Source organism: Mustela erminea, chromosome 7 (assembly GCF_009829155.1).
Source record: "Mustela erminea isolate mMusErm1 chromosome 7, mMusErm1.Pri, whole genome shotgun sequence".
NCBI lineage: Eukaryota > Metazoa > Chordata > Mammalia > Carnivora > Mustelidae > Mustela > Mustela erminea.
The window spans coordinates 9331706-9475884 of NC_045620.1; the positions used below are offsets into that span (position 1 = coordinate 9331706).

The 144179-nt window shown below is 45.7% G+C and overlaps 1 protein-coding gene across 4 annotated transcripts; it reads left to right on the forward strand.

The window, feature by feature from the left end:
* The first annotated feature begins 14340 nt into the window (after positions 1-14340).
* ZFP64 (ZFP64 zinc finger protein) lies at positions 14341-101926 on the forward strand. 4 transcript variants are annotated; one of them, XM_032350322.1, is made up of 9 exons: positions 14341-15005; positions 18597-18836; positions 31161-31322; positions 33008-33070; positions 36524-36775; positions 87918-88067; positions 88281-88343; positions 97642-97893; positions 100648-101926. In XM_032350322.1, the coding sequence occupies exons 1-9, from the start codon at positions 14960-14962 to the stop codon at positions 101355-101357; spliced, it is 1938 nt and encodes a 645-aa protein (XP_032206213.1). In that variant the 5' UTR covers positions 14341-14959; the 3' UTR covers positions 101358-101926. The 4 variants fall into 4 exon arrangements, with proteins under 4 accessions (XP_032206213.1, XP_032206211.1, XP_032206212.1 ...); XM_032350320.1 differs by lacking the exons at positions 87918-88067; positions 88281-88343; positions 97642-97893; positions 100648-101926 and adding an exon at positions 42499-43924 and having other exon boundaries at positions 14344-15005; XM_032350321.1 differs by lacking the exons at positions 87918-88067; positions 88281-88343; positions 97642-97893; positions 100648-101926 and adding an exon at positions 42499-43924 and having other exon boundaries at positions 14344-15005; positions 18603-18836.
* Positions 101927-144179: the final 42253 nt, after the last annotated feature.

Sequence of the window (144179 nt, forward strand, 5' to 3'; positions counted from 1 at the left end):
AAACGTTGGTGTGTTAGATCAGGTTTGTTCGGGCATAAGTAAACAGCGCTGTTGGCAGAGTTCAGTCCTAGTGAATCAACAATATATATTAAATTAAGTGTCTTTAAACAGAGACGTGCATAAAGCTATGGACTGACGGACTGATGGACTGATGAAAATGTAGTGATCAGAGGCTCAAAGGGACCCACGTCTATTTCGCCTAGCAACACTATTCCCTAATTCAGCATCATGGTACCTGTAGAATACAATGGTAGCCAATAATAAGAAACAACTATAATTTTTTTTTAATTTTTTATTTTTTATAAACATATATTTTTATCCCCAGGGGTACAGGTCTGTGTATCGCCAGGTTTACACACTTCACAGCACTCACCAAAGCACATACCCTCCCCAGTGTCCATAACCCCACCCCCCCTCCCAACCCCCCTCCCCCCAGCAACCCTCAGTTTGTTTTGTGCGATTAAGAGGAAAAAAAAAAAAAGAAACTACTATAATTTTAACATAGAATGGGGTTTTTTAAGATTTATTTATTTATTTTGAGAGAGAGAGAGCAGGAGGAGAGGAAGACAAGCAGAGCTTGAGAAGCTTGACAAGCTGAGCGGGGAGTCCCACTTGGGGCTCAGTCCCAGGACCCCAAGATCATGACCTGAGCCAAAACCCAGAGTTGGATGCTTAACTGTCAGAGCTGCCCAGGCACCCTAGAATGGGTTTTTTATAGTCCAATATAATGAGATTTTTTTTCTTGCAGTGGATAGTTCTATGAATTGTAACACATGTATAGATTTGGGTGACCATGGGTACAATCAGGACACAGAACATTTCCAGCACCCGAAAATATCCCCTCCTGTTGCCCCCATGTCGTCAAACCCTCCCCTCTCCTTTTAAGCCCTGGTAAGCACTGATCTATTCTCCATCACTATCATTTTATCTTTTAGAGAATGTCACATAAATGGGATCACAGTACGTAACATTTTGACAGTAACTTCTCTCACTCAACACAATGCCTTTGGGATTCATCTAAGTTTTTACGTCTGTCAGTAGTTTATTTCTTTTGACTGTTGAGTACTATTCTACCTAGCCTAGAATTTTCAAAGCAAATCATCAATAAAGGAGGATATACAGGTTAATTCTTAAAATGTACCTCCTTTGTACTTCGCCACAGGAATCTAGCACACCGAAAAAGGGGAAACACCAAGAAGGAAGAGAGGTAGAAGGACAAGACGGTCTGCCATGAGGACGAAGCGTAAGAAATCCTGGGGGAGGAGGAAGACACCATCTCAAGACCATCAGTGCCCAGTGGCTCTTCTCCACATTGAAGAATCCTCTTCAAAAGATGAAATCACATCCGAGAAACTGGTGTGTGTTTGAATACCTTGAGAAGAGATTCACCCAATGGGTAGGAACTAATTCAGATGAGTTAATACACCGAAGAGTAAGCAGACGAACAGAAAGGGACATTTTTTTTTTTAACTCAAATGAAAACAGAAAGTTGTGCAGAACAGAGCATAATCAGAATATACTATGGTTCGGCTGCAAACTAGTATTTACACAATGTAAACATGGAATATTTGTCTAAACATAATTACACTGTAATTCCTCTGGGGCCCAGGAAATAGTGGCAGGGAGATCACTCTTCTCTATAACGAGCCTTGGAGAGTAATTTAACTCTTTAAACTGCATGCCTGTATCACACAGATAAAAATTAAAACTAAATTTTAAAACCTCACATGAAGAAATCTATTTTTTTTTCCCTAAATCCAGGCCAAGAGAAAGACAGCCATTTCTGATATCAGCCTTGAAGCTAGAGTCATAAATTCTCTCCTTTGTTTAAAGCCAATTCAAACTTGGATCTCTGTCATTGCAACTAACAGAGAACTGACAACTACTAAAATAATAGATTGGTGCTTGACTTGCTGAAGGTGGCCCAGGAGCCACCTTCATGTCAGGAGCTGGACATGCCCTCCAACCACCAGCCAAGGTGCCATGCAGCTCCTGGAGGAGCTGGTGTTCCAGACGCCCAAGGAACATGTTAGCCAAGCCAACCAGCGTGGAGTTGGTTGGTGGGATGGGGGATGGTCTGGCCAGAACAACACTTGATCCATTTCCAGGAAAGTGGTCCGATCTCTGTCTTTTTAAAACATGGTTACTGCTCTGCTTTCCCAGCTGTTCCCTTCTGGTGAATTTCGGTGAGCCATGGGCGGTTGCTCAAACCATGCCCATGAGGTCTGCTTGTGGAAGCTACTGTTGAAAAACGGTATTTCATCTACGTGTCTGGTTGGACTGGAAGGCCACAAGCAATGCCAACATTCATCAAGGACAGGAAAGAAGATATTTGCCATTAGAGCCTTAAAAATATACATTAGTATTAGAAATTTCTGAAAGGTTATTTTAAAAAACAGTTTTATATTTTTATTTAACCTTGTGCTAACAACATTTTCATTGACAGTACCTATCAAATATGTGATAAGATCATGATTAAAAATATTTAAGCAGATGGGTGCCTGGGTGGCTCAGTGGGTTAGGCCTCTGCCTTTGGCATGGGTCATGATCTCAGGGTCCTGGGATCGAGCTGGATCCTCGGCAGGGAGCTTGCTTCCCCCTCTCTCTCTGCCTGCCTCTCTGCCTACTTGTGATCTCTCTCTGTCAAATAAGTAAATAAAAATCTTTTAAAATAAATAAATAAATAAAATATTTGAGCAGGAATTGCATATACCCACTTGAATCATAAAGTCTGACACACAAAAATTGTGTCTGTGGAACAAACTCAAGTCTCTTGTATAAAAATCAGACACTTGGGGTGCCTGGGTGGCTCAGTCAAGTAAACATCTGTCTTCGGCTCAGGTCATGATCTTTAGGTCCCGGGATCAAGCTCCTGCCGCAGGTCCCTGTTCAGCAGGGAGTCTGCTTCTCCCTCTGTCTCTGCCTCTCCCCTGCTCAGGCTCTCTCTTTAACTCAAATAAGTAAATAAAATCTTTAAAGAAATAAAAAGAATAAAAATAAAAATCTGACATTTTACAAGAACTTTTGGAAAATTATAATACTTAATTATTTCTGAAAACTTCCTGTCTTATTTTTTTCATTTTTAAGGAACTAACATAAAGAAATATAATTCATTTTCAGGGGTGCCTGGGTGACTCAGTCAGTTAAGCATCTGCCTTCAGCCCGGGTTATGATCCCAGGGTCCTGGGATGGAGCCCCGAGTCAGGTTTCCTGTCCAGCAGGGAACCCGCTTCTCCTTCTCCCTCTACCCTTCCCGCCACTTGTGTGCTCACTCTCTCTCTCTCTATCTCAAATAAAAAAATAAAATCTTAAATAAAAAAAAAAGAAATATGATTCATTTTCTCCTAGCTTCCATACCAATAGCTTTTCAGTCATGTACTCTGACGCGAAAAAAGTTGGGAAGAACTGGCTGAAATCAGAAGGACATTTATTATTATATTAATGGAAAGTGAGAAGGGAGGCAGTGTCAAAGCCATGTCAATGGCTCAGTAATCTCAGCAGGAGCCAGGTTCCTTCTAACTTTGCTCTCAGCACCCCGACTTCCACACCCAAGCTCACCAGCTGAGGTCCACAAGATGGCTCCCGGAGCTCCAGAAAGCACGTCCACTGCTGAACATATGGTGGGAAACAGAATTTCCAATGGGAAATAGAACAGAGTGGACCTCGTACAGAAGCTTGGAGGGGCTCCAGATAAGTCAGCCCCGTGGAAGGTATTGGCTGTGTCTAGGTTCCAGGACACCTTTGTGACTCCTGGGACCAGAGAATGTGACTAACTCAATGTGGAGCCCGGGGAACCTTTGCCAAAAGGAAAACATGGAAGGAGGTCATCCCATTATCAGAAGATACCAGGCAGACTCCAAAACAAAACCACCAAAATCCATCAGAATTAGCTAAATAATAATAAGCTGAAGTAAAACCTGGGTTCATAGATCTCCTTGGTGTTGTATCATCTGAGCCAAAGTATAGAACTTTCTGTGGAAAACAGCTGTCTCTCCATCAAAATTTGCCCCACCTGCAGCCTAGAGTTGTAGTTTACGAAGGACTGCCCATCCGGGGATGACGCTTTCCAGGCTGGCCCCCTTGCAGTCACTCAAGGCTGTGTGACTAGGCTCTACCAATGGCACATTAGCCAGAAGTAGGTGTGTGTCTTTTAGAGCAAAGGATTCTAGGACATGAGTGCACTTTCTTCAGGTGCAGCTGTGGGGGATGAGAGAGCCACAGGATGGAGGGGGTCCAGGACCTTGAAGGAGACCTTCCATCTCAGACTTGAGAATAAGCAGTCAGTTTCTGTGACTTCAAAGCTTTGTATTTATATGGGGGGGGGGGGTATTGATTTCAGGAGCAAATGTGGCCCTAACTAAAATACTTTCCAGGACATTATAATGAAATCTGGACTATCAGTACAATTGTGATAAGACTCCCTTTAGAATTGGCCGTGAATGAGGATGGGTTAAAGAGCATTTAAAAGTAATCCACATTTCAAGATTTTTTTGCTGCTCAGAAAGAGTATGATGTTATCGTTGGCGGGATCTGGGTGAAGGGTACATGAGAACTCCCTGTACTATTTTTGCAACTTCTTGTGGGTCAAACTATCTCAAAATAAAAGGGTATAAAAAGATATCCAAAAAAGGCTTAATATTTTTTTCAAACTTCTGCCAACAGCTCTGGATTCCCACAAGAAAGGAAGGGTCTCAGTTTCCCCTTCTGTCAAATGAGAACTAGATCAGTGCTGTTCCAAGCACAGGGCTCCTAAGGGTGTTCCCTTAGGAACACTCAGCAAATATCTGATTTGAATTTCACCTTTAACATATGATTAACACAACTTGATAATACACACCCAAAACTTGTTACATGCTACCTTTTCACACACTGAGGACCCCAAGAGGTTCACTTTCAGATTCCCTCTTTGACGTTCAAACTTTGGAACAGTGTGTCTCCTTTACCATCTATGCATTATATTTGAACCTCCTCCGAGTCAATAATTACCTAGATTGTAACTATATTGCTTTGGTTTCTTAGAGATGGGCATTAAAAATTTGCTTTAGTTTGCTCAAATTTAGGCCTGTATTCTAATTAGAGAAATGCAAATTAAGTCTACAACTGAGCATGTTTTTACCCATCAGATTGACAAAGATCAGAAACGTGAGAACACCTTGGGAGTGAGTGTGACACCGGGGCTCTAACAAGTTACTGACGGGAGCTCCGAGTGGCACAACCCGGTTGGAATGCATCAAAACTTTAAATGCCCTTTGACCTAGCAATTCTATGTTTGGAAATCATTCTACAGATACTCTCTCTCCCATACAGATAAAAAGACAGACATAGATATTTGTTGCAGCTTTGTAGTAAAAAAAAAAAAACTGGAAACAAACTTAATGTCCATTAACGGGAATTGTGTCAGTACATTTTAGTGTATGTGTGTGCACACTGGAAAACTGAACACTTCCTGATGCAAGGAAGGTTAGACCACCTCTAACCAATATTTTCCAAGATACATTGTTAGGCGAAAAATTGGGATGTAGAAGGTTGTTTTGCTTTATGGTGTACTTTGGACAAAAGAAACGGATGGGTAAACACATCCTTTCCTGTACAGATGTAGGGAACATCTGAAAGACACACAAGAAACTGGTAATAGCAGTTGCTTCCTAAAAAGGAAATTTGGGGGGGAGCTCAGGGGAAGTTGAAGGGCACCCTCTTTTCTCTGTATACTCTTTTATACTGTTGGAAGTATTTCCATGCTCTTGCATTAACTATGTAAAAGAGTGAAAAAAGCAAGACCTGTGTCTGCTTGTTCCCATGAAATTTTCTAAATCAATGTAACTATTAAAACACAGGTGTGCCACCCTGGGTTTGGTGCCAGGCAAGACCCAACGCCAACTCCCATCAGAATAATTGGTTGAGTAATCAGGACTCAACGCACAACGGGTTGAGTCTTGATGATGCCCTATTACCGAGGGGTTTTGCGCCTCTTTGAGCTTTCAAGTTTTTCTTTGTTGACTTCTATGTTTATACAGGGATCGCAGGGAGTTGCTGAATATTGTTAATGAATCAGTTTTGGAGTAAGTTTTTCCCCGGTCCCCTTCAAAGACTCTGGATCAGCTTTCACGGACGAAGTCAGGAAGTGGGCGCTGGAGTCACCCAAGGTGTGTCTCCATGCTGCGTGCTGAGACCACATGCCCGGAGAGTCTGTTCCAGGGCGTCTGGGTGGGGCCCGAGCGTGTGGGTTCCCAGCAGGTGCCCGTGGAGAGTCCGAGGTGCTCCCCAGTTATGATTCACCTGCTGTGTCCAGAAAAGCGAGAATAAAACCGTAAGCCCTATAAACGTTATGGCCATCATGTCAATCAGGGCTCAACCAGAAAAAGGGAAGCAACACTGAGAATTTAAGTGTAAATTTAATGCAGGGAATTTGATACACACAGCATAAGGAGGGTGAAAAGTCAAATGGGCGTGGTCAGGAAACTGAGAGATTCGTAACAGCGGGAAGGCCCTACCCACCCCCATCCCCACCCCCGCTCCCCAGGGATGCAGCTGGGAACAAAGGGAGAAGGGGCGTTTTCAGAGACAAGGGACTGGTATCACGTGGCTGAGATGAGGCCACAGTGGTCCAGCTGGGATCTGGGGCCATAGAGCAGACACAGCCACAGCCACCAAGGTCAAGAAGGAAGGGAAGAAATGTTCTGGCTTTTCCCTTCCATGTGGCTTTTCCTTAACCAAACCTGGCAGGAAGCCAAAAGCCCCCCCAAAGCCTGGAAATCACAGATGCGGGTCAGCTGCCCTGACAGGTGAGCTGAGCTCACTCCGGGCATGCCCCCCTCCCCGGCCCTTTGGTTAAATATATGGTGGAAAGCTTGCACCACAATTTTCTGTGTAATTTTGACGAACTTTGAGTGGAGAGGTGGTGGATACAAATGCCTTTGAAAGTGCAAAGCTCTGGGTTCGCCGTTCTTTCTAGCCTTTGTCTCGAAAAATAAGAGAGGTTTAGAAGTGTTTGCACACCAGCTACCATACAATTTCAATGGAAGGTATCATTTTTCTGGATTCTGTCATCGTATCACACTTATGTCTGTATGTTTAACTAAAATGGGGGGAAAATGCTTTCTTGAAATAGCCAAAGGTTTGCTGTAACAGTGATCTTCCAAAGGAACTTTGATACCATCTCTTCATCCATCACTTTTCATACGCCAGGCCTCATTATAGACGCTGGTGTACAACAAGGAAGAAGATAAACAAACGTTCCTGCCCTGAGACCTTACTTTTTAGTGCACTGTGCATGACTGCTATCGGAAGCTACATTTGTTAAAATGTTTAATATGGAAGGGGTGTCTGGGTGGTTCAGTTGGTTAAGCATCTGACATTTGGTTTTGACTCAGGCCTTGAACTCAGGGTCGTGAGTTCGAGCCCCTCACTGGGCTCTACCCGGGGCATGGAGCTTACTCAAGAAAAAAAAAAAATGTTTACTATGGAAAAAAACTGGTTACTTGAAATTATGAACTATCTTGTTAAGAGAAGAGAAGGGGATCTTTCCTCCCAAAACTTAAGACAATGAACCCAGTGATTATGATCTTGTGATTCTTGTTATGATTAATATTACCAGAATTTAAAAATGTGTGTTCTAGGGGCACCTGAGTGGCTCAGTGGGTTAAGCCTCTGCCTTCGGCTCAGGTCATGATCTCTGGGTCCTGGGATCAAGCCCCGCATAGGGCTCTCTGCTCGGCCAGGAGCTTGCTTCTCCCTCTCTCTGCCTACTTCTGATCTTTCTCTTTCTGTCAAATAAATAAAATCTTTAAAAAAAAAAATGTGTATTCTGGGGACGCCTGGGTGGCTCAGTTGGCTAAGCAGCTGCCTGCAGCCTGGGTCACTATCCCAGGGTTCGGGATCGAGTCCCACGTCGGGCTCCCTGCTCAGCGGGGAACCTGCTTCCCTCCCTCTGCTGCTCCCCCTGCTTGTGCCCTCTCTCTCTGGCAAATGAATATGTAAAATCTTTACAAATAAATTAATGAATTAAATAATATTTTAAAAATAAGTAAAAAAAATAAAAATGTGTATTCTTTTAATAATTTAAGAAACTGTCTGAAAATCTCCTTCCAGAAATCATTTAAGTAAGAAAATAATTCTGATAGGTTGATTTAGGCAAATCTCTGTCCTTCTACAGTCTGTGCGACCTGTCCTTAAAGACTCTTACCTGAGTTCATCCTTCATTGGCCTTCTGACCAGAGGAAATCCATTTAACCTTTATGAGACTCCGTTTCTACATCTGTAAAATAGTGATAATCGTGCCTACCCTTCTGGAGATTGAATGGCAAAATACAGGTAAGGCAGGTAATTCCTCGGCAGAGATTTTTAGTCAAAAGAAAAGGTTGGGAGGGACGGGGTGGCTGGGTAATGGACACTGGGGAGGGTATGTGCCTCGGTGAGTGCTGTGAATTGTATAAGACTGATGAATCTCAGACCTGTACCCCTGTACATTGTGTGTTAATAAAAACAAATAAATAAATAAAAATATTTAAACCATAGGGAGGGACAAATCCTTTTTCTATCAGAAACATGGTAGAAATTTTGAATAAATTCAAATGGGCAATGATCTAGGGAAGTGACTCAATCTTTTTTTTTTCCTTAATATTTTATTTCTTTATTTGCAAGAGAGAGAGAGAGAGAGAGAACGAGCGGGGGGGGGGGGGGAGATGGAGAAGGAGAAGCAGACTCCCCGCTGAGCAGGGAGCCCAACATGAGGCTCCATCCCAGGACCCCAGGATCAGAACCTGAGCTAAAGACAGAGGCTTAACCAACTGAGCCACCCAGGTGCCCCAAAACTCAATCTTGATACCAAGAAGCAACAGGGAGGAATGGGGACTGGGGTAAATTATAGAGGCTAAGAGCAGTTCATTAGATCTGAAGAAATTTCTCAGATCCAGGCAAATGCTACCACACACATATGATAATGCAGTCCTGGATTTCCAGATCTTTCCATTGAAAAAAAAAAACCCACAAAAAACTTTAAATCCAAATTTATCAAATATAGAGATGCAGACGTGAGCTACTCACTAAAATGGAGCTTTTTTTGGAATAATGTCCCAAGGCATAAAACTGTGCTACCCAAGACAGTAGCCAACTGACACGTAGCTCCTGAGCTCCTGAAATGGGCCTGGTCTCGGGGAAGATGTCTTGTGTCAGCTACACACCAGATCAGGAGACTTAGTTTTGGATTGTAAACTGTTAATAATAATACTAAAATATGATAATGTTTTAGGGGTGCCTGGGTGGCTCAGTCAGATAAGTGTCTGTCTTCAGCTCAGGTCATGATCCCAGGGTCCTGGGATCAAGTCCTGCATTGGTCTCCCTGCTCAGCAGAGAGTTTGCTTCTCCCTCTCCCTCTGCCACTCCCCCCTGCTCATGCGCTCTCTCCCTCTCTCTCTCTCCCTCTCTCTCTTGCTCTCTCTCCCTCAAATAAATAAATAAAATCTTTAAAAAATAAATTAAACAAAATATACACAATGTTTTAATATTGATTGCATGTTGAAATGTTAATAATTTGGATATATTGGGATAGTTAAAAGGTATTAAAGCTTTTAAATCCCCATTTTTATGAGAAATGTACCGTCTTTTAAGCATTGGCAACAGATCTGAATTTATTCTACAGTCTAGATTTCCAACAGGTAGTAGGATTATATTTGTAACTTACAGGAAGTTGGCCTTTGCTAAATTGTGTTCTTTCTATTAACTGAGAAGTAGTCAAAATCTTAAGAACAAAAGGAACCATAAACATTCTAGTGTTTATGGCAAAGCCTTCTTAAGAAATGTAATTTTTGGGGCACCTGGGTGGCTCAGTGGGTTAAGCATCTGCCTTTGGCTCAGGTCATGATCTCAGGGTCCTGGGATCGAGCCCCACATCGGGCTCTTTGCTCAGCAGGGAGCCTGCTTCTCCCTCTGCCTCTACCCCTGCCTGCCGCTCTGTCTACTTGTGCTCTCTATCTCTCTGTCAAATAAATAAATAAATAATATAAATAATAAAATATAAATATATAAATATATTAAATATATATAATTTATATATAATATATAAAAATATATTTTATATATATAAATAAAAATAAAATATTAAATATTAAAAATAAAATCTTAAAAAAAAAGAAAAAGAAGAAATGTAATTCTTACTGAGAAGTTCATCTGGAAGGAACCCATATTGAGAAAATGATCTGAAAAGAAAAGGAGAGGAAAAGCCCTTCCAAATGGTGTTGAAACAGGTTCTCCAGCAGCTCTCTTCAGGATGGCTGGCATAGAGAGATAATGGGTTCACAGGGGCTAATAAAAAAAGCCACTGAGTATATTACTTAGGATATCTATAAAAAAAATTAACAACATTCAATGGCATATCAAATAAATTATGATGCAGTCTTATAATAAAATATTATGTAACCATTAAAATTCACACTGAGGAGCAGAAGCTTGCAAACACCAAATGCATCACAATCACCCAGGGCTCTTGTCTAATGTACAGATCCCTAGGCTTCATACCAGTGTATAAGAAGCAGAGTGTCCACCCATGGAGCTGGGACAACATCCCAGGTGATTCAAATGCACCAGCCTAACTGGGAAAACTCTTCAAAATCAAAGCCAATTATGAAGCAGTATATATAGTATTGTGTTTAATGGGGATCTGATTCACTGCATGAAAGAATGCATACACACACACACACACACACACACACACACAAGTAACAGTAGCTGAAACAAAATAAAAGGCATTTCTCATGTAAATAAAGCCCAGGAGTAGGCAGTCCAATTGACAGGTCCGCAAAGAAGTTAGGGACTTGGGCTACTTCCAGCTCACCACCTGACCATACCCAGAGTATAACTTCACTCTCATAGTCCAAAATGGCAGCTAGGGCTCCACCCATCACATCTTCTTTCCAAGCAAGGAAAGGAGGGAGTGGAAAAGAAGCAGCAAATGGCTATGTCAACTCATAAGTTTAGGAGACTTTCCGGAAGTTACCTCACAACATTTCATTTACATCGCAAGAATGTAGTCATATAACCATGTCCAGCAACAAAGGAGGCTGGAAAAAGCCTTCTTCTTGGAGGCCATACACTCAGCTGCAAATCAGAAACTCTGCCACTAAGAGAATTTGAGATAACCAATATTAGGTACACAAACAGAAATGTTCTGTGTGGAAATGTTCTGTGTCTTGGAGTATAATATTAATATGGTGGGTCATGTTGATTTGAACCGTATGAAATTAACATTTTTACGTTAAAATAGACAAATATCAGCAATTTATTTGTTCTATTATATTTCTATGGAAAAATCTAAAAAGATATGTAGCACATTTGTGAATATTGGTTGTCTCTGGATGGTGGGATCTCAGGTGGCCATGTATCATTTGTATAATCTTTAAAAATAATGATCATAATATATACCCAAAAAGGGAGATTAAAAACAGCATGTAAATTAAAATCATATTTTTAATAAGATATATGAAAACAACTTGTACATTTATCTATGCATATATATACACACAGACACAAAGAAAAAAAAGATTTTCAGTATATATGTCAATCAAAATATTATTTCTGGGGCTATGTGGCTGGCTCAGTCACTAGAACACGCAATTCTTGATCTTGGAGTTGTAAATTCAAGCCGCACATTGCGGGTAGAGCTCACTTTTTAAAAAAATGTTATTTCTGGGTAGGGGATTATAAATGGCTCTTATTTTCTTTATATTTTTCTGTATTTCTTCCCAAATTTCTAACAGTGAACTTGTAATACTTACACAATAAGAAAAACAAATATAGGAAGATTAAAAAAAAGAAAAGAAAAGAAATTTTAAGACCAAAAAAAAAAAAAAAAAAAAAAACCCATTGCAGTAATCTACACATACCAGAGAAAGTATGGCTGTGCATAGTAGCAAATGTTTAAAATGGAGTCGATGGAAACATATAAATTCATTCAACATCAAAAACTGTATTGAAGCCTCTGTGTACCAGACCCTATCCTAGTCTCTGGGGATACAGGGTTAATAAAGCAAGCCAGATACCCTCTCCTGGAGCTCACAGTCTGGGAAAATAGATAATGGCCTCGTGTAAATAAAAAATAAGAATAACAGGGATTTCTTGCCCAGTTATATGAGCTAGGCACTACTGTAAGCACATTATACATAATGACTGACTTCCTCTGGGGGGAAAAAAAAATGTAATGAAGTAGCTACTACCATTATCTCAACTTACAGAAAATTGAGACATAGAGCAGCTGCCCAAGGTCGCCCAAGTAACTCAAGGATTTATATGGTGGTGAGAACCTACAGACCTAACCACCCATTGGTAAGGTCCAGGCTCATAGCTCACTAAGAATTACCCGAGGCACTTGGGAAATATATGCAAATTACCAGGTCTTGGCCTAGGAAATTCTGCAGTAGGTCTCGGTTAGGACTTGAGAATTTGGTTTTTCCCAAGCCCTCTAGATGTTTCTTCTCTTCAAGCTAATACGAAGAATTCTGCGCTCAGCACAAGGAAGTCAGAGTGGGGCTTACCTCTCCGGGCTTGGGAGCTGCAGTAGCACTGGCCGGGAAGGGTCAGAAGGCTGGAAATGTTCTGTGTCTTGATCCAGGTGGGGCCTGCCCAGGTGTGCACATCCGTGAACATGGACCAAGCATTCAAGAACAAGCATGACCCTAAGCTGCAGGACCTGTGTGGGTCACGTTCGCTAGGGACAGGTATAATGAAGGTGGTGTGGCAGAGTGCCAAGAGGAGCAGGTGCTATAGATGTGGGACAGGAAAAATTGCCCTGGGAAAGGGACATTCCATTTGGTGACAGAAAGAAGCCAGGCCTGCAGAAGACCAGGGAAAAGCCATCCAGGCAGAGGGAGGAGCGAATGCACAGCTCCTGGGGCAGGGGCAAGAAGGCATGTGAAGCTGGCCTGGGTACAAAGCAAGAGGAGAGCAAAGATATGGCATAGGACCAGTGGGGAACAGCCAGCTCAGATCTAGCTCATTCCTGCCTCATGGCCCCAAGTCCTGCCCATCCCACAGGTTGGACTCCGCCCCCCCCACCCCCACCTGCAAATAGTGCCTGCTCTCTCATTACTACCTACTCAAATGAGCCTTCCTTGATCATTCCAGCAGTCATGATTGCAACCTTGTTTTCTGTCTTCCAAGGCCTTATCACTATTAAGCAATCACACTGTGGGGCACCTGGGTGGCTCAGTCCGTTAAGCATCTGACTTCGCTCAGGTTAAGATCTCAGGGTCCTAGGATGGAGCCCCACTTCGGGTTCCCAGTTCAGAGGGGAACTCTCTCTCTCTCCCTCTGCCCCTCCCCCTGCTAGTGTGCTCTCTCTCTCTCTCAATAAATAAATAAATAAAATCTTTTTAAAAAGAGAGAGAAAGAAAGAAAGAAATCACACGGCTGATTTCACTATTCAGCATTGACCGCATCACTAGCCGCTAGCCGAGTTCTCTTAGAGCAGGTACCCAATCATTTGGATCACCCTTGGACCTCCAGGGCCTAGCACAGTGTCTGGCACATGGCAGCACTTACCTATAAGTAACTGGTGGAGGCATGAACAATCCCTTAAAGGAAGCAGCAGGGAAAATTCCATAAGTTCTACAGTCCTATTCAGGGAGCGCCTACTACGTTCCTGGCACTAGGCCAAGTGGCTGGGGATAGATAGATCAGTGAAGCAAAGAGATTTTTTTTTTTTTTTTAATCCCACTTTCTCGGGAACTTTTGAATGTGTGGGGGGCGGGGCGGGCGGACAGGTAATACACAAGTAAATTATCTATCACTAGATAGATATATTCCAGGTACATAATGTTAAATGTAATAGGTTCTAAGAAGAAAGAAAAGGCAGACCAGAGAGAGACAGGGAGCTGCTGGGTGGGGGAGGAGGGAGCGTCCATATTAGAATGGACAAGCCAGCACTGGCCTCGCAGTGTGACTGTGAGTGTGACTCTCCCGAAGACAGCAGAGAGGCGGGCAGGTGAATAGAGGGAGCATAGCGCGGCGACTTGAGGCTGGAGAGGGCTTGGTGCTGAAGCCGAAGTAAAGGAGAGAGCTGTAGGAGATGAGGTCGGCCAAGGGGACACAGATCAGAGAGGACAGTATGGACCAACAGCTGGGACTCCAACAGCTGGAAACTTGGAAATGCTCGTTCTTGGGCCTCGCCCCAGCATTACTGAGTCCGAAACTCTGGGGCGGGCAGGCCGTCTGTGTTCTAGCGAGCCCTCCAGGTGACAGTGCCCGATAAAGGGGGCAGAACCCTGGCGCAGGGGGCCTCAGGCTCTTGATCCTAGTTGTTGCTCTTAGGATCCACGTGATCACTGTCCCCTTTATTTCACTAGCCGGGCAGGGGACCCGCCCAGCGCTCTGCCGATCTGCCCGCCGCTGATGCTCAGCTGGGGTTTCTCCCCAAGCCCGCCGCGCCCGGCGCACCCAACCCCCAACCGCAGCTCGACGCGGTCCCCTCTGCTCGAGCATCCCGGCGACCCGGGAGCGACGCCTTGGGGACCAGACGCCCAGGGCGGCAGGTGCAAAGGCGCCCGAGCCGGGGAGGCCAAACGCGTCCGCCACAACCGCAGGGGTGCGGGCCCGGCGCCGGCGGCCGCAGCTGGGGGTGGGGGCGCATCCCGAGCCGCCCGCGGCTGCCCAACCCACAGGGACGTTTGCGCGCGGTCCAGATCCCGGGGGATTCCGCGGTCCCGGCCCGGGGGGCCCGGGCATCGGGATTGGCCCGCAGCTTCCCCGGGGAGCCGCGGAGGCAAAGCCAGGCTGGGGCGGCCGGGCCCGGCCAGCGCCCTCTAGGCAGCGGAAGTGGAGCTTGCTTTACATCCGTCCTCCCCGCCTGGCGGAGTTGGGAGAAGGAAGGCTGGGGGGTGTGGAAAAATAAAAGGAAAAGTCCCTGCACCATGTAGATCAGCGCCCCCCACCCTGGCACCCCGGCCGGCCGGGGACCTCCCAGTCTGTGGCCATGAACGCGAGCAGCGAGGGCGAGAGCTTCCCGGGCTCGGTGCAAAGTAAGTGCTTTTCCGGACGCAGTGCGCGCTCCGGGGCCCAGTGCGCGCTCCGGGGCCCGGGCCCAAGCACGTCTGCGACGCAGCGAGCAGGCCCGGGGCCCCGAAATCGGGGTGACGGCCCCGAGCCGGCGTCTCGGGCACCGCGGCGGGCGCGCTGTGCAGGGGGCGCCGGAGTGGGCTTGGGATGGGGGCACCCAACCCAGTGCAAGGCGGGGGGCGCTCTCCAGCCTCGCAAGACCCCTTGTAAGGGAACGGTGGGGGAGGGCATGCCGTTCAGACAATCGCCACCCCCTCGGGGCATTCCCCGCCCCCTCCCCGGCGGAGTTTGGGAGGATTTGGGGGTAACTGCCATTACGCTGATGGGAAAACTTCTGCCTCGGTGGCTCCAAATCCTTGAAGTCTGGGGATCCGAGGGTTTCGTGAGGTCTGGCGGGCTGGGCTTGCCGGCACACTGGGAATCCTTTTACATATTAAAGGTGAAGGTCTGAATGGGGAATGGGGCGGTGGTCGCTTTGAGTTTGGGATTCATTTTAATTTTCCTGATGGGGTCAGCAGTCTTATTCAAGTACCTGATTTCGCCCGCGGCATTGTTTTCCAAAGTGTGGTCCAGAGACCGAGCGCAAACCAGGCACCTGAGAGCGGGAGCGCTTCTTTAAAAAAAAGAAAAAAGCTCCCTGGGCCCCACCCATTAGATGGGGTCGTGGGGGAGGGAATCTGTGGCCGAGTGGTTCGGTTGCAGAGTTTGAGAACGACCCCCTACCCTGGCACAGGGTTTTGCAGACACCTAGCACATAGGAAGCGCTTAGCTTGTTAGCTGTTGTGCAGACACTGCCTCCCAAACTTGGCTGGGTATTCCTTGCGTAACTTGTGAGAAGCACAGATTTCTCTGAACACCAGCCCCTCCTGCACCCTACCTCCGTTAGGACTCAGTATCTCCCAAGTGGAGCACAGATAAGTCCATGTTTAACACACAGACACACACACACACACACACAAACCCATTTGTTGTGATGCCATTACAAGTTTGGAGAACGTAGTCAAGATAAAGGAATTCTTGTTGCTGTTGAGCACCTACCTGTACCCAGTGTTTTCTGTTTGGTCTGTTAATTCTCACTGCAAATGCAGGAGGTTAGGTATATTTTATCATTCCAAATGTTCAGAGAGGGATACTGTCACTTCTAACAGGGTATCTCAGGAATAACCCCACCAGGTATCATACACGGGCATGGGGATCCCTGGCCTGGCCCTTTACAAGCACCACCTTATTTAATCCTCTTACCTATCCTATAGAACAGAAACTTTTACCCATCTTACAGATGAGAGAGACCAAGCCCAAGTCACTGTTTGTAAATTGTAATGTCAAGATTGTAAGGAAAGTCTAGGTCATTGTTTATGTGCTTGCCACACACTGGAGACATTGTCATTAAAACCCTTTCATACTAGGCATCAATCTTGTTGGATCATTAAGGAATCCTCATCAATGCCAGTGTTCGTTTTTCTTTTAGTCTCATGGGCATCTTAGCTGCCGGGAGGAGGTTGTGTTCCAGAGGAATAGAAAAGGCTTCATTCCTTTCACCCATTGATTGGATGTATTTAAGTGCACAAGCGCTCTGCAGAACGGTTTAGAAAATACTATGACACAGGGCGCCTGGGTGGCTCAGTGGGTTAAGCCTCTGCCTTCGGCTCGGGTCATGATCTCAGGGTCCTGGGATTGAGTCCTGCATCTGGCTCTCTTGCTCAGCGGGGAGCCTGCTTCCCCCCTCCCTCTCTCTGCCTGCCTCTCTGCCTACTTGAGATCTCTGTCTGTCAAATAAATAAATAAATAATATTAAAAGGAAAAAAAAGAAAATATTATGACACAGCCCAGACCAGCTCTCCTTAGCAAGTCAACCAAATTGTATTTCCACACAGAGATTTTTTTTGTCAGCTCGACTTGAGAAAGTTGAACATAATATAAATATTTATAAATTTTCAGAAAGTTATGATTCATATATACCAACTGTATATACACAAAGGTAGTTCTCATGTGATTTAGATTTCAGGAAATTTAGAAATAATAAAGACCGTATAAGTACTAAGATTATGATGCAGAGATAACATGAAATAGTGTGTTATTAGATGATTATATATATTTTTAAAGATTTATTTATTTGAGAGAGGGAGAGAGAAAAGAAAGAGAGAGTGGGGAGGGGGCAGAGGGAGAGAATCTCAGGCAGGCTCCCCACTGAGCACAGAGCCCACGGCAAGGCTCCATCCTACCATCCATGACATGACCTGAGCCGAAACCAAGAGTTGGGCGCTTAATCTACTGAGCCACCCAGGCACCTTTTAAATAATTATACTTATAAAAATTTTAGTGATCTAGCCACAGTGCTTATGTGATATTATGTGGGGAGAAGACTAATTTTATAGTACATTATGATCTTAATTTTTAAGCATAAAGAAAATAAATGGAACAAAATAATTTGTAATGTTCATGGTACACATAGGTGGAAAGATTGTGACTGATTTTCCCCCTGCTTCTTCTGTTCCATATTTTCTGTTACAAACATGAGTTTCCTTATAATGAAGCAGGAAAATTTTTAAAAATAAAAATGAAGGTTGTCATATTAGAGACTTATTAATTGGTTGTATTTCTTCATTTAACCAACCTTTCCATCACACTTTCTAATATAGTAACACAGGTATTAACTCTTGGCATCATTACTATTGAGAAACAATGTCCCTATCAGTTAGGAATGAATTTTGGCTACAAGTAACCAACTGAACTCTACCAGCCTAATGAGAAGTCTGAAATTAGTTGATGCAGGGGATCAAGGGGTCAGCACTGTAGCGATCTGAGCATTTTCCTCATAGTGAAAATAGGGTTGCAGAAGCTCCTGGCATCACATCTGCACTTAAGACCAAAAGAAGAGGGAACCAGTGCCATTCATGTCTGACCCCTTTTTATCATGAAAGGCCAAACTTCCCAGAAGTTCCCAAGCATGTGAGGGACCAAGATCATTTAGTAGTTCTCTTGGCAGGGTCCGGGGCAGGAAGCAGGTAAAAGCAGAGGGATTGATTTTCATAACGAATGGGGAATAAAACTACCTTTCATTGGGATGGGACATGGCTACTGCTCCTTCAAAGTACAGCAGTCCTGCACATCAAAGAACTAACTTTTTTTTTTTTTTTAAGATTTTATTTATTTATTTGTCAGAGAAAGAGAGCGTAAGCAGGGGGAGCAGCAGACAAGGGAAAAGCAGGCTCCCTGCTGAGCAAGGAGCCCGATGTGGGACTCGATCCCAGGACCCTGGGATCATGACCTGAGCCGAAGGTAGATGCTTAACTGACTGGGCCACCCAGGCATCCCTCAGAGAACTTTCTTGCGTAAAATACCACTAGTGCCCCTGCGGGCAGCAGTCACTTGGGTCTGGGAACATGGCTACTAAGGGAGAAGACGGAAGTAGAAGGGACATCAGGCCAGCCACTAGCCATCTCTGCCACAGTGCCCTTTTTTCTACCATGAATCTGGTTAGTGTTATAATCTCAGGCTGTTTGAAATTCGTTAATTAATTAATTAACCTGTGGCTTTCCCTTTGTCCCATGGAGTCCCAGGTGGCACCACAGTGCTGGTTGAGCTCACTCCGGACATCCACATCTGCGGTATTTGCAAGCAGCAGTTTAACAACCTGGATGCCTTTGTAGCTCACAAGCAGAGCGGCTGCCAACTGACCGGCACGTCCGGGGCAGCCCCCAGCGCAGTCCAGTTTGTATCCGAAGAAACGGTGCCTGCCGCCCAGACTCAGACCACCACCAGAACCATCACCTCCGAGACACAGACGATCACAGGTACGGTCGCGACAGTGGGAGAGACTGTTAGAGTTGGCCCTGTTATGTCCCAAACACCTCCGTGGAACTTATTAAAAATATAGATTCCCAGGGTCCACCCTGTAGGCAGGCTGATTCATTATTTTTAACAAGCTCCACTGGGAAGCCAGCTGCCCAGCCAGGTTTGGGAACTGCTGGGTGGCAACATTAACTGTTAGCAGTTATAGATGTTGTCATGTGTTAAAACAGACAAAAAACAGATTTCTAAAACAAAAACCTGTATACACCAAGAAAAAAAAAATACTTACAGGAAATGCATGAAAAAAAAGGTAGTTATTTTGGGTGGTGGTAGTGTGGGTTTGATCTTAAAATTTGCATTATTTTTATAAAGGGACAAAAAACATGTTTTGTTTGTTCTGTTGTGTGCTTTAATTTACCAGTAGGTTTTGATGCCTCCCCTCTCCCCCCTCCCTTGCTGCCAGCTAGGAAAATAGAAAAGTTCATCCTAGTTCTTAGTTGTGTTCATTTACTCCACCAAAAATAAATTACAGATGGATCTAAAATTTAAATGTGCACAGTGAAACCATAAAATTGTAGAGTAAATACACACACACACACAGACACACAGTCGCACTAACATTACTTGTACTTACACCTCTAGGATCTGTCTCAAGGGACTAGACGGACAAGTTTAAAAATGTGAAGTCACCCATTTATGAAATAGATAGCGGAGATGCTGTCAGATCCTGCGGGGTAACAGAGAATGTATTCTGTAGCTAAAGGCATTCAGATTTTTAAATGAAAGTATATGGGACTTCTGGCTGACTCAGTTGGTGGAACATGTCACTCTTGATCTCAGGGTTGTGAGTTTGAGCCCCACGTTGGATGTAGAGACTTAAAAATAAAGTCTTTAAAAAATAATCATATATATATAGATATATATATGGTATATATATCAGTACTCTGCCTACCAAAAGACAAGCTGGAGTCCTCTGGCAAAAGAAAATGCATCAGGAATGTGGCTACAAATAAAGTTAAAATTTTCCCAAAGTAAAAACAATGTATAAAACTAAAGACCAACAACTGGGGGAACAAACTGCAGCACAGATGACTAAGGCTTAATGTCCTTCATATATAAAGAACTCCTAAAATCAATAAGAGTAGAGAAAAAGAAGCAAATGAAAATGTCAGCAAAGGGCAGCAGATAATATACAAGAGACCACTGAACATAGAAGGATGCTCTGTCACCTTAGTAATTAAATTAATGTGAGTCAAAAGAAGGGCTGGGACAGATACTGCTTTCAGTGTAAATTCATATAACTTGGACAATTTTGTGATGTCTTTTAAATTTAACATCTTAAATTTAAAATGTTCCAAATTTTAAAATGTACATAAACACATTTACCTAGTAAGTCCACTTATCCCCTAAAATTTCATAAACAGATGTATAAGGGTGTTCATTTACTATATAGGCTATAAAGAAAGTGGTGCCTTTGTATGTATACATCAAGAGAAAATCAGATAAATAAACATCAGAGATTCGGACAGTGAAATATGACTTAACTGAAAAGGGGAGCTAGAGCTTTGTAGAGACACAAAGATTCTTGGGGGGGGAGTGTAAAAACACACATATGGATGCATACCTAGTATTATATTCGAGGCAAGCTTCTAGAACAGGAATGAGGCCGGTAATGTTAAGGAAAGAAGCAAACTGTGCGAAAGGGAATGGGGACTGGTGGGAACTGTGGTTTAAGTAGAATGAATACATATGACTCATCCGAAGGGACAGCTGCCCTTTGGATCCGGTCAGTTAGATATTTGGGTTTTTCAGAGAAGCTGAAAAATGTAAAATTTCTGAAATTTTAAAACTGTGTTGGCCAAACGAAATATATCCATCAGCCTGACTGAGCCCACAGGCTTTTTCTGGACTCTTCTCCGACAGTGTTTAGCAGATAGTTAATCTGGATCTGGGGGGGTGAAAGAACATGGCGGGGGGGCACCAACTTTCACCACCTTGGTATTGGTGTGGTGGTTGGATTTTTTTGCCAATAAGCAAAGTTTTGGGGTTGTCTACCGAGTCTTTAAAACACTGAACTATAATTACCTGATCACCTCACAAGCCTTAAGAAAAGCACCTTGAGGTTGTCCCACTTTCTCCCAAGTTTATCTTAATTATCATCCCAGAGGAAGTCACTAAGAAAGTGTTAAAGCTAAAAACCACCTTAGCAGTGGGTTTTCTTATTTTATGGCTGGACATAAAGCTACAGGTGGGAGAGGACCACCAGTTCAAGACAGTCCCAGGACTTAGGCATTTTGGCTTTTACCCTTGTGGTCTTCTCCCTGTTCGCCGTCCTCAGAATCAAACTCCCAATAACCCTGCACATGGGGTGTGAAACCCATAAAACGTCAGGAGGCGTCAAGGCCCACACTTTATTTTTGGCCACTGCACCTTTCCAGGTTCTGAGGCTTCGCTTATGCTGTTCCCTCTGCCCAAAATACTTTTCCCGACGGCGGATCTTGTTTCATCTTAGGACACTCCCCTTCACTCTGTACGGCAGCAGCCAAGATGAAGTCCTCTCTTTTCCAACTGAGCCATGTTTCTTTGCCTCAGAGCCTGAGTATGTGTTGTACCCCCTGCCTAAAACTGACTCTTGGGCATACGTCCAAGCTGAGCTTAAAGGCATCTCGTCAGAGACCCCTCCTCTGTTTCCCCGGACCAAATTAGGTCCCTGTCATTAAACCATCCCTGAGCCGTAAGTGCCATGAGGTCAGGGGCTGCACCCCTCCTGCCCACCGCTGGATCTCCGGCACCGGTCCTTGCTGGGAGAATGAGCGGCTGCCCCAGTCTCCCATCCATCAGTAACGCTGACCCCACACCCACGTACTGGCTCCTCCTTCTGTCCTAGGTCTTTGCTCAAAGACTCTCACCCTCCCCTTGGCATTTCCACTGCCCTGTGCCCACTCACGGGGGGCATGCCTGCGCTTCACTGGCCACCCTGTATGCTCAGGCCGGGCCTGGAGACGTCGGTGCACCTACCTCACGGTGGCACCCCTGGAACGGAGGTGCGGGGAGCTGCACGGTCCAGAGACTGGCTCCTGGGCTTGCATTCCTGCCTGCCACCCTCCACCCCACACTGTGGGCAAGTTGCCCTCTGCTCTCTTCTTAATAGTTCTCATCTGTAGAAAGGGGTTCGAGTGGCACCTAATACTATTAGGTAATAGAATTAGGTGCCTATTACCTAATCGTCATTGTGTTATTGGAGTACTCTGTAATAATCCACATAAACGGTCTGGGATGGAATAATTGGGCTCAGTAAACAACCGCGTTTATTAACGTCGAGATTAATGAGCAGGCGGCGAGATTCGCAGGCTGTCCCGCCTCCGGCTGACTCCGCGGCTCCGCCTCCTCCTTCCGGCACCTCTCCCTCAAAACAAGCAGCAGCCTGCTGTTCCCCCCTTTCACACTGTTTTCATTTGGTTTTCTGGGCCCAACTCCCCACCTGCACGGGCTTCAGTGCTCCCTACAGGGGCTGTTCCCCGCCCGCCTGTGGACCCAGGTCCCCTGAGAGCTTGTTATAGATGCTGGGGCCCAGGCTCAGCTTCGTCGAAGCTCTGGAGCTGAGGTTCAGGCATCTGTTGTTGGTGGTTTTTTTAAAGATTTTATTTATTTGACAGAGAAACTCAGCAAAAGGGGGAACACAGGTAGGGGGAGCGGGAGAGGGAGAAGCAGGCTCCCCGCCGAGCAGGGAGCCCGATGCGGGGCTCGATCTCAGCACCCTGGGATCATGACCCAAGCCAGAGGCAGACACTTAATGAGGGAGCCACCCAGGCATCTGTGCTTCTAACAAGCTCCTCAGGGAATCCAAGTCCCAGCCAGCGTGGAAATCTCTCACTGCCCAAGGCCAGAGTGGGACCCCCGACACTAGCAGATTTCTCCAGATACTCTCACCCAGACATTGCCCAAACTTGTCTGTGCCTCTCGGGCTGTGTGGTGAAAGCCAAACCCTTCCTCACTCGGCTCATCTCTGTCCCCCATCACTGTCTGGTCAAAGTAAGTAATTAAATTACTTTAATTTACATTTAAGTAAAATGTCTTCGCTGCTTGTTAACCTTGAAAGCCGCCTTGTGTTTGGCACTTGGTTTAAGAACTTTCCTACAGGTGCGGTAACCTTGGATATTGATGCCGGTGGAAACAATTAGCCTCCCACTTGTGTTTTCTAAGTTCTGCAAACCTTGGGGCATAGGAGTGAGGCCCCCGAGTTGGCATCTTGGCCACATAGGGACTTAGGAGCCTCATGACTGTGGCCAATTTTAAGACCTCCTGGTGTCTCATCTTTCAAGAGGGGACAAGAATAAATAGGAAGACCACAGGGCTTGGTAGTTAAAGGGTCTCGGCCCAGTTACCTGAGCTGAGTTCCCAGTGGCAGCATTTGCTGACGAGGTGGCTAACCTTGGGCACGTAACAGGATCTCTGTCTGCTGCCCCAAATGGAACATGACAGTAATCCCCTCAATGCGAGACACATAGAGCTGTCAGGGTTAGCTCTCCTGACTTACCAAATCAGGGGGCTCTGAAAACGAAATGAAACAGCACAGGAAAAATGTGACTGCAGAACCTCGCTCGCGACCAACCCCCAGCCAGTAGTACTCGAATTGATCTCTTGACCCAGAAGGGTCTTTCTCTTCCTTCTGGTTAATTCCTACTCGTTTGGTCCTGAACTAAAAGTCACCTCCACCTAGAAGCTAGCCATGATTTCTCCTCTCCCTCCCTCCCACTGAGGTTAGGTGTTTCACCACTCCCCCGACCACCCCGCCCCAGCATTTATTTATCTCACTTGTTATTAACCAGTAATTTGGTGACACAATCTTTAGTTGACTAGAGATGTGGATTCAGATGCTGTCAGAAGCCAGGCAGCAGCAGTAACTGCGGCAACATATACGCCGCCATGGGGAGTGGGAGGGCCTGTGGACACCCAGCTGGGAAAGGAAAGCAGCCCGACAGCCAGGAACCATCAGGGGCTGGGCTGGCTCTCACAGGCGGGCCGTGCTGTTCTCCTGGTGAACAAACAGTTCACAGAACATCAGCATGAGCAGGGAACCGTGGTGGAACAAGGCGCCTCCTCCTGTCTGAGCCACAAGATACCAAACATCCCCTCCCCCGCTGATCGGAGTGTCGGTTGCGTCTCTCCCTATGCCAGATGCGCCTTCTCTGCTATTAAGATACCAAACCCTAGGGTCTTCCCTACTTCCTGACAGCTCCCAGGCAGGCCTCCACCCTCCCTGCACCTCCCGAACATGAATCCCCAACCAGGAGTGAGTCCTTCGTAGCAGCCCTGTCTCGGAGATACTGTGTGACATAGTCTGAGGTTTCCCTTGTGCCACTGAGCCACAGACTTCAACCACAGCCATGTCCCTGGTGGTCTCTGGCCAGAGGACGTTGACCTGGGAAGACCCAGCCGCCTCACTGATCTTGAAAACCTTGAAAGAGAATCTGAAGGCTCAGTTTGGCCTGTGGGCCCCTGATGAATGGTTTAATTTCTAATTTACTGGATTGTAAACCTTCCCGCCAGCAGGGACCTAATCCATCTTGTTTTCCTGCCCTCCCCCACCATCAGCCCCAGCACTGGGCCTGGGACACCATAGACACTCAATAAACCTGTTAATGCAATGAGCTAAGGAAAGGGCAGCTGGGAGCGTTAAATTAAATGAGTGTGCATGTGGCCTGTGGCGTGGGGTGGGCCCCATTGGGAGGGTCCAGCAAGGGCAGCGTTGGGACTGTTGTATGCCAGATGCTGGAACCAAGGCAGCGGGGATGCTCACCCTTGGAGAATTCCAAGCCCGTCCGGGAGGAGAATTTGGTGGTAAGACCCCCAAGCCCGGCCATCTGTGATAAGCATAGCCTTGTGCAGAGGGTTAATGGAGTAGATTGGTCCCCGTGGGGAAAGCCAGAGGGAAGATTGTGAGATCAAAGGTATACTTGGCCTTGAAAGACTCCCTGGCCTTTGGGGGGAAGATGGTGGGAAGGGGGCATTTCCTGATGGTGGCTGAGAAGTGGGAAAGCTCAGGGTAAGATGTGGTAACGGTGACTAGAGATGACAGAGTATGTGTGGTACGAGCCATGCTTCAGCTCTGGCCTTCATTCCAAAGGAGCTGGGGAGCCCCCGAAGGTTGTTGAGCAGGTGAGCAATTGAGTAAGTCAGACTGATGATTGGCTTGGAGGATTTGACCGTAGGAGGAACAGCTGACTCTGATGTAGTGCTTATTGGCCATCTCTTTCCTCAGCACTCTGTATGAACCACAAGTCAGGTATTAAGACTTATGATCCCCATTTTACCAATAACCGACTCAGGCACAAAAGGGTGAAAAGCTTGTCCAAGATGCCAAAGGCAGAAAGTGGCAAATCTGAACTTCCTGGGGGGCAGAATCTTTGCTCTTGACCACCCCTCAGAAGAGTCTTCATGACTGTTTCTCACACTTGTTCATGCCTCAGAACCGCCCCCAACCCAAAGCTCTGGTGAACCACGCAGATACCCAGAACCCTCTCCCCTTGGGGTAACATCTCCGTCGCTCTGAGCAGGGTCGGGAATTTAAGCCAGCCAATGAGGGCTTGGTTTGAAGTACTGAATCGAGTCTGCGTTATAAAGAGATCCCCAGGGGCGCCAGGGTGGCTCAGTGGGTTAAAGGCTCTGCCTTTGGCTCAGGTCATGATCCCAGGGTCCTGGGATCGAGCCCTGCATTGGGTTCTCCGCTTGGCAGGGAGCCTGCTTTCTCCTCACTCTCTGCCTGCCTCTCTGTCTACTTGTGACCTCTGTCTGTCAAATAAATAAATAAATAAATAGATCCCCAGATGGATCTCAAGATCCTAAGAAGTTTGTCTGCCTGACTGCCCCCAAGCTTAATGCCCCCCGCACCCCTCACCCAAGGAAAGTTCACACCAAAGCACAGTTTCTTAGTCCCAGTTCCTACCTTCAGGGCAAGCAGTTCCGATTGGCTAGGCTCCTGTCAGGTATCTGCTGCTGGACCAATCAGCTATGGCAGAGAGAGGGCGCGAAGTCGGGGATGGGAGCCTGGAGGAGGGTGCACAGGGCAGGGCGGGGTGTGGGGGGGTGCCTCTTGGCAGGTGGGGTCCCTGTGCACCACGTGTGTGAAAACCCTTTTCTCTCAGGAGATGAATTCTGAGTTTGCAGTTGGATCCAGAACCCTAAATGTGAATCCTAAGCCCAGTCAACGTAGGAAGAAAAGAGCCATAGATTTGAATATATGACAGAGTAGTAATACCCTTGATCTGTAAAGCTCATGTACAAGTCAATGAGAAAGAAAGTGAAATTCAATAGGAAAGAAAAAAAAAGGAGCTCATAGCATCAACAGGGAATTCAGTGTAGAAGGAATGGGGCTGGATAAAAAATGTTGAAAGGGATTCATCCTCACCAGTTATAAAGGAAATGCCCATGAAACTAACCTGATCTCATTTTGTCCTATCACGTAGCTGGGAAGAGCTAGTGAAAGTAAAGGGAAAAATGTAAACTGATACAGATTTTTGGGAAAGATCTTGTAATTATTTATCAGCAAGCAATTAAATGACCATACCATTCCGACCAATCCTTCAACATTTAGAAGAACGTATCCAAAGAATCTAGAGGTCCGTTAAAAAATTGGGTTAGGTGTTATTTATAAAAGTAGTACTTAGAAACCAGCTCAGTGTCAAAGACGGGGGACTAGATCATTTAACCATGCCACAACCAAAATGAAGGAAGAGTATGTAGCCATTTGAAACTGTGTTTTGGATCAATGATAGGGTGGCAAATGGCTTCAAATGGTGAAATTTTTTAACAAAAAAGAGTATAAATAATTTAAGCCACAATGCCAGTTTTATGCTTGTAAAAATCTCCATACAAAGAAATGTTTTCTTCGCCATTAGGTTGATCATTAATTCACAAAGTTCCTCTAAGCCCCTGTCCTTTGTCAAGTTCTGCGTTAGGTGCTGGGAGACAGTGATGGAAAGGACAGGCGTGTCCTCAGGTGGTTCGTCCAGCCAAAGGGAGGAGGATGGCCATTAAGTAATTTCCCAAGTCATTATTTGATCACAGTAGAGATAAGTGCTTTAGAGAAAACGTACAGTGTATAATGAGCGTATAATGAAGGGGTGTGTATCGTCACGCGATATATTGCCTTGGTCGCTTTGGGCAGCTTTTCTTTTCTTCTCTACACTTACTCTATACTCCCTAGATTTTCTACAGTTACTGTTTCCTTTTATTTAAAAAAATATATAGATAGATAGATAGATAGATATGTTTATATATATATAAATATTTGGCACCTATGGCTCAATCTGAAGAACATGTGACTCTTGATCTCTTGATCTCAGGGTTGTGAGTTCGAGCCCCACTTTGGTTGTAGAGGTGACTTAAAAATAAAATCTTAAATATATATATATACACACACAGATATATATGCATATATATATATATATATTTTTTAAATTTAAAAAGAAAGGGAAACAAAGTGGAGTTTTTCAACGGAAGAAGAGAAGCAAACTGGGCTGGGAGGTGTGATGACTGCCTTCAGCTATCCGAAGGACAGCTTTGGGGAAAGGAGCTATACTGCCGGTCCACGTGACCCCGGCGGGTTCAGACACTGATGCGTACAACCTCAGAGAGAAAAATTTTGGTTCTCTGAGACATTCATACAACAGTCTTACATCTTAAGCAGCATCATAACCGTGTCGCTAGACCCCTGAGGGGCTCCTGCTCCAGACCAGGACTCACTTCGACACCGGGACATGCGACGCAGCAAGGGAAATCCCCGGGGAGGCAAAGAAACGGAGCGAAAGCCCACAGCAGGTGTGGGAGGCCGTGAGCTCCTGGAGGGCAAAGGGGGCTGATCTCACTAGACGTGGGACCTGATTTTCGTAGCCACACCGGAGGAGGTGCGCTCTGAGCTCTTGCAAAGAGTTGCCCTCAGGTCAGTGCGACTGCGACACCCGATCCCACCCAAACCCTAAAGGGCCTGAGGCAGCCAGCCCCCTGGTGACCAAGGCCACTTGAAGCCTTTCCCTGGGGTATCTGTAGGCCCTGCTGTTCCCAGGGCATCCTGGAACGAGGCCAGGTGTGGGGGACCGATGGGCCCGCTGTAAAGCCAGCCAAGAGGCTCCAGCAAGACCTGGTGACCAGCTGCCCCAAGGTCCCCTTGTTGGCTGTTGAATTCTAGCCGCCTGCCACAGAAACCATTAATAATTACGTGCTTCCACATCCCGAAATGTCACCTTCTCCCTGTGGCCTTCGTGCCTCACCCTACTTAATACCGCCTCCAGCACTCCCTGTGTCCCTTCTCGGCAATATTTCTCTCCATAGCCATTAGCTCTGTATCTATAGTAGCTGTATAGTGTGTGTTTAAATCGTTTATTGCCTGTACCACGCCCCACTAGTGTCAGCTCCACGAAAAGAGGGATCGTTGTCCCTTTGGCTCACTGGTGTGTTTCCAGTGCTTAGAACAGTGCCTGGCACACAGTAGGTACCTCGGCAGTACTTGCTGGATAAGTCCGTGAATAATGACAACAGCACCAACAGTGTTACGTGCCTAATTTTTTCATCTGTACGAAAGCCCTAAGAGAGAGGGATAAAAATTGTCCTCCATCCCCCGGGTGAAGAAAGTGCGGCACAAAGAGGTTACGTAGGGACGCCTGAGTGGCTCAGTCGGTTTGGCATCTGACTCTTGGTTTTGCCTCAGGACACGGTCTCAGAGTTGTGAGATCAAGCCCTGAGTTGGGCTCTGTGCACGCTCCAGAGTCTGCTTGAAATTCTCTCTTTCTCTCTCTCTCAAATAAATAACTCTCTTAAAAAGAGAGAGGTTAGGTACCTGGCCTACACCTGGCCTGGTCACACACCCAGTAAGTGGCCAGACCCAGACTCATACTGGTTAGAAGATGGATTTTAACACATCTGACACGGAGCTGTGCGCCAGAGTCCGTGAGATTCCTGTCAACCAAAAGGCAGTCACCAGAAGAAAAAAAAAAAAAAGAAAGAAAAAAGAAACATGTTTTTGGGAGCCCGTGAACAAACCTGAACCCTGTTGAACACATTCTGTCTGTTTGGCAGAGCAGGGTGCCTTTTTTGGAACTCCGTGTATAGAGCTCCATCGATAAAACACCTTCCAAGACTTTGGGCGATGATTCTGGTTACAGATGAGCAGTGACCGTGTTCCTAGAAACGCTGCAGATGGTAGCAGGGGTCCACAGTGGTGGTTGGAGGAACAGCTGCAGTTCTTGAAAAGCAACAACTGGAAAGAGGGCTTCCCTCCACTAGACAGAGTTGGGTTACGTGTCACGGCGAGGTACATGGAAGAGAACGCGTACGCCGGTGGTTCTCAAACTTGACCACGTACCGGAAGAACAGCCTGGGTGGCGTGTGAGAACACAGGTTGCTGGGCTGGGTCCACCCCAGAGGTTCCCATTCAGTGTGCTGGGGAGGGGCCTGAGGATCTGTCTTTGTAGCCGGTTCCTCCGTAGGTCCCGTGATGCTGGCTGGGAACCCCACTTTGAGAACAGAGCAGAGCAATGGAAGCCAGAGCAAAAGCCAAACCCCGCAGCCCCGATGAAACATTTCAGCAAGAAGCAGGTGTGGTTGATCCAGGCATCCAGGGGACTTGGCGTGAAGACAGAACATCCATTTGTCAGAATCTTCCAGCCAACTTTAAGCAAAAGCCACTTAACTTCCCCGTGCACGTTGCAACTGAAACCCTGAAACCATTTACCCGAATAGCAAATGCTAGTGGACCAGGTGCTCTTGGACTGACATCAGTGGTGCTGTCATTGCCTGAGGCACTTGAGAGGGGGAGATAAGGAAACAGAGTTTCCTGGCAGATGCCCAGAGAAAATGAACATAGTTCATTCCATAAATACACACTTTCTAAGGAATTTCATTAAATAAAAAATAAGGAATATAAAAGCATTGCTTCGTAATAATCAGCAGCTTTTAAATGTATTGTACTTCAAATAATAACACATCTGACAGTCTGTAAGATCTAATATTCGAAGAAAGATGGTGTTTGTTTTAAGAGAAAATAAAACTAGCACCACCGGCCTGTTACATGGATATTACTGCTGGAGGCAAAGCCAAAGTAGGTCATGATGTTAGGCCTGCGCCAATTTCAGTCAGGATATTCTGTAAATGCAGTGGCAGAAATGCCGAAAGTGGTGCCTCAGGGACTGAAGTTTGGGAAACCGAGTATCCAGTGACTTTCAAAGTCATCGTTAGGGCCTCTCAGCCTGACAGACTCACCCAACGAACAGAACCCCGCTAGTCAGATTGACTCCCCCTGTGAAACCAGATCTGCATGGGACAAATCATGTGGACAGAACTATTTCTAAACCCAAAACCATAAATTGAGTTAACAAAGTCGTCACAAAAATTTTATAAGCAGAAAAAGAAGTTTGAGACTGCCTATTTTATCTTTTATAATGATAAATGTAAAGATAAAGATGGTAAAGATGTTTGGCCTTTCTTTTTGTCCCCCTGAAAATTTTAGTAAGAATATACCTGGGACACCTGGGTGGCTCAGGTGGTTGTGCATCTGCCTGTGGCTCAGGTCGTGATCTCCAAGTCCTGGAATCAAGCTCCACATCGGGTTCCTGGTTCAGCCAGGAGTCGGCTTCCCCTGTGCCTCTCCCCCCGGTTCATGCTCTTTCTCTCTCTCTTTCTCCCTCTGTCTCTTTCCCTAATGAAGAAATAAAACATTTAAAAGAAAAAATCTGCAAAAGCAAGGATTTCTTTTAGTAATATTTGTGTTTTTAGAGATTACTTGTAGTTTGGGCCACAATTCCTTTCATCAGTTTCTTTCCCCCTGTTTGTTAGGCTATTTTGATAAAGCTTATGAATACCAAATGCATTTGGCTGGAGCTAGTAGACAGCTTGCCTGGTGTAGATGACAGGGACATTTCTTGTTTATTTACTAAGTCTAGATTTAATAAGTCTGGATAGTTTCAGAGCTCTGGCTCAACATCAGATTTCCTTTTTTCCCTTATCGTTACAGAATAGCTGCCACAGATCCAGGCATCACATCCTCATTCCAGGAAAGACAGGAAATGGGCAACCAGGACAGCAAGAATGAGTTTTTCCTCAACTGCCTCCCTTTCTTTTTTTTTAATTAGAGAGAGAATCTTTTCCAGAAGCCCCCAACAGATGTTCTCTAGTGTCTCACTGACTAAAACAGGGTTACAGGATTACCCTGAAGCAGCAAAGGAGACTGGGGAAGTAATTTAGCCTGTTTGTTCTCTAGAAAGGAAGATAGGCAAAGGGAATAGCTGTTGGGTGTTCATCTTATGAAAACTAATCATCATCTCATCTTTTAGTTTCAGCTCCAGAATTCGTTTTCGAACATGGCTATCAAACTTATCTGCCCACGGAAAGCAATGAAAACCAGACAGCCACTGTCATCTCTCTCCCTGCCAAGTCCCGTGCCAAAAAGCCCACAGCACCACCTGCTCAGAAAAGGCTTAACTGTTGCTATCCAGGTAAAAGTGGCATTGGGACTTGCTTGTCTAGAGGATGTGACACGTAACAAATCTCGGGACTCTAACTTGTGAATTCCCGACAACTGGATATAGACATGCTCTAAACTGCTTGGCTTAAAACTCAGAGCACCCCCTCCCCCCGCATTTCCATCATCACATATGACCTATCTCGCTGTCTCTGGTCACCGTGCACTTGGACTCTAAGATTTTTTATAGGAGCGCCCGGGTGACTCGGTTGGTTAAGCATTGGCCTCGGGTCATGATCCCGGGGTCCTGGGATCGAGCCCCTCACCGGGCTCCCTGCTCAGTGGGGAGCCTGCTTCTCCCTCTCCCTCTGCCTGCCCCTCCCCCTGCTTGTGCTCTTCCTCTCTCTCTCTGTCAAATAAATAAATAAAATCTTGAAGAAAAAAAAAAAAGACTTTTTACAAACATGGGACTCATGAGGATCCAAGTTACTGTGAATTTTTCTTTCTGTGCTATGGCTTAGGAAGATACCCAGAAAGATTGCTGTTTCCTTTAAAAAAAAAAAAAGAAAGAAAGAAAGAAAAAGAAAAAAAAACTTTATTTGGAAATAATTTCAGACTCACAGAAAAGCTGCAAAAATAGCACAGAAATTTATGGATGCCCTTCATCTGGATTTCCTAAATGTTAACATAGCACAGAAATTTATGGATGCCCTTCATCTGGATTTCCTAAATGTTAACATACTGTATTTGCTTTATCATTCTTTCTGTATATATATACTTTTCCCCAAAAGCCATTTTATTTATTTATTTATTTATTTTTATAAACATATAATGTATTATTGACCCCAGGGGTACAGGTCTGTGAATCGCCAGGTTTACACACTTCACAGCACTCACCATAGCACATACCCTCCCCAGTGTCCATAACCCCACCACCCTCTCCCTACCCCCCCTACCCCCGGTCACCCTCAGTTTGTTTTGTGAGATTAAGAGTCTCTTATGGTCCCCAAAGCCATTTTAGCGTAAGTTGCAGACATGATGTCCCTGTATCCCTAAATACCTCAATGTATATTTCCTAGAATCAAAGAAGTTCTTTTATAACCCACAACACAATCCTCAAAAATCAGGAAATTAACATTTAGGAACACGTGGCTGACTCAGAGGGAGGAGCATGCGTCTCAGTCTTGGGGTCGTGAGTTCAAGCCCCAACATTGGGCAGAGAGTTTACTTAAAAAAAAAGGAAATTAACATTTACACACACTTTATCAAACCACTGGCCTTATTCAGATTTTATTAGCTTCTCACTCTTGTTCTCTGTAGCAAAACAATAGCACTTTCCCCTGATTTGGGATCCAGTTCATGACTGCACGTTTCTTTGAATTTTCCCGTCTCTTCGGTGTCCTTGAATCCTAAGCTTTTGTCTTTCACGACCTAGACCTTTTTGCAAAGTACAGGCCAGTTATTTTGTAAAGTGTTGCTCAGTTTGGGTTTGTCTGTTATTTCCTCACAATGAGATTTAGGCTCTGCAGTGTGGGCAGGAAGCACAGATGTGATGTCTGTCCTTCTGAGGGCCTCGTATCAGTAGGCACGTGATACCCCTTTGTCCCGCTCACCATGGGGTTTACTCTTGTCACTTGGTTAAGGACGTTTCTTCCAGGTTTCTCCATCCTTAGGTTATGATGGTTCCCTCTGTAATTAATCTTTTCTTGCCTTTTTAAGGTTGCCAGTTCAAGACTGCCTATGGTATGAAGGACATGGAGCGTCATTTAAAAATTCACACTGGTAAGTGGCATTTCTGTGGCACGTGTGCCCAGAGCTTCTACTCTGTGCTAGGAGCTGGGGATCCGGACAAGTCAGACATGTGATAGGCCATGGAACCTCGCAGGTTGTCACAGGACCACACACACAAATTCAATAAAAATAAGATACTATTTCCATACATGATGTTGGCAGAAAATATATAAAACAATAAAATCCAGTGCTGGGACAGATAGGAGCAAACTTAGCTAGTAGAAGTGTAAACAGCTCCAACCAGTTTGACAATTAATCTGCCAGAATTAATTAAAATTTAAAGGTACGTATTCTTATTTTGAGGCGATGGTGATGGTCTTGTGAATGTGTGTGTGTAACAATTGATAAAGGAAGAAAGAAGGGGAAGAAGACTCCATTTTTTTTTTAAAGTATCTTTACTGTATCACTGCATACAGAGTGTGTGTGTGTATGTTATTTTTGCCATTTTGAAAGTAAAATTTAATAAATTAAATTAAATTAAATTAAATAAATATTTTTTGTAAAAGGTGAAGAAAATGGGTGCCTGGGAGGTTCTGGGCGTCTGCCTGGGAGGTTCTGGGCGTCTGCCTTCAGCTCAGGTCATGATCCCAAGGTCCTGGGATTGAATCCCATGTCGAGGTCAAGTTCCCTGCTCAGCAGGGAGTCTGCTACCCTCTCTCCCCTCTCTTTCCCCACCTGCTCCTGTGTTCTCTCTAATAAATAAATAAAATCTTTTAAAAAATAATAAATAATAAAAGGAAAGTGAAAGATTGATGGTATGCCTGAATGGCTCAGTTGGTGGAACATGTGACTCTTGATCTTGGGGTCATGGGTTCAAGCCCTATGTGGGGTGTAGAGATTACTAAGAAAGAAAGACAAAGAAAGAAAGAGAAAGAAAGAAAGAAAGAAAGAAAGAAAGAATTAAAGAAAACAGTAGAAGGAGAGGAAAAGATTGGTCCATGGGGAAGAAAAATGTACTTATTTCTGGTGACTTTAATTTTCTTTAATATACTATGGTTATGTCTCTCGGATTTTCTGAATGGAGAAGGAGCTGCATTTAGACTATTTTTAACAAAGCATTAGATACTCATAATTCAAATGAGAGAGTGTGAATGTAGAGAGCATAGAAGTGTATAAGGCAGGCGTCCTCTGACATGTGGCTGAGATGTCAGTAATTGCCCAACGTCGGCCTCACCTTTGGAAGATGAAATCTCCAGCTGTGATTTCTGAAATTTCTTGGCCATGGCTAGTGATGGCCTGGCCACGCTGGGGTCCCCATCCCCTTCTAACCAACCTCACAGTGTCACGTCCTTTGGACTTACTCTGATTATTAGAATATTAAGTTTCAAGTGTTGGTAAGCATTCTCGAGGTCACAAAGAAAGAATCTCTCCACGCGGCTTGGACGTGGATCCCATCAGTCGAGTGAAGCGTAGCCCATGTATCCTTGCCAGAGTAGAGTGTGGTCATTGTTCACGAGGACCCAGGGAACACTCGAGATGCATAAGTGAAGCAGTGACCTTGAGTCCGTTTCTGCACTTCAGGAAGCACCTTATACGTGCCAGTAGCCCAGCTTAGGCCCTGGGATGGTTTCTGCATGACAGCAGCAACTCCAATAACGTCTTCCAGCTAGAGAGTTGACGAAGTGTCCTTACCTTTGTTACTTTCCAAGAGGAGGGTGTGGCCAGGAGCAGCCCTAGCGGGCTGGCCCAAAATCATCCTTCTGCTCCCACATCCGGCGGCCGCCCATGGTGACACATACACAGCCTGGCGACCGCAGGAGCTAATCAGCTGCTGACCATCACGGAGAAATTCTTGTTCATGGATTTTTAAATTTGACTACTAACATTTTTTATTAATAAAATTAGAATCTTTCATACACTTTGAGGTATATTCTTAAATCCCAGACGTTTGCTCTCTGATGGTAGTGATCAGCTTTGGCTGACCATTCATTTTAGCACTTGGCATTTAGGATTTAGCCAAAAGACCTATTTAATATGTTAAGTAAAAAGGGAAAATCCTGACTCAGAGCCCACCTCCTTATGCGGTATAAGCCCAAAGTCACCAGTCTTAGTCGACTACTGTGTCTCATTCTAGAAGACCAATCTTCACCCTAAAAATACACAGAATCTACTTTTTCCATCTCTTATGAAGTTAATATTATATATACCATCCCTGCAAATTGCTGTCACTATTGGTCATCTTTCCACATCAGTAGTACATGTCGGCTTCGTTCTTTTCGGTGGCCAGGTAGGACACTGGTTCAGTAATCGGTGGTACCGCCGTCCAGTGAAATCCTTCCACTTTACAAATCATGTTGCAGAGATGGAATGATGTGACAAGGCAATCGGGATGATTTAATGTGCAAGGGAGTAGGCAGTGGGGAGGCCTTGTTGCATTTGGACTCAGAAAGCAAGACCATCGTGGGTTCTAGTCCCAGTGGTTAGGAGGGTTGAGGAGAGTCACACACAAATAATTAGAGAGATGCCCGTAAAACCATCAGCAGTCATTCATGGGTAGTAGGTATGTTAGTGGGTATAGATGAAGCTGCCGTGACAGAGAGAGCCCCACCCCAGCTCCCACGCCGTAGGGCTTTATGCCTCTCTCACGTAACTGTCCAGAGCTAGGCACGAGGTCTAGAGCAGGTAGGTGGCTCTGTCCTACGAGATCAGCCAGGGACTTAAGTTGCTTCTGCGTCATTAAAGCACATCACGTCACAGGATCAGCCGTCTGCAGGCAGGGTGCCCTCACCTGCGCGTTCACCCCATGTCTCGGAAACGGCAGGGAAGGGCAGAAAGTGGAAAGTGAAAGGCAAGCAGTGTCCCTTCGCAGAAGGGACGCATTGACCCTCTCTGCCATTTCATTGGCGAGGACCGCGCTGCAGAATGATTCGTGGCTGCGGGCCGGGCTGGGGAAGGGAGCCAGGAGCTGCTCAGCCCCGAGCTCTCTGAAAACTTAGAGTGTCTGCACTTTAGAGTGTATCTGTGGAAAAAAAGGAAAAGGAGAGAACGGAAGGAGACAATGAACAGTTCCTTATTCTCCTTAGTTCTACTTCAGACATGTGAGTCCCCTATTTTTAATGGATAAGGAATTCATATTTGATGCAGGAAAAACCAAGAAATGGCAAGAGACAAAATAGAAGAACACCCGCCCCCCCACAAAGATGTTAGCTCTTGGCAAATTTTTCTATCTAGCTTTTGAAGTGACCTGAATATCCTTCAGTGACCGCGTACTCTTCTCACCATAAAGCTCAGTCACAGGTGGGGTGAAAGGCTGGGTGTCCACTGACCTTGGCTGGGGATCGGCTGCCTGTGGGTTAGCTGTCTACCCACTTGCCGTAGCTGGGGTGGTCCGGCTCTGCTCCACTTGCCTCTCATTGTCCTTTTGGACCAGTGGGCCGGAGGGGGGAATCAGCCTTTTTCTTCTTCAGTGTTGTTTTCTGATACCTTCTGTGTGTGTGTTTGAAGGAGACAAGCCCCACAAGTGTGAGGTCTGTGGCAAGTGCTTCAGCCGGAAAGACAAGCTGAAGACCCACATGCGGTGTCACACGGGCGTGAAGCCCTACAAGTGTAAGACGTGTGACTACGCCGCGGCCGACAGCAGCAGCCTCAACAAACACCTGCGGATCCACTCGGACGAGCGGCCCTTCAAGTGCCAGATCTGCCCCTACGCCAGCCGCAACTCCAGCCAGCTCACCGTCCACCTGCGGTCCCACACAGGTAGGTCCCTCCTGCTGCTCGCACGCTGGGCTCCTCACCGCCAGCTGCTGAAAAGCACCTTAAAGCACTGAGGCACCATCTCAGTACACACACGGGGGACGTCTGCTCATTGCACGGTTCGCGGGTTCGCTTTGCGTCCACCTGGAAGAGCCTTTCTCGATGAGGGGGAAAAAAATCATTGAGCTTATAACCTCATCGCTATCTTTATGCCACTCTATAACTTATTCACTAGTAAAGTATTCGATGAGAAGGTGAGCTCCATGAAATCATGAGAGAAATGTCAACAACACATTTTTTAATAAATTTCTGCATAGTGTCTGCATTCCGGTCATTTTTGAAGTATACTCAGATGAGTTCAGCCTGGGACAGCTTCGTGGGAAAACGCAACAGGGGAGGTCACTTAACGAGTCATTGACATTTCCTTTGGGCAAGTGTATCAGTTAGCTCTGGATACGGTGATGCTGTGTAACAATCACTACAAAACCTCAATGGCAGATTGTAATCGAGTATCGCTCACATACTTCAGGTCTAGTCAGTTGGCCAGACACTCTGTTGGTCTTGACTGGGCTCAGTCACATGTGGGGCAAAAGGCTGGGTGTCCACTGACCTTGGCTGGGGATCGGCTGCCTGTGGGTTAGCTGTCTGTCCACTTGCCGTAGCTGGGGTGGTCTGGCTCTGCTCCACTTGCCTCTCACTGTCCTTTTGGACCAGTGGGCTACCCGAGGCTTGTCCTTCTCGTGACAGTGGCAAGCACATCTGGTGGGTAGGCCCATTTCCAGGTTCTGGTTGCATCCCATTGGCTGAAGCAGGCTATGTGGTGGGGCCAGATATCAGGGATGGGGCCGGGCTCACCTACGTGGGAGGTCACCACGCGGTTACAGGGCAAAAGCCAGAGATAGGAGGGAGGGTAAAGAATTGCGACCATTTTTGCAAACCACCACAGTCCACCATGCTGTCACACACAACTCGGACAGGTGGATACAATCACACCTTCCTAAGACCCACATAAGTCACACCTCATCACGGGGTCAGGCTCAAACCCCAGGATCCCTTGATCTCCACCAGTTCTGGGTATGGCTTCTCTTGACCTAGAGTTCCTTTGAAGTAAAAAGAGAAGTCTGCTCCTCCATTCCTGATGTCCAGTGGTGACACGGAGCCAGGGTAAGTCCAGTAACCCTGCTGTCCCAGCTCCATGGATTTCCAAAATCCCTCTGGGCGCATGTCCCCTGGTTCCTGACTCTGCCCGTCGAAGCATCTTCCCATCAGCCGCCTGAGCCACTTCCAGAAAGTTGTGGAAGAAGTACCTTTGCGAAACATTCTCAGCCTGCTTCCTGCCTACCAAAAGTAGGGCTCTTTTTAGTCAACGGGAATGACAGGTTTGCTGGTAGAGACACGTGCAAAATTTTGTGAGTTTCCTGTGTGTCCGTGTGCCAAAAGCCACGCCCATGATTCTCTCAGAAACTCTTCTTCCTTGTGAACCCCACTGCGGGCACTTTAGCAGATAACCTTCTGTGGCTGAATCCCTTGATGTTCCTAGGAATCCTTGTCCAGCTGGAGAACCTACCTGGCGCCAACTTAATTCTTTTGGAGACATTCATGAAGAACTTTGACATTCACATCTCTCATTTCTCGTTGGTCTTACCCCTGAGATCACATCCCTGGATATGACCTTTGTCCCCGGCTTCTGTCTTACTGTGAATACCCTTTGCTAGTTGGAGATGGGAAATCACGTCTGTGGTTTGCTCTATTCTCTCTAAATTCCATTTAGAGAAATGGCCAGTTCTTGTATGAGTTTGTCTCTTCCTTATACGACCTTATACGACCTCATCAGGCTCTTTCACTGTTTGCCCAGAATTAATCTCTTTGCTCAAGTCCCAGATTCAACAGGTGTGTTACAATCTTTATCTTCTAACTTAACGGCACACGACGGTTGGACCAAATGTTTGCCATTAAATAGTGCACCCTGCCACTTCTTTGGTCTTTTCTTGCCACCCGGTGCCAAAGCCAATGCCGCATATTTTAATTTTCTGTTATGGCAGCACTCTTGTTTCTAGATACCAGTCTCTGTATTAGCTCTCTGTTGGCATGCTAGTGCAGCGTAACAAATTCTCCCACAAAACCTCAGTGGACCTAATGACATGTCTTTCCTGTTGGCGTTCGGGGGATCTGCTGGGGGTCACCTCGGCGGTTCTGATCTTGGCTGGACTCACACATCTGGGAATCTGCTGGCTCTGAGCCGTCTATCCACTGGTCTCGGCTGCAGGAATCCAGTGCTGCTCCACATTTCTGTCACCCTCCTCCTGGGACCAGCACGCTAAGCCAGCCTCGATCATCTCATGGCAACGGCTGACAGAGGAGCAAGCGAGCAAAACCCAGTGCTCAAGCCATTACTTGGATCAAGTCTACTGAATTACCATCAGCCAGATCCAGTCACGTGATTGTCAAGGCTCATAGCAGGGCATCCCGCCCCTGTCTGGAGACCATGCAGAATTGCACACGGGGCAGAGGCCATGGCTACAGGGAGGGAGGAGAGATGGTGAGATTTGAGAATATCTTTGTAATCTGCAAAAGCAAGTTAAGACATAGGCATCATCGATGGCCAACTGATTTTCTCCAGAAATCTCCCCCGCCTGTGTTAGAGGGGCTGAAGCACTCATTTATCCAAGTGGTTCTGATTCATTTTGACTTTTATGAGGATAGACTTACCATTGATAGTAGCATCGTCAAGTTGATCTAGAAAAGGTGAATTTTCAAAAATTTAAACGTGTGCTTATGCAGTGTCTCCGTAGACTGTTCATTTCCCTTTTAGGAATCCATGGCACTTAGAAAATTTTACAAATCGTAAAATTAATAGGATTTTGCTTTGATTTTTTCATTGCTTAGATTTTCATCACCAGTGGTTTTCATAGCAAGCTAAACTCAAGAAAGATCTGTCAGCTTACATATATCAATTGCTTATTCATTCAACAACATTCATTAAGTCCCCACACGGTACTGGACACTGTAAGGACCACGTGGAGGGCAGGAACAGACGTAGTCATTAGCTTTGGAGAGCTCATGGTCCCAGGGAACTATTATTGACCGGTATGCCTCAGTTAAGAAATCTGTGATTTGAAAAAAAAAAAAAAAGAAAAAAAAAAAAGATGACAAAGGGATTTGAAACCTTTGCTTTCATATCAAAAGTGTTAACTCTGCAGCTCAGCTGTGAGATTTGATTATCTGGTATTTCTGGGTTCCACCTCTACTATGGCTTAAAAGAAAAAAAAGGTAAAAAGACTGTCACTTATTTGGGCAGGGATGTAATGGGTAAACCTAGTAGGACATCCTAGAGCAGGGATTCCTCCTTCCACAGACTCCTCCACGCAGGGATCCATGAATAGACTTTAGATGGTCCATGAACTTGGATGGGAAAAAAAATTACATCTTCATTTTCACTAGCCTGTATTTAAATTGGGCGTGTCCTTCTATTACGAAAATTGGCAGCTGATCTATGAGTAGGGCATATGAACTTGCTGCCAGCAGAAATCACAGATCTTTTCGTAACAGTTGTTAGAGATCGATCAATATATCATTTAGGCTCTTTTCTAGTTAGAAATCATTATAGTTACAGATCCTCCACTAGATCTTATTTAATGCATTCATAAAGCACACCGAGGGACACGGGGCTGCCTCAGTTACTGGGTGGAGCATCCAACTCTTGATCTTATGATCATAAGTTCGAGCCCCATGTTGGGTGTAGAGATTACTTTAAAAAAAAAAAAAGACTTTAGTAAAACAAACACATTGTTATATTGTGAATTTTTTCCTTTAATTTTCTATATAATTCTTTCATTAGGCTTGGTTTCTTTTGCATTCATATTGATTTTTATTTAGTTTGCTTTTTGTATTTAAACATTATTCTAAGAAAGGGTCCATGGGCTTCTCTAAACGCCAAAAAGGAATTGCTGGAGTCAAAGAGGTTAAGAAAAAGATTCCAAGGCCAAAAGTCAGCGAACTTTCTGTAAAAGGCCAAATAGCAAAGGGTTTGGCCTTTACAAGCAATACAGTCTCTGTCACAATTGCTCACCTCCACCTTTGTAGCACAAAACAACCATAAGCAACATGTGAACATGTTGGTGTGGGGCTAGATTCCAATAAAACTTTATTTATAAAACATCAGGCAGTGGACCACATCTGGCCCACAGGCTATAGCTTACCATTCCTTGTTCTAGAACTTCCTATGCATGATCTTGGTGGTCTTTAGTCATACAAAGCATGGTTTAGGTTTGAGCTTCTCAGTCTTCTAGAAGTTTGTCAAATTTGCTCCCTGCCATCTTTACTTACTTGCATTTATTAAGCAGCTTATGATGATGTTTTAGACCTTATGCCAAAAAGGCCAGAACACGAGCCCATCTTTGAGCTTATGGCCTAAGAAAGCGAGCATCAGTCACATGCACAGATAATTACCCAGCATCTAGGAATACCAGCTTTGGAGCCAGCCTGGGTTGGAAGGAATCCAAGCCCTGCTACGCACTACTGGGTGACCATGAACAAGCTGATGTAGTCTCTCTAGGCCTCATTTGTGCAGTAGTGCTAAGAATAATACCCATAATAGGGGCGTCTGAGTGGCTCAGTGGGTTAAAGCCTCTGCCTTCGGCTCAGGTCATGATCTCAGGGTCCTGGGATCGAGCCCCACATCGGGCTCTCTGCTTGGCAGGGAGCCTGCTTCCCCCTTTCTCTGTCTGCCTCTCTGCCTACTTGTGATCTCTGTCTGTCAAACAAATAAATAAAATCTTAAAAAAAAAAAAAAGAAGAAGAAGAATACCGATAATAGTACCCATCTCATGGGAATGTTGGGATCATCAAATGAGACCACTCTTGTGACCTTGTAACGTGCTCAGCAGAGCACCTACCATCTTGGAAACAACGGAAGAATGTTAGCTGCTACTTTGTTTGCTTCAGCAATACTGGAATGGGCAGGGTCACCAATTTGCTTGAACTCTCAGTGCCGTAGGTGATTCGGATTTGCCATTCATTGAGGAAACAAATTTGGAGTGTCGTGTGCATTCAGATGTTTGCAATTTCACTTTCTCTGCTCATCTTTCAGCGACCATGAATTAAAAAAAAAAAAAAATCAAGCAGCTGGATTTCGTAACTTCACAAGAACGCAGCTGGCAATGTGGGATAAATAAATTTTGCGCAATAAACACGTCTTTATTAATAAAACTCTGCATGAAGCATAAGCTGGGCGTTTCAATCGCTTTATAAAAGACTGTTCTGATGAGGGAGCATGGAGCGGACGGTTTCCAAAATGTGTCCTCGAGTCTGTTACAACATGTAACTCAATCAGAATCAACGGATTATGCAAAATTTACACAACTGGGAACCATTAACTAGCAGAGCAGGCACAGTAGCAAAATTGAACCATAGCTTGGTCGTTTTAAAGAACATAAGTGTGTTCACAAACACTATTTTATTTGGGACCATTAAATAGCTCTTTTCAATCTCCTCTTTTTCTTGTGGGTTTTTATAAGGGTGCTGGTGGTTTAGGTTTGGGGAAAGAAAAGAAGCCCCGCCCCCCACACACCCCCCCCTTTTTTTTCTCCCAGGGGCTGCTAGCAGCTGCGGTGGGAAAGGCTCCACTCGCCTGCCTTGGTATAAGCGATTGTCTGGTGTGTGCTTCGGGGGGATCCGCTGTGGTTGTTGCCTGCCTGTTCTTATCGAAACTCACCTTGTGTTGACAGGGGACGCCCCCTTCCAGTGCTGGCTCTGTAGCGCCAAGTTCAAAATCAGCTCGGACTTGAAAAGGCACATGCGCGTGCACTCGGGGGAGAAGCCTTTCAAGTGCGAGTTCTGCAATGTCCGCTGCACCATGAAGGGCAACCTCAAGTCGCACATCCGCATCAAGCACAGCGGGAATAACTTCAAGTGTCCGCACTGCGACTTCCTGGGTGACAGCAAAGCCACCCTCCGGAAGCACAGCCGGGCGCACCAGTCGGAGCATCCCGAGAAGTGCTCCGAGTGCAGCTACTCGTGCTCCAGCAAGGCCGCGCTGCGCGTGCACGAGCGCATCCACTGCACCGACCGCCCCTTCAAGTGTCACTACTGCAGCTTCGACACCAAGCAGCCCAGCAACCTCAGCAAGCACATGAAGAAGTTCCACGGGGACATGGTGAAGAGCGAGGCCGCGGAGAGGAAAGACGTGGGCCGACAGAGTGGCCGGCAGGTGGCCAAGCTGGACGCCAAGAAGACTTTCCACTGTGACATATGCGACGCCTCGTTCATGCGCGAGGACTCGCTCCGCAGCCACAAGAGGCAGCACAGTGAGTACAATGAGAATAAGAACTCGGACGTGACGGTCCTGCAGTTCCAGATAGATCCCAGCAAGCAGCCGGCCGCGCCCCTCACCGTGGGCCACCTGCAGGTGCCCCTCCAGCCCAGCCAAGTGCCCCCGTTCAGCGAGGGGCGAGTCAAAATCATCGTGGGGCACCAAGTGCCACAGGCCAACACCATCATCCAGGCGGCGGCCACCGCGGTGAACATCGTACCCCCCGCCTTGGTGGCGCAGAACGCCGAGGAGCTCCCCGGGAACAGCCGGCTGCAGATCCTGCGCCAGGTCAATCTGATCGCCCCTCCTCAGCCCTCGGGGTGTCCCAGCGAGGCGGGCGCGATGAGCCAGCCCGCGGTCCTGCTGACCACTCACGACCAGGCCGACGGCGCCACTCTGCACCAGACTCTCATCCCCACCACCCCCGGCAGCCCCCAGGAAGGCTCCGGCAACCAGACTTTCATCACCAGTTCGGGAATCACGTGCACGGACTTTGAAGGCCTTAATGCCTTGATTCAGGAGGGGACGGCTGAAGTGACCGTGGTGAGTGACGGAGGGCAGAACATCGCGGTGGCCACCACGGCGCCGCCTATCTTCTCCTCCTCCTCCCAACAAGAACTGCCCAAGCAGACTTACTCCATCATTCAAGGGGGAGCCCACCCGGCCTTGCTCTGTCCGGCGGATTCCATACCAGATTAGTACCTAAAAACCAAAAGAAAGGGGGAAATGGAGTGACAAAAACACGAAGTCCTAAATAGAGTTCTGTGAGAGGTTTGCTCTTAATGTTTTTAAGGGTTGTTGTGAAACCCCTCCCCTCGTAATAAATTGTAATTTTATACTGCTTACTATAATTTTTTAAATGCTTGTGATCATGTTGAGACCACCTCTGAGTCGCCGTGTTCGGAGTGTTCTGACCGTTGGCTGTTGCCAAGATGATTCCAGTCAGGGGTTGGAATTCAAGGCCGTCAGTAGTGAATACGTTTTTTTGTCCGGCTTGATTTCCCAGTTCTGAGAAGGGTTTTTTCCAATCTCATTAAAGTTGTGTGGGGGATGGGAGACTTCGCAGCCTCTCTGAAGTCATCGCTCTGAAACATCCTCCCTCCGAGTCTGGGCTGTTACTGTTGTAGTACATGGATACAAATCGATCGGCATGAGGACCATTTTCTACATAATGTTACATGGATACTTGACCCCCACCCCCCCAAAAAATGTCTAGTGCTAATGAGAAAAAAAGGAATGGTTTCCTAATAAACTGATATGTGAGTAAAATATACAGCATGTTAATGATTTTTTTAGAGTCACAGTATGCCTGGAGCATAGCAGGGTGTGAATTATCCTATAACTAAAGGGAATTTGAAGAAGCAAAGGCTTTTAGTCCTCTGAGCGATAGGATGCAAATGTCTTACCACCTTCACACTCGACTTAAGTATGCCTCGTGCTAAAGTGACCCAGTGATACCATTTCCATTTTGAAACTTGAGATTTCTGTTTAGATGCAAATATGATGTGAGTTCCTATTAACATTTAGGATGGCTTTCTAGGATACTGTTGTTTTAAGTATCAGTATGTGTGCCATCCCAGGGACAAGACGAACGGGACTGGAAAAGCACCTGCGTTTTTCAGAAGCCTAGGCTCTATTGAGGAAAGGGGAATTCAAATATTACTGTTTTAGAATTAAAATGCTGTTTGATCAGTAGGTGGCGCCAGAGAGCAAGCTAGAATTACCCAGGCTTGTGAATTGCCCGAAGCCCTGAACCAGTTATCTCTGATTTCCAGCCTCTACCAGGATCTTCAACTCACCGTGGGCTCTTAATACATATTGAATGACTGAAACATGCTCTCACAGAGTGTCAGCAAGGATAGGTGAGGAAAGCGCATTTAAATGTTACAAGAAACCTTGCATTATTTTTTAAAGATTTTATTTATTTATTTGACACCGGAGGAGAGAGCACAAGCAGAGGGAGCAGTAGGCAGAGGGAGAGAGAGAAGCAGGCGTCCCACTGAGCAAGGAGCCCCAGGGGGTGCTTAGTGCCAGGACCCTAGGATCATGACCTGAGCCCAAGGCAGTCACTTAACTAAATGAGCCACCCAGGTACCCAGAAAACCCTTACATTTTTACCAGAGCCCTCATCACTTTGACTTTCCTAGCACACAAACATTAAAATTCTCATGCAGATTAGCTCACTTTTACATAAAGATATTACCCATCCTCTCTCCCCTTTTCTTTGGTAATAACAAACTAAGGAAATACACAAAAGGCTATGATGCAGAAACCTTCAGGGTTTGCCTGTTGGAATAGGAAAATCAGCTTCCCTTAGGAAATAGCTGTAAAGTTAGAGTTGTCTCCTTTCTTTGATCCTCAGTATTTGAACACGGGGCGGGGGGATTGCCACAATTTATTTTCATATTAGCGATGGTAATAATGAGTCATTAACTGGTTTGGCAAGAAAATGAAAAAGCTTGCAGCTTGCTGGTTAATATTTTAATAATTTCACTGCTTTAGAATTATTGCTACAGCTCTTTTTTTTTTTTTTTAACTGAGAAGGAGAGCACTAACTGGGGGTGTGTGGAGGGGCAGAAGGTAAGGGAGAGAGAAACTTAAGCAGGCTCCAACACCAGCGCAGAGCCTGACACGAGGCTCTATCTCAGGACCCTGAGATCATGACCTGAGCCAAAACCAAGAGTCAGATGCTTAACTGACTGCACCACCCAGGTGTCCTGCCTACAGCCCCCTTTTTTTTTTTTAAGATTTTATTTATTTATCTGACAGACAGAGATCACAAGTAGGCAGAGAGAGAGGAGGAAGCAGGCTCCCCGCCGAGCAGAGAGCCTGATGTGGGGCTCCATCCCAGAACTCTGGGATCATGACCTGAGCCAAAAGCAGAGGCTTTAACCCACTGAACCACCCACGCGCCCCCTGCCTACAGCTCTTAAAGAAACTATTTAGCTGTTCAGTTTTAGCCAGGAAATTTCTATTGTCGTGAACCTACTTTCTAGATCTTTCTTTCCAGAATGCCCCTTTCTTCAAATTTTAAAGGACTTTTTCCTCCTGATTAGAAATGTAATGTGCATTTCAAGATGAAAAACACATTATATTATTTTAAAAAATTAAAGTTGGGGCACTTGGGTGGCTTAGTTGGTTAAGCATCTGACTCTTGGTTTCTGCTCAGGTCACGATCTTGGGGTCAAGGGGCCAAGCCCCACCTCGGGCTCTGCACTCATTGTCAAGTCCACTTGAAATTCTCTCTCCCCCTTTCCCTTCCCCCCACCCCGTGCACACCCTCTCTCTATAAATAAATAAAATCTTTCTTTCAAAAAGTAAAAACTTAAAAATTTTGAAATTAAAGTTACTAGTAATCTTACTATCCAGACATAAAAACTGTGACCATGTTGATGGATTTCCTTTTTTAATGGACTTCCTTTGTTTCTATGTTATGTACGTATGTTTTCTACTCCAGTTACAGAATTGGGTTTGAATCAAGCATACTATTCTGTTTATATATTTCCTTTTGTATATTTATATCCCCAGCTAGCTGCTTCCCTCCATACACACCTATACATGCTTCCACATACACACACCCACAGAGTTGGATATTTTTTAACAAACCACAATGGCAAAATTTGTTCCTTATAATAAACTCTATGCAGAATTGTACAAAAACCAAGCCAGTCATCTCCAGTGCCATTCCTATTATCCTTCTACCCAAGGTTCGTAATGTTAAGTTTTCTCCGTGTACCTACTGACTTACACAGACTCAAAACAATCATGTAGAAAAGGTTTTTCCCTATTTTTCTAGTATTGTACCATACTGTTTCTGCTTTTACTATCCATGTATGCACACGACTGTGGGTGAATACATCTGTCTCTAATGTTTTTCTAGGCAAAAGGTAGTAGTGGAGACATACCGTGCATTATTCAACTCCCTGCTCGTGGATACTCAGGTTGTTTTGTTTTCATTTCACATTAAAAACAGTAGCAATCACTCTCCTGCACAATTGCCCACATTCAGTTGTGCTTTTGGAGTTACAGTGAGTGTCTGTAGTTTGTACTTGCGTATGGATTCAGATTGCTTTTTTCGAAATGTTGCCTCCTCTGTGGTGCGGGCCCCAGCTCTCACCAGTCCTGGCCGTTAGCAGTCTTTCCAAGTTTTGTCAGTCAGTCTGACGAATAAAATACGCCATCTGGGCTCTGTCCATTTCCCCAGCTGGCGTTTGGATCTGCATTTCTGTGACATCTCTATGTAGACTTGTTGATCATTGGCATTTTTCTTGTGTGTGAACCTAAAATGCATTCTCCGTCGTGTTTCTCCTTGGGTGGTTGTACACTGGGAACACAAACCCCATGTCTGTCACAATTTCTTCCCTCCTGTCCTTTGTCTTCTGACTGTTCCTGTGGTGCTGTCACCTCACAGAAAGAACTGTCTTTTCCTATAGTCAGCCTTCGGGTGCATCACTTAGGGCTCTTGTTTTTTTTCTAGGACGGTTACCTCTTCCCCTGAGATGAAAAAAAGGGTTTGTTTGTTTTTTCTTTAATATATGTGTTGTTTGTTTTTAGTTAGCAACTTACTGCAGCAAAAATTCCATGCCCATATGACATGGGAATTTGGGAGCCCACCTATGCCAGGACCATTTTTTAAATAAAATATTATTTTCCTTTCCATGGAAATCCTAATTTCACCTATAAATGGAAGTTCTCGAATATACTTAGTTCTGTTTCTGGAAGCTCTGCTGTGTCTCATTGATCTATATCTTCTCTGGTTTGCCAGCAGCACACTTTTTATTATAATAGCATTAAGACGAGCCTGACTGTCTTTTAGGATCACAAAGCCTCCCTCTAGCTATTCTTTTCCAGAATTTTCATAGCAATTCCTAGATATTCATTTTCAAATGAGCTATCATTTTATCCAGTAGTTCTCAAGGGCCCCCCCCAAAAAAACCTTTTGAGAATTTTTATTAGAAATGGATCCATGTGATGTTGAACTTATACAAAGAATGACTTTTTAAAATATGTTAAATCTTATGCCCAAAAACCATTATTCATATAGTTTTCTTCATATACAATCTTTCTTACAATATGAGTCCTATATTTCCTTATTATTCTATCATTTTATTATAATTATAAATGGGATTTTTCCATGTTAAAATAGTTGCAAACATATAATGAAAAGCTGTATTTGGTGTATTTGTCTATATTGAGCTCCCTTAGCAAACATTCTTATTAATTGGGGCACCTGGCTGGCTCAATTGGTAGAGTGTGAGACTCTTGATCTTGGGGTTGTAAGTTCAAGTCCCATATTGGATGTAGCAATTACTTAAAAACAAAATCTTTAAAAAATTTTTCTTATTAATTAACAATACTTATTTATTAGAAACTCCTGGTCTCTGACAAATATAACTTATAATGGTTATGATACAGTCATCTCATTTCCAAGTTGTTTTTTCTTGTAATATTTATACTATTTCAATTGTTTCCTTGTCCCATTGTAATTAGCCTCAGCCTTCAAACAAAGCTGATACAGCTGACGTCCTTTTGTGTCTCAGTTTTAGTATGAACAGCTTCAGAATTTCCTGGGTTAATATAATATGCACTGGCCCTTTGAGTGGTGGTTTTTCTAGGACCTGGGTCATTTTCTTCTACGGCCGTTTTCACTTAGAGTTTGTATCAGGGTAAGTTGCTGAATTGTATCAAATACCTTTTCAGTATCTTTTGACAAGTCCTTGGGTTTGGGACTGAAGTCTGTGGATGTAGTGAATTTGTATAGCTGGTACGAATCACCTTGCATTCCTGAACAAGCCGTGGGTCGTGTTGGCTTATTCTTCGAACAAACACACTGCTCGGTTTGCAATTACAGTATTTCGCTTGAAAGTTGTACGACTCTATCCATAAGTGCAGTTGATCTCTGGGATTCTTTTTCAGGCTCTGATTTTTGCTTGTTTGTTGTAGGTGATGCTACTCTGAAAATAAATTGGGGCTCTTCCCTTCTTTTTCAGCCATTTAGCAATAGCTTCGCTGTGTCGGGAATGATCCGTTTATGATGTAGTGTTCGTCCCTCTCTTGTGGCCCATGCTTAAAAAAAAAAAACTTTCCTACTTTTTCCACAACGACCAGTCTGCGTTTTACAGCCCGTGTGGCTCAATATTGGTCATTTTTATTTTGCAAAATGAAAAATTACTCACTTTGCTCTGAATTTCACATTCCGTTTAATATCCTCTTAAAGTGAGTTTTAAATCTTTGGCATTTTGAGGTGTCTGTCGGCTTTCTTATGGCTGTTGGTTTCGGACGGTAGTGGTCTCAGACCCGGGCAGGGTTTCTGTTTTTGTTTTCTTGTATTGTCAGTCTTCTCCTTAGTTTGTCAAAGGGTTTGTCTATTTTTCATTGTATTAGGTAAAAGCAAAACTATTCATGTGGAAGCTTTTGCTGTTAGTTACTCAGTTTTCCCTCCTCCATTTTATTCATTTCGGCTTTTCTCTTTTTAATTAATCTTCTTCCTGCTTTTCTTTCTGTTTATTTTGTTATTCTAAGTTCCTCTAAGTTCGATGATTTTGAGGCTTTCATGATGAAAGCGTTTAAAGCTACGTATTTTCCACGGTGACTTAACCCAATGTTAGAAATCATTTTTTTAAAGTTCCAATCATGAGTGTCCTACAAATGTAAAATGATAATGGGTGAACTGTCATGAAGATATTAATGAGGGCATTGGTTTCAGCAGGCTCCAACAGGCTCACAGGAGAATTCAGTGCATGTTCAGTTACATAGGCAGCCAGAAATTCACACGCATACAGAGCGGCTCAGTGTCTCCATGGCAACCTCAGGACTTTCCGTCGGGACAAAGTGCATTCACGTTTCTGTGGATGAGTTGTTTGCCTTATTATATGTTTCTGTGCCTCAGAAGGTTGTAAACTATCTCAAAAACAATGAAAGGCACGAATGTCCAAAGAATTAGATAGCCCAGAGCAGGGAAGACATAGGACACCCCATCTTTCTTTTTTGCCTATTTTGGGGTCTTTCAAAAATGCTCACAATAGGGACTCCTGGGTGGCTTAGTGGGTTAAGCCTCTGCCTTCAGCTCAGGTCATGATCTCAGGGTCGTGGGATCGAGCCCTGCATCGGGCTGTCAAATAAATAAAATCTAAAAAATTTTTTTTTAATTTTTAAAAAGTTCACAAAATCCATATTCCTATAGATTTATATATGAAGTATTCTTCTTTTGTAAGTTCTAGATGCTTTGCTATTTCGTTTCAGAGTGGGTTGCTTGGTTTGGTGGGTTATAGAAAAGGACGTTTCTTATTTTTCAAATAGTTACGATGTGGAAAACTGTATTTGGAATTGAAGTTTCTGATACTCATAGGCCTGAGGATGTGATCTATGAAAATACATACACTTTGTTATTTATTAGTTTATTTTTTAGTAAGATTTTATTTATTTATTCGAGAGAGAGAGAGAGAGAACCCTTGGTGGGGAGGGGCAGAAGGAGAAGGAGAAGCAGTCTCTCTGCTGAGCAGGGAGCCTGGGTGCCCCTGTAATTTATTAGTTCTTTCAATGACAGTGCATGTGACCAGTTTTTGCTATGATTGACAGGTATCTATGAAATAAGCATGTTAAGGAAAAAAATTAACATTCTAAATAAAATCTTTAAGGGCACCTGTGTGGCTTAGTCGGTTAAGCATCTGCCTTTGGCTCGGGTCGTGATCCCTGGGTCCTGGGATGGAGCCCCACATGGGACTTCCCTGCTTAGTGGGAGTCTGATTCTCCCTCTGTCTCTGCCCCTCCTCTACTCATTCACTCTCTCTCGCTCTCAAATAAATAAGTAAAATATTTAATAAATAAATAAAATCTTTTTTAAAGAGGCAGTGGGGCGGGGCGCCTGGGTGGCTCAGTCCATTAAGGGCCTGCCTTCGGCTTAGGTCATGGTCTCCGTCAGCGTCCGGGAACTGAGCCCAGCATCATACTGTCCATCATCCATCCAGGTTCCTGCTCAGCGGGGAGTCTGCTTCTCTTTCTCCCTCTGCTCTCCGCCCCCCCGCCCCCATATCTCATGCGCACTCTGTCTCTCAAATAAATAAAATCTTTTTTAAGAAAAAGAAGAAGCACATTGACTTAATTATTCAGTTCTCATCTTTTCTGTCTGATAAAGTTTGAAAGAAGTATTTGTAAACCTCTCAGCATGGTTATCTTTCTTTTAAACCAAGCTTTTCTTATATCTACTAGGGTGTTTTGTTTTATTATACCTTGCCCCATGTTGTTTGAGGTGTATGAGTTCGTGGTTATTATATATTCTTTGTCGATTTTACCTTTTTTTCCTTTTTTCTATACCTGTTCTTTCCATTCAGTAGCTTTTGACCTTACATTATACTTTATCTCTTGATAACATTCTAAGCCCTGCTTTATATTTATTTACATTTATTTTTATACATTTTATACATTATTTTTATACATTTATACATTTATATTTATTACATTTATTTATTTACTCTTGCCTACTCTGTTATTTAAGATATTTCTTTTATCAGCTTCCCTTTGTCTTGGGTAGGAGAAGTCACACTGTTTGCTTTTATCATAGTCACGTAGACTTCGTACATTCACTTCTGTCTTACCGAATATTTACTGTTTATTAAACTTCATGATTTTTTCTCCCTTTTTCTTTCTAGCCATTTCCTCTTCTCTTGAAAGTTCCTGCCTGTGTCTCCATTCTGCTAACAGTTGCGTTCCAAACTTTACCAATTATTTGTAAGTTCACTTTTCTCTAGTGCCGTCTCAAATATAAATAGTGACCATGCCCCCACCTCCCACTGAAAAGTCTCGTTCCCCCATGACAGGAGGCCTTTGAACCTCATCTCTTGCTGCAACCCCCTTCTCCCCAAATCCCAAATTTTGCTAAGACAGTTCATGGGCTTCTTTCCAAGCTTCCACTAAGTTTTGTCCTGTGGTTTGTCTCATAATTCCTGTGTTACCTTCACCCACTTAGATCTGGCCAAAGATGACAACGGTCATTGTCTGCCATCGTTTCTTACATATTCTTCCTCTTCCCTGTTTCGTGTCTTTACTCTGATCTTACCGTCATTCTGTGAGAGTGAGTTCTTGAGTATACCGCTTAGAACGGGCACCTCGGTTGGCGTTTCTTTCATCCGGCAGATGAATGATACCTTTGGGCGTAGGATTCGGTAATCTTCAAATTCTGTTCTAGCGGAGATGGAAGGTGTAATACCCATCTCATCCAGTTCTGAGGTGCCTTAGATCTGGTGACCCGCCATGTTGAGACAAACTGTCAGTGTTGCTAGAAAAACAAGTGGGGACTCACCTCACTCACCTCAGCCAGGCAGAATGAGAGAACCAGATTCTGAAGCTTCCAGAATAGGGAGAGGGTCTTGAACACGGGGCTTGAATGTTAGAATGTAGAAAATTATTTTGTTGCTCATCTCCTCCTACTTCTCAGCAAAAAAATTATGGTTCTGTCATTTGAAGTTTACATTTTTTATTCCTTATGACCATACAGCACCAACCTTTTTTATTTTTTTCTAATTGAAGTGTAATTGACATAGAATATTATGTTAGTTTCAGGTGTACAGCATAGTGATTTGTTACATATATATATTACAAAATGATCACCACCGTAAGTTTAGTTACTGTCAGTCACTATATAATATTCTCTGTGCCGCACAGTAGATCCCCATGTCTTATTTATTTTATAACGGGGAGGGGGTATCTCTGAATACCCTCCACCTAGTTCATCCAGTCCCCCACCCCGCTCCCATCTGGCAACCATCAGTTTGTTCTCTGTATTTGTGAGTCTATTTTGTTTGTTCATTTGTTTTGCTTTTTCGGTTTAACATGTGAGATCATATGATATTTGTCTTTCCCTTCCTAACTCATTTCATTCAACATAATTCCCTCTAGGTCCATCCACGTGGTCACAAAAAGCAAGATTTCATTTTTTGTGGCTGAGTAATGCATACACATCACCTATATATTGTACCAAATCTTTATCCGTTCATCTGTTGATGGACACTGAGGTTCCGTCCGTATCTTGGCTGTTGTAAATCATGCTCAGTGAACATACGGGTGCCAGTGTCTTTTTGAACTCATGTTTTCATTTTCTTTGGGTAAATACCCAGAAGTGGAACTGCTAGATAATATGATAGTTCTATTTTCAGTTCTTTTAAGGAAACTCCTCAGTGTTTTCCATAATGGTTGTGAGAATTTATATAAAGCTCCAAGCTTTAAACATGTTTTCCATACCAGCCCATCATTAGAAACCATTTCTGGGGGCGCCTGGCAGACTCAGTCAGAGAACCACGTGAGTTTCATCTTGGGGTCATAAGTTTGAGCCCCGCATTGGGTGTAGAGATTAGTTAAATAAATAAACTCTTAAAAAAGGAAGGAAATAACTTTTTGGTTGGTATGCTGTACATAACAAATATATTATGCATTTTGATAATTATTAAATATAAGGAAAATTTTACTGGCAATAAATGTGTTGATGAGATAGATAGTCCTACTTTTGAATCAGCTTATTTACATATCCTTGATGAATATTACCTAAGAACAAATTCTTTTTTTTTTACCAACTGCTAGAAGAAGATACAGGTAATCTTCAGTTATTTTCTTTCTTCTTGATGTAAAGTCTGAGAAGTCTCTTCCGTATAAATAAGGATATGGAGAGAGAAATTGTATTGTTACAGTGATGCTTCTCAATTATTTTAATTCCTTCCAGATGATGTGCTAGAAAATCACATAATGATCAATCATAACTAAGTGGGTCAATTTTGTGAAAAGCAAAGAACTGAAAGTCACCTGGGATTTCTCTCCCTGGGCAGGGAACACTTTCTCAACACTGACACCATGATTTCCAACATTTTGTCCTTTTTTTTTTTTTTTTTTTTTTTTGTCCCAGAGATTTTATAGCTCCGTGCATTGATTTGGTGCCGATTATTCAAGGGGAGCCACCTTCTGGTATGTTCTTAAATGATCAATTTTAGGAAAAAGTACATACAAAAAACGGGAACCTGATAATTGATTTCTTTAAGCACGCCCTTGAAAAATCTTTGCACGTGGCCAAAATACAAGAATCTTAATGGAAGTCCCTTGTCTTAGAGCAGTGGTTCAGCTTCCGGTGTAAAGAGCCGGATAGTAAATATGTTCAGCTCTGCGGGCCACATGGTCTCTGTTGCAACTGTGCACTCCGCTGTGGAACACGGAAGCCATAGGTAGTATGTAAAGGAGTGGGTGTGGCCATGTTCCAATAAAACTTTATTTATGGGCATCAAAATCTGAATCTCCTAAAATACTCATATGTCAGGAAATATTATTTTTCTTTTGTTGTTCTTTTTTTTTGCAACCATTCCAAAAAAAACGTGAAAACCATTCTTAGCTTACAGATTGTTCAAAGACAAGTGCTAGGCGATAGTTTGCCAGCTCTTGATCTGGACCCTGCACATGGTAGGTGCACAATAAATATTTATTAAATAAATGGCAGTAATGATTTTCAGTGATAAAAGCTAGTACTTACTGGCTTCCGACGTGCCAACACAGTGCTGAGTGCTATATACAGTAATCTCCTTTAATGCCCCCAATAGCCTATGAGGGAAGTGCTGTTATCACTCGCATTATGCTGAGAAGGATATGTTTCCCAAGTTGCCTAGTGTAAGAATCACCTGGAAAACGTGTTAAAATGCCCACAGCCACAGCCCAGCTCTGGAAATTCCAGTACAGTGCCTCTGGCCAGGGACCTGATAATCGGTGTTTGAAATCTAGAGCCTCTGGAGATTTTTCTGATCCAGGCAGTTAAGAAATACTAAAGTATTGAACCAGAAGCTCAGAGAAAGTAAGAGACCTGCTTAGGAAAAAATTAAAAATTTAAAAATTTAAAATTTAAAAAAAAAAAAAGGAGAGCTCTGCTCAAGGTCACACAGCTCTTAGCAGGAAGAGGTCTAAACCTAAAGCCAGCATCAAACCACCTGCCTTGTTCTTTTTTTTTTTTTTTAAAGATTTTATTCATTTATTTGATAGAGACAGAGAAAGGGGAGGAGGGACAGAGGGAGAGGGAGAAGCAGGCTCTCTGCTGAACCGCGAGTCTGATGCGGGGCTCCATCAGAGGACCCTGAGACCATGACCTGAGCCACAGGCCGACACTTAACCTCCTGACGCACCCAGGCCCCCACCTGCCCGAGTTCTCACCATCATGTTTTTGGGAGTCATGACCTTCAGCCAACTTGCTAAATGGCTTATGTGCGGGACTTCTCTGCCCTTCTCCGCAGGGATCTCGGTGGGATACTAAGTCGGACTGGGCGGCCGTTTCTTTCTCTCCTGTGAACCCACCCCATTGTGAATGACAGACCCAATTCTGGGGCACCTTAGTTTACAGTATAGTTTGGGGAATTCACGTTCGTGTCTTTGCTGTGAGCTTGTGCACGCCAGGATGCCTCCGCTCTGTGCTCACCGTTGCTCGGCCATGCGCCAGCCCGCGGAGCTGGTGTCCACAGGCTGCGGTTGACTTTCCCACGGGTCCTTTTGAGGAGACCAAGAACCCAAGGGCTGTGTCCTGAATCCCTGCCGGTATCCTCGCTACTGATGCTTTTTCTTTTTTGAATTCACCCATTTTTGGTTTGGGCTTCAGAAGAGTTCTCCTTTCCGTGATCTTACACAGGAACTGCAGGTTCAAGGAGCTCAGGCTGCAGAGGGTGAACTCTTGCGGAAACTGACCCTTCACTCTTTAAAACGCTGTTTCACTGCCTAGTTCTGTGCTTTCCGCAGGCACATGACCTATGCAAGGTCACTCTGCTGGTGACTGGCCAGATGGCACTTGAGCCCAGCCAGCGCCCTCCACACCTTGTTACTTCCTTCCCAGCACTGCGTGTCTCCCCGGTGGGGAAGAGTCCCTTTTGCCCTCTGTTTGGTTTAGCTTTCTAATTTTGCTCGGTGCCTCTGACTTCATCCTGCTGTGAGAGCAACAGGGCGCCCCACCCCTGTAAGTCCCCAAACCAGAGAACATAAGCTTCAAGGAAGGTTACAGTTTAATCTTGAGTTATTAGGAGCCAACAGGGTCACAGTGCCATGTCCTGGACTGTGAGTGCTTTTCCGTGCATAAGTCCCCTCCACACACGCATACACACACACACACACACACACATAAACATTTAAAATTATATTTTGCAACCATGGGGGTACAGAGATGGGTAATCCAGAAGGGATCCCATTCCATTGTTTTTCTTTTAATGTCAAAAGAAATGAAAGCACTTTCACAGACTCCTCGCCAAGCATGATGCCTGCTGAGCCTAATGGAAAATGGGGCTGGGAGATGGTGATCAGCATGAGGAATGCAAGAGAAGATTTGTTCTACAGGGAGAAGAGAGAGGTTGGGCGGACGGATAATGTACTTATCTTTGTTTTGCCCTAGGTAAATTTTTTACAAACGCTTTCCATTTTTTATTTTTGTATTCTTTATTTAAATTCGGTTTAGGGTGTCTGGGTGGCTCCGTGGGTTAGGCATCTGCCTTCAGCTCAGATCATGATCAGCTCAGGTCATGATCCCGGAGTCCTGCAATGGAGGATCGAGCCCCCATGTCAGGCTCCCAGCTCGGTAGGGAGCCTGCTTCTCCCTCTCCCTTTGCCCCTCCCCACCGTTCATGCTCTCCCTCTCTCTCAAATAAATAAATAAAATCTTTTTTAAAAATAAATAAACAAGTACGGGCACCTGGGTGGCTCAGTGGGTTGAAGCCTCTGCCTTAAGCTCAGGTCGTGGTCCCGGGGTCCTGGGATGGAGCCCCACATCGGGCTCTCTGCTCAGCAGGGAGGCTGCTTCCCCCTCTCTCTCTGCCTGCCTCTCTCCTACTTATGATCTCTGTCTGTCAAATAAATAGATAAAGATCTTTAAATAAATAAATAAATATAAATAAATTCTCTTTAGTTAACATGCACTGTATTATTAGTTCCGGAGGTAGAATTCAGTGATTCGTCAGTTGCAAACAGCACCCAGTGTTCGTTCCATCAGGTGCTCTCCTTCGTGCCCATCAGCCAGTTACGTCATCCCCCCCCACCCCCTCCAGCAACCCTCAGTTTGTTCCCCAGAGTTCAGCAATCTCTATGGTTTGCCTTTCCCCTATGTTCATCTGATTTGTTTCTTAAGTTCCACATATGAGTGAAACCATATGGTATTTGTCTTTCTCTGATTTAGTTCACTTAGCATAATACCCTCTAGGTCCATCTATGTCATTGCAAATAGCAAGATTTCATTCTTTTTGATGGCTGAGTAATATATATATATATATATATATATATATATATATATCTCTCACTTCTGTATCCATTCATCTGTTGATGGACGTCTGAGCTCTTTCCATTGTTTGGCTCTGGTAAACATTGCTGCTATAAACATTGGGGTGCACATGCCCCTTCAAATCACTATGTTTGTATCCTTTGGATAAATACCTAGTAGTGCAATTTCTAGGTCATAGGGTAGCTCTATTTTTAACTTTTTGAGGAACCTCCATACTGTTTTCCAGAGTGGCTGCACCACCTTGCATTCCCACCAGCAGTGAAGAGGGTCCCCCTTTCTCCACATCCTGGCCAACATCTGTTGCTTCCTGAGTTGCTAATTTTAGCCATTCTGAATGGTGCGAGGTGGTATCTAGTGGTTTTGATTTGTCTTTCCCCGATGCCAAGTGATGTTGAGCACTTTTTCATGTGTCTGTTGGCCATTTGTATGTCTTCTTAGAAGAAATGTCTGTTCATGTCTTCTGCCCATTTCTTGAATGGATTTTTTGTTTTTTGGGTGCTGAGTTTGATAAGTTCTTTATAGATTCTAGATTCTAGATGCTAGCCCTTTATCTGACATTTGCAAATAACTTCTCCCATTCTGTCCATTGCCTTCTGGTTTTGTCTACTGTTTCCTTTGCTCTTTGTCTTGATAGAGTCCCCATAATTTATTTTTGCCTTTGTTTCCCTTGCCTTTGGCGATGTGTCTAGCAGGAAGTTGCTGCAGCCAAATTCAAGGAGGTGGCTGCATATGATCTCTAGGATTTTGATGGATTCCTTCACATTTAGGTCTTTCATCCATTTTGAGTCTATTTTTCTATATGGTATAAGAATGTGGTCCAGTTTCATTCTTCTGCACGTGGCTGTCCAATCTTATCAACACCATTTAACGAAGAGACTGTCTTTATTCCATTGGACATTCTTTCCTGCTTTGTCAAAGATTTGTTGACCACAGAGTTGGGGGTCCATTTCTGGGGTCTCTATTCTATTCCATTGATCTATGTGTCTGTTTTTGTGCTAGTACTGTACTGTCTTGATGATTACAGCTTTGTAATAGAGCTTGAGGTCCAGAATTGTGATGCCACCAGTTTTGGTTTTCTTTTTCAATATTACTTTGGCTATTTGGGATCTTTTCTGGTTTCCTACAAATTTTAGGATTGTTTGTTCTAGTTCTGTGAAAAATGTTGATGGCATTTTGATAGGGATTGCATTGAATGCATAGATTACTTCAGGTAGCATAGACATTTTAACAATATTTGTTTTTCCAATCCATGAGCATGGAATGTTCTTCTATTTCTTTGTGTCTTCCTCAATTCCTTTCTTAAGTGCTCTATAGTTTTCAGAGTACAGATCTTTTACCTCTTTGGTTAGTTTTATTCCTAAATCTCTTATGGGGCTTGGTACCATTATAAATGGGAGTGATTCTTTGATTTCTCTTTCTTCTGCCTCATTGTTAGTGTATAGGGATACAACAGACTTCTGTGCATTGATTTTATATCCTGCAACTTTGCTGAATTCCTGTATCAGTTCTAACAATTTTTTGTTGAAGTCTTTTGGGTTTTCATATTGTCTGAAAAGAGTGAAAGTTTGACTTCTTTGACAAACTTCTTCTGAAAGTTTAACCAATTCAGATGCCTTTTATTTTTTTTCTGTTGTCTGATTGCCGAGGCTAGAACTTCCAGTTACTATGTTGGACAACAGTGGTGAGAGTGAACATCTCTGTCCTGCTCCTGACCTTAGGGTGAAAGCTGTTTCCCCCCGTTAAAAATGATATTTGCTGTGGGTTTTTTGTATATGGCTTTTATGATATTGAGGTATGTTCCCTCTCTCCCTACACAGCAGAAAGTTTTTACCAAGAAAGAGTGCTGTATTTTGTCAAATGCTTTTTCTGCATCTGTTGAGAGGATCATATGGTTCTTATCCTTTCTTTTATTAATGTGGTGCAGCACATTGATTGATTTGTGGATGATAAACCCCCCTGCGGCCCAGGAGTAAAACCCACTTGATAGTGGTGAATAATCCTTTTAATGTACTGTTGGATCCTGTTAGCTAATATCTTCGTAAGAATTTTTGCATCCATGTTCATCAGGGATATGGCTCTGTAGTTCTCCTTTTTAAGTGGGGTGTTTGTCTGGTTTGGGGATCAAGGTAATGCTGGCCTCAGAATAAGTCTGGAAGTTTCCCTTCCATTTCTATTTTTTTGAACAGTTTCAGAAAAATAGGTATTATTTCTTCTTTAAATGTTTGGCAGAATTCCACTGTGAAGCCCTCTGGCCCCGGACCCTTGTTTGTTGGGAGATATTTTTTATTTTTTTAAGAGATTTTATTTATTTATTCATGAGAGACAGAGAGAGAGGCAGAGACAGAGGGAGAAGCACTCCGCAGGGAGCTTGATGTGGGACTTGATCCCAAGACCCTGAGATCACGACCTGAGCTAAAGGTAGACACTTAACCAACTGAGCCACCCCAGCACTCAAGTTGGGAGATTCTTGAATCCTGATTCAATTTGTTTGCCGGTTATTGGTCTGTTAATGTTTCCTATTTCTTCCTCTTTCAGTTTTGGTAGTTTATATATTTCTAGGAATGCATTCATTTCTTCCAGATTGCTAATTTGTTGACATATAATTGCTCATAATATTCTCTTATAATTGCTTGTATTTCTCTGGTGCTGTTTGGCATCTCTTCTCTTCCATTCATGATTTTATTTATTTGGGTCATTTTGCTTTTCTTTTTGATTAGTCTGGCCAGGGGTGTATCAATCTTGTTAATTCTTTCAAAGAACCAGCTCCTAGTTTTGTTGATCTATTCTACTGGGGTTTTTTTTTATTTCTGTGTCATTGATTTCTGCTCTAGTCTTTATTATTTCTCTTCTCCTTCAGTACTGAGGCTTTATTTGCTGTTCTTTTTCTGCCCCTTGAGGTGTAAGGTTAGGATGTGTATTTGAGACTTTTCTTGCTCCTTGCAGAAGGCCTTCCCTCTTAGGACCACCTTTGCTGCATCCCAAATGTTCTGAACATGTTTTCATTTTCTTTTGCTTCCATGTATTTTTTTTTAATTCTTCTTTAATTTCCTGGTCTGACCACTCGTTCTTTAGTAGGATGCTCTTTAACCTCCATGTACATGTGGTCCTTCCAAATTTTTTCTTACCGTTGACTTCAAGTTTTATAGGATTGTGGTCTAAAAATATATAGAGCATAATCTCAGTATTTTTGTACCTGTTGAAACCTGATTTGTGACCCAGTATATGATCTGTCTGGAGAATGTTCCACGTGCACTCGAGAAAAATGTGTGTTCTATTGCTTCTGAATATATCTGTTATTTCCATCTGGTCCAGTGTGTCAGTCAAAGCCCTTGCTTCCTTCTTGATCTTCTGTTTAGATGATCTGTTTATAAAAGTTCTTAAGATATCATTTATATAGGGGCACCTAGGTAGCTCAATGGGTTAAGCCTCTGCCTTCAGCTCAGGTCATGATCTCAGGGTCCTGGGATTGAACCCCCTACATCAGACTCTCTGCTCAGTGAGGAGCCTGCTTCCCCCCCCCCCCCACCTGCCTCTCTGCCTACTTGTGATCTCTGTCTGTCAAATAAATAAAATATTTTTTTAAAAAGATATCATTCGTATACTATAACAATTCACCCTTTCAACTGTATAATTTAATAATTTTTAGTACATTCACTAAGTTGTGCAACCATTAACAGCATCTAATTGCAGAACACTGTCAACACACCAGGAAGAAACCCTGTCCCCATTGGCAAACCCCCTATTCCTCCGTCTTCTTAGCCTCTGGCAACCACAGATCTGTTTTCTGTCTCTAGCTTTTGCCTATTCTGGGCATTTCACATAATTAGAATCAAACCGTACAGGATCTTTTGTGACTGATTTCTCTTATTCAACATAATGTTTTCAAGGTTCATCCACATCATAATGTGTAGTGCTCCATTCCTTTTCATGGCCATATAGTATTTCACTGAATGGCCAGACCACATTTTTGTTTATCTGTTCACCAGTTGGATGGAAATTTGGTCCAGAGTGTCCTAGTTTTTGTCCTAGTTTTGTCCTAGTTTTTAAGATAGCAATATATTATAACATCATCCAATTTTTAGAATTATTGGGGAATTTTTATGATAATACCCACTACATATTGAGCAATTACTCTCTGTCAGTCACACTAACCCACTGACCATCCCCAGCAGCGCCCCCTAAAGGAGGTATTATTACCACCACCCTCTGGTGACTGATGAGGCTGAGCAATGGAATGGATAAGCAGCTGACCCTGGGTCACACAGCTAGTTGATTTGACTTAGTTTGATTTGATTTGAATCATACGGTGATTAAGATCTTATTCTGGAGCCAGAATCCCATGTTGGAAATCCAGTAAAAAGCAGGGCACATCCATCCATCTCTGCATGAACATGAAGACAAAGCAGTAGATCCTAGCCTAGGGGCCAACATGAAAATAGTAGGACATGGCAGGGAAATGGCACATTTTTCTTTCAGGTGAGGAGGAAGGGTAGAGGTACCTGGCCAATGAGCTACTCGGTTCTTTTACTAAGCTAACGTCCTTTGAGCACTTACCATGAGCTGGGTACTTGCTAAATATTTAACTGCTGCCTCCTACAACCAACTTCCAAAAAAGTCAAGAATGGACCAGAGGAAAGTCCTAACATTTCTTCCAGCACAAATTAGCATCACTTAGCCCCCAGGAAATGCATCCGTCTGTACGTGGATCATATTTACTTGTTTTAACAAAGATCTACTTATTTGTATTTTTAAAACATGGTTTCTCAGGAGAGTTAAGACTTGGTACTTGTGTCTCTTCTTCCTTAAATCAATCTCTTTCCTGTTTAAAAATTAACTATAACATTTTATAAGAATTAATTTAGGAAGCAGTTTTTTGGTTTTTGTTTTTTAAGGATTTGTTTGTTTATTTTTGAGAGAGAAAAAGAGTGGGGGCAGGGATAGAGGGAGATAGAGGCAGATTCTGCACTGATCAGTGCAGTGCAGAGCCCGCCACAGGGCTCGAACTCACGACTCTGAGATCATGACCTGAGCTGAAACCAAGAGTCAGATGCTTAACTGACTGTGCCATCCCAGGTGCCCCCAGCAGTTAAGTTTTTAATGCTGATTTTGTGGTTCTTGAGCAGTGGTGACGGTCGGTTCCCTTGGGCTATATTTTTCCAGTACTGCTCTTCCCCTAAGACTTAATTCACTGATTTCCGAAGGTGGAACTGGGTGTTGTTTAGTTATTGGACTGAGGGAGACTATAGAGCGAATGTTCTGGAACCAGCAACTGTTATAATACTGGCAGTTCATTGGTAGAATCGTTCCGGGCACATGTGTAGAACTAGTAACAGGCCCGAGGGGCTAGGAGGACGCCAGGTCATATACCTGAGCCCCGCCTTGAAGCGGTTTATTGTCCAGTGTGCCATTGTTTCCTCTACCAAAATTGTGGGTTTGGGGGTCTGAGACTGACCCCTCTAACGCCCCAGAAGAAAGCGCTCAGTAAATGTTCATTGAACTCATTCACTCGTTCGATATGTGTTTTTTGAGCACCTACTATGTGCTGCCTACATTTTTGGAAACATGGGGGTTATCACTGAGCAGAGAATGATCCTCGCCCTTGTAGAATCTGCCTTCCAGAATGGGGAAACAGACAATACACAATAAACAGAGCACATACATGTGTTATAGTGTCAGGAGGTAACGACTGCTCTAGGGGCAATTTGGTAAGGGAAGAGGGCTTAAGGTTTTAAATAGGGTGGTCAGGGAAGGCCTGACCTGAGTTAAGAGTGGAACAAAGCCTAGAATGAGGGAGAGAGCAAGGAAGGGAGCCATGTGGATATCAAGAGGAAGAGAATTCCAGAGGGAAAAGCCAGTGGAAAAACCCTAAAAGAGAAATGTGCCTGTGGTGTTTGAGGTTGATGTGGCTAAAGAAGGGAGAGCAGGAAACAGCAGCAGGTAGACCGTGAAGTTGATGAGAGAATTATTCTCTACATTTTGTGCATATCTGATGTATATTATAATCCTCATTAAACCAATGACAGCAGTTGCATTCATTCAGCAAATACCAATGTCTAAAGGGGCGTACATAGGGTGTTGCTGTCACGAGGCCGTCAGGGTCCTTGCCCTCTGGGAGCTCACAGTCAAGTAAGGCAGGCAGGCAAATACATATTTACCACAGCTCCTGAGGTTTCTAGCGGGGGCCCCGGAAGCATGACGAGGAAGCCATGTGACCCAGATTTGGACCGCCCAGGGGAGGCTGCTTGTGCAAAGTCAGTGATGCGTAGGAGGCACAGCTGAAAAGCAGGAACCAAGCAATGGGGGATGAGCATTTCAAGGTGGACGGCAACATACACAGGTCTGGAGGGAGAGAGGTCATTTGTAACTGGAGCATTTTTCCAGAGGGAAGATGGGCGGCGGGTGAGGGTGTTCCTCAGGGTGTGTTAGGCTCCTGGGAAGTTGATTTCAGGAGAAAAGAGTGCCCCATTTATAACATAAATTTAAGATGGGCATATAGTTCCTCATCCGAACTGGGACACCTCTGGGAGCGAAGAGGCACTATTGATTAACAATGCTGGGAAAGCAGGTGTGAATCAGCTTCTACCTGCTGTTGTTGCTGCTGGATGGAAGCCAGAAGCTGTAAAATAATGACTAGTGCTTCACCCTAGCGGTGGAATGCAGCATTGCAACCCAAGGCAAAGAGAGTGCCACATCCCACGGGATAGTTTTCCAGGAAAAAGAACAAGCCCCATGCCACAATGCTTCTCAGTGTTTGGGTTTTCAGCCTAGTGCTTTCGATATGAGTAGTGTAAATGTATCTGTCAGTCTTCATCAGTCTTCACCTCGTGACTGGAATCCTGTTTTCAATGTTAACAGCTGTGCTAGATTGTTGTTTCCAACTCAACACTCCCTCCCTGGTCTGGGATTATAGGTATCTTCCCTTGTCCATTGGCATCATGGTGGGTGGAATGTGTTTCCCTACCCCCCTAATTCTGGGCAAAGCCATGTTTTTGCTTTGGCTAATGGAATTCTCATAGACCTGATGGGAAGAGGGGCTTTCAATGTGCCTGTATGGTGTGCCTTATCCTCTTGTTCTCAAGCAACCTTGAGACCTTGTCATGAGAAAAACACGCCCGTGTGGCTGATAACCCAAGGAGAAATGGACAGACCAATGGAACTGACCTCAAGCCAATCCTCAGCCTAGAGCCAAACCCAGCAGAGCCACAGTGAACTCCCAGACCTATAAAAAAGAAAATAGATAGTCATTGTAGAAAGCCACTGAGATTTTGGAGGTTGGTTGTTACACAGCAAAAGCTGACCAATACAGCAGACTATGAGTGAAACCTTCAGCTTACTATTGCCTATGGAATTGCCGTATCCAGTATTCAGTATTTATTTGGATGAATGAGATGATGTTTCCCCTACAATACTACTTGAAAATCACTTTCAACAGAAGCCAGTTGAGAAAGTACAATTTGGAAGCAAATTGTATGAGGAGGTGAGTCAGGAAGTCATTCTCCTGCCTGGCTTGCTCAGCAGGCCCATGGAGGACTGGAACAGCTGGCAGTAGAGGGCACTGATCAGGAACAGGGGTCCTGGAGTCAGAAAGAATTGGGTTCAAATCCCAGTTCTGCATCTTCTCAGAGATATGACCCAGAAGTGACCTTAACCTCTCTGAACCTCAGTTTCTTTTGCTTTAGCGCAAAAAATAATGGTACCTCTATTTTAGAGTCTTGTAAAGTAGGATTACATTAAGCAATACACGTTGAGTACCTGACACATCGTAGGCCGTCACTTGGTGTAGCCACATGCACTAGCAACACTAATGATCTGCCTTCTCAGTGCGTACGCATCCTTGGGGAAGCCATCAAGGGCTCACACTCATCATTAGTAGGGCCATTCCGGAGCCACCTCCTTCCTGTGCAGAGGGGATGTCACTGTGCTCACCTGGGTCGGGGGCAGTGTCCTGCCTGCCATTGTCCAAGCTGGTGAACATCAGCTACTCCCACCACTTCCTTGCAGCTGGAGGACAAGCACGTGACCTGGGCTTGGCCAGTCAGATGCTCCGGCCCAAGCGTGAGCAGGCAGCAGAAACCACAGGTCAGATCCAAGTTCATTCACAGTGAGAGCATTTCGGCAGAGGCCTGAGCAGTGTGTGATGGTGGCAGCAAGGGGTCTGGGGAGAGTGGGGTGGAGCTTAGAGGTTCCCGGCATCAGTACCAGAGTTGTCTCCCTGCACCATCCAAAGCAGATAGTCCCCCAGTATGGGTATGTCCTTCATGGTGACACTTGGCTGGCCGGCCCCCCTCTCTGCCCATTACCTGAGCCGGGGTCTCCGTGCTCCTTGAGGCACTTGGCTGACTCACGTGCTGCCCATAAGTTCCTGTTCTGGTTCAAATGGCCAGTGGTTTCTGTTAGGAATCACCAACAAAACCCAGCGTTCCCAGAGAGAGCAGCTTTGATTGGATCTCTTGTCACCGAACAAAACGGAGGGCTCCAGTGGACAGAATTTGAGGCCATACCAACATAGAAGTCCTTGCTGTAGACTCAGCCCTTGCCCTAATCCAACTCAGATGTTTTTAACTTTAGTCGTGTAAACCTTGGTGTTTTTATGCAGAAAGAGCCCCCCACCCACTGCCAAGGGCCCTGTCCTCCCTTCTGAGAGCTGCATGGGAACCAGCTTCAGGGCTGGCCTTTGATTTCATCATAAAGGAGAACTCTTGAAAGTAAACAAGTCCCAGTAATTTTTTGGTAACAATTTTCAAACATACAGTGAAGTTGAAAGAATTTTCTGGTGAACACCCATATTCTGTGCATGAAGATTCAATCACCATGCCACTATATTTGCTTTATCGAATATCTTTCCATTATGGTAAATTTTTCACTGAAAAATTTAATACGTGCACAAAGTAGAAAAATTGAAACATTTCAGTGTGGTATCTAATGGAAAATTCTTCTCCTTCCCACACCAGATTCTCAACTCCCTTCCCCAAAAGCTATTATGTGCTTACCCACGCTTGTATATATAGATTTTGTTTCTTTTCTTTGTTAATTAACTAAGATGGACCTTTAATCTACATAGTGTCTTCTCTTTTCTCTTTTTCTATATTTTTTCTCTTTATCTATATCTTTCAGGACTTTTTCCACAACATTTATTAAGCACCTACTATGTGACAGGCATTTTCTCTACACAGCAAGCACCCTGACAGTTTGGAATAGTTTCACGCCACCGTCCAGGGCTTAAGATTCAGACATCATTCCATATCAGCTCATGTGTGACTAGTTCATTCCCTTTTTTTTTTTTTTAAGACTTGGTTTTAAAGTCATCTGTATCCCCAATGTGGGGCTGGAACCCACAACCCCAAGATCAGGAATCATAGCCTCTACCAACTGAGCTAGCCAGACACCTCTAAACTAGTTCTTTTTTTTTTTTTTTTAAGGTTTATTTATTTGAGAGAGAGAGCTCAAGCCCACAAGTGGCAGGGAAGCACAGAGAGAAAGGGAGAGGGAGAATCTCAAGCAGGCACTTCATAGAGCCTGATGCAGGACTTGATCCCAGGACCCTGAGATGATGATCTGAGCTGAAGGAAGACACTTAACTAACTGAGCCAGCCAGGCGCCCCAAAACTAGTTCCTTCTTAGAGGTACTTTTAATCCAAGGCTTAAATGCTTGTAAGACCTGGGTGACAACAAAAATGTGGGAAGTATCTGCAGTGAAAGCTTGGCCACCAGACGTCAGGAGATCAGAAGCCAGAGCTAGTTTATCAGTTCTGAGAATTCTTGAGTATTTTCTCTGCCATAGATAAGACTCAGATATCCCACATTTATCCCTTTGTTTCATTTTCTTTCTCGACTCTGCACCTCGTCCTCTATTCTGTATCTTTCACATACCCCTAGGCCTCTCCCTAGGCTTTTTGGGTTTTCCTGATTCCAGGCGAGGGGAGCCCCTCCCTGGTCTTTCTCAATGGCTTGATCAGATATTGTCGACACTTTTGGTTATGAGCAACAGGAAACACACAAAAACTAGCAGAAATAAAAACACTTCTGGGACAGACACTAGGTAGTTTCCAGAACCTGAGAAAGAAACACAGGGGTCAGAGCTAGTCCGGGGACCTGGAGACCTGGGGACCTATGGCAGGGAGGTGATCTTGTGTGTGTCTTCTTTCATGATCGTGCCCATCGTGGCAGATCTTTGCTTGGCTTTAGTCTTTGCCCCTGCAGACAGGTCTTCTGTACATGGCAGAAGGATATGGTCACTGGCAACTCCAGCTTAACCCCATCCCAATTCAGTCAACCCAGAGGGATTTCTCTGCTCTGGTATAGAAATAGTCCAGGAATGGTTCTCCGCGGAGGCACGTGCCCAGTGCTAGAGCAGCTTTGTGGTCTGGGGAACTCAGTGAGCTAGGACTAGCCCATCCTGCCCACTGACCATTGGTAGCTTTCTAGAACTAGCTGTTGGTTCAAGACCTCTTGGGGAGCTTCCTGGGAGTCATCTGAAACCAGTTCTGTACTGGAAGAAAGAGTCAGGCCACTCCAGACTGGCAGATGTTAGGTTTAGTAAGCAAGGGAACTTACACATGATGGTTGTCTTGGGCAAAAGCCACAAGATGAACAGATGTCCGCACCTTCCTGCCGAATCTTAAAGGCTTAATTTTTTAAATTTTTTTAAAGATTGATTTATTTATGAGAGGTGGGGATGGCCAGAAGGAGAGACCGTCTTAAGCCAACTCCGCACTTAGCGTGGAGCCCAGGGCTTGGTCTTCTGACCCTGAGATCACAACCTCAGACGAAACCAAGAATTAGACACTTAACCAACTGCACCACCTAGGCGCCCCTTAAAAATCTACATATTAGGCCATAACTGGTTCAGTCATGTACCACCCAGATGGTCTAAGCACCACATCACTATCTCAAGGCTATGTCCATGGGGCAGCTTCTGGGAGCCGGGAAGGCAAGCAGAACCCATATTTCAAGGATTGGGGAGAGAGTAAGGAGCCTCCCGTTGCTGGGGTCCAGCTCACAGATCAACCAGTGGTCATATCCTCTCGATGACCTCCCCCAACCCTGCCATCCCACCACAACTAGCTCCCCAAAAGAAGAAGGGTCGCGTTGTCATACAAAACCATAAAGCTTCACTGTGGAGGCCTTGAGCCTCTGCTCCCTCTACCTTCCTCCTTCCCTGTGCATTTCCTGGATGATCCTTGGGGATTCACTCTGCTCCCACCGCCAGCCCGTACGTATGCTCCAAATGGGGCCGACACACTCCCTTCATGAGGGAAGGGCATGGTCCAATGCTTGGCCAACCCAAGTACTCCCTGCCCTTGGTCAAAGACACGGGGCCAATGCAAGGGTCAGCAAAATCTTTCTAAAGCAACAGAAATGGTTGCTGATTCAACAGAAATCTCTGATAGTAAAGATTTCAGGGGTAGGGGGCCATCCAGTCTCTGCTACGGTTGTAGCATAAAAGCAGCCCTAGACAATAAACATTGGCAAAGGAGCCTGTGTTCCCACAAAACCTGTTTTCAGAAACAGGCAGCGGCCTGATTTAGACCATAATTTGTCATCTCCTGGTCGAGAGGATGGGCCTATGACCCAAGACAAGGCAACCAAGCCTCACCAGGGCTGAAGTGAGTCTCTATGTCTAGCCAAGGGGGAGGGAATTAGTCAAGAGCAAGGACATGGGGAGGCGGGGACCCCCCGGAGTGGGGTCAGAAGCTGCCCAGCCCCTGAGAGAGGGGCCTGAGAGCAGGTGGACGCACAACACAGCTGTGCTGAGAGGAGCCCAGCAGGACCAAGCCAGCAGGATGTTGAGCCCCTGGACGAAGCCAGAGCTGAAATGAAAACGTCCTCCTAACCTTGCGTTCTTGGGCACAAATTATTATTTTTTTCCTAAGGGAAAAAAAAAAGGAAGGGTGTTTTGTTACTTGCAAGCATACAAGCCTGATTATTAGACCCTCCATGACGGAAACTGAGTCCAAGGAAGCCTGGGGCATCCCTAGTAATTGATAGAGTCATTTTTCATTGACTGCTCCGCTCCCACTCTGCCGAGCATGTTACAGCGGCCCTGAATAGTGGACAACGCAATAATGCTCTTTTTACAAACGAGAAAACTAAGGCCCAGAATAGTAAATCACTTGGGGGCACCTGGTGGCTCAGTCGGTTAAACGTCTGACTTCCGTGATGATCTTGGGGCCCTGGGGTCAAGCCTCATGTGGGGCTCCCCACTCATCGGAGTATGCCTCTCCCTCCGTCCCTCCCCCCACCAGGCATGTGCTCTCTCTCTCATATAAATAAAATCTAAAAAAGTTTAAAAACTTATATTAGAAGCATTTGTTCCAAGCTATAGAGCTATGACTTGACCAGTTCTGTCTTAGATATTTCTGAATATTCTTTAGGCTGCCTTATTCCTCAATGAGTGTCTCTGGTGAAAACATCACACCTTTTAGTTCTTTGTACACTTTTTATAAGCCCAGCCCCTCAAGTTAAATACATTTATCATATTGATTGGTTGATTGATTGATTGATTGATTTAGCATCCATAAGCTTGTCAGGCATGCATACTTCTTTTTTTTTTAAGATTTTATTTATTTATTTGACAGAGATCACAGAGAGGCAGGCAGGGAGAGAGAGAGGGAGAAGCAGGCTCCCCGCTGAGCAGAGCCCGATGCGGGGCTTGATCCCAGGACCCTGGGATCATGACCTGAGCTGAAGGCAGAGCCTTTAACCCCACTGAGCCACCCAGGCGCCCCAGGCATACATACTTCTTGTGGGTGAACTTTACCAGATCCAGTATTTTCCTTACAACTTTGAGAGGAAAGCAGCATGGATATTTACTGTCAACTTCTTAGGCGGTAAATCTGAGGTCCAAAGTCATAGGTCCACCACCAATCCGGCAATGCCAAGAGTCACCATCCCATCCAACTTCCCCGTTCCATCTGCGGCCTGGGACTCGTGCCCCTAACAGAGCAGGGAGAGAGCAGCTGGGGGGCCTCACACCTTTCCAATATGGGAAGTGGTTTGACGTCCCCCAGAAGTGAGTGCGGCAGGAGTAGGGCTCCGCCAAAACCCGTTCACTCTACCCCAGCAACCAATGTGTTCCTTTTAAGACTAGAATCACTAATGTTTTTATGAGCGCTTTCATGAATAATTCACGCATTCACAATGTCCAAATAGCAAAACAAAACAATAGAGGATGGTATACATGGAGATGTCTCTCCCCCAGCCTGTGGAGTTCCCTTCCCGGTCTGTACGGGTATCTGCTTTCCTTCCTTCCTACCTACCTTTCATTCTTTCTTTCCCAATTCTTCTTTCTTTTTGGTTTTCTTTTGCTCTTACTGGGGTGTCCCCAGTGGCAGACCCTGAGACAAGGATTAGAGAGCAAGTAGCTTCTTTGGGAGGTGATCCCTGGAGAGGACCATAGTGGGATGGGTAGAGAAGAGAGACAGGAGAGAAAGAGCTGATACAGAGTGTGTTACCAGCACAGTCACCACCCCGGGCATCTGGCCCTGACCTCTGCCAGGAGCCCCTGGGAGGCAGGAAGGAACTGATGCCTCGGAGTTAGGCCCTGTGGGGCGAGGGAGCTGAGGTATTTATTCACCCACGCCCAGCATTTGCTGATTGAGCCACCCCTGAGGTGGCAGGAAGAGATGACCAGCCCACGTCTTTCCGGCTCCGGCACAGGTGGGCAAAGGGGACGCTGGCCAACAGAGAAAACCCTCAGGAAAATAACGCAGGTACTGAGAGCCGGAAACCAGGCCGGCGGGGACCAAGGTGACAAGGGCGAGGCGATACAGGTGGGGCGCCAGCAGCGATTGCTACGCTCTAGCCTTCCAGGGTCTCTGTATACAAACATAAGCAAATATGTTTCCCTTTTGCTTCCCTTGCTTTTTTCACTTAATATATTCGGAAAATCTTACCATATGAGCATCTAGATTCCTCATTCTGTTTTTTCTTTTACATAGTGTGCCATTATGTGGCTTTACCACAGTTTATTCAGCAACTGACCTGTAGACAGACACTTGGGGTGTGTCCTGGCTGTTGCACTGTCCGAGAGCTGCAGGGAGTAATCTTGCCGAGGGGTCATTTTGTGACTGTGCCTGTGTCACGGGAGGGTCAGTTCCCAGTAGCCCGCCCGGGGTTGGTCGGGCACACAGCCACCCTGTTAGAAGCCACAGTCCCAGACTCCCTTGCAGCTACATGGGACCACGTGACTAAAGTCTGGCCAAGGGGACCTAACCAAGAAGTGCCACGCGCGCGCACACACACACACACACACACACTGGGTCACTCTATCAAAGGCAGCCGCTTGCCTTCCTCTCTCTCTTTGCTCCTTCCCGTGGACCGGATCCCAGGTGTGGGTGCTCACCTTGAGAGAGAGACACTCCAGGGGACAGTACAGGAAGAAGCTAGGAGTTGGGTTCCTGGATGATCTCTCGGAGCACCATCCACCAGAAATAACCTCCTGTTTTACCTGTCACTTTTATTTGGTCTCTCTTAAAAAAATCTCAAAGCACTAGCCTAACTAAACACAGGACCACACAAGGGCTGCCTTCTAGTACGGCGGAATACCGAGTGTTCCAAACACAGCCCCCTCCTCTCTGTTTCACAGATGCGGCCCCAGCATGCCCAGCACGACGTGGGTATTAAAGTCGATCACATTTATAAGTAACTTATCATGTTTCACAGTTTTCAAAATTAGTGTAGTGTCCTGGGAGTAGGTCACGGTTCAATAGTGATTATCAGTGACAGTCTTCATTGTTTACTATTTGTCGATCCCTTTAATACATTCCCTTTTATTTTTTTGTTGTTGTTATTATTTTTATTTATTTATTTTTTAGAGAGAAGGAGCTTGCAAGCAGGGGGTTGGAGGGTCAGAGGGACAGGGAGAGAGACTCTCAAGCAGGCCCCATGCTCAGCACAGAGCCCACCACAGGGCTCGATCTCATGACCCTGAGATCAAGACTGGAGCCAAAACCAAGAGGCAGTCGCTTAACAGACATTCCCTTTCAATGCTCAGGCAAACCAGCTGAGGTAGTAGGTAGGATTATTGTCCTCGTTTTACAGACTGAGGCTCCACGGGTTAAGACACTTGCTCAAAGCACGCGTGTGTGGCGAGCGGGACTCTGGTAAGATCCACGCAGAATGTGTTCTAACCCAGCCCCCCGCATGGGGCGAGCGTCGGTGAGTGTCCGCTGTTCTCACTGTCAGAGTCACTTCCTGGCCAGTGTTGCTGTGTCTCAGGTGAGGAGAGGGGAAGTAACCTTCACCTTTGTCAGACCAAGCCTGGGATCTGCCTCTGGATGTGTCCGTGGTTGAACAGGGATAGAGGGCAAAGGAGAAGCAGGAAAGCGTTGACGGGGTCCCGCTGGCCGTACAAGACCCTTGCGTCCCCTTCCCACGCCTCCCCTGCCTTCCTGCCAGCATTCCGCCCACCTCCAGCCAGACTGAGGGTCCTCAAAAGGGCCATCCCTTTCTTTACCTCCTGGTCTTGGCACAAGAGTCCCTTCTGCCCGAAATCCTCTTCGCCTCACTTCTCCAGCTGCCCAAGACCTGCTCGTCCCATCCATGCGGGGTTACCAACCCGCCTGCTGCAGGAAGCTTTCCCCGACCGCCATGCGACCCTTTCCCAAACCGTGTGTCGTTCCTGCCTCTTATGCTCCCTCCTCGTCCCTCTGTGACTTCCTTCAAGGCTCGCTTGCTGTTGCACTCCTAGAGGTGAGCGACCTCACGACCAGATGGAACCCAATTCATGTTTGCTAAACAGATGAATGGCCCCAAGAGCAAAAGCCCTAATAGACAATGTCAGAGTCAGGGAGACTGTGTGGCCCACGACACAGAAACCCTCAAAGAACCCACGGGTGACCGTTGGCCCGGGTGGTTCCGGCATTGTCATAAAGGGATCGGAAATTCACGTTTCCTAGGACCAGGGAAGACAACGGACAAGCCCAGTTCTGCCACCCCCTCCCCCAGGTCTAGAAGCTTGGTTCCTTCTTCTGGGACCACATTCCTTCAGAGTTCGGGAACCACCAAACCTGTAGGAGCCAGCCGGTGGACGGGAGGCTGTTTTCTCTATAAATAAAGGGCGTTGATCCGTTCTGTCGCCCACACAGTATCCTCCAGGAATTCATCTCAGCGTTTCCTATTCTAATCCTGGAAGGGGAGGGGCTGGGGTGTGGGAGCAGAAAGGAGAGAAGAGAAGTGAAGACCAGGTAGTGGTTTTTAACATTTTCAATGAAGACTGTGCCCTGGTGACTTTTTAAAGAGTTCCTTTTTTCTTTTTTTTTTTCCATTCTCATTTTAAAAGTCACAGACACTGATGGAACCTAAGTTGATACAGTCACATCAGAAAATAGTTTGGGGAGTCCCTAGGAAAGTTGGGGGGAAAGTTGGGGGTGAGCCTGTGCTATGACCCGTCTAGTCCTCCTCCCCCATGCGCTGCTTGTCTCACACTTACCGTCTCACACTTACTGCACACGAGAGGCGGGGGGAGGGGGGGGTCCTTGTTAAAATGCAGATTCTGGGCGTAAAACAGCTTATTCACAAGAGCCGTAGAAGCTGTGTAGGAATGTTCACAGCGATGTTGCTCATAATTACCAAAATGCAAACTACCCTTTGGCAGTGAAGGTATAAAATGCGGTAAATTCGTGTGGAGCTTATGCGAGAGTGAAAATCCGCGGCAGCTAGCTACAACACCAGGGTGCATCTCACAAACTTAAAGAAGCGACGGAAGGAGTATTAGCCATGCGGTTCCAAAAGCGGCAAAACTAAGCAACATTGTTTAGGCAACAAAACTACTATTTTTTTTTTAAAGATTTTATTTATTTATTTGACAGAGAGAGATCACAAGTAGGCAGAGAGGCAGGCAGAGAGAGAGAGGAGGAAGCAGGTTCCCTGCTGAGCAGAGAGCCCGATGCGGGACTCGATCCCAGGACCCTGAGATCATGACCTGAGCTGAAGGCAGCGGCTTAACCCACTGAGCCACCCAGGCGCCCAACAAAACTACTATTGTTGTTGCTTTTTAATAATTGGAGTATCTTTGATGCACAGTGACCAAACTGTTTTGTTTTGGTTTGGGTTTTTTTTTTTTTTTTAAGATTTTATTTATTTATTTGACAGAGATCACAATTAGGCAGAGAGGCAGACAGAGAGAGAGAGACAGAAGAGGGGAGGAAGCAGGCTCCCTGCTGAGCAGAGAGCCCGATATGGGGCTCGATCCCAGGACTCTGGGACCATGACCTGAGCTAAAGGCAGAGGCTTTAACCCACTGAGCCACCCAGGCACCCCACCAAACTGTTTTTAAATAAGAATTGCACAAAATTCGAGCTAGTGGAAGAAGGTGGCAGAAGGCAGGAGAACCTAATGGATGGGAACATGTGAAGAGTTACTTTGGTACTAAGAATGTTCTAGACCATAAGTGGTTGGTGGTTACAAGGGTGTTTATTTTAGTCCAAAAATTGTACTTTTGGGTTTTATACACTCTTGGGGTGTGCCAGATTTTATGATTTGAATCTTTTTAACTTAAGAGAGTGACAAAAAGTGTTTATCAAGGTGTCATTCAGACAACTTCTGTCCTGTCCCCAGGAATAATTCATATTACCAGTCCCCCATCTCCTCTGCATTCACGTGTGTCTGTATATCTGTATGCCTGTGTGTGTCTGTGTGTGTTTAATTTCATAGAGATGCTGTTATATATGTATGTTTTTACTATGCTATTGTGTGTATGTACGTATGTATGCATGTGAAACGCATACCTAACCACAATAACATAATTTGTGTACAGTTCTTTCCCTTGAATTTTTTGCTTAACATTGTTTAAAAAGATTTTATTTATTTGACAGAGAGAGATATCACAAGTAGGCAGAGAGGCAGGCAGGGGGTGGCGGTGGGGGAAGCAAGTTCCCCACTGATCTGAGAGCCCAAGTTGGGGCTCCATCCCAGGACCCTGAGATCATGACCTGAGCCGAAGGTAGAGGCTTAGCCCGCTGAGCCACCCAGGCGCCCCTCACTTAACGTATCTTGAAGAACATTCCATATCAGTGCACAAGAAAATACATTATTCTCCGTTATGGTCATACAAAATGTATTCCATTGTATGACAGAACCATAATTGTGTTAATTATTGCTTTATAAACTATTTAACTTAATAACTGTCAAGCAGTGTGGGAATTCACTCCATTTTTTTTAAAAAAGGAGGTAACACTAAGGATCACGTCTTCTTACACAGACATTTCCAGGCTCTCCAGTCCTTCCTCCCTCAGGCCACTACCCGGCCGCCATCTTGCTCAACACACAGCCAGTGTGTATCCTTCCAGCACCTTTTAGTTCCCGGATTTTCACTTTCACCATTGAAAGCCTATATGGATTTGAGTAGGTATCTAATTCTGACTGTGTGGAACTTGGCTTTTCTTCAGTGCAGTGTACCTGGAGCTCTACCCGTGCATGTGTACATAAGTCTGAATGATTGCTTTTGTTTGCTGCCTGGTAGTCCACGGTATGGCTAAACCACAGTTTAACCTGGCCAGTCCCCTGTTGTTGGGCTGTTAGCCTATTTCTCAATGGTGTTTGGTTTTGTTTTGTTATGTTTACTATGACAGTGCTGTCGCCACAGACATCCTTGGATGCGCTCCCTTATGCACTTGGGCAGATGTTTCCCTAGAGCACAGATGGAAAGCAGAATTGATAGATCACTGGCAGGGCGCATTTAAGAGGGGATTGCCGGACTGCCCTCTGCCGTGGCTGTAAACACTCGCGCTCCCACCGGCAATGCATTAGGAGACCAGACTCCCCCCCAGCACTTGCTAGCGGTAGATGTTACCAGCATTCTTAATTTTTATTGATCTGATAAGAGTCGAAAGAGAGGAATTTATGGTTATTTAATATTCATTCCCTCATAGTGAGTAAGGCTGAATACCTCTTCATGGGTTGGGTGCCCAGAATCTGCTTCTAACAACATTGCCAGGTCACTCTTCCACACGTGAAGGTCTGAGAGGCAGTGAAATCACAATCCGTGCCTTAACAAGGTCCCCAGGTGATCAGACGCTCATGTTAAATTTTGAGACACGCTGGAGTCAGAATCTGCATTTAACAAGGTCCCCAGGTGATTCTCACGAGCAGTCAGTGTGAGAAGTGCAGCGTGGGGAGGAGTAGTCGGAGCATAGTATTATGTGCTTTTTCGCTAATATGGGTGTGTTTCATCTTCCCTGTTCAGACAAGATAAAAAGGGTATTTCAGTTTATTTTAACTTGCATTTCTTTCATCATAAGTGAACTCAGACTTTTTTTATTTTTTCAACTTTTTACAAGCCTTTTTTTTTTTTTCTGGGAACCAGCTGGTCACTGATGCTTCTTACTTTGCCTCAAACATCCCAGAGCTGAGCTTTTTTTTTTTTCTTTTTTTCTTTTTTTTAAGATTTTATTCATTCATTTGACAGACAGAGACCACAAGCAGGCAGAGAAACAGGCAGAGAGGGGAGGAAGCAGGCTCCCTGCTGAGCAGAGAGCCCGATGTGGGGCTCCATCCCAGAACCCTGGGATCATGACCCGAGCTGAAGGCAGAAGCTTTAACCCACTGAGCCATCCAGGCGCCCCCCCAGAGCTGAGCTTCTTAAAGCCTTTGCTTGTTACCTCCTCCAGAAATGCTCTCTCTCTGGCTCTTCCCATGGCTGCCTATTATTACATCAGGTTTTAGCTCAAAGGTCACTTCTCCCCAAACTCGGCTACCCTCCTCTGTACCGCCCGGTCACTCTCAGTCCACATCACCCCATGTCATCTTGATTGATCCATCCTTATCTGAAATGAGCTCATGCCCTCACTCATTCATTCCTTCATTCGTTCTCTGGCTGCCCGGCTGGGTCTTGTCTGTCTCGCATTATCAATCTGTACTGCACACCTGGTACCGAGCCAGGCAATAGTGTGAACTCAAAAAACTACCAGTTGAAGAAATAAATTCCTGGCAGAGAAAGAAGTCTTTACACCCTCTCTGGGAGTCATTTATACCTGGATAAACATTTATTCATTCATTCATTCCTATATCCATAGCGGAGAAAGTTAGCAGAAAGGACAGAGGTCAGATGAGCAATGCCTTTTTCTCTTAAAAAAGAAAGCCATTACTTGAGCAATATTCAATGAGTCCCTTTGAATTTCTCACTTAATATACATATGTTGGTGCTCCTGGATGACTCAATCGGTTAAGCGTCCAGCTCTTGATTTCTGCCCGGGTCATGATCTCAAGGTTGTGAGATCGAGCCCCACTTCGGGCTCTGCACTATGGAGCCTGCCTAAGATTCTTTCTCTTCCACACCCTTCCCCCACTCCCCTCCCCACCCCCGGACTCATGCTCTCTCTAAAAAAATAATACAGGTATCCTGAAACTGGCATGAAAACATAGAAAATCTGCAACTCAGAAGGGTTGGGTGAAATCAACACGGGCTTGTTTGCTTCCAGTTTATTTCCATGGACAACAATATCTGTGCCTAGTTAATTGGAGCCACCAATTCTGAATGAGTGTGAGCTATTAGTATACATGGTAACTATTATAGTAAACTAATACATGTGCTCTGTTATTATAAATAGTCTTGGTTGACACTTAGAGAGTACAGCCTTGGCACTAGACATTGCTTTTTGTCCTTTACATAGAGAAAATCTGTTTATCCCTGTAACCGTCCTAGCTATATTAGCATTGCCATTTTATTAATGACAAAACGGGAGTACACAGCAGCTTTCCCAAGGCCACACAGTCACAAAGCCAGGATTCCAACTCACACTGGAGCTAGAGTATATGTTATTTACTGCCTCTCAATCTTTAATCAATCTTCAATCTAAATGCTTTATAAAGAGATCTAGAGGGATAAGGAGAATCTCTAATTCAGAGGTGCACCGTGTATCTCTTGGCAAAAGACTTATCAGAATTACAGAGACTTTCCATTTTTCCTTTAAAAAGGGACAAGCGTTGAAAAATCTGACCTTCTCTTGAAAGGGACTACCTAATAAGCATTTAAAAAAAAAAAATCCGGGGTACCTGGGTGGCTCAGTTGGTAAAGTGACTGCCTTTGGCTCAGGTCGTGATCCCGGAGTCCCAGGATCAAGTCCCGCATCAGGCTCCCAGCTCTGCGGGGAGTCTGCTTCTCCCTTTTTGACCTAGCGTCTCAAGCTCGTTCTCTCTCTCTCTCTCTCTCTCAAATGGATAAATAAAATCTTTTTAAAAAATCAGGATGAAGATGATATAGAAAGAATGAGAAAGTAACTTATTTCTAGAGAAACATCCTGTGGTGAAAATATTTTGAAAAGCATGTTTGTCCATGGTTTTCCTTGCTCTGTGATTTTGTTGCTGAAGGACAATGAAAAGGAGGCACCTGGAAAAACCTCATTCTGCATGTTTAAACTTAGCAACAGAATTTTCTGATCTGTTTAAACACTGTCCAAGTACAGTGCATTTGAAATCCATCTGTTAACAATGTTAGTAATGCCTCCTCTTCAGTTTAATTGGCAAAAGCCCCAGGTTGATTATCAGGGAAGATGAAAATTTACGAGCTGGATTTCAAAAAACAGTCAACTTGTGTAATTGGTGAATGGGATTGGAGGAAAATCGTGACCTATTGCCAGTAAATGATACCTTTCTTTCACTTAGATCTCTAATCTATGAGTCGCATATATATAATATATAAAATAATTTTTATGTATTTTATATATTATATGTAATATATAAAATTTATATATATTATATATTACATGTAATATATAAAAATAACTTTTACATATTATATATATTTCTTTCTTTTTTTTTTTTTAGTAAGCTCCATGCCCAGTGTGGGGCTTGAATTCACAGCCCCTAGAGGCTCATTCTCTACCGACTGAACCAGCCAGGCACCCATATATATATATATATATATTTTTTTTTTTTTCAAGATTTTATTTATTTATTTGAAAGACAGATCACAAGTAGGCAGAGAGGCAGGCAGAGAGAGAGGAAGGGAAGCAGGCTCCCTGCTGAGCAGAGAGCCCGATGTGGGGCTTGATCCTAGGACCCTGGGATCACGACCTGAGCCTAAAGCAGAGGCTTAACCCACTGAGGCACTCCGCTGTCCTTACTTGTGTGAAAAGCAATTTTTGGTTTGTTTTTTGCTGAAGCCATACATGCAGGGAAAATGCAAATCAAGACCATAGTGAAATGTCATTGTATATTAATTCGACATCTGTATATTAAGACATCTGATAATACCGAGTATAGGAAAGGATGTGGCCGCACAGTATTTCTTACTTTGCTGGTGGGAATGTAAATAGGTGCCACCACTTTGGTGTAATCTCTTAAACAGTCACCTACAATCCAAAAATGTGTACATTCACTTAACCTCTGACACTTTCTAGGAGGATCATAGATCATATCCACACGATTCAGAAAGACCGGGATACAATTCAGGCGCCCATCGACAGGAGGACAGATGAATAAACTACTATTTTCACACCATAGACTATAACACATCAGTCAGACGAATGACAGTGACAGCAATTTGGATGATTTTAGCAATATAATAAATGAGGGGGGATTCCTAGAAAATTACATACCCTTTTAAAGCTCTTTAAAAATTAAAAATGTGTTTTGTCTTTTGGGGTTTTTTTAAAAGATTTTATTTATTTATTTGAGACAGAGCGTACAAGCAGGGGGAACAGCAGACGAAGAGAAGCGGGTTCCCTGCAGAGCAGGGACCCCCATGAGGGGCTCCATCCCAGAATCCTGGGATCATGACCTGAGCCTAAGGCAGATGCTTAACTGACTGAGCCACCCAGGTGCTCCTAAAATTGTGTTTTTGAAGATTACATGTAGATGCAAAAGGGCTTGCTGAAAAGTTGAAGCAAAGGAGTGAAGTATGTGGGGTTTTTAGGCTGATGGCTGTAGGAGAGAGACGTAGGTTATGTGTATGCTCCCGGCTTTGGGAGGTGGGTTCCCCGGTATTTATTAGATCCTAAGAAAACGGGGAGCAAACAAGCAGCCAAACAAACATAGCCAGCAACGGATCGGTAATGACCAGGTGTCATGTATCAAGGGTTAATCCAACTGTGTGCACCGGAGCTGGCAAAACACTATAAAACTATTAAGTATATAGCCACACGTACGCACCTCGGGCGGTATAAAGGGATATCAGATATCTCCCATCCTTCTGGCTGGGTTCGCTTCCCCAGAGGCACCCACTGTTCCAGCTTATCCAGTATCCTCGTGAGACTTTCCACAAGACAGGATAAATATAAGCACAGACCTATGTTTTCAAGTGGCTTTCTGTATATGTGTAGTTTACGCGCACATCCCAAAGAAAAGTTTAAAAGTTTCTTTAAAAACAACAACAAGAGGGGTTCCTGGGTGGCTCAGTGGGTTAAGCCTCTGCCTTCGGCTCAGGTCATGATCCCAGAGTCCTGGAATCAAGCCCCACATCGGGCTCTCTGCTCAGCAGGGAGCCTGCTTCCCTCTCTTTCTCTGCCTGCCTCTCTGCCTGCTTGTGATTTCTCTCTGTCAAATAAATAAATAAAATCTTAAAAAATTTTAAAAAATAAAAACAAGAAAGGGGGGGGCTCTAAAATTTAACCTGGGGCCACTTAGCTGGCTCAGTGGGTAGAGCCTGCGGCTCTTGATCTCCCTGGACTGAGTTCAAGCCCCACGTTGTGGGGTAGGGAGTACTTTTCTAAAAAGTCGTCAGTAAATACATAAATATATAATTAAATAACTTAACCTTAAGTGACATCACCAGGCATTACACAGCCATCCCTAAAAGCCATTCACCATGTGAAATGGAAGTTGGAGAAAAACAGCTGAGGTTTTGGAAAAATGTAAAAATTGTCTTCTCGCAGGCCTTGCCCTAGCATATGCTAACGGTAGCCCCGCAAAAGGCAAGTTAGAGCGGCTGTTGAACCCCAAGGGGCCGCCCAAGCCACGGGTCAAAGGTCAGCAAGAACGCTGTTAGATACACGGACTGAGGCCTCTGCCGCCCAGGGATTCAGACCGGAACCTGAGCCTTTTCTAGCAAGGGCCCCCACGTGATTCGCAGGTTTGGATAAGCTTAGGGCATAGCCCCGCCTTAAGCAACTCCCCAGTTTGTAGAAAGTAAACACCTGAGGGATGTAGGCGGCTTCCTTGCTCCCTGTTGGATGTCGTTCACCTGGAGCAAGGAGGGTCCCCCTCGGGTCTCATCAAGGTACCGGCCAGTCTGAGCTTGAACGCCGATCGGCTCAACCACCTCCCCCCCCAGGACCACGCCTCAGTCACCTGCTGGGCGGGCCCACGCCCGTGTTGGCGGCGAGGCCTCCCGTGCGTGTGGTCCGAGACCCGGAGCGCCCGAGTCACCGCGCGCGAGGGATGGGGTGCGGTTTGGGGGCGCCTTATAGAAATACAGATTACTGGGCTCTGCCGCGTGAAGCCAAAACTTTCGGAATCTGCGTTTTTAATGGGCTCCTCGGCAAAGTGGTTCATCTGCGGTTGGAGACTCTCTGGCCTCATTTAAATTTTAAATACGACGATGGTGGAGGTCGTGCTTCTCAACCTTGGCTGCACATCAGAATCACCTGGGGAGCTTTAAAAAAAAAAAACAACCACCCCAATGCCCAGGTTTCGGCCCAGACTAATTAAGTCAGAATCTAAAAACACGGCCTGTGCCGCAGCCGCGGCAGTGGCCTCGCCTGGGAGCTCGTTAGAAATACCGAAGCTCAGGCCCCACCCCAGACCCACTGAGTCAGAATCTGCATTTTAACGAGATCCCCAGTGAATCGAGCGCACATGAAAGTTGGAGGCGAGCTGTGCTTCTGAAATTTTAATGGGCAAACGAATCACCTGGGGATCTCGTTAAAATGCAGACACGGTTTCTCAAACTTTAATGTGTATGCGAATCACCTGGGGAGCTTGTTAAAATGCAGATTCTGATTCTGCGGGTCTGGGGTGGAGCCTGAGAGTCTGCATTCCTAACGAGCTCTCAGGTGCTGTGGGCTGCAGGGGCGCGGACCACTCTTCCCCCGGACCCCCGAGGTCTTGGCTCCGGGCCAATCAGCCGTCAGGGTTCTTGATAAATCGCCCCGCTCGGCTGAGGAGCAGAATTGCCAGGACATGCGCGCTCCAGCCGCGGGAGCGGGGGGGTAATTTCCGAACTCCGGGAAGCGGTCGTGGGAGGCAGGCCACTCGCAGCGACTCGCCGGGGGCCGCGCTCTTCTCGCCATGTCGCGGCGCAAGCAGGCCAAGCCTCAGCACCTCAACTCCAAGGAGCCGCAGCCCGCGCGCCCCGAGTTCGCAGAGGCTGGCCCCGGGGTGGCGGGGGTCCCGGGTGAGTAGCGCCGGGGACGCCCCGCCTGGCCGCTGCCGGCAGTTTCTCGGACGCTCGGGGGGGACCCGCGCGGGTGCGGGGCTCCGGGCGTGGTAGGGCGGGGGAAGCCTCCACCTCCACCTCGAGCGCTGGGGCTGGGACCTCGGCGCCCTCGACCAGCGCCTTTGTAAGTTACACCTCCTTGTAAATTCTGCCTTTTGGGATAAACTGTGCCGCTCCCCGCAAACGCTGGTAAATCGTGGTTTTTCACCCAGACACGCTGGGAGGGTGCTCCGAGACCCCTTCGGAGGGCCCTTTTCGCGGCGCGCCGGCGCCCGGGTCCCCGACCTCCTCGGTGCTGGCCTGGGGCGGCGCACCTGGAAGGTGGGCGTTCGGAGACCCGCGTCCGGACTGGGGGAGAACGTCTGAGTTTCCGCCGGGCGTTGGAGCTAGGTGCTGGGGAGAGGGCAACAGCGGTGAGCAAGCAGACAGAATCGGGTTCTTCTCGAGTTTATGGCTGAGTGGGGTCGAGAAAAACGGCCCTCGAGATCGAAGGGGGAGGCGTAAGGTGCGTTAGGCGTGAGCGGTGGAAGCAAAACCTCACCAAGCTGGGAAGGGAAAGATGCGGCAAGGGGGGAGGGGGCACTTCGAATGCATCGTCCAGGGAGGGCCTCGCGGAGGTGGGTATCATTGAGTAAAAAACCCGAAGGTTCTGGAGGAAAGGCTTGGAGATGCCGGGGGGGCAGGGGGGCCGGTGGTGGTGGAGAACATTCCACGCAGAGGGAACAGCAAGTGCCGAGGCCGGGGACGTCAGCGAGGCTGCAGCCTGGGGGAGGGGGGCTAAGGGCTCCCAGGTGAGGACTTCCCTTTAACTTTAAATGAGGCTAGGGAGGGAGGAGTGTGCCACGGTCGGACTTGGCGGGCTGACCTGGCCGTCAGGGGGCTGGTGGAGGTGGTCCGGGTGACGCCCAGGGGCCCCGGATTACCCTAAACCCTGAGGGCAGTATTTCTCACCCTGTGGTCAGCCGAGCCTCGGTTTCTGAACGGCCTGCAGGTACGCAGCTTCGCGAACTCGCTAAATTCCTCAGTCTACCCTGAGGCACCGCCCCCGTTGGAATTTCTGCGCCGAGGGGGTGGGGGATCTGCATCTCTAAGGCGCTTCCCTTCTGATTATCTTGCCTAAGATAACCTCAGTTCCCACTCGGTCTCCTCTCCCTCCCTCTCCCCCACGTCCGCGGTTAAGTGATAACCTCCTAGTTCTGGGTGAACTTTTTTCTCCCTCTCCCCTGCCTGCCCTCGGCCCAGAAAGGGACCCGGGGGATCTCGGGTCTCTGCCAGTAAGCCTCAGATCTCCAGCAGTGCAGGTCGCTGGCTTTGATGACCACACACCCAAGGAGGTAGTGGAGGGGAGAAGGATAATGAAACTACTTTAGAAGTAAGAGTACCTAAAACCAAAATTGGGCTGGATGGAACTACCATTAACCAAAAGACCAGACCTGCCTTTGTCCCCAAGGACTATAATGGACACATGTTGAAATGGGGTGGGGGGGGCAGGGTCCCTGCTGATTCTCTGCAGAAGAGGAACTTGAGAGTGTAATTGGGGGTGTTGAATCATGGGGGGACACGATTATAAAAGACAATAGCCTGAATGACCCCTGGCTGTTACTCAGTGCCCTGGGCTCCTTTTGTTCTTGTCTACATGGCTGTGAGGACGTCTCCAGGTTTAGAAGGCTTAGGGTGTTCTCCATTATGAGGTACTGGGGTGCCCCCTGTGGGAGCAGGACACAATCAGAATTAAGCACCAGCCATCCCTGGAGAGAAAAAGCAACCCACCATCTGATGTGGGTTTTCCTCCTGCATTTTAGGTCTGTCCCGCTGATCAAAGGCCCACCTCCTTTTGAGTTTGTCTAGGCTTCCCCTCCAGCCCCAAGGTTAGCAGGAGTGGGCCACTGTTAACTTGCAGATGGCTTTGCAACTCAGGTTTTGGAAGAAATAAAATGGAGCAGGTCAACAGGTAGACTTCAGTCATGATCTGTCTGTATTTAAAAAAAAAAAAAAAAGTGAGGTAACCTTATAAAAGGTACAGTGGTTGTTCATAGGGATGAAATGCCCACTGTACTATACCGGGTTCTATATGTGGCCCACCCCCTCTTTCAGACTAGAAGGGTCTCTGCCCCAGCTGCCCTGTTTTCAGGGAAGAGTGGGCCTGCAGTCTGGCTTGGTTTCCTGGGTGTTTAGAAGTAAGGAAGTCTCCTTGGGAGACGCGGGAGGTCCTCTCCTTAGGACGTCCTTCATGGCCCTCCATGTTCAACCTGGGTGACCCTTTCTAGCACTGGATTGTCTTTAGGATTTTATTTTTGAGGGCGCCTGGGTGGTTCAGTGGATTAGGCCTCTGCCTTGGGCTCAGGTAATGATCCCAGGGTCCTGGAATCAAGCCCCATGTCAGGCTCTCTGCTTAGCGGGGAGCCTGCTCTCCCCCCCACCCCCGCCTGCCTCTCTGTCAAATAAAATCTTTTAAAACAAATTTTTTTAAGATTTTATTTATTTATTAGAGAGAGATAGTATGAGAGGGGAGAAAGAGGGAGAAGCAGACTCCCCGCGGAGCTGGGGGCCTAATGCCGCACTTGACCCCAGGATTTCAGGATCATGACCTGAGCCAAAGGCAGTCACCTAACCAACTGAGCCACCCAGGCACCCTAAAACAATCTTGTTTTTGATAGCAAGAGCACGAGCAGAGGGAGAAGGAAAAGCAGGCTCTCTGCTGTGCAGGAAGCCCAAGGATGTGGAACTAGATCCCAGGATCCTGAGATCATGAGCTGAAGGCAGACGCTTAACCAACGGTGCCAGGAGCCCCTGGATAGCTTTTTTTTTTTTTTTTTTTTTTTTTAATCACTTTAACCCATCAGTCTCTTCTGCCTGGTTGCAAGTTTTTTATGGCACAGTGCCTTTCCCTCCCTTGCAGAACCCAGTGGCTCATGTACACACATCAATGAACAAAACATTCAAAACTTCTAGCCCTGCAACCTTCATCTCTGAGCCAGTTTCCCTTCTCAGAGCCGAAGGTTTCAAAAGTGTGGTTTCCAGATCAGCATCCGTGGGAACTTGTTAAAAACAAAAAATACCAGCTCTACTCCAGATCCACTGGATCGGGAACTCTAAAGGTGGAGCCCAAGCCACCTGAGCCTTCACAAGCCCACCAGGTAATCCCAATGCACGTGTTGACGCATTACCTTGGCATTGGCCTAGGAATCACCTGGGGATCTTTTTCCAGTGCAGACTGATGCTGTTGACTGGGACCTGAAGTTCTGCATTTCTAACAAGTTTCCATGTTATGCTGATGTTAGAGCTCTGGGGACCACCCTTCAAATTGTAAGGGTTTAGAGTAGATGATGGAATCATGGGGCCTCAAAAGTGCAGGTTCCTGGGATCTACCCTTAACCACCCCCCACCCCAAGTTATCCGAGGGTGAGCATGGGAAAGCTGCATCTAAAATCCATAATCCAAGTGACTCGGATACAGGTATAGGGGCTCTCCTGGACATTGTAGGATGTTTAGCAACATCCCTGGCCTTTACCCTTTAGATGCTATGGTCACTTATGTATGTGCACATAGGACCATCAAAAATGTCCCCAAGCATTCCCAAATGTCCCCTGGGGGCAAAATGGCCTTTTGTTGAGAGCCCCAGGGTTAGGTCACTTGTTCAAACCCTGTTAAGGGGCTTTGAGCACCACCACTATTTAGACGGGAACTCTGCAATCTTATATTCCTACATTGTGTTTACAAGGCACAGACTGATGTACTGAAAATTTACATCATTCTAACCCTGCTGCTCTGCCACGTAAACTGAGGCTCAGAAAGGTTAAGTTTCAGTTAGCACGTAGCTAAGCAAGGCCTGTGCCTAAGAGCTAAAGCCCACGCCAGTGTGTTCACTAGCTTCTCGTAGTAAGAGGCTTACCTGGACAAAACCTCTCCCTGTAAACGGAATCCACCTTCCCTACCTGGAGCGAAAACCATCCCAGCCTTTGGCCTCTAATTTATAATTTATATACTAGTCAGTATCTTTTTTTTTAAGACTTTAGACATTGACAACACCTTTTTATTCCTTAGATTTAAATCCGTTTGGAGAGAAATCACTTTGTAATCTTTCAGAAATGCTTGGGTTTTATTACAGAAATTTTTAAGCCTCCACATTAGATTGAACCACATGAAACTATCTGACCATTTTGGCCCACAGAAACGTCAATTCCAATGATTCTACCATAGTAACAGAGCATGATGCCTTGAACTCCTGTGTACCTGGGACTGGGCCTCAACAATTAATCACACGTGGGCAGGCTTGTTTCTTCTCTCCAGCTCTTCCCCTGCCCTGGATTATTCGAAGCTTCATCTTCACACCCAAAAAAAAAAACACTTTAGTGTTCATGCTTGTTGTAGTCTTCAGTGGCTCTTACAATATGTTTAAATCAGGATCCAAGTGACCTCTAGATAATGCAAGTCATCTTCTCAAGTCTTTGAGTCTGGTTTTCAAACCCACCCCACCCCCCGCCGCATCCTTTTTTTTTTAAAGATTTATTTGTCAGCACCCAGAAGCAGGCAGAGTGGCAGGGGGAGGCAGAGAGAGAAACAGGCTCCCCAACTGAGCAAGGAGCCCGATGTGGGACTCGATCCCAGGACTCTAGGATCCTGACCTAAGCCGAAGGCAGTGGCTTAACCCATTGAGCCACTCAGGTGTCCCTCCCCCTCCATCTTTTAAGTGACTTGCTGAAACAGTGGCATTTTGTCCAGGAGACCAGTGGTGCTTGAAGTGTGGTTTGTGACCTACTGAATGGAGACCAAACAAATTCAGAAATCGAGTAAGCTTTGAAAAATAGCTTAACCTTGCAGGACCAGCCTTCTGTCCTCTCTAATGGCGTGCGTTTGTTTTGTCCTATTTCATCTGTAATTTGTGTTCTATTTTATAAAAATAGCAGTAACTGATGGATTGGAAGATCTTTTACAAACTATGCTTTTGCTAGGTCACCTCAGAAGCCACTGTTGCCAAGTTTTGCAGCCTGGGTCTTGCCAGTTGGGTCTGTCCTGTTTCCATGTCCCTGGTTCCCTGTATCTTCTGGAAGTTGGTAGTTCAAGAAAGGACTTAAGGCCAGAGCATACGTGGCTTTCTATTTTTAATGAATTTGGGTTATTTTTTTGGTTTTAGTTTGTTTTGTTTTTTTTTAGAGGTGATGGAGGGGAAACAGTCCTGCTTCTACTGTAAGACTTACCATGGTGGTTGTATCTGAGAAATTAACCCTTCTTTTTGTGTCCATTTCAGCTTCAGAATTAGAAGATAATGTTCCCAAACCAACGTGTCCCTCCACGGACAGCAGTGATGCCCAGAAAGCCCCTGCCTTGGCGCTTCCCTCAGAGTCCAAGGAACAAACGGTGACGCTCGGAGAAAGGACCTTCAACTGTTGCTATCCAGGTGAAACATGAACTTGGACGCACAGACCCCTCCCCAGCAGGCACTGGCGGGTGAGCTCTGCCCCGCTCACCTGCGGAGTCCTGGCCCCGCCCCCCGCACACTCACCGCACATGCGCAAATGCATCCTAAGCATCTTGTGGCATCTGATCTGGTTTATGGGCGCTTCCTTTTTGAGGCTCTATTTTGAGAAAACCTGGGTTTTTTTTCTTCTAGGTTGCCACTTCAAAACTGTCCACGGTATGAAAGACTTGGACCGCCATCTGAGAATCCATACGGGTAGGTCTCCATTCCTTTGTTGGAAACTTGAACGTTGAAGGAAGTGGCTAGGAGTTGGAGCGTGCTGGCCTCGCGTGCTGCGCAGGATGGAAATGGTCTGCGGGGTGGGCTGCGGCCTCAAAAGTCAGAAGCTAGGGGGTGCGTCCGGGGAGAATCAGTCGTGGGGATGGGCTCATGGCTCTTCTGAAAGGCCTTCTGAAGAAGGTTCTTGCCTTGACCTGCAAACGGTGGCTAGCAGTAAACAGACAAGACCAGGAACATTCCAGCAGGGGGAACAACAGGTGCAAAGGCAGGGAAGGTGTGCGCTAATTGGGGAGATTGGTGAGGACAGGCTACAAAGAGGCGTTGTGGCTCTAGTAATCCTCAGATAAGGTCCTGTGCGTCTGGGTGGCTCTGTGGGTTAAGCGTCTGCCTTGGCCCAGGTCATGATCCCAGGGTCCTGGGATCGAGCCCTGAGTTGGGCTCCCTGCTCACTGGGGAGTCCACTTCTCCCTCTCCCTTTGCCCCCTACCCGTTTGTGTGCGCTTGCTCCCCCAGGCTCTGTCTCTCACAAATCTTTTAAAAAAAATAAAAGTACTAAGGTTGCTTCTTAACCGTTCCTTGAGCAGCCAGCTACTGAGAATAAGAGAAATAAGATTTGCTGTAGCAAAGAAATTTCTATGCTGTATAATCAGGGTCTGCACACTACAGCCTGTGAGCCAAATCCAGCCTGTGGAGCTCGTTTGTCATCTGTGGCTGCTTTGACCCCTTACGGTGGCATTGAGTCGTTGCTGGAAAAAACTGCAATGGACAAAGCTGAAGGCGGTTACTATCTGGCTCTTTCCAAAAACCTTGCCTACCTATTGGTCTCAAGTGTACACCCCGTACGAGTCTGTGGAAGTTAAGATTGTGGTCTCTGGGGCACCTGACTGGCTCTGTCAGGAGAGGACGCCCCTCTTGATCTCGGGGTTGTGAGTTCAGGCCCTACATTGGGTATAGAGAGAACTAAAAAAATAAATATAAAAAATCAAGGGGTACCTGGGTAGCTCGGTTGGTTAAGCATCTGGTAGTGATCAGGTGGTGATCTTGGGGTGCTGGGATCCAGCCCAGCATGGAGCCCTGTGATCAGCAGGGAGTCCCTTCTCCCTCTGCCCTGCCCCCCACTCATATGTACTTGTGTGTGTACAGTCTTTCCCTCTAAAATAAAATCTTTAAAAAAAAAAAAAATTTAGGGGCGCCAGGGTGGCTCAGTTTAAGTGTCTGCCTTCAGCTCAGGTCATGATCCCAGAGTCCTGAGCTCGAGTCCCAGGTCGGGCTCTCTGCTCAGCCGGAGTCTGCTTCGCCGTCTCCCTGCAGCTCCTTCTGCTTGTGCTCTCTCTCTGTGTCAAATAAAATCTTTAAAAAAAAAAAAAATCGATCTGTTGGCTCTTACAGAAACCAAACCAGGCGGCTTAAACATAACCAAGTTTCTCTCGAGTACAACTTATGGAGTACTCCAGAGCTGGCAGAATGGCTGTCGTCCTTAAACTATAGCTTCATCTCCAGGTACGAGGCAACGGCTCTGTTAACTAGTGGAAAGCAGAAGCAGGGAAGGGGGCCCCTCCCTTAGGCCATGCCCTGCCTCGCCCCCCAGCAGCATCCCTCATGGGATTGGACAAACCTCGGGCATCAAGGGGGGGCTGGGAAGTGGTTTCCAGAAACCACTAAACTCCGGAGCTCCCATGGGAGGACCAACTTCTGGACGATTAGTAGTCTCCGCTAGAAATGGGTGTCGTGCTGTGCAAATGAGAATATGAAGGGTCCTTTTTGCCAGGAAAGGGTAGTTCATAAAGGGCCTTCTAGTGAAGGGAATGTTGATCATCTCCTTGAAAGACCAGGCTGCCAGGATGAGGTCAGCAGAAGCCATCTGAACAAAGGAGACCCCACCATCATGACTGGCTAAGGCAACCTCAAAGCCGGTCGGTGGCTCAGTCCCGCCCCCCTCAGCTGGGCGATGCTACCGCCACCTAGTGGATGGGGCCAGAGGTGCCTCCAAATTCCTAGGATGCTCAGGTCAGGCCCTACCACAAAGAATTCCCAGATCCCCAAATGTGAACAGTGCTGTGGTGGACCTAGAAAGATAGGGGGTGGATTAATATTTTATTGGAATAATACAGTACATGATGGGGATACAGAAAGTAGACAAGGCCCTGTCCTTGGGGTCAGATTCCTGGGTACAGAAGGGGGTGTAGACAGATGGCTTCTCCAGCACTTACTTAGGCTGTTTTACTGTGTCCAAGGCAAATGCTCTAGCTCTGAATATTTTAACTGGTGAAAAAGGGGGGGGGCTTAAAGCATCTCTCCCTCAGGGCATGACCCAGGAGTAGGATCCTTGTGATTAATAATGAGACCCAGCTATGGTGGTTTAAAGCCAAGATATTACCGTCTTAACCACAGTCCCAGTCGGGTATGGTAGCCCATGGTTTTGGGGACTTTGGCTCTTATGTTATGTTGTTGCTTAACATCCCAGGTGTGTAGCCCATGCTGGCATGGTCTGAGCTGGCTTACTGACACCCCTACCCCCCATTTAAGGTATGAGAAGTTACCCATCACTTGGGTTCATGCCTGTTGGCCTGGAACATAGTCACATGGCCATTCCAAGCTGTGGAAATGGAGGCTGGGAGAAAAGTCTTGACTCTGGCCACATGCCCAGCTTCTAGAGCGAAGGTTCTGCTTACAAGAAAAAGCACGGATGCCTGGGCTGAAGGGCATCCCGGACTGAGCTGTGAGAGGCGGGGAGGGTGCTATGTGCAGGTCATCTTTTGAGGCTTAGGCTGGACTTTTGCCAGACGGATACCACAGTGGTTCTCAAAACACTACTGTGATCCTTTTACATCTAAAAATTGAGATCTCCCCCACCCCAAGTTTGTGTTTTATGTATAGTTACTGCGCCAAAAATTAAAACCGAACTTTAAAATATGTATGCACTTACAAATAACAGTAAGCCAAGGTGACCGGCTGTCTCAAGCGGTAGGACTGGCAACTCTTAATCTCACGATTGTGAGTTTGAGCGCCACGTTGGGTGGAGAGATTACTTAAGATTAAAAATTAAAAAAAAAAAAATAAGCTCCTTATAGCAATACTTCATGAGAAGTAACTACTTTCCCCAAAAAATGTTACCAGTGGTATTATCTAGACCTTTGCAAATCTCCTGAAGTCAACTGGATTCTCCCACCAGCATACAGTCCATTGCCGTGTTTTGAGCATCTGAAGAAAATCTGTTGCCTTGCGTGTGGTTGGAATGGAATATTTTGGATAGCCTTTTCCGGTAATTTTTAAGATCCTACCAAAACACAAAAGGGGGAAGTTTCTTTAACTTTTTAAAGATTTATTTTAGAGAAGGAGCGTGCAAGCGAGGGGAGGGGCGGAGGGAGAGAGAATCTTCGAGCAGACTCCCCACTGAGTGCAGGGCTGGACACGGGACTCAAGCCCAGGACCCGAGAGAAAACAACCTGAGCGGAAACCAAGTCAGATGAGGACTGAGCCGCCCAGGTGCCCCGAGGGTAGTTCCTTAAGGCTCAGTTGCTGTATAGAATCTGGAGCCATCCACAAACTTTTCAAACTGATAAAATTCATTGTTCTGTTTACTTTTTGAATGGCTCTTAATCATGCTTGATTTTTTTTTTTTTTAACTTGTCCTACATTGGCCACTTGGAAAATATGGTTTAGCAATGTACATAATCCTTCCTAACGTTGACCCCGTCTTACAATAGGAAAAAAAAATCACTTATTAATATTCCCAATCTCATCAGAAAAATTGAAAAGAAAGCTGCACACACAGGGTAAGGAATAGAGGTTCGGAAATCCTAACTTTATTAGAGCTGAGATGTTGCTGCTGCAGCACTGTAGGCACTCTTCCCTGAAATGACAGGCTCGCATAGCTCATTCTGAAGGAGATTTTCACCAAATCCCAAATTTGAAAAACTCACCAGGGCCTGTTGGTACAACCGTGTGCTTTGGTCTGTACCCTTCCCATTTCAAGACACCGTGTTTAAAAAAAAAAAAAAAAAAACTGCAGGAGGGAGAAATTTAATAGAAGGTCTGGGTTTTGCTGCTGGGAAGGCTGTTCCTCCATGAAACTGGCTTTGGGTTCCCTGGGAGGGTATGGCCAGGAGGAAACTCCGTGCCACCGCCTCTTGGTGGGATGGGGAGGAGGAGCGGCTAGTGGTTCATGCTCAGGCATGTGTGGTTCTGCCCAGGTGTTCCCACAGCAGAGTGGAGGTCAAAATGGAAAAGGAAAATCCCCATCTTTTTAATAGAATGAAGATCTTCTCACTACAGACTCGACCAGAGGAGACTGGGGTACCCCCAGGCACTCACAGACTGCACTTTGAGAACCGTGGAGGTGGAGGCTACGTGTGGGGGAGGGCATGCGGCCTGGGTGCCCAGAGTGAGGGCTTGCTGCGGGCTTATCTGGGGGAAAGTGAGAAAGCTGAGTGTGCTCGCATTAGAGACCTCCTGGAAAACCAGGCCATAGAGGGGGGTTAATTACCTTTATTCTAAAACTGCATTTCCTCTCTATATCCCAAATGCCAGTTTATCCTGGATGAAAATTTTTAATCAAGAGTTGAATTATAAATGTGTTAAGATGCTCGTGCATGTATTTAGCTTAGTAAAGGAGAGGGACTCACGATTGCTGTCTTTTATCCTCTGTCCTCATTTAGCACGGGAATCCGGATTCATTGGTCATGCATAAGTGGGGGCCTTTCTTCCGCTGTGCCGTAGACCATTACTCGAACGTGAATCACTGTTCCTGGCAGACTTAGAGCGTGCCCACACTGCTCTCTGCTTCTGACTTTTTCAGCAGATGGAGACAGTGTAGATTATTAGGCTGTGAGGACCATGTCCATCTCCAGGACAAATGAAGACCGCTCAGTCCCTTTCAGTGTCCTCCAGAGTCCGTCACCACTCTGCCTTGTGCTGTCTTCTGTCCCGGACGTCCCCCGGCCAGTGGAGCAGCCTCTGTCTGGAACCTGCCAGATAAAGGCAGTCTTGACCGGTTTTTCCTGCGGTGGACTCCTGGCAATTTTGTGAACCCTATAGGCCCTTTCTGGGATGTTTTTAAATTAAAGCCCCTTAAACTGTATTTCAGTACACATTCTATCAGTAGTAAACATGTGGCATTTAATACATAAACCCCAGCTACCTTAAGTGTGGTAAAGACCAGACAGCCTCACCCAGGAGCTTGTTAGAAACCCCGAATCTCCAGGCCAACCCAGCCACGCTGACATGAACTACATTTTCCTCGGTTTCTGTAAGTTCAACTTGAGAAATAGGGAATGTTGGTCAGAGGGTACCAACATTGAGCTGGAAAATGAAGGAGTTCTAGGAGGCTGATGTACGGCACGCCAGCTTTTCAGGTAGCGACTTTCAAGTCTGTCCTGACAAGAGTAGGTCTTAAGTGTTCTGATTACAAAGAAACGGTGATTATCTGAGGTGAAGGCGGTGTTCATGAACCTTATGTTGGTAATCCGTTTTCAGCTTATACTTGTATTAAATCACCACATTGTATACCTTAATGTCATGTCAGTGATATCCCAAATATCATTAAAAACCCATTTTAATGAGCCCACCCCCCTCAGGCCCCAAATGATAGGGATATGCAGGAACACTAAGAAAACCCCGAGTTTGAGGCACCTGGATGGCTCAGTCGTTAAGCGTCTGCCTTTAGCTCAGGTCATGATCCCAGGATCCTGGGATCGAGCCCCGCATCGGGCTCTCAGCTCGGCGGGAAGCCTGCTTCTCCCTCTCCCACTCCCTGCTTGTGTTCCTCTCTCTCAATGTGTCTCTGTCAAATAAATAAAATATTTAAAAATATATATAAATATATATAATATATAATATTATATATATATATAATATATAAAAAAAAAAAAAAGAAAACCCCAAGTTTAATGTTAGCAGACCAGCTACCAGGTCCTCTTAATCGTGCCGTAGTGATGAACATAAAGTTCAGAACCACAAGTGTGCTTGGTGGGTGTGAACGTGGCTCCCGTGTACTGACCAGAGTCTCGGGTTGTTGATTACATGATGGGTAGATGCTAAATTCCAGTTAGAGGTAGTAGAAATAAAAATGTAGTAATTTCCCATGTAAGGTCTTGGATCTCCTACATCTTATCCTCAAACCCTAAATTAAGAATCCCCTGATCTTGAGTCGGGGGGAGCACCTGAGTGGCTCAGTCTATTAAGTGTCTGCCTTTGGCTCGGGTCAGAATCTCAGGGTTCTGGGATCAGGGTCTAGGTCCCTGGAGACTGCTTCTCCCTCTCCTTCTCCACTCCCCGTGGGCACACCGTGCACTGCACCCCCCCCACCCCCACCACCCCCCACCTTGCGCTCTCAAAAGCTAAAAAAGGCAAAAAAGCCTGATCTGGAATGTTACACGTCAGCTGGGCAAGAGAACCATGGTGAACCACACACCGGCTCTTAAAAGGATTAGCCTGAGAGTGATGCCTCCATTTCAGTCCTGTTTCACTGGGCAGAACAGGTCGCATGTCCAAGCCTGTGGTCACTGGGATTGGAGGCAGAGTTCCTCTGCAAAGGGGACAGTGAATACTCCAGCTGTACATAGCATACGTGGGGGGTGTGCCTCTGACTGAGCAAGCTGAGTTGTCGTTGATCAGTTTTCTGCTGGTTCCCGCTTGGTAACTGGGAATATTCCTAGAACGTTATCCACTTCATCAAGTCCTCATTTATCGGGGCAAAGTTCTACTTAGGCCATAATGGATTGGATTTGTGGTCCCCTTTCTCTCGTCCACTGTCTCTTGGAATGGTTCCCAACCAGGTAGTCTCGTCCCCCAGCCCCCGGCCCCCCGGTCCTGGGGACATTTGTCAATAATCAGAAGACCTTTTTGACTCTTAAAACTCGGGCTATAGGTGCTACTGGTGTCCAGTGGGAAGTGGTGAATCTGCTGCTCAGGACAGCCTATGGCAAAGGATTACTTGGCCAAAAGGGCAGTGATGCTGAGCTCAAAGACCCTAGAGTTTTGGTATCTTGAGCAAACCTCCCTTCTTAACCTTTATTTTGTTTATGTGGATCAACAGCTGTATATCTTGATTTCTTCTAATTCATTGAAATACACAGTTCACTCCAGCCTTTTGTTAAAAATGAACTTAAGTCTACAAACACTGTTCTGAAAACAGGGGTAGGCTAAAAGTTTTCACAGCTTTCCCTGCCCATCTCTAGAGAGTTTGTAATCTGATTTTCTTAAAAATTGTTTTAAAGGGGCGCCTGGGTGGTATGGTGGGTTAAGCCTCTGCTTTTGGCTCAGGTCATGATCTCAGGGTCCTAGGATCGAGCCCCACATAGGGCTCTCTGCTCAGCAGGGAGCCTGCCTCCTCCTCTCTCTCTGTCTGCCTCTCTGCCTACTTAGGATCTCTCTCTCTCTCTCTGTCAAATAAATAAAATCTTTTTTAAAAACTGTTTTAAAATATGCCCTGACTTTTGAAAAACCTTTTGGGAAACAATATCAGATTCATAAGTTTGAGTTACATCTATTGGGTTTTATCTTTTCAGTATGTATTTTTTAGTGGCTCTCTGTTTTATCCAGTATTCAATACTCCTGTCTTTTAGCATTTTCCTAAAATATTTATGTACCTTAGGAGCATTACGCTGATTTTTAAAATATGTTAAAGCTTTTAACAGGGAAACTAAATCTGTTCTTACTTATATATAGCTTGACTTTTACTTGTGTTCTGTTGCCTTTCTGTATGGTTCTCTTGTGGCTTGGAAGCAATAGTTTCCACTTGATTATATCCCACATCTTACCCACTTCCTTTTCTCTGATGTGCACAGTTCAAGTGTGCTGCTCTGAGTCATCAGCTGGCTTTCTCTTCTCTTTCCACGGAATGCTAATTCAAGTATCGGACTCTATTTAAGTAACTTCTTTAGAACTTTGCAGACACTGCTCCCCTTGTCTGAGGAGTTACATGCTGATCTGAGCATTTCTTTCTGAAATTGTAAGAGCTCCTTCGTGGGCTCCTGAAATTGTATCTCCCTGTCTGCAGATAAGCTATCTGAAGACTCCGGACTGTCGTTTGTGTTGAGAAATACCTGTTTTCTCTGTTCTGTCTTGGACCGTCTAGAGCTGGCTCTCGTGTCTTGTACTTTCCCTTTCGGGCAGCCTTCTGGGAGATTCTTGGGCTCCATCTTCAAAGTCCTTTTTGTGACATCCTTTCTGCTCATCAACTTGGAATCTTGAGAGTCCCAGGAGAATAAGAATTACTATGGAAATGAAAACCAGGGCACCTCCGTGACTCCGTCATTAAGCATCTGTCTTTGGCTCAAATCATAATCCCAGGATCCCGGGATCGAGCCCCACATCGGGCTCCCTGCTCAGCGAGAAGCCTGCTTCTCCCTCTGCCACTCCCCCTGCTTGTGTTCCCTCTGTCACTATATGTCTTTCTCTGTCAAATAAATAAATAAAATCTTTTTAAAAAGGGAAATGAGGGGCGCCTGGGTGGCTCAGTGGGTTAAGCCTCTGCTTTCGGCTCAGGTCATGATCTCAGGGTCCTGGGATCGAGCCCCACATCGGGCTCTCTGCTCAGCAGGGAGCCTGCTTCCTCCCCTCTGTCTCTGCCTGCCTCTCTGACTGCTTATGATCTCTGTCTGTCAAATAAATAAATAAAATCTTTTAAAAAGGGGGGGGAATGAAAAGTATTTGCTTTTAGATCTTCATCTTCTTGAGTTGGGTGTGTCTTCCTGGTTCTGGCTTTCCCCCAAGCATTTGGTTATTGGGTAGACTTTTTTATTCTGGAATGGTTGTAGGGGAGGGACAGAACACTGGAGGAAATGCTCTGGCCATGGGGTTCTGTTCTCTGGAGTGTCTCCAACTACTTGAGGGCTTTGCACTGTTTCTGTGGTGTAAGCACCCTCATTTTCTAAAATCATTGCTGCTGTGGTTTGGTACAACTGAGGGAGGAGGCAACCTGACCACTCAGTGCGAACCATGAAAGCTGTTCCAAGGTCCCTGTATCTGACCCTGAGGACTTCTGTAACGACTCTCCATTTCCCCAGACAGGGTTTGGCCTATGATTTTTGGCCTTCACCCTGATCTTACCTGTTCCTTACGATTCTTTATAATTTGTGAGCCATCCATGACTAGCACACCTTCTTGTTTCCCAGCGCGCTGAACTATGTACTCCAGTATCTTCCTATCTGGGCACTGGGACAGAAGGAAGAGGCAGACCCCTCGGCCCCGGCTACCCTCTTGGTCCGATCTCTTTGCAGTCACCTTAACAGAGAAACCCTTAAAACCTTGAATCTTCCTTATGTGTTTGAAGGAGACAAACCCCACAAGTGTGAGTTCTGTGACAAGTGCTTCAGCCGGAAAGACAACCTGACCATGCACATGCGTTGCCACACCAGCGTGAAGCCCCACAAGTGTCACCTGTGTGACTACGCCGCCGTAGACAGCAGCAGCCTCAAGAAGCACCTGCGGATCCACTCGGACGAGCGGCCCTACAAGTGCCAGCTCTGCCCTTACGCCAGCCGCAACTCCAGCCAGCTCACCGTCCACCTGCGGTCCCACACAGGTAGGTCCTTGGCCCAGAGACCTGTGCCTTACTTCTTGTCCAGTTTCTTCACCTCCGTCTCGCTAAAATGCAAGCAACCGAGAGGACTTGGTGGTCAAATGTAAAGGAGTTGGCATTTCTGTGGTTTTTCACCCAGACGGCCAATGTTCCGTAAAACATGAAAGTCTGACAGCTCGGTTTTTTCCTAACTCGACAACATAGGCCACAACAGGGAAGCAAGGGCTGTCTCTCAAAAGCCTGACGTCTAAACGAGGTGTTTCAGTCATTTCGCGTAAACTGATCACATGGCTGAATTCTGAAACGTAGCAGAATTAGTTGACTGGACCTGCAAATCACAGGCTTCTAGTGTTAGAAATCAGACTTTACCAAAAGCTTTCTCTTCTGTTGTAAGACCCCACTGAATAACAGTAGAATCAACCAGTTTATCGAGGCACAGAGAAGTGGGGGTTGGGGGCTCATAAGGCTCAGAAAATGAGGTTGTCCAGTGAATTCATAGAAGGCAAGCAGATGGGATATGCTGACATCTGAAACTAAGTTTAAAGAAATAAAAAAAACTCTTCCAGCAGACAAATGGCTCCCAACTCTGTGGCTCCCTCACAGCCTCTTGAACCCATGTTTTACTACCCTGAGAGCTCTGGACTCAGAACTGGCACGTAGACTGCCAAGGCCACAGAGTTCAGAGGAGAAGCGAAAGCCTGTTGGCAACATGGCCCACACTGCCCAGTAGCACGTAAAACCTGTGGCCGCCTCTACCTGGTCCTTAATCTGGTCTGTTCTTCCTAAATCTAAATGTCCCCTATGTATTATGAATCACTGGCAGGAGACGAGTGGTCTAAGATAACCCAAATCTAACAAATCCTGGAGTTAGCAGAATACCTTGGGTCATAAACAAGAATTCTTCAGTTCTAATTGGTATCTACCCACTAGCAGAAATGCTGCATCCAAGAAGAGTCCCGTGAAAAGGTAGTGAGAACGAAGTATGAATTAAAACTGAAGTTGCTGGCTACAAAGGCAAAGAAATTTTCCAGAGCCTAGAAGAAAAAAAACAAAAAAACTGATTTGAATAACTAAGAATAAGAAACTGGAAGTTTGGCCACTGTCCAGGTCTGGGGGGGATAAAAAATAGAAGTGAGAAAATCAAATAAGAAAGAATATCTTGATTCTAAGGAGCCATGAGAGTGGAAAGGATGCCAAGCAGGACAGATGGAGTGGATGGGCAGAGTCAAACCTAGAAAATCTTCTCCCGTAGTATTAGCTTCTAGGGGGATAGTGGAATAGTGCCCTCAAAGCTGGGAAATGATTTTGGATGAAGAATTCTATACCCAGCTAAACTGAAGTATACCAGTATCCTGAAGTGTATGAGTAGAAAGTAAACCAAAAAAGAAAAAAGAAAAAAATAATAAATCAAACTTCCAGGTGTCACGCTAGTGGCAGTTACTGAAGATAAACTCTTCTCCAGGGAGAAAACAAAATGTGGCCTATCCGATGTCCATTTGAATATTGCTAACAGGTTTCAGTAAAGGAAAGTATGAGGATGATTCCTATGTTGAAGGCTTAAAAGGAAATTCAGTGAATTAAAAACTCAAAATCCACAAGAAATCTCATCTACAATGTTCCATAATTAAAAGACTGGGTGACTTTTGAGATGATGGTAAGATTCTTTTCCCCCGAATGCATAGTCCCATCAAGAATTAAGCTAACCCGTGACCCAAAATGAGCATGTAAGATAAGAGAATTAATGTGACCTTGATGCTGACACCATTGTCAAATGGCCCAGGGGTGACCGTGACCCTCTAAAGTGTGCAGAATTCTGGTGAAGTATTTGCCTCCAGTGAATGAACTATACTCAAGTCCTAAAATAGAGTTTGATTCTAACACTGAAAACAACTCGTTAAAGCATGGGAATTCACTGGTCAGAATGCAAATGCTCTTGAACTTAAATGTCAAAATCCCAACAAGTAGGAAGAGGTAGTATGGTGAAGATGAGGGAATCCTCAAGAAACTTCTCAGGCTGATGGAATAAAAGTTAGGAGGCTCTAACCCAACGTAGAAGGTTCATGCTAGAGGAATATAATACACACCCAGCAGTGGGGAGAAGCTGGACGTGTAGAGTAAGAGAGATCATCTTTGCTTATGTTCAGCTGAGGACAGTTGTTAGGGTAGTGACCTCCAAAGGCACTAAAAGTCCTTAACAGCGCTCCAGAGTACAGAGGAGGCCGTGGATTTTTAGGAATTGGTCACCTGCTGCCATATTCCTGTATTTTGTATATAAAATTCAGTCTTGTGTAACTATGAGACTTCAGGAATACAAGCCAATCAGTTGACGTAATAGAGCGTAAACACTGGAGTCGGTAATACGTCATGGTTTGATTTACAGCAGTTGTAACAAAACCGTACCTCCTCCATGTCCAGTTCTGGTGTATTAGATTAAATGAGAGCTAGAGTCGAAAGTAAAGTGGCCTCACGAAGAGGCCAGGATGCCCTGGTGCCTGAGTTCAAATCCCTCCTATTTGACCTTGAAGCCTCCATTTTCCCATCTGCTCAGTGGGGGTCATAGGACCCACTCATAAGGTTGATGTGAGCATAAAAGAAGTTAACGTACATGGTAAGTGGTGGTGTCAGGGAGTTACCCGTCGCTGGAGTACAAAGACCCAACTCTCTCTGCACCTGGTGTTCTGATGCATGTTTGGAGGGAGGAGGGACTTCTTTGCTTGTCCTTGTCTGCTCTAATGGAAACGCCCCTTCCATTGTCAGGGGACACCCCCTTCCAGTGCTGGCTCTGTAGCGCCAAATTCAAAATCAGCTCGGACTTGAAAAGGCACATGATCGTGCACTCGGGGGAGAAGCCTTTCAAGTGCGAGTTCTGTGATGTCCGCTGCACCATGAAGGCGAACCTCAAGTCTCACGTCCGCATCAAGCACACGTTCAAGTGCCTGCACTGCTCCTTCCAGGGCCGGGACCGGGCCGACCTCCTGGAGCACAGCCGGCTGCACCAGGCCGACCACCCCGAGAAGTGCCCCGAGTGCAGCTACTCGTGCTCCAGCGCCGCGGCCCTGCGCGTGCACAGCCGCGTGCACTGCAAGGACCGCCCGTTCAAGTGCGATTTCTGCAGCTTCGACACCAAGCGGCCCAGCAGCCTGGCCAAGCACATTGACAAGGTGCACAGGGACGAGACCAAAACGGAGAACCAGGCCCCGCAGGGCAAGGAAGGGCCCCGAGGGAGCGGCTCCCAGCACGTGGCCAAAATAGTGACCCAGCGGGCCTTCCGCTGCGAGACCTGTGGTGCCTCCTTCGTCAGGGACGACTCTCTGAGATGCCATAAGAAGCAGCACAACGAGCAGAGCGAGAACAAGAACTCGAACTTGGTCACGTTCCCGCCCGAAAGCAGTGCCTCGGGGCAGCTGGGCACCCTGGTCTCCGCGGGGCAGCTGGACACGTCCCTGGAGCCCGGCCAGTGCCTCTAGTTCAGCCAAAGAGGCTGGTGGGCTGGACAGACGCCGGACAGACGCTGCAGTGCAGCCCTCCGAGGGGAGGCCATGGAGCCAGACTCGTGTCCCCAGCTCTGGGGACGGAATGCTCCAACTTTATAAAGTTGGCCTCGAGGCCGTGGGCTGCGGTCACCAGCCTGAGAGCTGACGCCAAAGCAGCTCGGTGGAGGCTCCCCTCCCCGTTGCTGTCTCCCCTCCAAATGTCGGCTCCCCAGGTTGACCCCGTGGTTCCGAGGTGGGGTGGGGAGGTCCGTCGCGCACCCCTCCGTCCCGTAGGGATGGTTTCGTGATGGAGGCCGATCCTAAAACTGACCCACCTGCGATGGAATTACGAAACTATTTAGACCACGTGGGGAACTAAACTGATGTGTATAGTGGGAATGGTTAGGACGGCCGCGGGGGTACGCTCCGTGGAGGACCTGGGGGCCTCTGGGAAGTTCTGTTTCTTAACCTGGGTGGTGGTGACGAGTGTTTGCCTTACGCGTTCATGTGGTTCCTTTTATCATTGTCTTATAATAAAAAGGCAGACTGTGCTGTAGAATGAGGTAAGGGGAATGCTTCATTTTTCTTTGCTTCCTTCCGTTAGAGTGGGTATGCAGTGGGGTTCTTCATGGCCACCCGATTCGGGAACGCGTTCTAGACGCTCGCAGGATTCTCCCGGTCTTGAGTGCCACGGAGACGAGAAATGCAGTTTGACCTGAAGGTGGCGCCAAAGATCAAGCGAACAGTAGCTGAGCCCACTCCTGTGCCTTGCGAAGCTGCATTTCTGTGCTTGTATAGAAAAGACCTGGGGCACCCGTGGGCCCTGGGCTTGGTTCCGGGACATGTGATGCAGGACACAGGCGGAGCTGAGGGTCTTTCATCCCAATCAGCATTTGGTGTTCGCCGAACCAACAAATGAAAATCCAAACTTCTTATAGGCGGACGTTTTACTTTGGCCAAAACGTAGGAGGCTCTGGAGTGCCAGTGGGTATATAACTTACCCACGGTTGTTCTGTTGTTCGGCATCTTTTCTTCAAGTACAAGTAATAGAAATTCTTACGTGCCCTCATCACATTAAACGTGTAAATCCATTGATTTTGGTAGACTGGGAGGAAAAGGACGAGAAAACTTCTATAGATTGTACACGACGGAATACGTAGTTCACTTATGGGAGGTGTGTAGCTTATTTCGTTATGAATCCTGTTGTTTGAACATACCTGATTGGAGGGTGGCAGCGAGTGAATGATTGATACACTGTCAGATCTCGTTGTAAGGAGAATGTGATGTCTGAAACCCGTGATAGAATTAATCTTTGCTTTGCAACTGTTTTCTTTTCTTTTCTTTTTAAGATTTTATTTATTTGACAGATCACAAGTAGGCAGAGAGAGGAGGAAGCAGACTCTCCGCTGAGCAGAGAGCCCGATGTGGGGCTCGATCCCAGGACCCTGGGATCATGACTTGAGCCGAAGGCAGAGGCTTTAACCCACTGAGCCACCCAGGCGCCCCTGGAACTGTTTTCTAAGGTCCGGGAGTGTCTGGTGACTGAATGCCTGGGCATGGTACAGATTCTGTTGTCACCTCTGTTTGTCATGACTCTTATCCGTGTTTCTGTTCTAGTAGCAAGTGGGCTGTTGACCTTTCAAGTGGGAACCCACAGATAGAAATCATATAAACGTCCCTCGAACTTTTCCTGTCACAGCTCTTCAGATAAACAGGAAAAGCCTTTTTAGAAGGTTTTTTTTCCCCCTCCAACTGTATGGACTTCGTGGGTCTCTGGTCCGCCCTGTGTATCACCTAGCAAATTTGGATTCCCCATAGAGCAAAGGTCTGCAAAGAGTTCCAGACCACACTGTAAATACTGGAGGCATTCTAGGGCCATAACGTCTCTCTTGTGAGAAACTCTGGCTTTCGCTCAAAAACAGCCATAGGCTATAAGAGAAACAATGATCCTACCTGTTCCAATAAAACTTTATAAAACAATTGAGGAAGTGGAAGAGTAAACCCTTCTAGAATGAGTCTCTAAATATACAGATAGTGACAGAACTGTGGGGAACAGCCGGGTTGGCTAAGGGGCTGCTGACCAGGTGCAGACCAGAAAGGCCAAGTTTCTTTGCCTCCGTTTGCAAGGTCAGTGTGGGTCTGAAAGGGGAAACTGAGTGTGTGAGCATTTTACTTCACCGGGACCAGATCGTAAGGGCCAGATAGTAAATATTCTGGGCTTTGTTGGCCTTTGTCTCTGATGAAATGATTCAGCTCTGTTCATTTCTACTGTTGTAGCACAATTACTCACCTCTACCACTGTAACTAAAGTAGCCGGGAATGGTAGGTAAGCGAATGGGCATAGCCGTGTGCTGATAAAATTTTATTTACGAAAAAGGCCATGATGTGAAAGGCCTAGTTTGCGGACCCCTGAGCTGGACTGTTGGGTGCAAGCAACAGGATGAATGATCGTGGGCTGAAAACGTGGGAAAGAGATACTGAGAATGCTAAATGTCCTGGTCCCTTCAAGGTGGGGGCTGCTTCATGCAACAGATGTGTTCAAGGTTAGGCATTAGGGAAAACGGAGTCCTTCTGACCCTTATTCATTATTCCCCGGCTCTAAAATCCCAGGGAAGAGTCCAGAAATCAAGATGACCTTATGTTCTTTCCTGCTTACAGTTTCTCACTGCCGTCTAGGCACTACAGAGCATGATTTTTTTGTCCTTGCATTTCATTTCTTTCTTGAAGATGAGCCTTTTTCTGTTGCCGTGGCAACAGGAGTCCCTACTTGGAGCCAGACATTATGCTAAGAACTTTACCTGTGTTCACTGCTTTCTCCCAAAGCCATCCAGAGCTGGGACTGGGCAAGGGAGGAGAGGCCTTTGCCTAGGGCACCAGAAATTCCATAATCAAGAAATATTTTAATTGGCAAACTGTGGCCCGCAGGTCAGTCACTTTGTTGTTGCAAAGTAGCATTAGAAGTTGGCCTGGGAACTGAGGCCAGCTGTTCAGGGGCAGAATTGGATCCTACCTTCATGTAAAATTGCATTAAAATACTGACCTTGATCAGTGAGGTTCGGGGAACCACTTTCTATTCGGCACCTGCGGGAATTGTCTCACCCACCCCACCCTGATCCCTGCCTCTTGTCCAGAAGCAGAAACCGTGTGAAGGGTAAAGAAACTTCTAGAACAGATTTGGGTTTCAGCCCCTGGCAGGGTAGCTGCTAGGCTGGGTCTCAGAGAAAAATTTTATTGAAGTAATAAATTGAGCAGCGTGGTGTGGACAGTCCCAAAGAAGCCTTTTGACAGAAGTTAATGGGGTTGAGGAGGAAGGAAGTGGGAAGCCCCAACTCTGTGGCTGACATCCAACCAGAGACTCGGATTCTCCGTTTGCTCCTCTAAATGTACCACTGCAGGCATTTGGCTTCATGATCAAATCAGTTGCTGTAAAGCAAAACCAAGGCTGGCTTACCTGTTTGCCTGTTTCTTGTTTCATTTTGGGGGAGACAGATTGGAAAATAACCAAGAACTAGTACTGCGACCTTCTGATGTTGGGGAACCTGGCTTCTGTCTTCTCCCCCCTCTAGATCTTCCGCATGTGGCCCAAGGTGGCACCGCCTTAAGCTCCAACCAGGTGGAAAAGGCCAAGCCCCTTCCCCTTAACACTGCCAGCAAGCTGTACGTAAACTTTCACTCGCCTCACCTGGTTACCTGGCTGGTCCTCCAGCCTTGCTGTCGTGAAGGGGGCTGGGAGATGGTGGCTCTGGAGTAGCCTGTGCCAAGTTCAAACCTGGTCACGAGTGTTCTCTGCCCTGAGCAGCCTCCTAACACTGGAGGGGACTTTCCTGGGAATCACGTGGCTCAGATCCCGAATGCCCAGGGTGTTCAGCACACAACTCGTTTATCAGGGCTTTGCTGGGCCTGTCTTTGCCTGCTTTTGATGGATGTTGGTCCATGGCACTTGTCCAAGGTGTTCTGTCCCTCTAGTCTGGTGGGCTCAACAGTGGCCACGGTCACCTGGGAAGCTCTTAAGGTATATGGAATCTACCTTGGGGGACAAGAAAGGAATGGTATTTTCTGGAGTTCTGCAGGTGATTCTAACATGCAGCCGGAGACCGCTGCTCCTGTTGAAGGAGTGGAGCTGTCCTCGGGGACCAGCGTGCCACCTGTGCTGTCACAAAGGTCCCCCCACTTAATTTCATGCTGTGCTCTTGCCATCCTAAGATTCTTAATTTTTAAACAAAGAGTCCTGTGTTTTCATTCGGCATCAGACCGTGCAAATTATGTAGCTGGTCCTGCGAAGGAAGAAAAAAGAATCTGCCTGAGAAGGACACCGGCTTGTGTGGCTGGTCCAGAAACTGTTGTAACCATGGTTGGCCAGCAGGGCTCTGCATCAGAGGACCGAGCCCAGGGAACCATAGTGTTCACGCATTCCTCTGCATGATTCCATTCAGACCTCCCGATGAATGGCATTTGCATTTGTCCTAATAAGGGAACCGATCTTCAGAAAAAGTTAATATAGCTAGTGCAGGATGGTCACACCGTGTGTACCAGGCTCACGTCCCCGCATGGCATTGGCAGTCTCATTCTCCACTCAAGTATTTGGGGTGGGGAGTCTTCCCTTGGCAGAGGTGGGGGGATCAGAGGTAGAACCATTTGAGTTCCAAGTGTTAAGGCAGAAGAAGGATAAGGTCTTTCTGCAAGAATGGTGAGGTCTATGGTACGATTGGGGAAAAAAAAATAAAAAACCCTCAGTTATGGTTATCAGATGATTACAGAAATGTCCCTAGGCTGTCCAACTGCATGCTGGCGCAAGTATTACAGGAATGACCGACATGACCTTCCAAGGCAGGCAGGTTACATAATTGTAGTGTCTAAAGAGCATTAGGATTTGAACCCATGTCGGAGGCCTGCAGGAGGAAGTCCTTCTAATACCCAGTACTGCCTTGTTGGGAGACTTAGCTAAAGGCCTGTGTTCATTTTTTTGAGGCCCAGACGTCTTTCAGTCCAATGAAATTATGACTCCCTTGTGAGTGATGTTTAAAGATTTTATTTGAGGAGGAGGAGAGAGCAAGCCAAGAGCCCAAAAGCAGAGGGAGGGGGAAGCAGGGTCTCTGCTGAGCACAGAGCCCAATGCAGGTCTCAATCCCAGGACCCTGAGATCATAACCTGAGCCAGAGACAGATGCTTAGCCAACTGAGCCCCCTGAATGATGTTTAAAAGAAGAAAACAGTGCATCTGTTTGTAAGGGAAACTGTTATATTAAAATAGTTATCAAAATAGTTTTTGAATTATGTACACTTATTAGTGCTTAAATAAGTTCTAGCAGCAGATCTAATAACTACTTTTATTTTGAAGTGGTGATGGTATTTCAAGATAACTAGAGCCTGAAAAGTTCTATTTCACATGTTGTATGCATATACCTGATTTCCTTTGACTTGCTAATGCCACCGTGGTTTGGTACCTGTGTCCAGAATTAACAGAAATGCTCGATTTCAGTTAAAGGCTTGTGCAGTGAGTGCCTCTTCTTTCCTGTCCAAGTCCTTGGACCCTCTAACTTCCATCCATGGTCCTCTTGACCCTCTATGGAGACCTTTAATGCTAATGCAGTTTCTCGGATCTGGTACCCATTGTAAAATTTGAATTTGCACTTGCTTCTGTCATAACCAGATCGAGTAGAACCAGCCTTTGAAAACTTAGCCTGGGGCGCCTGGGTGGTGCAGTCGGTTGGGTGTCTAACTCTTGGTCTCAGCACAGATGATGATCTCAAGGTCCTGGGATGAAGCCCCCCAATCCACCGGGCTCTGGGAGAATTCTGCTTGAGATTCTCTCTCTCCCTCTCCCCCTTGTGCTGTCACTCAAATAAATCTTTAAAAAACAAAAACAAAAAACGACCTACTCCCGCCACCCCTGCCCCAAATACCGTGCAGTAGGAGGGCTTCACCAAATGAGCCCTCTGTAGCACGGTGTACGGTCTTCACATGTTAGTTTAACGGACTTTGACTCATAGAAAACAGACCCTGTAGGTTTATCGGACAACTCTGAAGTTCTAGAGCCACTGCCCCCATTCACCTTGTACCGTATATTTCTTGGAAGGTTGCAAAAGATAGGCTTCGCTAAGGGCAGGCGTATGCCCAAAGTTGGGTGGGTAACAGGTGAATAACAACAGTTAATTCTAGTATTCAGACCTGGTGTCCTTTGCGCTTGTCACAAGTGTGGGCATGGAGGGGAGGGAATGGTGTTTCATGTGTGTTGGTGGTTACTTACGGATTTGAAACAACCTACCTTCATTTCTTTTAGGTTTTTTTTTTTCTTTTTTCTTTTTTTAAGTTTTTATTTATTCATTTGACAGAGATCACAAGCAGGCATAGAGGCAGGCAGAGAGAGCAGGGGAAACAGGCTCCCCGCTGAGCAGAGAGCCCGATGCGGGGCTCCATCCCAGGACCCTGGGATCATGACCTGAGCCCAAGGCAGAAGCTTTAACCTACTGAGCCACCCAGGCTCCCCATTTCTTTTAGTTTTTATAATGATCCCTTTATAGGTAAGAGAAGTTGATTCCCTGTGTGGAGTTCTTTTAAAACTGACATCTCTGGGGACCCCTGGGTGCCTTAATTAAGTGTCTGCTTTCAGCTCAGGTCATGATCCCGGAGTCCCAAGATCGAGTCCCACATCAGCTCCCGGCTCAGCAAGGAGTCTACTCTCTCTGCCCCTTGCCCACCCCCCATGCTCGCTCACTCTCTCTCTCTCTCTCTCCCTCTCTAATAAATAAAACCTTTAAAAAAAAAAAAAAGACATCTCTGGATTTTGAGAAAAATTAGATACAATTTGCCTCTCCGATTGTCCACCCATCCCCAGTTGAAGACCTTTCTAATACCAGTATCTGAGGGCATTCATGGTACAGATGTCCTTTAGATAAATGTTTAGCCTTTGAAAGAAATATCTTTATTCCAGATCCTCATTTCTTCCCTGACCCCTAGCCCAGTTTCTAGCCCAGGGGTCGGTAAACTTTTTGTAAAGCAGGTAGTAAATATCTTGGGCTTTGTGGGCCATTCCATCTCTGTTGCAACCATTCAACTCTGACCCCGTAGCAGAAAGGCGGCCATAGACAGTAAGTAAAGGAATGCATAGTTGTGTTCAGTTAATCTTTATGGACACTGAAATGAGTTTCATGTACTTCATCACGTCACAAAAGACTTGGATTTTTTCCCCAAGCATTTGAAAATCTAAAAACTACTCATGGACTGTGCAAAAACAAGTGGGGGGTTACCATGGGAAACCCAGAGCGGAACGTACAAGGGATCTCTCTCTTTGTACAACTGCATACAGACCTACAGTTCTCTGTAGAAAGGGTGTTTGTTTGTTTGTGTTTTATGAAATAACAGGTAGCTGGCTGGATTTGGCCCCTGAGCTGTAGTTTACAACCACTGCCAGTCAGAAAAACTTATAAAATGTGGTATTTAATTTTAAACCGCTCTTATTTCTTAGATTGTTTTTGACATGAAAAGCATGCTTAAATACGATTTCTTCTGATGTGTGCCATTCCCAAACATTGCCTTTATATTACAATTAAAATACAATAAAATACAATTAAAATACAAAATACAATTAAAATACAAAATCTCGTATAGGGATCCACATAATCAAAGACTCTAGCATTTCTCTAGCATCAAAGGGATAGTGCATTTACATTGTCAGATGTTCACTGATTTAGGGAAGATGACGTGTCAAACTTTCTAATTAGGAAAGTCATTTATTGTAAATGAAACTTGCATTCTTAGTGTCTTGTTTATATTTTTAAATAGTAATACGTACATGTGGTTTAGGGGGGAAAAACATCAGGATGTGCTGTGAGAAGTCTCTCATCTGGGTCCCTCTTCGTCCCTTCCAAGAGGCAGTCATCATTAGCAGTGTCTTTGTTTCCTTAGAAGTTTTGATTTCAAATTTGTCGTCATGGCTGTTTTTGAGTTGGGTTAGCCGCCAACAGGAATTTATAGTAGCCACCAGTGGCAGCTGGTGCTCCGGACCTCAAACACCTCTACTCCATACAGCAACTTTCCAACATAGGTGATACTGGCCCCACTTTACAGATCGAGCTCCTGGAAAAGTCCTTAGTCACTCGCAGGTAGCGGTCCCAGGCATTTCCTTGCGATTTTCCCCATTGCCTGCACAGGAAGCACCTGGGCATGGTGCTGAAGGCCGCCCGTCTACCCTCACGGCCCGAGCAGTGGTGATCCTGGCCTCCTGTCTTGCGAATGACCTCTCTCCATTCCCTCTTCCTTTTCTACTTCTCCCGTCTGCATGGGGGCCCCACCCCCGACAGACATGCACTACTCGGCTATTGCAGAGGGCCATCTGGTCACCTTGGAAATGTATTCCCTGCAAGTCATGGCACATTTCCTGTGACCATTCCCATAAGGATCTCTGGACCAAATGTCCGCTCCTCTTCTCTGCAAGTATTCAAGTTTCAAAAAATTATTCTTGATTAGGCAAAAACTAACAGGACACACATCCCCTGCTGACTTCCTGGCATTTTTATATCCAGTGGGCATGGTCAACCATCAAAAGAAGCCTACATGTTTTAGTTAAGCTACAAATCCATAGTCCTTCATCTGGAAAACAGAGACTATGGTGAAGCAAGAAAAACCTACGCCCTGACAAAGACCCTTCAAGCCAGAAAGCAAGGCCCCAGTGCTCGGCTCAGAGCATTAGGTGGTGTATTAATCAACCATGGCTGATACAATGTTGCATCACAAACTACCACCATCCCCCAAACACAGGGACTCTCAGCAGACACTTACTTTCTCATCTGTGGTTGTCTTAACAGCTCAATTTTAGGTTAACCGGACCAGGCTCCAGGTTTCGGGCTGGGTTCTGGTCTATTGGCTGAATATCGATATTCTCCTTGGGTCAGTGATGGTCATGATCTCCTCCCGGCCAGTCACGGGAGCAAGGCACAGGGCAAAGCAAAAATGGCAAAACTGGATAAAGCCTCGGCTCACATCCCGTCGGCTGATATCCCATTGGCTATAGCAAGCCCAACACCCGAGGAGCAGGGAGATACATTTTCCATGCACTGGGAGGACCACAGCATTCTTCAGCCAAGGATGGGGTGTGTAATCCTGTTCGAAAAGAGCAGGGAACCTAGAAGCTAATCCAGAGATCAGCGTTCTCCAGTCCATGAGCTAAATCTGGCCTGCTGCCTCTTTTTATACTTTTACTGGAATCTCAACATGCGGATGAGATCGTCATAAATTCACCTGCAGTCACGAGAAAGAATACAGAGCAAGCACTTGCACAGTTCACCCAATTTCCCCCAATGATGACCCACGGTACAAAGTGGTTGTTTTTGTACAGCCATTAAGCTAAGAATGGTTTTCAGATTTTCTTTAATGGTTGAAAGAAAAAAAAATTGCAATATGGGAAAACTACATGAAATTCGAATGTGTGTCCATAAAGAACACAGCACAGCCATTCATTGGCCTTGTCTGTGACTGCTTTTGAGCTCCAGTGGTCTAGTAGAGGCAGGGAGCAGGTGTCCTGCAAAGCCTGAACCATCAAAGACCGTGGTCTTTACGGAAGGGGCTTGCTTGCCCATCCTGGCCCAACTCCTAACAGCAGGCACCCCCTCTACTGGCAGGAGCCTGCCTTTATTTTAGGATTCCTGTGTGCCGGATGCTCTCATAAGCTTTACCTACTGGAAGTCATGGAATCATCATAAGAACTGTATGGGGTGCGGGGGCAGAAAACCCCTTTTATCCCCATTTTACACGAGTTCAACTAGAGCTGCAGAACTTGCCCGAGGACACACAGGTTATGAGTGGCGGAGCCACTCAACCCAAACCTGAGTATTAACCACTGTGCTGTTCTAGGTCTTTCTGCTCCATCCACGTGCTAGTAGGGACAGTGGATTTTAGGTGTTCTGTCCTGCTGCGCCGGAGAGTGAGAACAGACAAAAGCATCCGCGGCGAGTACCAGCAACCCCTGGGCGGTGCTATTAGCCTGGTCTTCACATTCTCGAGTGGAATTCTTGCCATCCTTGAAAGCCTGTTTCAGATGCCGCCTCCTAATCCTGCGGGACTGGAAGGGCTTCCTCTTCCTTTTCCCTTCCCAAAGCAGACAATAGCTCTTGTCGGATTCTGCTTTTAGGGTTTGTGTGTAAGGTTGTTTTGCCCACGTCATACCCCTCCACCGGGGATACAGACACTAGGATGCTCAAGTCAATACTAAATTGTCAGGCACCTGGGTGGCCCAGTCGGCTAAGCATCTGCCTTTGGCTCGGATTATGGTCCCAGATCCTGGAATTGAGTCCCGCGTGGGGCTCCCTGCTCGGCAGGGAGCCTGCTTCTCCCTCTACCTCTACCCCTCCCTCCTGTTTGTGGCTTGTGATCTCTCTCTCTCCAGGATAAGTAAGATCTTTAAAAAAAAAAAAAAAAGAAAAGAAAGAAAGAAAAGAAACCCTAAATTCTCTGGGTGCGCAGTATCTTCCAGATTTGTATGCCAAGTATGTGAAACGCCGCTGTGACATGTTATAATCAGGAATTTTGAAACTCTGCCTCTGGTGCCTACGAGGTTTTGTGGTCTGGTGTCCTGAAACCTTCCTGATGCCAGGTGGCCGTTGGTAGGGAAGGTAGATTAGGCATTTGAAAGATGAACCACCTTCTGCTACGGAAAGTGTTCTGTCCTCAAGAACTGTCGATGTTTTTAAGCAACTTTGTTTTCTTACGACCCCGCCGTATGTGGTCATCAGGGAAAATGTTGAAAAGCAAAATAAAAATGAAAAACCTATATTCTAGCAATTGTTAGTTTCTTGATATTGGAGCACCTGCAACCCAAAGGCAGGTAAGGAACTTTCCCTGTTGGAAATGCTACAGTGAAAAGCTTCGTGGAGAACTGTCAAGTGCATCCTTATTTCTTGAATGTGAACTTCAAATATAGCATGGTGGGTTAGAGCCCAGAGGCAGAAGTCAGGATGCCTGCTTTGAATTCTGGCTTTGTCATTGTATTAGCTGCATGACCTTGGTCATCTTACTTGAGACTTCTGTGCCTCCTTTTTTTTTAATCTACGGAATGAAGATAATCATAGCGCCAACCTCACAGAATTGTCACAAAGATTAAATAAATTTGTGTAGAGAGCGGGGAGGGTGTCTGGCACATAATGATAAGCCCCAGATCGCGAGCTGGCTAATTATAATTTGTATTTGTAAATGAGTGGTTAATAACTGCAGATAGTTCTTTACCCATGCCTACTAGGCTGTGCAAGAGTTTCCTTAAATCATTTATGTGTGACTTTGGAATTAATTCTATTACGTTTATATTTTATCTATTTTGTCAGTAGTAATTTCCAGTGCTCAGACTTGAATAAACATATACACATCTTGCCCTTTATTTTCTTCTCTTTGGCCAAATGAAAGATGCTTGTCCCTTGCAAATATGGGGACTCAATAGAATGGAAATCGTCTGTGTATCACAGACAAAACTCAATTCCACGGTCAGACATGGGGCAAGAGAGTCTTGGGCTCTGCTAGAGGGAGACTCACCGGAAGAGGAATGTAGCCATACATAGAAAAGGCGAGGGGCGTCTGGGTGGCTCAGTGGGTTAAGCCTCTGCCTTCGGCTCAGGTCATGATCCCAGGGTCTTAGGATCGAGCCCCGCATCGGGCTCTCTGCTCAGCAGGGAGCCTGCTTCCTCCTCTCTCTCTGCCTACCTCTCTGCCTACTTGTGATCTCTGCCTGTCAAATGAATAAACGAAATCTTAAAAAAAAGAAAATAGAAAAGGTGACTCTCCTTGACCCAGAGATGCTCCTTGTAGGAGTTTCTCCCATGGAATGAATTTGGTTACATGTGCAAGTGAATGTGTATCAAGCCGGTTGAAGTGACATTGTCCGTAGGCCCAGTTAGCAGCATCCAGCCAAAACTTCCATGAGCACAGGCAAAATCATAACACAGCCATGCAGTGGCTGACACACGAGCCCTTGTGCGTTCTCTTTTTTTCCCCCTCTTCAAAAGCTGTGGTTTTGACCCTTATGTGCTAATGTGGATAATGGTTGAAGGTCAGTTTTATTAAGTGAGGAAACAGCAAGTTGCAGAGCTCTCTGTACAGTAGTCCCTGTAGCATTCAAGAGAGAAATTCTGTGTGAGCCTATTGCCTCGAAGGATACAAAATAACTTGAATGGTGGTTGTCTCTGGTCCGTGAAGCAGGTGTGAGGAGAGGGGAGATTTTATTACTTTAATAGCCTTCTGTTGGGCTTTTTACAACAAGCAAGGACTACATAAATAACAAAAATGGCTTTTAAGTTTATCTCTCACATTCTCACTTATTCACTTTGATGTCCACGTTGTAAATATATACAATGCATTAATTTAAACATGTAAAATCCTTTGGAATTTAGAAGTCCTAGGAACACCTCCCTTCTCGTATTTTGCTTCTCTGCGGTGCCTCTGCACCTGTGTCTCCCCACCCCTCGCCACCCACTTCTGGACCCCACCCCTCGCCACCCACTTCTGGGCATTTTTAACCTCCTTTCCCGCCAGTCTCTGGAGAGCTTGGACAACAAATGGGAAACGTTCTTTATAAGGCAGTTTGTGAATTGCGCAGAATCTCATCTCTCCAAATGTGAGCCTAGAAGAATCGATCACCTTCATGGGTTTCTTTGTTATTCTCTGAGATTCTAACTTCAGGATAAAATAGAAGTTTACTCCGTACAGTGGCCATTTCAGCAGCTGACCTTGATTCTGTCCAAAAAAAAAAAAAAAAAAAAAAAAATTTCCGTCACAGAGTGTGTCTATTCACTGTTTGTAACTTACCTCCCTTTCTTGTGCTTTCCTCTGATTAAATATTTCTAAAGAATATTCTCCATCTCTTAAAAACAGGGAGTATTGTACAAGGGACAACACAATGTATTAGTGAGATTTCACACGAAAAGGAAATGTTAAGTTTTAAATATTTGAATGTTAAATTTTAAATGTTTAAATTTTAACATGTTCATTTTTAACCTCTTGCAATGTGATCATTTTCATTATCTAAGTTAAATTCATGCTTGTAGAAGATTCAGAAAATGCAGAATAATACAGAAAACTAAAATCACCTTTAGTCCTAAAGTCACAGGCAACATTTCCTGACATTTTTGCTCTATTTCTGTAGCGTTTTGATGTGCTTGGTATGTTTTTACATCATTGCCGAATGTATTACCATATGCACAATTTGAAATGCTTCTATTCCCTTCTTTAAAATGTAACATTTCCCCCGTGTTATTATATCCTGCTTACAAATATAGGTTACTTTTCATTACATCCTTGTTGAACATTCAGGCTTCGAATTTTTAATAACTGGAAATGATGCTGGGGGTGCTGGGAGGCTCAGTCAGTTAAGTGTCTGCCTTCAGCTCAGGTCATGATCCCAGAGTCCTGGGATGGAGCCCCGCATCGGGCTCCCTGCTCAGCGGGGAGCCTGCTTCCTCCTCTGCCTGCCACTATCCCCTGCTTGTGTTCTCTCTCTCTCTCTCTCTCTCTCTCTCAAATATATAAATAAAAGAGAAAGAAAGAAAGAAAGAAAGAAAGAAAGAAAGAAAGAAAGAAAGAAAGAAAGAAAGAAAGAAAGGAAAAGAATGCTGTATTTATCATCTTAACGCATAAAGCTCTTTCCGATATAGGATTATTTTCTCCAGATAAGATTCCCAGAAATTGAATTACTGGGTCAAATGTTATTAACATTTTAAGGCACTTGCTAAATGTTGCCAAATTGCTTTCCACAAAGGCTGGACCAGTTTATACTCATTAACAATACTGAGAGGCCAAGTTTACTTCCCCTGCTCCAAAATTGCGTATTATTTTGCAAAGTACCGTGCTAATTTAGATAAGCCGATTATCATTATTTCATTAGTAACTTTTAATGGTGTTTAGTAGAGGAGCTTTTAAGGATCCATACATGGTGGAGCACCTGGTGGGCTAAAGCCTCTGCCTTCAGCTCAGGTCATGATCCCAGGGTCCTGGGATCGAGCCCCACATCGGGTTCTCTGCTCAGCAGGGAGCCTGCCTCCCCTTCTCTCTCTGCCTGCTTCTCTGCCTACTTGTGATCTCTGTCAAATAAATAAATAAAATCTTAAAAAAAAAATCCATACATGGTCATATTTTTGCGTAAAGTGATAGGTAGTACAGTAAATAAAAGAATGACAAAAAAAAAAAAAGGATTATGAGTATCTTGATGACCAGGTATCAATACACAAATAGAAAATGTATCCATCACTTAATCCAACAGCAGAATGAACACTGTAGAGACATACAGTCTTTTGTAATTTCATCACCTTATTTAGCATATGATTCTAGTCACCAGAAAAAAGGGAAATTATTAGGAACCCAGACTTTTTGCCCCCATGTTGGGAATTTTTCCCATGTGTCTTGATTGGCTTAATCAATATGAAATATTGCTTGTATATAAGTCATTGGAATGTAACTTCTGATTGGACGGTGATGTTCATGATGACCAAAAGCTGCCAGCAGAGTTGGGTTTTGGTGATGACTCGGCTGGAAAATTGTCCAGCAGGGAGCCATTTCCAATTGATTAGCTCTCATAGCTAATAGCCTCAGAGACAGTTTCCACTCCTGTATTTAAATGTAACTTTTGATAGCTGAACAAAGCACTGATCAAGGAAAGGGTATGGGGGCAGGGGCTACCATAAAGTAAATGTACAGCTGTGCCGGATTTTCAGTAACTCTGAGGGCAACTCAAAAATCGGAAATGTGCAGCCGTTGACAAAGCTCCTTACGTCAGAAGATGAATGGGAGCCTTGGGGGAGGGAAGAGGGACTCTAACCCCAGCAAGCCCCTCAAGTCAGCATCTTTAAAAAGAAGGGAGGAGAAATACTTATCTAGTCTCTCTTACGGGCTGCTCATGCAGTCATTTCTATGACTTCGTCTAATTATTCGGGAAAAGAGGCAAGGTCGCTGCAAAGTAGCTCAGTTTAAAAATAGCTGAGAATGTGTGATGTGAATAATCCAGCGATGAAAAAGGACGTAAGAGGGCCTGAAGATTATATGTGGTTTGTTGATGTCATTTTTAAAACTGAGACTCCTGGTACCCAGCATCACTGGTCTTACAGCCATAGAAGGAGATTCTGTAAAACCTCGCAGAAAAACTAAACACTAAGAAAACAAAAGATTATGATCTTACCCCCAAATGCCCATAATGGTGCCATAGCTAACACGAAGAGGGTACCACTCGTAACAATGTTAAGTAGAAAACAAAAGTGGACGCCTTCAGTTCCGTGATATTTATTTATTTATTTATTTATTTATTTATTTTTAAAGATTTATTTATTTATTTGACAGGCAGAGATCACAAGTAGGGGAAGAGGCAGGCAGAGAGAGAGAAGGAAGCAGGCTCCCTGCTGAGCAGAGAACCCAATGCAGGGTTCAATCCCAAGACCCTGGGATCATGACCCCAGCCAAAGGCAGAGGCTTTAACCCACTGAGCCATCCAGGCGCCCCAGTTCTGCAATATTTATTAAGCACCTAATGTGTGCCTGGCAGTTTGTGAGACAGAGACATGAGAGAGAGAGAGTACTTGATATAGGATTTTATTTCTTTCAAGTAAGGGTATTTTATTATAAAATTACTGTATAATTTGTAGAAGATTTCAATCTTACATATACTTTAAAAAGAAAAAGATGAGGGACAATTCAATAAATGTGGTTGGTAGAATTGACTATTGAGTAGGGGAGAAAAGTAAAGTTGGATTCCCTACTTTTTTTTTTTAAGATTTTATTTATTTGTTTGACAGAGACCACAAATAGGCAGAGAGGAAGGCAGAGAGAACAGGGAAGCAAGCTCCCTGCTGAGCAGAGAGCCTGATGTGGGGCTTGATCCCAGAACCCTGGGATCATGACCTGGGCTGAAGGCAAAGGCTTTAACCCACTGAGCCACCAGACGCCCCTGGATTCCTTACTTCAGTTACAAAAGAAAAACCCCACTGATTAAATAACAAAGCCTGGGAGCATCTGAGTGGCTCAGTCAGTTAAACATCTGACTCTTGGCTTCAGCTCAGGTCATGATATCAAGGCTGTGAGAGCAAGTCCCTCCCCTACCCCCAACCCCTGTTGGTCTCTGTGCTAAGCGTGGAGCCTGCTTAAGATTCTTACTCTCCCTCTTCCTCTGTTCCCCCCTCAAAAGTTTTAATTATATAACAAGTCCTAAAAAATATATTTAAAGGACACAGAAGCCATCAAAGCCACTGGACATCTCCAGATTCGAAATACCAAGTAGTAGTAATAATAAGGCACATAGCAAAGTTAAAGACAAACAGGATACCAGGCGAACTATTTCCCAACTGTGTTAGACAAATGACAGATCCAGAATCCACAAAGCGCCCTTTCAAATCAGTAGGAAAAAGACAACCCACTAGGGAAAAAAATGTGCCAAAGGCTGTGGACAGACGACCAACAGGGACAGACATGTGGTCAGTACTGTAGGCAAGCGGCTGGTCCGAGCCTGACTCAGGAAAATGGCATGGTAAGACAGTTTCCAACCATCCGACTGGCAAACCTTTTACAGTTGGTGATGCCATGTGTTGACAAGGGCTAAAATACATGAGATCTGAGGATCCAGTCCCCATAATCTACAAACTTGCTACACTGCAGTCTTAAGGCCATGTCCGTAAGGTCTGCCCACTCTAGGGTTACTTTCTTCCCCTTTGTCCTTAATAAGGACCTTGTGGGGAGATTCTTTGATGCCATCAGTTTCCCTTCACCGCCCCCCAACTGCCCCACACTTTAGCGTCCATCGATGCTCTGTGGACACCACGATTATTGCTGTCTTGTTTGCCAAATGACAATTTTTCAAATTCTGTCGTTACTTTCACATTTATCATACGGACTTTCTGGAAGTACTGTCCTCTCGTCCCATTTATGTATTCAGCTGTCGACTTGAATCGGTCACTGCTCTCATGACGTACTTGGTTGCTCATTTGGTCTAGATTTTGGCCATTGGGAGGTCTTCATGTTGGCTCCTGTGTCCTTTCAAAACACCCCCATCATTTTTTAAGCACTTCCTTCCTGGCCTCACAAGATGTTCCAGGTTCATCTTGTACATTTCCTGCCGCAGCAGTAGAATCAGCCATTTCTTTTAAAAAAAAAAAAAAAAAAACAGGTTTCTTTTATTGAAAAAGGGTATTTGAAATCAGTCTGGGCACTAGGTGTGCCTTTTGCTACTGGGTGTCTCCAAACCGTACCCTGCATCTTCCCTCCATCCTTCCCACCCCCTGTCCTGTCTCCCTCCCCAACCGCTATCTCCCTGATAAAGCCATCACATGTCATCAGAATAATCCCCTCTTTGTGGGTCCCCAGAAAGCCTTTCTCCCATTCAGCCACCATGGTGTAACAAGTGTAATCTTAGAACATAATTTGGACCTTATCATCCCTTTGCATAAAACCTTGGTGGATGTCAAGGTCAGGTTGAGACCACAGAAATCACTACATATTTGAGCATGGGGAACTGAAGCCTTGCTCATGGCCAGCCGCCAACACTACTGGCCTGCCACATCTTGGTGCAGGGTTGACAAGCTTTTTTTGTAATAAAGGACCAGAAAGTCACTATTTTTGATTTGCCCATTATAGCACAAAAGCAGATATAAACACAGTACAAATAAATGAACATGGCCATGTTCCAATGAAATTTGATTTACAAAATGGGCAATGAGGTGGATTTGGCCTGCCTTCACGGGTGGTTTCAAAACCTTGTCCAAAGGCACTATGAACTCTTAGAAAGCTTTCAGTAGGTAGTTCCACAGTTAATACGAAGTTCTCCAGGAAGCTGCCTCAGCCTCTTCCACCCCACCCTCACCCCTGATCCCATGCCTGCAGCTGTCTTCAGCTATCCTGTCTTCCTCTGCAGGCCAACTGGCTTACAGTGCCTCCCACTGGCAGTCTCTAACCTGGAACCCAGAGGGAAGAGGATTCTGGGAAATGTCCAAAGGGCAACAGACAATTTAGCCTAGTGGCTTCCAACTTCTGATGAGCAAAAATTCACTCCACACTGTGGCTGCCTTCTCCCCTTGCTCACTACATACTCCACTGTGTTCCTCTCAGTTCTTCAAATCTGCCAACCTCTTTTCTACCACAGGACCTTTGCACATGCTGCCCCATTTGCTTGGAATAATCTTTCCTCCCTTTGCCCAAGTCTAGCTCTTTCTGTCTATTAGATCCCAGATTAAAGGGCACACTCTTGGAGATGCCTTCCCCAAGGCCTTTATTTAAGGGTCCCTCCCTTTTATTAGAATTTGTCTTCTTAAAGCTTTGGCGCTATCTTGTTCCCTCTCCCATCTTCAGGATTTAGAACTGTGCCTATCACACAAAGGTGGTCAAATACTTAACTAAATGAAAGTAGCACTTAGCACAATTGACTAACATTTTACTTACCTGTTGACTGTCGATTGTTTAGCGATCTGCTTCCTATATCCATATATATGCTTTCAGGGAAGGGGTTAGGACTCTAACATTTATTCCTTATACCTAAGCCCTAAAACAGTGCCTAGAAGATAGTAGGTATTCAGTAAACACTTGTTAAATGAATAAATGAATGACCACCTCCGCCGCATTTATAAAAACTTATGGATAGTAAGTACCACATAATCATGGGGATTGGGTAAAATTGCATAGCAAATACATAGTCTTTATGAAGTATATTCAAATATCCATTTAAAATCTAGACTCCTCGTATTTCCGCACGGCAAGCCCTCCAAGGACAGGACCTCTGGATATGGAGGGGCCCCTGTGAGTTTTAGGACCGCACACCGTGTCAGTTCTTCGCCTCCCCTTAAGATGTCACTAAGTGCCTTGGCTCGTGGCGTCTGCGGGGCTGGTGCTGAAAGTGCCGGAGGTCAGACCGGGAAGGGAGGAAATGACCTGGTGTTAGGAACAAATCTCCCACTTCCGCCAGCGCCTGGCAGACAAGGTGACAACGTGCTGATGTGCTCCGCCGGCTTTAGAGGACGTTCATTAGCACACCTGATATCCCAGAGCCCAGGACCCTTCTGTTTTCTTCTACAGCCGGAACCTTAATAAATCAGTCCAAACCTGATAAATCACGGCACGTCGTGACTGACTCCATGTTGCGAGTCCGGCACTGTCCCTAGGGCCCGGGGCTGGACTTCAGCGTTCCATAACCATTCTCTCTCCAGAAGCAGCGGGGGAGCTGAGACCGAGAGAAAAGGAAGAAGTACGAGGCGTAGAAAATCCTATGAGCAACGCGGTATTCTAGATCCCAAAACAAAAAAAAGGGGGGGGGAGGGGGATATTAGGAGGAAAACTGGTAAAATACAAGTAAAATGTCCAGTTTAGTTAGTGGTGGTGTGCCAATGTGAGTCTCTTGGTTTGTTAATCAGGAGAAGCTGGGTGAGCCACACCTACAGCTCTCTGTCCTGTCTCTGCAATTTCCCGTGAATCTAAAGGTAGTTTTAAAAAGCGTGGAAGACAACTAGAAGGTATAAGCTTCCAGTTCTAAGGCAAGACACAGAGATGCAATGTACAGCATAGGCGATCTAGTTAATAGCCACCTGGGTGGCTCAGTCGGCTAAGCGTCTGCCTTCAGCTCAGGGTCAAGATCCCGGGGTCCTGGGATGGAGCCTGTGGGGCTCCCTGCTCAGGGGGGAGTGTGCTTCTCCCCCTCTCTCGGCCCCTCCTCTCCCCCGCCCCCCGCCACTGCTCACGATCTCTCACTCACTCTTTCTCTCACAAATAAATAAAAATGTTGAAAGAGTAAAATAAATAATAATATTGTAATAACTTGGTGTGGCAACACATGGCAGCTAGATTTATCCTGGAGATGACTTCGTAATGTACGTGAGCATTGAATCACTATTTTGCACTGCTAAAACTCATACAATATTGTAAGCCAACTGCACGTCAAGAGAAAAGAAGTGTGGAAGTGTTGGCTTGGGTGGCATGGGTAGATGTTGTCGGACTCGAGACGGTGGAGGAATTCCTGAAATCAAACAGACCTGGGAAGAATCTCTTTCTCCCTCCCCTTCCCCCCGACCAATTTACCAGCTGTGTGACCTTGGGCTAGTGACTTAACCTCTCAGAACCTTATTTTTCTTTCTTTCTTTCTTTTTTTCTTTTTTTTCTTGAGAGAGAGGGAGAGTCTGGGGAGTGGAGGGGTCAGCAGGAAGCAGAGGAAGAGAGAGAATCTTTTTTTTTTTTTTTTTAAAGATTTTATTTATTTGACAGAGCACAAGCACACGGAATGCCAGGCCTTGGGAGAGGGAGTAGCAGGCTCCTCACTGAGCAGGGAGCCTGAGGTGGGGCTCAACCACCCTGGGATCATAGAAGGCAGCCACTTAACCCACTGAGCCACTCAGGAGCCCTGTGGGAAAGGGAGAATCTTGTGTAGACTCCCTGCTGAGCACAGAGCTCTGGATGGACACAGGGCTTGATCTCAGGGCTCTGAGACCATGACCTGAGCTGAAACCAAGAGTCAGAGGTTTAACTGACTGAGCCACACCAGCGCCCCAGCTTTCTTATATTTAAGCGGTGTCCACACCATGGGGGTGTGGTGAGGGATCTGTGATGGGTCTCAGGTAACGCATCTCCTAGCATGGTGTTCCCACACCTCGTAAATCCTCAGTCGACCCTATCTTCCCTTTCCCTGTCATCTCAGAAAAAGGAGCAATCAGCTGTGCTTGTATATTTGACAAATAATGAGAAGTGAGATTTGTATGAGGTCATTGATGTTGGCTCACTGGAATTCGAAAAGCAGGGAGGGCGTATAACCATCTCCTCTGAAAGCCAAGAGGATCACTTCTGATCACTTTTGTGTTTAAATCGACGAAAGGTATTTCACGGGCTATCCCCAGGAGGCATTTTTCTATCAAGACTGGTCTTAAAAACTGTGTGTATGTGTGTGTGTGTGTGTGTGTGTGTGTGTGTGTGTGTTTCTAAGATAAACTCAGAGATGAGCAGAACATTTTGTGGACATTATTCATGGGGTACTGATGGTAAAAGCAAAAGACTAGAAACCAGTTCAGTGCCCCCCCCACCCCCACGGAGGGAGTCTGTCTAAGTAACTGGTTCTTTGGAGCCATAGAATTCTCTGAAGACATTTTAAAATGTGGAACAAGAATGTGTGAGTACACATATATTGCATGATGCGCTCATATGCAAAAATACATAAGCAAGAAAATAGGGCACATAAGTGCATACCCTATGCTATATTTACATATCAAAGGAGTACAGATGAGTACTTTTCATGTGTTCATCCAGTATCACTGGAAAGATACACAAGAACCTGGCAATAGTGGTCTGCTTCTTTAGTGGCACCAAAGAGACCATCTAAGTGACAGCCATCCTGTTAAAATACTATTGCCAGGGACACCTGGGTGGCTCAGTCGGATAAGCCGCTGCCTTCGGCTCAAGTCATGATCCCAGGGTCTTGGGATCGAGTCCCACATCGGGCTCCTTGCTCGGCGGGGAGCCTGCTTCTCTCTCCGCCTCTGCCTGCCTCTCTGCTTACTTATGTGCTCGCTCGCTTGCTCTCTCTCCAACAAATAAATAAATAAGATACTTAAAAATGTGTATGTATATATATATATATATATGTATATATATATGTATATATATATATACATATATATATATATATAAAATTGCCCCCAAAATTAAGAATCTATTACATAATTTATTACATAATATTACATAAAACATGTCCACCATGTTTTTAAGCATTTTATTATGAACACTTTCAAACCCATAGAGAGGAGTGAAGATCACAGTGCTCCCCTCTTTACCCATGACCCAGCTTCCGCAGCTAGCAACCTTCAGTCATTCTGATTTTATAATATCCTCTCCTCGTTTGCATCAACTGCATAAAAATAATCATTTCATCAGTTACATTAAAATAATCATTATAATAGTAACTCAGATCAACCAAAGGAAGTTAAAAAGGTTTTTTAAATTTATGTATAAATTTTTTTTGCTAAGAAGTTTGAAGGGTGATCAATATAAGACATCGAAGCCAAAAAATAATTTTTTTAAAGATTTTTTTTTTTTTAATTTATGACAGAGCGAGGTAGCGAGAAAGGGAACACAAGCACAGGGGAGCTGGAGAGGGAGAAGCAGGCTTCCCGCTGAGCAGGGAGCCTGAAGCTGGCTTTGTTCCCAGGACGCTGGGATCATGGCCAGAGCTAAAGGCAGATGCTTAAGGACTGAGCCACCCAGGCACCGCCCCCCAAAATAATTATTGCATGACTATAAAATCCCATGGGGAAATGGAATTGAAATACAAGTTTTAGGGGAAAAACTCCTTCAGTAATAACATGGAATCTCAACTTTTAAAGAACAGCTTATTTCATTAATAAATATATATTGCTTATATTATTTATACATATTATATAATAATATTGTATATTACTTAAATGGATGGACCATGGAGATCCAGGATATATAATATTCAGACTACTTTAAATACATTTAAATAAATCATGTAATGAATAATTACCATGCCCCAGAATCCTTTTAAACTATTTAAATATGTAAAATCATTGTAGATACCAACTTCACAACATTTATGGGAGTATACTCTTTTTTGCGGGGGGAGGAGTATATACTTCTTAAAGAATTATTTCAGATGGCAGAAGAGAAAAACAGTTGGAAGATCACGCTCCAGAAGACCCGGTATGTATTTCCAAGTCTTAGGGAGCTGTTGGGTTGTTTATGGCGAAAAGGTCGTGCATGCCTGAAGTCTGGAGAGAGGAAAGGGAGCACAGACCTGAGACTGAGGGCTGGTCCGTGTGTCTCTTTCCCACTATCCCTTATGACCGAGCTGGAGCATTCCAGGAATGCAAGGCTGGTTTAATACGTGAAGACCAACCAGTTTAATTCTCCCGTGACAACCCAGGGCCACAGATAGTCAAATCTCCTTGCCATTACACATACACAGGAGAAAAAAACCACTGCCAGCCACCATCCCTTCCTTCACTCGCCAAGCAACCTGCTGAAAGCAACCCATTTCCCCTAGGAGACTGTACTTTGTTCAGTGCATGGGTGGAGGAGGGTGTGCGTGCCCTAATTACCTGCCTTGAAAGGATGGCGGCCGCTCTGCTCCTCTCCTGGGCCGTGTTCTCAGTCTTCACATGGTGTCCCTCCAGGTATGGCTAGTCGCCTGTCTGCGGTTGGAATCCCTGTGGGTCCCCAGGCCCCAGCCCAGAACTACCCAGCCAGTCTTTCTGGGAATCTGCATTCGAAACATCTCCCCTCTCCTAGGTGATTCTTAGGTAACCTAGAGATTATGGAGCTTCTAGCCCAACCGATTCTCACTCAGGACTGATGTGAGATAAGGTCTCTAGTTTATTTTCACACAGGGGCTTGCCCTTAACCATCTCTTGGCCTTTGTCCTACCTGACTGTTCTTCCCTGATCCCTCTGAGGACTCCCCATTCTTCCTCTACTCCCTCAGAGATGCTCCCCAAATACTTACGTCCTGTGTCTTCCAAGGTGTCCTCTGTGGATGTCAGCCATCCACCTTTCTGAGCTAACTCCCAAATTCTCATCACTAACCCCAACCATTCGCCCACATGCCCTTGCTGTGGACTGTGTACTAGATCTTGACTTTGATTCACTCATTTACAACCCAGAGCAGCCCCCTGAGGTTGGCCATCATTATCACCCTCTTACCAACAATGAAACAGAAGCTCGGAGGGAAAAGCAACTTTTCCAGCTTGCAAGTGCTAAAGCCAGGATTTGAACTTGTGTCAGCCTAACCTCTTTTTTTTTTTTTTTTAAGACTTTAGTTATTTATTTGACACAGAGATAGAGAGAGATTTCAAGCAGGCAGGCAGAGAGAGAGGGGGAAGCAGGCTCCCCTCTGAGCAGAGAGCCCAATGTGGGGCTTGATCCCAGGACCCTGAGATCATGACCTGAGCTGAAGGCAAAGGCTTAACCCTCTGAGCGACCCAGGTGCCCCAGTCTAACCTCTTAATCATGGGTGCTCGGCATCTCACTTGTGCTCCAAAATACTGAAACATACAACTTGCTGCCTTCCCCTTTCCTCTCCCCCTCCCCAACTCCAGTGCTGGATGTTTTCTGTTTGCCCTCCCAGAGCCCCAGCCTGTAACCCTATGTCCTGAATCTTCGCACCTCCTGAAAATACTCTTCTCAGATCTCTGACCTCCCTTCCGTGTTCCAGGTTCACATTTGGCACCACTCTCCGATTACTGAAAATAAGCTGGAAGTGTAATGCAGCTCTCTCTAAAAAACAAACGAAAACAAAAAAACAAAAAACAACTCTCTTACCTTAGTGGCAGAGCCAAAAGCAGATGAACTCTTTGGGTTGCGGTGGCTTCTCTTCTTAGAAGCGGGATATTGGGGGCGCCTGGGTGGCTCAGTGGGTTAAGCCTTTGCCTTCGGCTCAGGTCGTGATCTCAGGGTCCTGGGATTGAGTCCTGCATTGGGCTCTCTGCTCAGCAGAGAGCCTGCTCCCCACCCCACCCGCCCAGCCCCTCTGCCTGCTTCTCTGCTTACTTGTGATCTCTCTGTCAAATAAATGAATAAAATCTTAAAAAAAAAAAAGAAGAAGAAGAAGAAGAAGAAGAAGCAGGACATTGCTGGGTCCATGTTCTGCTGAGTCTAAGGGACTGAATACAGGGGACCCCATGTGCCCATCACTTTCTTTCCTGGCCCTGTTCTGCATCTCCTCCTCCTCCTCCACAATTTTGACTCTGCCATTCTTTAGAATTTATCCAAAGTGAGGAATTAATGATCATAAATGTTCGAAAATAAACACAAACTATGGCAAAGTACAGGAGACCAGAGGGCAGATCACCGGCAGCTTCGGGAACCAATCTAGCTCAAAGATGGCCCCCCCACTTTTTTTTTATTACCTATCAATATCTATTCTTGCACATGAAAACCCCAGATCTGGCATTCTCTTGAGAAATCGGGCAGCCCAGCAAACCCCAGGGCCACCTTCCTCCAGGTTTGCCATCGGTGCGGGCAGACGGTCGGCAGTTCCCTCCGGACAGGGCATGGGCTTGCCAGATGCCCGCAGTCCACTTCCCGTCCTCTCCTGGTTTCACCACCAAGTGTCAGCAGCCCTGTGTCTTTCCACTTGAGTTACTTGTTTGTTGAATCCAGCCCCAGGTCTCCCGTTAGACTTGACGGAGAGGGGCCCCTGCCCTCGATGCCTCGCCGTGGTGGCTCTGACTGTAAACTACACAGACAAAACATTTGTTAAACATCATGGGCCAATCTGGCCCTCAGCGCTGGTCCCCAGGGGTGGCACAGGGCCATCTGTGGCACAACACATCCGCTCTTGTGGCTAACACCCTTAGACCACGGGAAAGCACTCCTGCACATCTCTGGTCCTCTGCAAAGCACAGGCACCGGCCCCTGCGTGCTGCAGCTGTGTCCTTGTGCCACTGTGCACGTCGTGCCATGGGCTTACCCAGGCCACGGGACTGGGTAAGGAGCATCCCACAATACTCAGCAACTCATAACTCTCTTGAGTCTACTTAGATATTGGTCTTGTTGAATATACTTAGATTCTCTCTCTCTCTCTCTGTTTAAGATTCTATTTATTTGACAGAGAGCACACAAGCAGGGGGAGCTACAGACAGAGGGAGAGGGAGAAACAAACTCCCTGCTGAGCGCAGAGCCCCGACCTGGGGCTCGATCCCAGGACCCTGGGATGGTGACTGGAGCCCAACCCGGATGCTTAACTGACTGAGCCACTCAGGCGCCCCTTAGATTCCCCATATCAGCATCTAGAGGAAAAGTGAGTGCTGGACTTGAAAGTAGTTTTATTTTTATAACGTATTTAGGGGGATTTAGCTAAAATGTATATAGGCACATTTCAGTTTAAATAATTTTGATGTGAAGCTTGATACCAATTATCATTTGTATTTTAACTTCCTGTCTTCAATAATTTTGGATATCTTAGGCAAAAAGTATTTTAAAATATGTATGAAGTACGTATTTTTTTTAAGATTTTGTTTATTTATCTGACAAAGATCACAAGTAGGCAAAGAGACAGGCAGAGAGAGAGGGGGAAGCAGGCTCCCCGCTGAGCAGAAAGCCTGATGTGGGGCTCGATCCTAGGACCCCGAGATCATGAACTGAGCCAAAGGCAGAGGCTTAACCCACTGAGCCACGCAGGTGCCCCTGTATTGTTTTTTAACATTTAATGTTTCAGTGAACGTATGCTCAACTTTTTTATCCTTTAAGTATGGTTGTATTTTTTTTTTCATCTTTTAGATCATTATCATCAATAGCAGGAGTCAACCGATAAGAGCATTTTAGTTCTGAAAGCCTAACGGCTCTAGTTAGCTGTATTTTGTCCATAATGGCTAATAACAATATGTTAAAGATTTGTAAAACAAGAAAGAATATATGATACCATTCGCAAGGACGTTGGCGGAACTAGAGGGTATGATGCTAAGTGAAATAAGTCAGAGAAAGACAATTACATGATTTTACCCATATGTGGAACTTAAGAAACAAAACAGAAGAGCATCAGGGAAGGGAGGGAAAAATAAAACAAGACAGAATCAGAGGGGGAGACAGACCATAAGGGACTCTTAACTCCAGGAAACAAACTGAGGGTGGCTGGAGGGGAGGTGGGCAGGGGGATGGGGTCCCTGGGGGATGGGTGCCAAGGAGGCACGTGACGAGATGAGCACTGGGTGTTACATGCAACTGACGAATCACTGACCTCTCCCTCTGAAACTAATAATATACTATATATTAATTGAATTTAAATAAAAGCTTAAAATATATATATATGAGAGACCATAAAGCCTAAAACACGCTCTGGGGGCAACGCTCTGGGTGGCTCAGTCCGTTAAGTGTCTTTCTTCAGCCGGCTCAGGTCATGATCTCAGGGTCCTGGGATCGAGCCCCATGTTGGGAGGATGAGGGGGGGAAGGGGAGGGGAGGGGAAATCCCTGCTCAGCAGGGAGCCTGCTTCTCCCTCTCCCTCCACGCCCCTCCCTGCCTGGGCTCACGTGGACTGCCTCTCTCAAATAAATAAGTCCTTTATAATAAACAAACAGGCAAAACTCTCTCTGGCTCTTTACAAACATTTTGCCAACCTTTGGTCAATAGGACATAAATTATGTAAAACCTTGACTACAGGGGTTCCTGGCTGAACCAGTCAGATCAACCCCTCTTGATCTCGGGGTTGTGAGTTCAAGCCCCACACTGGGTGGAGAGATGACTTAAAAGTTTTTAAAAAGGGGATGCGTGGGTGGCTCAGTTAAGCCACTAAGATTCTATTTATTTGACAGCACACAAGCACCAACTTTTGGTTTCAGGGTCCTGAGCTCTGCACTCCACAGCGAGTCGGCTTGAGATTCTCTCTCCTTCTCCTGCTCTCCTGCTCGTGCTCTCAGTCTCTCTCAAATAAGTAAAGAAATCTTCAAAAATATGTTTAAAAAAAGAACCCTTGGCTGTAACTGCATATTTCATAATTTTACCAAAATGGAAGCCACAGAAGAAATGGCATATGTAATCCTTACCAGACACTAAGGCAACCTAGGATAAATGATTGTGAGTTATTTTTGTTACTCATTTGAATACGATCACAGGCCTAACCGCAGAACACCCAGCCATGTGCACTCATATGGAAATTCTCGTTGTTGATGGTTTTCTGACTCTCGGTGGCTTTGGCTTTACGCAGGCTTTGGCTTGGTCGTCAGGAATGTACTTGTCATTGGAGGAGTATTCAGTGATCTATTTAAAATTTGTTTCGGCTGATTTATGACTTTGTGGGCTGGGGCTGAGATCTGCTCGTTTGCTGGGCTCTGATCCTTGAGCGCATCTGAGGTTCAATGTTGCCTTACCTACGAATTTTGACCAGACTTAAGAGACAGAGCCTGGGGCCCCTGGGTGGCTCAGTGGGTTAAGGCCTCTGCCTTCAGCTCAGGTCATGATCCCAGGGTCTTGGGATCGAGCCCCGCATCGGGCTCTCTGCTCGGCAGGGAGCCTGCTTCCTCCTCTCTCTCTGCCTGCCTCTCTGCCTACTTGTGATCTCTGTCTGTCAAATAAATAAATAAATAAGTAAAATCTTAAAAACACACACACACAAACTCTTAAAAAAGAAAGAGAGAGACAGAGCCTGAATGTATCGCCCTCTGTTGGCATCAGGTAGAGTTGTCACACTTTTGCTTTCGCTCTGGAGTTTGTTCATATCAAGAAAAGGTCTGGACTGGATCTTCATAACTAGAGGAGATTCTGTGCTGTGTATTAATACTCTGGTTACATGGTCATCTAAAAATACGTAAAACAACAAACGTGCTTTTAAGTCATCACCATCCTGTGTTGCAAAGGTTTGGGGCCAAGGTGTCCATTCAGTCCTTTCGACCTTTTTAGTGATTGTCGTGGTACCATTTCACCACCAGGAATGAGATGAAGCTTCCAGTGACTCAGTGGGGAAGATAACACAAAGGCAAAGAGTGGGAAGCCACTGATACTCCCAAAAAAGCCAGACTCAATCCCCTGGCAACAGGAGACAAAATGAGGGGAGGGGGGAGGGGGGAGGGGGGAGCAGGGGCTGGGGGAGAGGAGGGAGAGGGAGCAGGGAAGCTGAGAAAGCAGGAGGGGGAAGGAAGGAATGTCTCTGGGGCTCCTACCCCCCCCCCACTGAGGTCTTATTAGCGCCCCCCCACCTTTTTTTTTTTAATGTTATTTATTTATTTGACAGAGAGATCACAAGTAGGCAGAGAGGCAGGCAGGGAGAGAGGGAAGTAGGCTCCCTGCTGGGCAGAGAGCCCAACACGGGGCTCCATCCCAGGACCCTGAGATCATGACCTCAGCTGAAGGCAGAGACTTAACCCGCTGAGCCACCCGGGCGCCCCCTCGCGCCCCCTAGCGCCCGCCACTTTAACCGTCTTCCTCCCCTCGGCTTTCACCTATGACACCAGTTACTTTCTTTCTGGGTACAAACAAGAGTAGCTCCTTTTAAGGGTCAGCCTTGGCGCCTTGGAGCTTTCGGGATCCTGCTCCTGTAGGCCAGCAGACGGGCCCCAGTGCTCGGGGGGCCACACTGGCCCCATCTCCCTCCTGAGAGCAGAGGGACCACTCTTCCCTAGAGACTCACCTGGGACGGCTGCGATCGCTTGTGCTCACTCTGATTGCGGTGCTGAGATGTTCCAGGGTGCAGCAAGCTCTGAGCGAGGACAGGGTGAGAAAAAGTTGCAAGGCGTGTGCAGAAGACGATCTGGAATCCTCTTCCTCAGGGAGTGTGCTGGATGGTTTCTAGAATGTGCATGGCTTTTGCCTGGGTACAGCCTTGCCTGCGCCTTTCAGTTTCATGCCTTTGAAGAATCTTGACTATAATCAGGGAACGAATTTATTTCGTTCAGGTTATCTTACTTCTGGGTGTTCCTTTCAAGGTTCCATTTACAAAAGCCAGAAAGGGGGGGGGGGTAGGGGAAACTGGCGACTACATTGAGAAACATGTCCATTTTTGTTGGAGAATTAATTGAATTCTTCAGATCACTTTTATAAAACACATTCAGGAGGGATCCAAGCACCCTTGCTAATTGCTTAACAATCCTTGGATTGTCTGCCCTGCTTCTAAAACAGGGATCACACTCTGCACTGACTCTTCTTATCACTTTGGAGTAAAAAGGTCTCAAGAGCTTTTCTGTTTTGTTTTTGAAAATATCGATTGCAAAAGGAAGGTCAAGGGTCATTCCCCCCTTCCCCTTCCCCACAGAGGATTTTATTTTTAAATTCAGACCCACTATCCTGACATGCCAGGACAACCCAGTGTTTTCCAGCCTATGAATGTATCTCCCCTAACTCCATCATTGATCTATTTTGATGTCTATAAACCTACAAGAAGGAAGCCTCCCGCGTAACCAGACCCAAGTCAGGTCAGAGAGGAGCTGTCGAGGCTTGGGGACACTCACGCTCCTTCACAGCCTCCTTAAAGAGAGACTGGCCATTGACAACTTAAATCTTCAATGCTTGATCTCTTTGTTTGAGTCTTGGAATGCCATTGATACCTTCTTTGTATTTATAATTGTTTTAATTAGCCACCCAGCAGGAGCCCCTCCTCCAGCTGGATTATAGGCAGCACAGCGGGACCCACCAACCCAGTTAAAATAAAGCACAGACTTTATGGCTCCCTTAATTTCTTTTATCTGTATCAAATTTTTCTTTCTTCTCTTTCATTTTCCCTCTCTATTTCTCCCTTCCCCCACCTCCTCCCCCCCCCCCCCCCCCGCAAACCCCAGCTTGTGTTTGGGAGGGCAGAGGCAAAAAAGCTCTGACTCTAAGAATGGTTTGGCTTTTTGAAAATTCAAAAAATTATGGGAAAAAACCCACGACGGTGGATCGTTATCAGCCGTTCACATCTCAGAGGGGAAAAATCGCACAGATGTGCTTGTCCACTGCTCTCCGTAACATTTCGTAAACCTCAAGGTGATAGTATCTTGAGGGATTACAGCGAAACTGATGTCAGTTGCTAAACTTTTGTGGGCGGAGGCTGGGGAAAGTTTGCAAAAAGGCTTCTCTATGGCCCCTGGTGCTGTTTGTTCTTATTGACCACATCCTTCTTTTGCGGATGGAAATCTGGAGGATCAATTATGATGCAGATCTGACACCATTTCCATTTGTGGGAGCGTCCTGGCCAAGGATGTTTGGACTTTTGGAAATTCTTGCATTGTTAAGATTGTTTTTCCCCTACTTTGAACTGGATGCTGCTGGTGGTGTGACCGTAGGCAAACTGCCTGACCCAGGACACGTCGTAAGAACCCAAAAGAAAGACGGAGCTTCTTTGTGGCTTCAGAGAAAATGCCACAGTCTCTCTTTCTGCGTGACTCTATAAAACGACCTGTCTAGAACTAAAACAGCACTGGTCCCTGTGGAAACATTCATTATTTCCAAAAGTAAAATCCTGCCCAGCGCCACAAGTAATCTAGTTTAGCTTCCCCCCCCCCCAATACTCAGAAGACCTTATTTGCATTTAAAAAGAAATGATAGCTCCAGTTATCAGATATGGAAAATACTTCAAGCTGGCTTCCGCATTTCAGGGCATTTTGAAGTCGAAAATGTTCTCGAGCCTTTTATTTTTAGAAATTTCCAACAGTATAAACATTGAAGTCAATCCTAAACCAAGCGACCTGACGAAATGGTGGGGGGAGGAGAGGGTTCCGTGTGCGTACGAATATTAAGTATTTGAGTGTCTTTAAAGCCAAGTGTGGTTATAATTAAAATTTCCTCTTGTCAACCTGAATTATTTGGGGGTTTGTCGCCAGAGACCCAGGCATTCCCTTGCTTTGTGAAACAGCCACCCACCGCAAACACTCGCAGCAGTTTGCTGGGTGCGGTTGTAAGACTTTGAAATTCAATGAGCAGATTGAGAAGTGGCTGGAATCCCTGTGTGAGCTAGAGTCCTATGGGCTGGAGGACTCTTGCAAGAGCCTAGTGTCCTTGAGGGGCACTAAATTACTAAAGGACAGAATAACGAAGCGTCTGGTGCCCAAAGTTGTCACCTGCAGTGTATGTATGTTCATAAAGATAATGCACTTGGGTGGTTGCCTGACGTCAGGAATGCACTAAGAGCCTCTCGATGGTACACTTCAAATGCTTACTTCTATGTTATGTGAATTACACTTCAAAAAAAAATAAATAAATAAAATGAAACAATCTTAAAATAATAAGCTACTGGGATACAAACACCGGCAAGACAGTAAGATAGTTTTACACTTAAAAATTTCCAGGGGCACCTGGCTGGCTCAGTCGATGGAGCACCCAACTGTTGATCTTGGGGTTGTGGGTTTGAGCCCCACGTTGGTTATAAAATTACTTAAAAGCTTTTAAATAAATAAATAAATAAGTTTACAGACCTTTTCTTAAAGATCTTATTTATTTATCTGACAGACAGAGATCACAAGTAGGCAGAGAGGCAGGCAGAAAGGGGGGGCGGGAAGCAGGCTCCCTGCTGAGCAGACCCCTATGCGGGGCTCGATCCCAGGACCCTGAGATCATGACCTGAGCTAAAGGCAGAGGCTTTAACCCACTGAGCCACCCAGACTTTTTTTTTTTTTAAAGGATTTAATCCTCGTGAGATAGGAACCCCTTTGGGGGTCCATATTTTGAATACTTATTTCATTTTGTAGTGCAAAGACAAATCCAACTTAGACTCACCCGTTACCATCCAGTAACAGCATAGGAGTAGAGACTTAGAAATCCAGATCTCGACCTCTTTTCTCTAGTGGCGCTTGCCCCCCAAAGAAACACAGCGGCTGACAAATGATACCTAGCTTTCTACACATAGATTTATAGCTTTTGTGAATGCTTTTCTTTGCTTAAATGGTATTATAGTGGAAAATGCTGTACTTGGGAGCCAAGCAGATCTGTAACGGGAACTTCTAAGAACTTGCTCTGAGCCTCGCTCTTCTCCACGGGGTGTTTGGGGGGGTAGCACGGGGGCGTGAATTACCACCCCACCCCCAAAGGGTTGCCGTGTGATTTCGTAAGCCAGCCTAAGTAACACACTCTGTAGGTTATCGGTCAGACAGCCAGACCTCAGTAATGGAACATTTTTGTTTCTATGATTATTGCCATTGCTGCCATTGTTATACACACAAATGTGACATTTCACCCATGAGCAAAGGCTGAAAACTCTTTTAAATATAGAATATGGTTCAGAGTCGTAGCAATTTTCAAGACAATTCTGTGTTAAGATTAAAGATAAAACAAATATTTTTTAAAGAAATATTTTTTAAATCCCTTGATTCTGACTTCCCTCCTAGATGTCACTGAGACTATCTACGTGCCTGTAGAAGTGCGTGCATATACACACAAGAAACCCCCATTGTTGTGAAACAGTATATGCTAGCATGCATGTGCATCGAAGGAAAAAAGTTGGAGAAATCATTGTCCCAGGAGAGGGTTGACCCAGAATCTCTCCTTCCCATGGACTGTATTTTGTAACACTCTTAGTTGTTGGTTCATCTTTGCCTTCTTTGTCCTCTATCACCGGTCCCAGAAGCAAAACCAGGCACGAAGTAGACCCTCCATAAATACTTGTTGAATTACTGGGCACAGGAAATGTGTAACCAGAAAAACCATAAAGGGAATTACATAAAGGAAGTTTTACTAAATCGGGGTCCTTATTGGGCATAAGGACATTGGCTACCCCGGGACAACATGCTGGTCAAATTTCCAACAAAGACAGATTTCCAGCTTTGCTATTTACTTTCTTTTTTCTTTAATCAGGAACTGAAACAAGAGGCGTTGCATCCTTCAGAATTTGTTAGAGGCCACTGAGCTCCTGAAGGGATGAGCTGTGTGGGTCCTGAGCTGTGTGAGTCACGATAGCGGAGTTCAGCAGCGTGGGGTGGGCTTACGTTGCCTTGCCAGTTTCAGATGAATTTCAGCTACAGCTCATGAGGTCCCTCTTGGTGACATCACTCACATCTGTGGCGACTTAAACCTCCTGTTTCTTTGAAAACGGAATCTGAGAATATGAAAGGTTTATACTCTCTAAACTAATTAGCAGTGACCAGTAACTTGAGGAGGCCAGCGTGCCCTTCAGGACACTCCATTTACCTGGGAGTCTTGCCAAGTCAGTCTAGCCACTTCTAGAACTTTACCCACCCCAGTAAGGGAGGAATGGAGGCATGCACTTTTTTTGAAAATAGAGAACTGATTAAGTATTGTTCTCTAGAGATTGTGTGTGTGTGTGTGTGTGTGTGTGTGTGTGTGTGATGTGACTTGGCAAATAAATGTAGCATCCTGTATTAGAGAAATGGATTTTGAAGGAAAAGATTATGCTTTGCAGAAGGAAGTTTAATTGTATAAAGAGCAGGGGCGCCTGGCTGGCTCCATCGGTGGAGTGGGTGACTCTTGATCTCGGGGTTGTAGTTTCAAGCCCCACATTGGGTATAGAGATTACTTTTAAAATCTTTAAAAATTAAAAACAAAAAAAAACTTAAGAAGAGAAGACAGGGGCACCTGAGTGGCTTAGTGGGTTGAGCATCTGACTCTTGGTTTTGGTTCAGGTTGTGATCTTGGGGTCTCAAGATCGAGCCTTATGTCGGGTTGTGCTGGGCATGGAGCCTGCTTAACAGTCTCTCTTTCTGGGGTGCCTGGGTTGCTCAGTCCTTAGGCATCTGCCTTTGGCTCAGGTCATGATCCCAGCATCCTGGGCTTGAGCCTCACATCGGGCTCCCTGCTCAGTGGGGAGCCTGCTTCTCCCTCCTCCTCTGCTGCTCCCCACTCTCTGTCAAATAAATAATTTTTTTAATTAATTAAAAAGAGAAAACAAGATATAGAGTGATATATATAGTGTAACAGGAAGTATGCACATAAGTGGTAGATTTATACATACTTGCTTGCATTTGCCTAGAATCTCTGTAAGAAACAAGAAACTTACAACAGACCTGAGGGGTAACACTGGTCTCCTGAGTCACAGTGGAGCTTGAGGCAAGAAGAAAAATCACTAACACTGACCTTATTTTAATTCAAAATTTCCACATTTTGTTCATCATGAATCTTTTTCATTTTTTAATTTCCATTAATTTCCATTAATTTTGAGGTTTTTAAAAATTGCATTAAAATAGTATTTATCTCGATGACTGAGGTTTGGGACACCCTCTTTAAATCTTGTGCGCAAGATGAATGAAGGATCCCCTCACCCTAGCCTCCATTGTGGCTACCTTTTGTACCGTTTAATTTTTTTTGCTTCCCCTGCACGCAAGTATAGTTTATATTCAGAAATGGGGCGGCGGTGGCGGGAGCCACCAGTGGTGTTTGGAACACTTTGCAGTTGTAGTTCTTAATATTTGGGGGGGTCATGGATCCCACCAAGAATCTGATGAAAGCTGCAGCCCCTTGCCACATACAAATTATATTTACCATTTAATTCCAAGGGGGTCTGTGCAACGCTAAGTCAAACCTGCTCCAGGACGCCTGCATGGCTCAGTGGGTTAAGCATCTGCCTTTGGCTCGGTTCATGATCCCAGTATCCTGGGATCGAGTCTAGCTTCGGGCTCCCTGATCAGTGGGGAGCCTGCTTCTCCCCCTGCTTGTGCTCTCTCTCTCTGGTAAATAAATAAATAAAATCTTTAAAAATAAATAAATAAAAAATAACACCGCTCCCATCAGAGAGAGGACCACGCAGCCAAATCTCCTCTTTCAGCTAGTGTTCTGATTTTCCCTACACCCTCTCTACCAAAGGAGAGAACTGAATGTCTTCCCTTTATAGTTATTTCTTGAGTTCTTTATTCTGGCATTGTTTTTTGTGAGGACAAATGATAGAGTCCGTGCTCCCCAGGTGATACTCGCTGTGTCTGTGGTTCCTGGCAACGCCTCCCGGGATCTTAAAAAACGACCGTCCCGGGCTGGACCCCATCCTAAAAGGGCATTAAGTGACCCGACTTTACGTTACATGGGCTGCAGGAGAAGAGCCCCCACCAGTACATCACTCAGCACTCCCAGCAGTTTGAGCTGGATAATTCCTTGTCGTGGGGGCTGTTCTGGGCGTTGAAGGATATTTAGCAGCATCTCCTGTCAAAAGAACCAAAAATGTCAGCAGACAGTGCCCCATGTGCCCCGTGGGACAAAGTCCCCGCCACTTACAAACCAGCTGCTGGACTAGAGCATGCAAGTCACCTGACAGGCTGGTGACCGCTTCCCAGTGTTTCCTTCCCACGTTTGGAAAGTTGGTGGCATTCCCGGGAGGAAGGGCACATTAAGCCACATGCAGCAAGCTCTTACAAATGCATAGAAAAGTTAATTCTGAAGTTGTGAGCTTCTTATACTGCTATTATTTATGAATCCTGAGCCCTGGAGAAATTCCCGAAGACTTCCCCTGCCCTCCAGGGGACCGTCCTAAACTATCTACCCCCTTCTGCATGGGTCTTCACTCCAGGAAGTTACACCACCACCATTTTACCTGTTACAAATGCCCAACTCAGGTATTCCCCAGTCTTGATGACCCCCACTCCCGCTCCCCGTGCTCCAACGCGACCTCCGGAAGCTTGTTGTTACCAAGCCCCAGAAAGTATGACTTTCTGCCCCAGTGTAATCAGAATCCTCCTTGTCCCTTCAGGAATGCTGTTGCCGGTAAGATATTAATTATCTCTTGCAGCTCGAAAATACTCCTCCCAACGGGCCTTAATGGAGCGTACAGCTCCAGGAGACATTCATAACCATTGTCCCCTCCGGAAATATGACACTGGGGAGATGGATCATTCACTTTCACTGTTTCAGGATTTAATGGAGGGTAAAGTTTTTAATCTACTTGTTGGGAGCTTACTGTTTCTAAGGGAGAAAGACACCTTACATTCCCAACCCCCAGACAGAAGACTTTGTTTAAAGACTTTTGTGTGTGTTTCCTTACAGGGACCTAGTGGTTATCCTATTAATGTTATATAAAGGTTCGTTTTTCCAGTCTGATCACCGATCATCTATGCAGGGCAAAAAGCTTTAAAAATTAAAATGAAAGGTACAGAGAATCCAAACAAATCGTTATGAGCATCAACACATGCAGGGAAGACATTGTGATGTACCTGTCTCTACCCGTCGTTATAACAAGAACTCAGAACAGAGCTCAGAATGGATCCCAGAGCATCAGGGCCAACACCAATCTGTAGAAGATCTTATAGCCTGGAAGTGATTCTGTTAGGAAGGCCTACTTCCCTAGCGTCAGACGAAGATCTGAGCAAAATTCTTGGCTAATCTTTCTGAGCTGCCTCAGTGGTGGACCATAAGACTTTTGATTTTAGCTCAAGTCTTGATCTCAGGGTCATTGAGTTCAAGCCCCGTGTTGGGCTCTACACTGGCCATGGAGCCAACTTAAAAACAAAAGAAAACAAATAAAATAAAATGTGGATTATACTCAGAAGGCTTGGGATTTACTAAGATAAGTCATTGTGACACACTGAATGTTTATGTCTTTCTAAAATTTATATGCTGAAATCCTACCCCCACCCCTACTCCCAGTGTGATGGCATTAGGAGAGAGGGCTTTGGGGGAGGTGATATGGCCACACAGTGGAGGCCTCAGAATGGGATTAGCAGGGACTGGAGAGAGCTTGCTTCCTCTTCTGCTGCTCCAGAGAGCATGTGAGGATGCAGAGAAGACTGTCAGCCATGCAAACAGGAAGAGCACCTCATCACATCTGCTGGCTCCCAGGTCTTGGACTTCCAGCCTCTAGAACTGTGAGCAATACATGTTTGTTGTGTAAGCCACCCAGACTATACAGCATTTTTGTTGTAGCAGCCTGAGTTGACTAAGACAGTCATAGATTTGTCTCTAGAAATCATGGAATTGGAGGAAACGCTTTCATGGCCAGCTACATCCATCAACAGTTCTTCAACTATGACAGAAGCCCAGCCCATGTACACTTAAAACAGGAAATATATCGGATTACATAACCAAGAAGGCAACTGGTATCTGGTCTGACTTCAGGCATGGCTATATCCAGGTACTCAGATACTGAGATACTGTTTCTCTTAGGCAGCCTCTTTGTGCAGGATCCTTAGGAGCACCAGGCTTATGTCCTCTCAGCTTCCGATCCAACACCAAGATGGTGTATCTTTTCTAAGGACTGCATCAGGGGTTCTGAACAGGAGTTCCATTGTGTTTTTTTCCCATTAGCCTGTTATGGGTCCTGAGGCCACCCTTGATCCAATCTCTCTGCGGCCAGGGAGTTTCAATACTGCAGATGAGCTTCTCTGTCCACTCCCTTTGTTCCTGGCTTTGATGGGGTGGGGATGTGATACCCATGGCCGCTCCTTGCCACCATGTGGTGACAAGTGTGAGGATGGAAAGCCAGAGCAAGAAAAAGAACAACAAAATGGAGGCACCTGAACCCTGGTGGCTTTACCGAGCCACCAAATGCACCTGAGGCCACCTACCTCCAAGATCTCTTGTCACCTGAGATTGTGAAATATCCTTAGCATTTAAGCCATGGTTACGTGCCACTGAAGAGGGCCTCACGGTCAAAGCGTCCGTCTGAGATAGGCTTTCTTCTTTCCATTTCACAGATGAGGAGACTGAGGCTCAGAGAGATTAGGGTTCTGGCTGAGAACAAAAAAGCGTAAAGGAATAAATGACAGAAAATGGTCCTAACTGTTGGCGTCCACGTTGCCTCCCCTACCCCAGCCTTGCCTGTTCCTCTCAGAGCTCCCGATCCCACGTAGGGACATCTCCAATCCGGGCACACACCAAGCGGCCATCGATGGTTCTTCTTCCCTTTTCCTTGTGCTCTCCCATCCCTCTGCCCCCGAACCAACCCAGCCTCACAGCTGTCATCCCGGGCCTGAACCGTCTGCCTCTCTCCATGGTTGCCGCCAGGGCTAAACCCACACCCCAGTCACAGTCTTCTCCCTGCCCCCATCACTAGCCCCTCCGCTCTGCTGCAGATTCCCACACGCTGCTCTCCACCAAACGTGGAAACATGCTCCTCCACTGCCCGTAAGCCTCTGAGGAGGCTCCCCGATAAAACAGACTAAAACCTCCACCCCCTCCCCTTGAGTAAGTGAGCTGGGTCCAGCTGTTCCAAATCCATTTCCTGACACCCTCCCCCAGACCACCCCTCACCGGGCGGACCAGGGGCCTCTGAACCCCGCAGATGCGTGAAATGGGGGTCGGAAGGGCTGGGGTTCTGAAGGGCCATCTGCCGGCTGAAGGACAAGGGCCGAGTGGCATCACTTGTGGGACCACTGCCCGTAAGCTACTCTGCCACACTCAGGAAGGCAGACTCCTGCTCATTGTTGAGTCTACAGCCACTTGCTCTAGGACAGTGGTTCTCAACCTGGGGCACTTTTGCCCCCCAGGGGACATTCGGCAATGTCTGGAGACATTCTAGATTATCACGCTGGGGTGGTGTTCTGGCATCTAGTGGGTAGAGGTCGAGATGCTGCTGAACATCTCATAAGAGAGCCCAGGAGAGCCCCCACCAGAGAACATGATCCAGCCCCAAACATCCATAATGCCAAGATTGAGAGATCCCACCCAAGGCAATGGAGGCTCTTTTAGAAAGGGGACTTTCTTCCTTTCTGTATTGACTTCCCACTAGTCTTTCAGATCATGCGCCCTTCCCCCTTCATGGACTCCTGCCTCTAGGCCTTCCCTCTGCAGACTCAGTGTCCCAGGGAGGGAGGGTCTGGTGTGCATTGACAGGAGGAGCCTGTCCCCCGGGTTCCCCACTGTGTGATATGCTTGCCATCACTCAGAATGCACCAGACCTTCCTTTGCAAGACCTTGTACCCCCTTGCAGCCACTTCCCTCTCCCAGCCCTTCCGCCCTCTATCCCACCCTTGGGCCACTGCCTGGCCCAGGTCTCCTGAAGGAGTCACAAGGTGACAGTTAAGCTAATCTCAGGATTCAGGTAGAAAGCAGGGGCGTTTAAATGTTTGTGAGGTATTGCGGCTGTCACACTTAGCAGGAATTGTCCCTGGCATTTAGTGGGCTGAGCCAGGGATGACAGATGTCCTTGGTACATGGGACACTAGCACACCACCAAAGAGATATCCGTGCCCTGCGCAACTTTCTGATGCCTTGGGAGTGTTAATGTCGGACCTGTAGCTCATCTGTAAGACTGCCTACCTCTTGAGGCTCGTTTGTCCTCCGCTCTACTCTGTCATTTGCCTTGGCCTGCTACCCCAGTGCTAATTAAGGTCAATTTGTATCACATCTGATACCAGTCCGTCCAGACTGTTCATTCTCATTAATGACATCCAGGCATGCCCTTGCTCTTTCTTTTTCCCGTTTCCTAAATCCAAACTTGGCCATCATTCATTGATTGGAGTTACCATCAGACTTCTTTCCAATATCCTCTACTATCGTAGCCCCAGGCTTTTGCATATGGAATATTTTCATCTAGAAGACAAAAAGTCACTTCTTCCGGGAAGCCCTCAGTGGCCACCCCATACTCCTCGGTTCCAGTTAAATGTGTTGTTTTAGCTGCACATTTGTTTCCCATCTGACTGCCCCTGCAAGCTCCCTGTTCTTATTTCTCCTAGTACCACACTGTTTGGCATGTGTTCTAGAACACTGGAGCTGATCCATGAATATGTGCTAGCTGAAGGAGAGAGAGGGAGAAAGGAAAGAGATTACGTCCAGAGTGTAGTTTTCTTGTTGTTGTTGTTGTTGTTGTTTTTAATATGAAGTAATACATTCAGTCTTCATCTGGCATTTGGAGGGACACCTTTCAGGTTCACTGTAAAGCGTTTTCATGTTTTGCTGGTTTGTATGTTTATTATTTATCACCTTGAGGGGAAGTTTTGAAAACTGGTGCCTTCTTTAACAAGCAGAATCAACAAGAGTGAGCTGTCCCTTTCTGTTACAAGCAAAGGTCCAAGTCATTCTTTTGATAGATTACATGACAGCTCCACCTCTAAGCCCAGCGAGACCCCATCCCTGCCCTCAAGGGGCTCACCTGCCGGAGGGCCAATCACACTCAGAGACAGGGAATTACCGAGCTTCCTGTTAGATGTCAGGGAGGGACTGGGCCGAGAGCCCAGGAGCGCTGGTCGGCGGGGGTGAGGGCTAGCGTGTTATCCAAACATGTCAGTTTCTGGTAACAAATGAGACCACCAGGGGGGCGATGGCCTCCTCCAAAGCAAGCATGACATGTGATGACTGGGGGCTGGACGCAGCGTGTTAAAGCCTCAGCCATAAATCGGATGATGTTCAGATGTGCCATCCCTAAGTCAGGCCATCTCCCAGATCTGTCAAACCACTTACTCTTGGCCCCGGGTCAACCTTTGTAGAGAGAGTTGTTTTTCTCCGCTCCCCTCAGACTTCATCTCCTTACTGTCTTGTACGTGATCCCTCAGGTTTGGATTAGTCCAAAGGGTTTTATGGAGGCTTCTTTAAAACTTAAAGTAGTAAGTGAGCATTGCAGACAACTTTTCAAATGTGTTAAAAGTGTGTAAAAACTTGCAAAAAACATGTAAGGAAAAAAAAAGGACCTAGAGTCTCACTAAGATTTCATGTCATTTTTGCATAGACATTTTCTTAAGATTTTATTTATTTATTTGAGAGTGAGGTGAGAGAAATCAAGAGTGGGGAGGGTCAGAGGGAGAAGCAGACTCCCCACTGAGCAGGGAGCCCGATGGATCCTGGGATTCTGGGATCACGACCTGAGTTGCTTAACTGACTGAGCTGCCCAGGCGTCCCTGCATAGACATTTTTAAAGATAAAGGGGGTCATCCTAAACTTTTTAAAAGTTTTTTATTTGGAAATAATTACAGACCACAGGACATTGCAGAGAGCACACAGGTCCCCTCCCCCAGTGGTCACAGCCCCATGACTATGGTACGGTACAGTATCTGTATATACTCTTGCATAACTTCTGAAAAAATTCTTACTCTAGTGTGAACATCTTTCTGTGTATGCTTCTGGTGGCCTGGCTGCCACACCTGCCCCCTGCCATCTAGATTTCACAGAGAAACCAGAAAGATTTGGTTAAAACTTAAGGCAGCTCAGAGCCTTCCTTCATTGAAACTCCCTAAGGGGCTCCCTTTGACTTGCTGAAAGTCAAAGCTAACTTGGGAGCCCCAGGAATGGGTCCAACGCCTCACTCCTGTCCCTCCTTAATGCTCTGGTTCACTTTACCACCACTACCCCCAGCTTCCCCTGCTCCAGCCACACTATAACCCTAGCTACTCTTCCAGCATCTTCGAGCTCTTTGCCTCAGGGACTTCTTTGGCTGTTCCCTCTGCCTGTTCTACAGGCATCATCTGTACGGCCTCACCTTCACATCTTGGCTCAGATGTCACTTTCTCAATGACAGTTCTGACCCCTCTATTTTATTATTTGTTTGACTCCTCTATTTTATTTTTTTAATGATTGATTTATTTATTTGAGAAAGAGGGGGAGAGTCTCCAGCAGACTTCCCACCGAGTGCGGAGCTGGACATGGGACTCGATCTCACAACCCATGAGATCATGATCTGATCTGAAAGCAAGAGTCAGACTCTCAGCAGACTGAGCCACCCAGGTGCCCCCACCCCTCTACTTTAAATAATACCTTCTACCAGCCACTCTCTGTTTTCCACAGCATATAGAATCGTCTGATATTCTACGATACACTCCATTGTTACATCTGTTATTCAGTGTCTGAACATTTGCCCCCCGGTCATGACGTAAGGTTCATAAGGAGGTATCTCGAACACACTGGCACATAATATGTGCTCAATAAAATGTTTATCAATGATTAAATGAGTAATGCTTAAGAGCCCGGATTCTGTGTTTGAATCCCAGCTCCGCCCCTAATCAGCCATGCGACCTGGAGCAAGTGACTTCCCTGTGCCTGTTTCCTCATCTGTAAAATGGGGGCATGATGCTTACCTCCGAGGACCGTTGTGAGGTTCACCTTAGTTAACCCATGTATAGGGCTGTACGGGGTCTGGTGTAAATGATAACCAAATGCTGACTTCGATCACTGTTTCATATCATTGTTGTTAACGGTGCACCACAACTCATTCTAACCATGCCTGGATATTTAGTTGCTTTCCATCTTTCATGAGATTATAGGAAAGTACAGTGAGCCTCCTTTTGACTTGAACTGGGTGCATACCCTTCATTATTCTTTTAAGGAAAAAAAAATGTTTGCGATGACTTTTTATTTACTTCTTGAGCATAAAGTGCTCTCCCAAGCCAGGATACTCTTCTCCCTGGATAACAATTTCTTCTGCTTTGTTTTCTATCACCAGTGTCTCAAACTCATAGGTTGTACAGATAATAGTTGTTGAAAAAACGAATATATAGGATTGAAAGTATGTTTTCCTGGTGTAAGCTGATGCACCAGTAAACTGGGCCATTGGTGTTTCGTAAATAGCAAGTGTAGAACCCGTGGCAGAAACTTCTCTTGTGTCCAAATAGCCATTCT

What these genes read in the sequence shown, in the direction of transcription:
- ZFP64 (XM_032350320.1), top strand. Translation starts at nt 14,960, where the DNA reads ATGAACGCGAGCAGCGAGGGCGAGAGCTTCCCGGGCTCGGTGCAAA. An exon ending in GCTTAACTGTTGCTATCCAG is followed by an intron (nt 31,323 to 33,007) that starts GTAAAAGTGGCA and finishes TGCCTTTTTAAG; the next exon opens with GTTGCCAGTTCAAGACTGCC. An exon ending in TCATTTAAAAATTCACACTG is followed by an intron (nt 33,071 to 36,523) that starts GTAAGTGGCATT and finishes GTGTGTTTGAAG; the next exon opens with GAGACAAGCCCCACAAGTGT.